General features: G+C 40.6%; 2 protein-coding genes and 1 long non-coding RNA gene across 3 annotated transcripts; 2 read left to right on the forward strand and 1 right to left on the reverse strand.

Annotated features, from left to right (window-relative positions):
- The first annotated feature begins 6,145 nt into the window (after window positions 1–6,145).
- Window positions 6,146–28,444, forward strand: CLTRN (collectrin, amino acid transport regulator). Its single transcript, XM_005516656.3, has 6 exons — window positions 6,146–6,263; window positions 6,644–6,702; window positions 12,448–12,533; window positions 19,056–19,172; window positions 22,288–22,482; window positions 26,517–28,444. The coding sequence occupies exons 1-6, from the start codon at window positions 6,197–6,199 to the stop codon at window positions 26,665–26,667; spliced, it is 675 nt and encodes a 224-aa protein (XP_005516713.1). The 5' UTR covers window positions 6,146–6,196; the 3' UTR covers window positions 26,668–28,444.
- Window positions 28,445–33,563: 5,119 nt separating this feature from the next.
- On the forward strand, window positions 33,564–62,620 carry ACE2 (angiotensin converting enzyme 2). The gene is made up of 19 exons (XM_005516655.2): window positions 33,564–33,626; window positions 37,318–37,629; window positions 40,518–40,676; window positions 42,573–42,666; window positions 43,278–43,421; window positions 44,760–44,872; window positions 45,369–45,477; window positions 46,196–46,293; window positions 47,806–47,975; window positions 48,960–49,186; window positions 49,997–50,141; window positions 51,720–51,818; window positions 52,458–52,580; window positions 52,915–53,087; window positions 54,005–54,063; window positions 58,537–58,637; window positions 59,637–59,753; window positions 60,998–61,192; window positions 61,829–62,620. The coding sequence occupies exons 2-19, from the start codon at window positions 37,432–37,434 to the stop codon at window positions 61,947–61,949; spliced, it is 2,445 nt and encodes an 814-aa protein (XP_005516712.2). The 5' UTR covers window positions 33,564–33,626; window positions 37,318–37,431; the 3' UTR covers window positions 61,950–62,620.
- Window positions 62,621–104,191: 41,571 nt separating this feature from the next.
- On the reverse strand, window positions 104,192–106,753 carry LOC148184797 (uncharacterized). The gene is made up of 3 exons (XR_015772035.1): window positions 106,503–106,753; window positions 105,963–106,032; window positions 104,192–105,855 (listed from the first exon to the last, which is right to left on the reverse strand). It is a non-coding gene; the product is annotated as an uncharacterized LOC148184797 (long non-coding RNA).
- Between the last annotated feature and the right edge of the window lie 16,727 nt (window positions 106,754–123,480).

Raw genomic sequence — 123,480 nt, forward strand, 5'->3', positions numbered from 1 at the left:
CGTGAGGGCGACTATGCACTCTGTGTGGGCAATTTTTTCCAGTGCTTGGTCACACACGGTAGAGAAGTTCTTGCTGATGTGCATTAGTTTCTGCCCGTTTCTCTTGTCCTCTTGCTCGGCACCACCGAGACTATGGCCCACTGCTGGACCCATCCTCTGACACCCCCCTTTTGATATTAATACGTGTTGGTGAGGTCTGCTCTCAGTTGTCTCTTCGAGTCTGAACAGGCCCAATTCCCTCAGCCTTTCCTGGCTGTGTGTGATGTCCTCAGCCCTGTTGGGTAGCTGGGTGCCTGTGCAGTGCTGTCCGAGCTTGCCTGGGGTGTAGCTGCACATGGCAGTACCTGAGTGCCCACAGCCTATGCTCTGTGTCTTGGTTGTGTTGGGAATTGTGTGTGGGAGAGGGGTGTTGAGTGCCCGCCATGAGGTGAACTTTGAGTGTGTCCCTTGTCTGCTGTGAGTGTGCCTGCTCTGCCCCACAGCCTCTGAGAGCTGCGGGAAGTCAGCTCCAGTGCAGCAGCAGCACACCAGAGTGGTACATTGATCAATTTAGCTCACACTGCTGATGTATTCCCATCATCGTCTCTGAGGCATAGTACCTGACCTGATTATAAACGCTTTTCATGGCAGGAAACTATTCCACACAGACCCTCATGGGTATGATGGGTGGAAATACACAAGTTATCAGTAATCAATTCCTCTGTGACAGGAGTGATAGATTGCAGCCTTCAGAGGCAGCGTGTTTGTAGCTTTCATTTGGGCATGTTTTGCATAGCTATTAATAATGTACATTGTTGATTAAGGTCTAAATTATTCTCCTAAACCACAGTGTAGGAGCTTATTTCCTGTATCCTGGAGGTAGTACGCTGCAGAAGCAGCCAGAGCTGCTGACAGTGAAGCATACCACAGCAGGCTCTGTCAAAATCTGACTAATTGACTCTGCTGTTCATTAACAGCATAATGAGTATCCTCTTTCTTACTCTGAAGCTCAGTGAAGTTATTCAAAGCAAGCATGTGACTGCTATAGTCAGCAGCTACATTTGCCACTTGACCAATGAGTATTCAGACCATGACCTCTCTGTTGTTATTGAACCATGTACCAGATCCAAGACGCTCTTAAAACGAAGGAGTTGTCATCAGTAGTACTTGCACTGTTCCTTGTGCAAAACATACATGTCAAATAACATAATTTGCTGTTTCTTGGATACAGAAGATGGCAGTATTGTGCATTTAACACACCATTGATGATGAACCATTGACGCCCATGAAAGTTTTGGAAAAAAACCAACAAAATATGTTTCATAATCTTATTTCATTAGGAAATTATAACTTTCATCTTCCCATCAACAGAGGAAGTGCCATAATATTAACCTCCCTTTAAGCTATTTATGAGTCTAAACTGAGAAATTCTATAATTTCTTCCTTTGGTATGCTACATTTCATCATGGCATTTTCCCAGTGTTCTTGGGGAAGGGACCATCTTAAGCTTATGTATTTCAGCAATTAAAAGTAGAGTCTCATTGTAAGAAAACACAAAACAGCTATTACAGATATCCATAATGATTCTGGAAAAAGCTGTCATTCCCTTCAAAACAAGAATGAAAGTTGCATTTTTCTCAATTTCGTTTGTTTTTTATTAATTTATACACATATAATCTTGATCTTTAAGCCCAGGTGCAGACTTCCATACAATTTAATTGATACAGTGTCAGAAAGAAAGAGATGTGGCAATTCCAGGCAAGAGCCATTCACATAGCCAAAGTAATACTGTATTCCAGTCAGTAGCTGTTATTCCTTACACTGGAATAATAGACCACAGGCCTTCACAAGCATAGTTTATTTATGTGGCAGCCTTCAGGTTGTGGAATTCATTCTTCCATATTTTCTAAAGAAAAATACTCCTTTATGGTCCAATACCACGTGAACCCCATTATGAGAATGTCAGTGAGAAGATCAATACTGGATGCACAGATTGTACTGTATAGAATAGCCCAGAACAGAGAAACTTTTATCTTACAACTTGTAGTTAAGTACCATGGAGCAACTACCATGCATGTACCACGTTGTGCTCTGAATCTCTGTGTGTCCTTCAAGGTGTATGCACGGACTGGGCATGCACAGTAGAGCAGCTCTGTGTTGAAGTGCAGTGACTCTGTTTGGCACACATTTGAACTTCCTTTCCCTGTGGCTTTTCTGGTTTCCATTTCTTGTATTTTCTGCCACTGTAGACTGACATAAGTAGATAAGAAGGGTTCACTCTCTGTTGTATGCCCAAGCCCTCTGTGGAATAAAGAAAAATACATTTGATAAGCATACAGATTATGTAAAAGTTGTCTTCACTATAGTATTGGCCTATGCTCCAGGAGAAGAGTGGCACCTTTCCTCATGGAATTATAAATCTCTCTCTTTTTTTTTTTTTTTTTTTTTTTTTTTCCTGGGTGGTGCAAACAGAAATAAGGGAACATGAGGAAATGGCAGTCAAATCACTAGCTTGGGTTTGCTGGACCCAGAAAATACGTACTAAGTAGGAGACATCCAGGAAGTGTGTTTGGGATGGGTCAGTTTTTATTGATGCTTCTTGGCGTGTTGTTTATATAATAAATGTGACGATGAAGTGGTGGCAGCAGTACCATCCTCCTGCCCTGTCCCATGCTGGAGGTGTCTGTTTGCTCTCTCTCAGTGCCAGCCCTGCTGTGGGCTGTCCTTGGTGCTGTCCACTGCAAAGTGCCCTTTGCAAGGCGCTGTATGGGAATGCTGGTGAGTGCATCCTTGCCCCACCTGCATGATTGTCTTGAGAACTAAATGATTTCTCACGCACTGTCTGCTTCTGTGAGCACTGATAAAAACTTGGTGACAACCATGTCACTTCTGTACTGTTACAGTGATGACTGTGGCGGCAGTCCTCATTCAACACCCTGTTCCCCCCACATCTACAGGAAAAGACATGCAGTGTTTGTCGTTTCCACTGCACGCAGGGAACTGCAGAGCTCTGTGCACAACTGCAGCTCGGGTCTGCAGTTTGCCAGGTACATTTCCATGAGTGACTAGTGCTGACAGTCACACATTGACTCTTTCCTCGTAAGAGTTGGACACAACTATTTGAGACTAAAGATTAACTTCCTCAGAGTTTAAAACTGTTAATTTGTTAAATTTGAAAACTGAGGTTAAGTTTAGCCATAGCTGTTAATTAACTTACACAATAGCTATCAATATTTTACTTACCTGGGATTTTCCATTTCAAAGACATTGAAAAGAGCAGAAAAGTACATTGCTAATCGCATGGAGAAGATTGAGGGGATTGGTTTGTTTTACCAAGCATACGCTTTCTTGAAATTTCAGTCCTCTTCTGATTTGTTTGGTAGTCCAAATTTTGATGTATTTTTAAATACATACATACAGATCATACATGAACTTCTGTAGATCAAAAGCACTGAAAAAAACTACAGAGATACTCTTATTTTCGAGTAGGCAGACAAATTCATTTGGTAAATAAGATAAATATTTCTTTGCACTAGTTCAGTGATATTTCTGGAATGCTGCTCGTGCATGAAATTCTTCCTGGCTATGACTTGTAGCTCCACAGTAGTTAGGAGAAACAAAGATACTATAAAAGAGTAACTACTTAGAAATCTAACACCTCACAAAGTAATCAGGTAAAAACATACCTTGCATATGTACATAAAGATTGTAATTTATTCAAGCAAACTGATGCCTGACTGATTAATCAGTGGCAAACAAATGCAGACATGTTTAATAAACAGTGCTGTGTATCTGGCCAAAATGAGAGCAGAGAGGCTGGGCAGAAAGCTATCCATGCATGTAGATTTATTACAAAGATATGAAGTGGCAGAATGTCTGTCTGTCTTTTTAGATTATACAAGTATACTCCATTTGTAAACTGATAAGTTGCAGTGCTTTTTAAGAAAGCATTTAAAAATACCACTAATGTGAAGCAAAGTTATCTTCCTACTAACACCTGGTGTAGTCTTGCATGTCCACCTGGCTTATTTAAAAAATGTGCTGGCTTTGGGAAAATGTTTATAGATGTGTAGCAATTGGTTGCTTATGTGCAGCACCCTGTGCATGTACAACTGGATACGCACATAGGCCTTCAGCTGGGTGCATTTGGCACACATCCACATTGCTGTGCACGTATATATCAACTGCACAATGCTCTCCCTGTGAGCTCTGAGCTGGGGTGTTTATCACACTGCTGCTTCTCCTGGCCTCCTCCCCTCTCTGCAGGAAAAAATAATTTGTCTTGCTTCTTGCCAGCAAGACAGATTGGGGAAAATCAGCCATCCTGGCTGGAATTCAGCAGCTCTGATCAGGGAATCCAGTCATGTCCTCTGAGTTTGTTCCTCCTGGGTGTCGTGTGCCTTTGCTGTACTTTGACACAGACCCTGTGCAATTCTGAGGGGAGGAACTCATTTGTGGTGTTTTACAGCAGGGAGAAGTGGTGATCCTGTGTATCACACTCAGTTCCATTTGCCTTCTGCCATCAGGGAAAGAGTGCTTGGCTTTTCTCTCTTCCCAAATTCTTCAGTGTTTACCTGAAAGGTACAAAAAAGTTCACGTTTTCTATTGAAGCAATACACATGAATTTACCATGAAACTGACTGCATTCACATTCTTTTAAGATTTTTTTTTAAGTTATAAATGCTGCAGAAACCTAATAGTCCTTCATATATCTGTACATTTTTCAGTGTGCTCCTTTTGATGTGCATATATACAGCATGTTCATTTAAGCTGTCATTAGAAATGAATGCATCACTTTTTTGTTTTCATAGGCACAGATTGAACATCTAAGCAGATAATGTATCCAATAGTTTTGTACCCAGACTGGGTTGCCTAGTGAGAGTAAAGAGGTGCCTGGGAATGAGCAAGTTCTCTGTTACCCAAAAGTCCGAGTATCTAATGCAGTAATTATTGGTTATTGTTTTTCATAAATTCAGCCCCACAGTTAAATCAGATTTTCTCATTGTTTGTCATTTGCATGAAGCTCTTTGGGTCTGCAGTCTGAAGACACTTCATGGTGCTAAAGGACCAACTGAAAGTAATTCTGAAGCGATCTTCAAGGTAGGAACTAACCATTAATCAGAATGGCTACGGGGGAGTACAGCAACAGAATGAAATAAACTAATCCTGTCTTGCTGCCTAGATTGCAGAGACTGTTCAAATACCTGCAACACATTCCAGTTTCTGAATTGTTTTTCCTTCACATTTATTTATTTGTCTTGGTAAACATTTGATTAATAGTGCAGCATGCATTAAAATATTTCCACATGTTTTTGTACACGTATACACAGTGGTCATGTCTACAAAACAAGAATATGTTCCTTTTCAACATGCTTCCTACTAAGTCCTTTATTGCATCTCTGCTTATTCTAGTTGCTACCTTAACAAGCCTCTGACAGGAAGAAAGTATTTCTCCCTATGTATAACAGTTATTTTCATGCAAAGCAGTGCCTCAGGTGTGGGGTGTTTTTGTGTAGAACGAGGCATTCGCTCTGCTGGGCTTGAGCCAAGACACAGGAGTGGGGCTGAGGTGGGGATGGGGGGACACGGCATTGTCCATCAGGCTGGCCCTTCCCAAGTGCTGCGAGTTCAAAGGCAAGTGAGGGGCAATGCCTGAGTCCTGTTTTTATGGGTCCAGGATTTCTGTACTCATCACACATTTCTTCTGGCAAGGTGAAAAGGGCCCCCAGTCTTCCTCCGTCCTCAAGGACTCTCACTGGGGCAAGACAGTTTCCCATGGAAGACAGGTGGCAGCTTCCTTTGGGATCTAGTGACAGCCAAGCTTCAGATTCGCCTGCTGTGGGTAACAGTTGCCAGCTGCTCTGGTGTGACATCCCACAGACACCTCATGTGTCTGACAGTATGCCTGTGAGAAAAAAACATTGGCCTGGAACACTCTGTAAAATGTTGTATTTTTCTAAAAAGGAAGAAGGAAAATTAAATACTTATTGCAGTTTTTTTTTTTTTTTTAACTACAGAGAAAGGTAGTAAATAACTAACAGAAGACAGTTGTTTCTAGTGCCTGTTTTTAGCTAAAATAACGGGGGTTAATTATTAAACCTTTTACTTGGTTGCTCACTTGTGCTCCTGATGCTTTAATCCTGGGTCACACAAAGTTTAAGAGTGCTTTACAGGGGAGACTCACTTCTTTTTGCCTCAACCTTTCCATGCTGACGGGATGTTACGTGCTTTGCTGTTTACACTGTCAGTAGTTGCCATTGCTCATGCTGAGCTCTGCAAGCCAGGTAAGATTTGGAACTGATTACCATCCTTCTTTAGGTAAAGTAGCTATCAGTTTAGACTACAAAGCTGCCAGCTTCTAAGATTTTTATTTTAATTTATTGTCTTCAGTTTGAAGATTGAAGAACTGAGCATTCTTCTTGAGTTCATTTCTAAGTTTGCAAATTAAGTACGGAAGTTGGTCTCACTTAAAGAGGTCATGGTAAACCTCATTGAGACTCTGTAGGGCTTTTTTTCATGCAAGTAACTTCTCCTAAATGGGTGATTTCTTAAGACACATTTCACAAAATGAAATTTGTGAAATAATCAGGGAAGTAAATGATTTAAAATCCTATTTTGAGTGATCAAAATATCAATATATGTTGCTTTTCTCTCTTTGTTTCAGAAGCACAGAATGCTTTCAAAGTACGGATTAGTATCAAAACAGCTTTGGGAGATAATGCAGTAAGTAAAATATCTTCACATAGTCTTCCTAACTCAGTATCTGCCAAAATAGAAGTAATATATACTATAAAATTTCTGAAGGCAGCACAAGCAATTTGTTCTGCAGTGGTAATTGTAATAGTTTGCTCAAGTCATGATCCAGGAATCATTTCTTGACATTTGACTAGCCCACTCCTTCAAATGGCATCCTTTAGGAGAAATATAAAGCTCGTTTTTTCATAAAGATAATTTTCTGTCAGAGATTTTTTTTTTCCCCTGGAAAAGCAGTAGGGATGTTACACTTTATGCATGAGAAGTGCTGCATAAATGTAAGTCTGTATTTTGGGAAAAGCACTTCTGCTCAAGAGTGCTAATTGTAAAGTCAAGCATGTCTAGGAAGAGAAGCAGGAAAAGATTTTTAGGTCTTTATGAAATGAGACTTTATATCAGGCTCTCAGACAAGCATTAACTGTAGAGATAATTCAAGCATGTCTCATCAATTCCCTGCTAATGGAGGGCTTCAGATAGTGGCCTTTCTTCTCTGCCTGTGGCGCACAGGCTTGTCTCATGAGGACTGAAATGCTTTGGCTTAATTCAGATCTTTGGGCTTAATGTAGAAATACTGGTGTGAGCAGTGAGAGATACATAAGAGACTGGGACATTAGATGACTGAGTAGTCCTTCCTGATCCAAGGCACTATTTAATTTGTCAGAGCCCAGTACTTTGTTACAGTAGTTTTGAATACTCAGAGCAAATCTGCAGCATATTAACAGGGCTCAGCAGAAAACTAGGTATGAAACATCCTGGATGGTCATGTCCACTGTAGTCTGGTGTCTGATTATATTATGAACCCTGGGAAACAAAAAGCAGCAGGTTACACGTGTCAAAAGACTGGTGATATGAGAAATTCCCTGTAACTGTAGAAACTGTTTTAAAGTTATCCTGAAAGATCAGACAATTTAAACTAACAGTAGCAGGGACCTAAATTTCACTGGTAATTTCATACGCCAAACAAAGTACAAAGAAATACTCAAGATACCCGCTAAAGTAAAGAAATTCATAGTGAAGTCAATTCTCTTAGGTGAGAGACTTTAATTAAACAGTAGTGAGAGCCTAGGTTTTTTTTGGTTTTTTGTTATTAAAAATACTGTAATACTATGGCTGAAAATATGTTAATTATTAAATCTCCTCTTGATGATAACTGCTAATATTTTGATTTAATCTTAGTTCAACACAGTAGCAGAGAACAAAAATTGCAGTTCCTGGTAATGCCCTTTTTTTGTGCCTTTTTCCAGCTGTAATAAAATAGGGAGATGTTGTTTGATCATTTATAGCTTTTTTATTTTTCATTCAGAAAGGGTATGAGAAAAATCATTACCCTTGAAGGCACTTTGTATTGCTAGAAAAAAAGCAGTAACTGAGGAGTCTATTGCTTTTTTGTAGTTGTTTATGTCTTATAACAAAGTGTGTGAAAGCTAAAGAATGGGACAATCAAGAGCAGCATTTTAGAACAACAGCTTGCTGAAAGTGGTATGATGCCATAGAAAATCATCTGCAAATTGTAAACAATTTATTAAGTACACAGGTAGTAGTGGTTCCTTTCCATATACATTGCAGTCTTCTCTGTGAGTGACTGAAATTGAAAACTGAAACTACTGTCAAACTGAAATTCATTTTCATTAAAGAATTTGTGGCACTTTACTTCTTTGTGTTATTTATGTGTTTTAACAAAGAAAAGTGTAATACTGTCATTGTGTCGCAGCAGGACACAGTCACCTTAGTTCATTTCCAGGTCACTTCAAGCTCCATGATAACAGAAAGCCCTGATACTTTTGGAATTTTTCTCCAGGAGTTACAGGATAACTCCAGTTTACATTCAGGGGCATAGGGAATAGGTTGGTGCAGATTTTTACATAGTGTAGTACATGCCATCCCCTCTGTGAGGCTGATGAAAACAGGACACCATTTTTTAATTTGTTCACCAGGTAAGCTGTACTCTGAGGCAGGGAGTTCCCTATAGTGTATTTATTTAGTTCTTATCACAATGGAACTGGAAAGAGCAGCTCTGATGGAGTAGGTATTCAGCCATTACCATTTTATTTGCAAATAATGGGTGTACTTGACAGAGATGTTGTTTGCTAATCTGTGGGAAGAAACATGGTGCCTGTAGGCCTAAATGGAACGTGATTTATGAGTCCCTGTGAGGATGGTTTTGACTTTATGAGTGGCTTCTGGAATAGCTACTAGTCACTAGTTGCTTTCTGTTAATGGAGCCAGCAGAGGGGTAGAGAGTTCAAACAGAGGCAACTGGAGAGTGAGAAGAAGTGATAAGCACTGACAAGTCTGTGTAACTTGGTGTCACCACTCATTTTAATCATAAGAGTCAAGGAGCTGGCACTGCAGGGGGTGCAGCCAGCTGAAATAGACAGTGCACTTCCCTTCTGGCTCATGTACTCAGGCTGCTTCCAGGGTAGAGGATGAAGAAGAGGAATGCTAACATACACCTTGTGTTTTGCCACCAGACGGGATTCAGAAGTGTGTTTGTGTGTCTGTAGCCACACTGCAGTCTGAATGGCTGTAGAGTTAAGCACAGAACCATTCAGGAGGGAAGAGATCTTGGATGGTCCCTAGTCCTCTCCTGCTTAAAGCTGGGTCAGCACTGAAGTCAGGTCAGGTTGCTCAGAGCAATCTTGTAATATTATATTCTCATATCTTAAATTTTGTCTTTTACAGCACTATTACAGCATTTCACCCCATCAGCAACCTACACTCATCATCTTTCATGCATTATCTCATCATCATCTTCATTCAGTAAGAGGCATTTAAGACTGCCTTTCACAATGTGTCTGCTCCTCAATGTATAAAGGATGGCAAGTGCAACTGAGCCAACATCTTTATATTGGTTCCTTTGTAGCACAATGAAGATGGTAAATTTAACAGTTCTGATACCATCATGTGGTGCTTCATTGATAACAGTTATATTTACAGTGTGGTTGAAAAAGATATTTAAATGTGGTTGCAAATGAAATTTCATGTTTCCTCGAGAGCAGCAGAAGGTGTGCATCAATAGCTGCACTGCATAGGGACATCCTCAGTCATCTGCTGTGCTCCAGGCCTTTGCATTTGGAGATTAAAGATGAAGCTGATAAAGCTGATAGTAGGAGGGTTTAGGGGAAGGTGTCCCTGCCCATGGCAGGGCAGTTGGAACTAGATGATCTTTAGAGTACCTTCCAATCCAAATCATTCAATGTTTCTTTGCACCTCTGATTAGAGAAAGCTTCTGATTAGAAACCATATTTTGGAAATTCATGCCCACCTGTCCTCAGTTCATACCGTTTGTTAGCTTAAAATTGTTCTTGCCTTACTTTTCCCCCTCAGTATGTTGCCTCCCCCTGTATATTCCCATATGCAGGCATGTACAGAGGTTCTTTTTCACCTAGAGCCCACAGCCATCTCCATCTCCTCTACTTCCTGTTTAGTCTCCATTCTCTTGGGGCTTCTTGCCCTTCTGCCCAGAAAGTTGTCTGCAATATCTTCTCCTGATCCAAGCAGACCCCTGATTTCTTCTGAGCTTTCTCTGCCAATCTCCTCTCCCTCTTTCTTGCAGTTTTCTGTTTATTCTCTCTCTTTTCAAGTGCCTACTCTTTCAACTGGGCCTGGAATTCCTATTACTACAAATTATCTTCCCTGATTTTGAGATACACTTTTTGTTACTCTGACTTAAAGAAGTGCTAGGCTAGTGCATTATTTATGAGAGCTGTGACAAATGGTGCACGTATATATGCATTGCACTAAACATAAACATAGTTTACGTACTTGGTTACATGTACTTGGCAGTGCTGCATTGTATTTGTGTCCATGCGAGCATGAAATGGAGTGTGCTTCATCATTATACATTTTCAAGACAACTGATTAAATTATCTATACAGCTGGTTTAATCCACTGGCTAGCAAATTATGTTTTTTCTGTCCTTTTGGACCTGTTCTCAAAGACTGCAGATGGCATGTAGGGATTCAGTCAATAGTGCCACACACAGAAAAAACAAATCTTCCCTCTTAGTACTGCAAATTGTGCTTCATGGTTTAAATACAGATATCTTTAAAAAGATGATAAATAGTTCCGTGGCTCCGATCTGCATTAATTCCTTTACCACACAATCTCTTTTTCTTTCAGTACTAGTTGCTCTCGTTACTGTCATTTTTCATCAGTGCAGTGGGATCAAAACACAGGCTTCTATAAATTTTTTCCAAAGAGTTTCTCTCTGTTTTTTTTTTTTTTTTCAGTTTAAGTTCCCAAGTTGGCAAGCATTATCACAGTATGCTCTCAAGCCCGTTCATTCACAAGGCAGGAGTGGTGAGTCAGAACCCAGATTCTCAGCAGTGCAGCTGTGCTTTAATGCTGCTCAAGTTGTCTGCTACCTCAGCTTTGTTCTCCCTGTCCTATCTCATCTCAGAGAGCCCATTTCACTCAACATTCATCTAGGGATGATAAACAAGATCACTTTCTGCCCGTGAAATAACTAACTGCATCCTTCCTTTTTCAGTTTCCCAGGATGCCAGTCTAGCATGAGGGCTGCAGATACCTGAAAGTTGGATCCTCTCTTTGTTTGAGGAGAGGTTTCATCTCCATGCACCCAAAATCAGAATTTAAAAACCATAATTAAGAATTGGAATTTTCAATATTATTTACTGCTTTTTGATGTACATTACTGTTTCTTGAATGTGTTACAAAGGACCATGAAAAAGTAGGTCCAAGTTGACAACAGAGGTAAGTGTCCACACCCCTGGGTTTCTTATTTGGATGATTACAGAGCAGATTTTTTTTAATGCTGAAAGTTTAAGATTAGATTTGTGTTCTGACTGACTGAAGAAAGCTGTTTCTAACCTCTCTTAATATAATTCCAACAAACTAATAATCTTTGTAATCTGCTGAGAAGGGAAGAAATTCAATCAGTATGCCACAGTCATGGCTCCGGTTATAAAAATGTAATAGATGCAGTTCTTACAGATCATTAGAATTGCATATGTGAATGAAAGCCCAGGGGAACCCAGTGAAGCTGTCTCAGAAAACTTAAATTATGAAAGCATGATTTTTCATCAAGACAACAGAGAACAGATAACAGGTTTTGAAGCCTACATTCTTCTTGTTATTGAAGTAGTAAGGATGCTATTTTCTTTCTTCTATCTCACATGAAGTATAATAATTTGTTATACAGTTGAGTCTTCTTGCAATCAGGACAGTGTGGGGCAATAAGGCTGCAATTGCAGTTATTTCCTGGTGTCCTAATGTCCAACTCCCAGAGACCACCACCAACATTAGGCGGTTTTTTATTATTATTTTTGGCCAGAGCCAAATGTTCTTTGAGGGTGGATTTAAACCATCTGCTTTAACTGAGTTTCTCCAGCAAAAGAGGCAAGGCCATGAGTACAGCTGTGTGGGGAGAATTCTAGTAATATGCCTAGTCTTTTGTATAATAAACTTTACATCTCCAGTTTGGTCAGCTTGTAGAAATATTGAATTAATTCAGTTTTTGGAATATTCTTTGCAGTTTATATTACTTATATTACAGTTCATATTGCACTTTTTTTTTCCTATTAGACAAAGTCCGTTGTCCATACTAAATAATGAGCATTTATTTTCTTAGCACCATCAGAGAATTTATTAATTTTCTTGATCAATACAGCATTTCCAGTTCAGTGACTCTTTACCCTCTCTGTACTACCAGCACTGGTGCTGAAACTAATTATTTTCCATCTTCCTTTACAGTATGCCTGGGATGCTAATGAAGAGTACCTCTTCAAAGCAATGGTGGCTTTTGCAATGAGAAGATATTCCAGCAAGAGTACAACTCAGTAAGCATCTGCTTGGATTTGCTTTATACATATTAAAATGCTGCATGTAGTGACCTGTCCTCTGCAGTACCGAGCTGTAGAAATCATTATATAGAGATTCTAAAATCAGGCTGTTCCACTATACTTCTGACACCCAGATACATATTCAACATCACATTCCTCCATCTTAAGCAATGTTCAATCTTTGAACCAGTATCCCTGTGGATGTGAAGTGACACAGCAGTGGATCTCAGTGGGATGGTGCTGGTTCACTTTCAGCAGAAAGACCATACTGAGAGGAGGTGAAGGGACACATGGGGAGATCAGGAAAGGTAGCACAGATCTTTGAGTAAGCAGCTCTGGTGCATGCTTCCTTAGAGCTCAGCTTCAGCAGTGTGCTGAAGATGAGCTGACTTGGAGCCCTGGCAGGTGGATAGCTAAGCAGTGCTGTGTTCTGCTGGGCGTTCCTAGCCCTGGTATTACAGCAGTTGAGTTACCCACCATCAAGAAGTTTCAGATATTGCAATGCAGATAGAAATCAGCCTTTAATTGGTTTTGGGATTAAATCTACCCTGAGGTATTGAATATTCTTTTCAGGCTTCTGATCGTTGCTACTCTATGAAATTAGATACCAGATTAGACAGAGCACTTAGCAAGCTGTATTTTCACAGTGTTCTTATCTTTCTGAAATGAAAAACCTTGTAAGTGCATTTCCATAGGCCTATTATTTTTTTCATTGTTTTTCAATCTGAAATGAAAGATTGATACTTTTGGTAGGCTAACAAGAATAAGGTTTTCAATTTACTTAAAAATAAAACTGCTTCCGGCTGTCATTGCATCAGGTGAAGCCATATTCCCCATTTGAAAAGATATTAGTTAACTTTAGTCACATGATTATTGTTGTAGGTGCAGCATTTCTCTTAAGTAAAAGGGGATTTCCCCCTCCATGTGACAGGAGTGTTTGATTTCTGCTGTTTCATTTTTATTCTTCAGAAGTGGTCTCCTTTGAGCAAAAGAGCTGTTACATCAAGCTTAACAAAAACAGCCAAGCGTGCTACTCAACCCAACTAAAATGGCACTTTAAAAAATGAGTTCAAGATACAAGATAATTACAGATTATTATGTAGGACTTTTTCTCAGGTTTTCAAGGCAGCAGAGTTTTCATTCAGCATCTGATCCATAAAGATTCACTTTTGTATATTTATTTTAGTCCTAGGTCCTTTTTAAAATTATTCTCTTCCTTCAAAGTTATTTCACACAGCAAAAATTCTGTGTCAGAAGCAAGTGATCTTTTTCCTCTTCAAGCACTGTGGTTTTGTGCAGATTAAAATAAGATTGGTGAAGAAATGGGAAAAAATCAAGCCAGTATGGAAGGAGTAGAAATTATAATGGCAGTTATCTGTACTCACTCTGGGCAATCATAGAAGTGATATTAATGAATTCAGTTTCCTGTCTAGAAAGTTTTCCCTATGGACAAATATGATCATGCCAGTGTTACTTCAGTTTGGAGGTGGTATTGCACACATCAATAATTCCCTGATACTAAGTTGGTCAGAAAAGTCACTATAATATTTGGAATCAGGCAGCCTTGGGCATCTTTATCTCTTTTTAAGACGGTATCAGACTTTCTTATGGGGTATAACTTGGGTACACCCCTCATAGGATATATGTTGCAGGTATAACTGATAATTCATGTAGGAGTTAGAGACACCTTTGGGGTCATTATCAACAGCATGTCACCTGAAGGGGAGCTGTGCAGCTCTGAGATCTGGCACAACTTCCTAGGCAACTGGCTGAGGAGTTTCCTATGCATAGACCTCTCTCAAATCCCAAGGGACTTCAGAGTAAGTTTAGTGATGGAGAAGCTAGATGAACCTCACAACACACCTCAAAGAATCTACCTGTTACATGGGAGCAGGAAGATTGCAAAAGCCTCCATCCTGTTGGATGTCCTGAAAATGACACACTCCTTTCCCCACCCTTGTGGCTGGCAGCTGGAAGGAAGGAGTGCAGTCCTGCTCCATCCCCTCTGCAGCAGGCATGGAGGTGTAGGAGCAGCCAGCACCCCAGAGGGAACAGCAGCATGCTGTACACAGGAACAGCACCCTGGCAGAGCTGGTGAAGACACTTCACTGTGGTGAAGGGGGAGGCACAAGCAGGAGCTTGTAGCAAATAAATTACATTGCACTGCTGGCAAATAAATTGAATTTCACTACATGAGCTTTTGTATGAAAATGTCAACAGATTTTTTTCAGGAGATGTAAAAGACCAATGCCCAATTATTCTGTCATATAAAACAAAAAAGTTGCCTTGACAGCATTCTGGTAGCATCTAAACCTATGGAAATTCTGCATCTGTTTAACTGAACTTTTTTTGTCAAAATAAAACCTGTGAAAAAATTCACTATTATTTTACATAGCTAAATACTGGTTCTGCCAGGGTATAAATTATGCATGTGGCCATGGTCAGGATGTGACAAACCTCCCCTTTAAAAGCCTATTAATTTCTAACACCCCTGCAGCCTTGAAGTAACTCACAGCCACAACTAACTTCCACGTGAGACACAAATGCCAAGTGTACCAAATAACCATCAAATTACCAAAATTATTTGTCTGGTGGATCAGGATAACCATTGTTGCATCTGCCCCATCATTTTTGATACTCAGTCACCTCTTGTTAGGTTTCTGAAGCTGGATAAAAGCTGGCCTGTGATGACAAGCATTTCAATGTGCTGCTGCAAACAGCAGTTGATTCTGTTGTTGCCCTTGTGTAACCACTGAGTGACCCAGCACAGAATGGGGAAGATTGCATGTTACATCTTGAGTTCTCTAAAGTTAATTTCCAAACTGAAATTTAATAAATCATGGAGCAGTGTGTAATGTTTAAAAGGCTTGTCAAATTTTCAAGTTTGCACAAAACAGAAGAAAGGTGCAATCAATCAAATTACTCAGTAACCAAATAATTGAGATACAAATAAATACTTCTTTTTCAGTGGAGAATTAATACCCCATTATTTCCTGCTTTATATATGGCCTTTCAATTGATTCTCAATACATATGGTCGTGAACTACGTAAGCCAACCTTTGATCCCCCAGTTAAAAAATTATTGTTGTAGCCTGTGTTAGTAACCCTGGTTTCTCTAATCTGTGACTAATTTGAAATAATATGCATCTCTTCTGGGCCTGAGACTAGTTAATCTTTAGAGCAGAAAGAATGTCAACACATTTGTTTTCATTCAAATAACAGAATATACTTTTGGTACATCTTCCCCCCATTTATAGATAAAGAAAAGCTAAAACTTCCCTTACAAAGTGACCAAAAAATAATTCATCAATATTATCCATCTTCCTAAGAGTCTTTTTTGATACTAAAAATATTGTGACCAGCTAGAACAGCAAAATCAGAGAATGGAGTAAAGCTGTTAAACCAAGGTGATCCCATGCCTGCTGGAAAGAAAATAATGTTCCTTTGCAGGAGCAACTGCAGAGCCCTGTGTTGGAAGAGGCATGGTGCTTTTGGGAGAGCTAGAGATAGGCACCTGGGACTTGGGGACTGATTCTTTCATGAGCTAACAGTCATTGTGGGCACTCGGCTCCCTTTGACTCTCTGACAGCTTGTTCTTACCCCTAAACAATCATTTAAATCTCCATAAGGAGCAATGATGGTGTTTCAGGCCAAGGAATTGCCAGGGTTTCCTGCACTCTACTCACTGGTATATTAAAGGAAATCCAATTTTGGACTTTGGCCATGGTGCCATAAGGTCGAACCAGGATCTTGTCATTTTGATGATAACAGTCTCCTATAATAGCATGTCAAAAGTCTATCAACTGCTAAGGAAAGGAAAAAATGTCCACATATATATTTACAAATACACTTCATTAGTGCTGGGAGAAGCCAGGTTTCTCAGCTCTATACAGTGTGACAGCATAGTTGCAATGGTTCTTCGTGTTGTGAATCAAACCTTCAAGCAAATGGCATGGGATTAAAAAAAGGGCACCACTGCACTGAAATTGCCACACTGATGCTTGTTGAGACAATCTGTTTTGGTGTTTACTTATCCCCTTTGAATTTCTCATGAGTGGGATTATTCTCTTTGGGGCCTGGAAGGGTTTATGGCATTTGTATTCCACTGATGAAAAAATGGTGGCAGTGAAACCAGAGTTTGGATGCTTGTAATTGAGAAGGATTTTAGAATTGGAGAAAGATTTTAGAAACAACACAGAAAATAAGCCAAATTTACATATCCTAGTGCAATCCTTGCTGCATCTTGTTTCAGTGCTGATTGTTCTACAGAGATGCTACCCCTGTGATGACTGACTGCCTTTTCTCATGCTAAAAACCTTGGCACTTTAGGGAAGACCCTAGCTTGAAGAGTCTTTGAATGAGAGTGTGAAAGTCAGGGTGTTCTGACAGTCCTTGTCTGCCTTTATCTTTCTCTTTGGGGATCAATCTTTCTTACCCCATTTCAAGAACATCTGTAGGGCAACACCAACTCAGATTTTCACCTGGCCTGGTTTTTGATTGCACCACAGAAACTGCAGCTTTAGGAACTTTGGCAACATGAAGTTTTGGGTCCTACTGTTACAAACACCCAGATAGAAAACCTCCTCTGCAGTTACAATTTTAGATATTCTGTGAAGTCAGCAAGAGTTTGTCAGCTACCAGCCAAAAGTAAGCATTTTTTTCCCCTCTACTGCAAATTTTGTGCTTGCTTTTTGTTTTGCAAAGAATAAACCTGCTTTCATCTTCTGACTGTTGCCAGCAAACTGATGTGAGCATCTTTCCAAATTCCAGAGGATGGATCTCCTCTTTTATCCATAAAAATTCTCTGTAAAATTGATACTGTTCTAGAGAGGTAAAGGTGATCATTTTGGCTCTGCAAAATCCTTGCTTTCCACTTTATTGTGTATCTCTCTGGAATGGGTGCTTATAGCCCCGAAAGCCAACTGCATCCTGTCTGCATCCAAAGTAGTGTGGCCAGCAGGGCAAGAGAGGGGATTCTGCCCCTCTGCTCTGCTCTGGTGAGACCCCACCTGGAGTGCTGCACCCACCTCTAGGGTCCCCAGCACAGGAAGGACATGAACCTGTCAAAGCCAAAATGAAATCAGCTCAGCTGTTTGGAGCATGGTGCTAAAAATGCCAAGGTTCTGACTTTGATCCCTGCATGGACCACTCACATAAGAGCTGGACTTAATTATCCTTGTGGGTCCATTCCAACTCAGAATATTCTATGATTCTGTGATTAGAGGACTGGAGCACCTCTCCTTCCAGGAAAAGATGAGACAATTTGGTTTGCTTAGCCTGGAGAAAAGAGCTCTAGTTTGACGTTATAGCACCTTCCAGTACCTGAAAGGAACCTACAAGAGTGATGGAAAGAGCCTTTTGACAAGGGCATGTGACAGGACTAATGGGATTGTCTTCAAAATGAAAAGTAGGTTTGGATTAGATATGTGTAAGAAATTCTTTACTGGTGGTGACTCACTGGCACAGGCTTCCCTGAGAAGCTGTGGATGCCCCAGTAGTCCCACCAATCCCACTACTCCCACCAGTCCCCCCAGTGCCCCCAGTCCCCCCAGTGCCCCCAGTCCCCCCAGTGCCCCCAGTGCCCCTCCCGGCTCCCCCGGGGCGGTGCTGCCGGGGGCCGGCAGGTGGCGCTGCGCAGCAGAGCGCGGGGCGCGCCCTAGCCCTGTCAGGGTCCTGACATGGATCGGAATGGATTTAATTTCCTTTGCTTAAATACTCGCGATTGTGTCATTCCAGAAGGGTTTTCTGATGTTTCCACCATTTACTAGTGGAAATCTGGAAAAAAATGGCGTTTAAAAGGCATTTCACGCACTGTTTATGTAGAATGCCATGAAAGGCGACATGCCTGTGCTCCTCCACATTTAACTTCACATAAAACTGAGCAATCTTTCTTTAAAATAGATAATATAAGTATTTGACAAGGCATAAACTAAAAGGAAGAGGCCAGTGCCAGTAGAATGACTAAATTTAACTTGTTCCCTCCACTCTGTTCCTGGCTCTGTGAACAAAGATGTCAAAAAGCATAACATCAGTTCCACTGATGTTCCCTCCAACAAATGTATCTTGTAGAAGAACTGCACTCATTTGACAGTCACGTGGGCAATTCTCAATGACTGGTTCCTGTGGTATTTACTGTCAAAACCAGAATTCTTTGTTCACCAATGCACTTGCTCCATTATATGGCCTTTGTCACAGCCAATGATGATTGTTATTCAACTATGGGGGTTTTCTTCCATTTGATTACACTAAATGTATGTCCAAGACCATGCAAGCCTGTAATAGATTTAGAAATTTGTTTGAAGACTCTTTTGGTCTTCAAAAGCTTGATTTCTTTAAAATCATATGGAAGATGAGAAATGCTGTGAATGGTATTTCTTTCTTGGGTATTAACTGTTAACTTTTTTAAAAATAAAAAAAATTTCCCCCTTAGTTGAGAGCAATATTTTAAGAAAATCTAAAATATTTCAACAATTCATTCCATGCTTCTTTAATGATGATTTTTGTTTTAAATGTCTGCAGAATTTCCAATGTGCTGCTCTGTAATGTGACAGACCGGGTGTCCTTTTGGTTTGTAGTCACAGATTCTTCCAAAAACGTGACAACTGTTCCTGGAAGTGAGGTAGAGGCAGCCATCAGGTACAGTCACTGCTTTTGCAATGTTTTCTTCCTAGTTTACTGAGGATGTTTTCTCTCTCAGGGCCTTGTATGAATGAGCACTTTGCATTTTTAAGGATGAACTAATCCGAGTTGCTAAAACACTGACGGGTCAGTACTCTTTAATGAATGTGGGATTAGAGGGTGTTTAAAAGTCCCACAGAATGCGAAGAATGTGAGCCTTGGGATTATAACTTTGGAAAGAGTCCTTGTTGATGCTGGAGACTCAGAAGAAATCTAGTCCCTTTCCAGAGCCCTCCCTGTGATGTGCTGTCCAGTGTGTGGCACACTGCTCTCATCCAACTGCTGCATTTCCCAGTGAGACAGCCTTCTTCCTCAGGTGATGGAAGGGCACACTTTCTGGATGTGATTAATATAATTTATCTTTCACTGCATGCTACATGCACATCTATACCTGGGCTAATGACTATAGGCTCCCTTTCAGTGCTTCTCACTAACAGATCACCTGACTTAATTTAGAAGTCAGCTTTCACATGAGAAGAGCTTGTGTGAATTCCTCATGAGCAGAGCTGACTGTGTCCCATCTTGGTTTAAGCAATCTTATGCTCACATTCTTGTCATACCAGCTCATTCTAGAATGCCAGTCAATATCACATCTGAGCGCTGCTTGTACAAAGTACAGTGCACTACAAATCACTTTGTTTTCTACGATCACATTCTGTAGCAAATAAAAGGAAGAATGTGGAGCTGACAAGAAAAAAGGAAAAATAGGGTAATCTGACTTCAGTGGTAAAAAAATCCCTGCACTAGGGGTTTATAGGGATGAGTCCCTCAAGCAGCATAATGCACATATATTTCTCAAGCATGGAGTGGAAAATGGATCTCTTTGTTTTCAGGCATTCTGTGCTCTGTCTTGAAAATTTGTGTTATCTCTATGGAGGTGTAATGCCTAATTCCTGATGAATGAGTATGCGTTCTTTTGGAAAGATTAATTTAAGCTTATGAGCAGATTAAACTATTTCCTACAGAGACACCAAACAATAGCTTCATAGCATTAGTGGAGAAGCAGATTATTTATTCACTGAGGCTCTCTGTAAGAGTGCTGGAATTGCGGGGGTTTTGCATTTCTGTTATTCTTTGATACATTCAGTAGCATAAGCTGATTTATTTAAGTCTTTTATGTGCCCTGTTTGGCACAGAAATTGGACGCTGTTATTGTTTGGTTTTTAACTGTTGTCTGTCACCTGATAAAGAATATGCTATTTATGAAAAGTTTTAATTCCTACCTAATTTAAAAACAAGAAATAAAATGCGCTATAAAACTACAATGCTTTTTGTTCAATTGCTTCTGATTGCAGGCTTCCATACAAAACCTTTGTTATAATTCTTTATGCTAGGGTAGCACATAACACTAGTCATGGACTAGAATTTTGTTGCATGAGATTTCTACAAAGTAAGAAAAAAGAGAAAGGTAAACCATGTCAGAATTCTGTATGATACTCAAGATTTTGCATAAATATACACAGTACATAGTTATGCATATAGAAATGTAAGATGCATTTGTAGTTGCCTGCATGTGTTTCAGCACACAGTTCTGAAATTCAAGCCATTGGATGAGGGTAAACAATGCTTATTTCAGCTATTCACAATGATCCATTCATATCAGTAAGGAAATCTTTTCTAAATGGCAGACAGCTTATGGAATTATGAGTCTTAAAACATGCCATGGATTTCAGTCCTGTCCAGGAATGCTGACTTTCTATTAAGGCTAAGAACTTCCTGTTTAAGGGACAGCCAAACATGATTTCCAAGAATAGATTTTTTTTAAATCTTACCTGCATTTCCCGTAAATTTTTTCTTAGGAAGTACTTGCTCCGTGGTAAATAAATTGAATTGTATACAAAAAAGAGCTCCATTAATTCATAAAACTGCTATCAAAAATAAACTCTCAAGACCAGTATATGTAATCCATTTGCTTAAAAAATTTTAACATTTTGAAAAAGCTAGTAAAAGATACTTCTAAAGCCTCTTAAGCCTGCTTAGATTTAGATCCAGAAATATCTTACAGGCAGGGAAATGCTTACAGGCAGAGAAAATGGATGAAGATATCCGCTAAAGGATAGCAGTTGTACTACTTCTGTGAAAAAACATATTTCTCAGACTTAGAGTTTCTCATATGGAAATGGAAAAAATGTGGAAAGTACAAATCCCTTTAGCTGCATCCTGCAGGGAAGAAGGACATGTTGACAATAGGTGTGGATTCTTCCAGACCAAATTGTTTCCTGTGCCTCATAGATCTAGGAAAATCTACACTAGCAGGGGCAGATGTACCAGCCCATAACATGCAGGATGGCTCAGTTTGAGGGACTAGGGGACAACTGCAAGTAAATCCTGCAAGCATTGAAGGGTAGATCTGCCACTCCTGTGCTAATCTTGAATGCTGCATGAGCAAGGCAACAGAGCCAGTCTTACAGCTTACAAGTTGCTATGTCTTCAGGACATGGTTCAAAACAGAAATAAATAATAACACCATACTTCAGGTCTCATCTGTATTTCCCAGATTTTCAGATAAATGCATATGAAACTCTTGTGTTCCAAATGTTCTAAGTGTGTGGGTGTCTATGGATTACTGAGGTCTCTGTTATAGTCAAAGTCTGTGTAATCCTGCCAACATCATAGAATTACAGAATCATTTAGGTTGGAAAAGACCTCCAAAGTCATCAAGTTCAACCTTTGACTGAACCACCACTGGGTCAAGCAGACAATGGCACTAAGTGCCATGTACAGTTGTGTCTTGAGCACCTCCAGGGATGGTGACTCCACCACTCCCTGGACAGCCTTTTCCGATGCTTAAGCACCCTTGCAATGAAGCAAATTCCTCCTGTTGTCCAGCCTGAGCCTCCTCTGATGCAGTTTGAGGCTATATCCTCTTGTCCTGTTGCTGGAGAGAAGAGCCTGATCCCCACCATGGTAGATAACATCCTTTCCTTCATCATGGTGGATGACATTCAGCCCTGACTAAATTGTAGCACATTCATGAAAAATCCTTTTATTTTCTGCTATCTTTTTAAGTTGTAAAATGCCTTTATAAAGAGTTGTGATGTTTTTCTGTTTATTTGGGTTTTTTCTCTTGAAGGATGAACCGGAACAGAATCAACAATGCCTTCCTACTGAGTGACAAAACACTGCAGTTCTTGAAGATAACCTCAACCTTATCACCTCCTGTTGAACCCTCTACTCCCGTCTGGCTTATTGTATTTGGTGTTGTTCTTTGTCTCATTGTGGCTGGGATTGTTTTCCTCGTTGTTTCAGGGATTCAGAAACACAAGAAGTAAGCAGCTTAGTCTTTCTTCTGTTTTAATGGAATACTTGTTAGTAAGGTCTGTGTTTCAGAGCAGCCTCAGACAGATTAATGCTATGCATCCTTCACTAGCTAGGTAAAGATAACCTATCTCTCCTTTTCTGAAGAAAAGACTCAAAATTTTAAACTGTTAAGTATGGATGCCTTAGTAGTTTTGGGATATAATGAGGAAATGGAGAATGTAAGAATATGATCTTGGAGGCCACCTAACTAGAGATGGGCTTTAAAAGGACAACTGATGTCATTCTTGTGAAGGTTTATTGTGGCATGGGTGAGTCTCCTCTCACAGACCACCCCCAAAAAGCTACCAAGAAGGGGAAGGCTGGCAGTGACTGTGTCCTTTCCAAGCCAGTAGTGTCAAAAGCTGGTAGGGCTGAAAAACCATGCTGCTGCAGCTTGAGAAGACTCGGTAGAGCACACAGTAATGATTAATTTATGGCTGAAGAGGGCCTGCTTGCTGGAACAGAGCAGGGTTTCATTTACCACTCATGACCTGATGAGCCCAAAATACCCAGCCCTTCACAGGTTCATGGGCAGATCTCCCCATGAGCTTAGGAGTTTTTTCTGGTGGTAGGGTAGGAGAGAGATACTCTCTTTTCCTCTCCATTTCCATCCTGGTGGCACTGGTGAAAAAGAAAAGGGTATTCATGCTTCCCTAGTGTGAGCATGTGGGAACAACACAGAGAGCAGGTGGAATTTTGATCCTGCCATCTCTGCTGGCTCTGGGTTGAATATAAGGAATAGAAATTTCTCAGCTGAGTTGAGATTCTGCCATAGAAGTTCAGCTTCTGCCATGCTTTTGGCTGCCACAGAGTTTAGGTTTACACAAAATTCTGACTTCAGCAATAGATTTATACAGGAACAGCAAAAGAACTGAAAAAGGGTAAATTCCTGCTGATAACCAGATAATATCAAAATTAATGACTCTATAATGGATTGTATCCCCAAATATATCAGAGCAGGGAATTAATATATGAAAAGTGGCATGTTGCATAGACTTTTCCATTCTGCCTTTTTATTACCCTGAAGGATGTTAAAAGACCTCAGAAGAACAACACTTGTGAAGGTTAAGTGCTTCTCATAGAGAACCTTTAGTAGTATAGTCAGAATCCCTTCAGTTATATTTTGCAATCAGAGGAGTTGCGTGAATTTCCAAAACCCTTTTCAGTTTTCAAAGAAACCCCACAAAATTCAGCAAACAGTAGATGAAAGATGATGTTGGGGAAAGAGTCTGGGAAGATATTTGGAATCTGTGGATAGTTAAAGCCCTATCACACTCATGTTGTATGGACTGAATTATTTCATGCCCTAAACATAGGCAACCTCTTCTGTAAAACTGCATGATGTTGCCACCTGAAGCCCATATCTGCCCTCTGTGGCATCATGGCTCTGTGTTTCTTTATAGTGCCAAACTTTAAGGGTATCTTTGAACATTTTACATAAATGTAATATAAATAAACTATAATAAACAGTTGTGTTTTTTCTAGCTAAAATAATCACTTGTGCTTCATATCATGCTGAAAGATGGGATTTCCCTCTGTATTTTCAAAAATAACTCAGCCGAGTTTGAGCAGTTCCCCTCCATATGGTGTAAACCGCATGCTCTTATCATCACACTGCCATTAATATGGCTTGTTGCTGCTGGCCTGTGCTCATTTAGCACCCTCCCCATCTCATGCACTTCTTTTAGTTGCTATGCTTTTTTCACTTCTCCCTCTGTTTCCCTACTCTTCCATTACATATAATCTTTCCTCAGGGCAGGTTCATCTGTAGCTGAACTCTAACCCTCCTTTCACATCAATAACATGTGTAGGCAGGGGTGGGGAAGTGAGAGAGAGGGTAAACCAAGCATATATTTCTTCTATCTACTGTTGCAAGGACTGGAGAGGTAAAAGGGATGGTCTGGGCTGTTTGGCTACCTAGGAAAAAAAAAAAAAAAAAAGCCAGACATCAGAAAAAAGGATTTCAAAAGTGCTGATTTCTTTGTCAGACACTGAAGTGACCAGGTTTTCAAAGACTTCAGTATGTCCAGTAATTAGCTTTCTTACAAGTCCATTCAGAGCTTACATAATGGGAACTCTCTTGTCTAGTAAACTATGTTGGAACTCTGGCCCCAAGGATTGTGTTGGCTTCTTATAAATCTGGCATTTTGTCTTTAAAGGCAGTTTAAAGTACCATTCAAATACCTCAGTTCAGATAAGACCAAAAGCACGTGCTCCAGGCTGTCCATGCTCAGGGTGTCAGGGAGGAGGAATCTGCCTACAGAGGAGTTTCAGTACTGAGTTAGACTCATGCATCATTTATTGAACTGAGAGGTTTGTTGAATTCAGTGCCCACAGAGAGCTGGGTCAGACACACTGTCTCCCAGCCTTGTGTTTGTTCTCCCATCCTTGCAGCAATAGGACACCTCCCCCTACAGCAATAGGTTTGTCACATGCCTGGGGGCAGGATCATCCTCTACAGTCTATCCTGAGCTAGCCCAAAGTCTCCCCTTATCCCTCAAAATCCCATCTGCAGCAGGGGCTGTAAACATTTGCCTTGGGAAGAGTGAAAACAGAGTAACCACACTGTCTTTCCCTAAATCAGTTCTACCAGGAATTAATTTGCAGTTGTGGGCCTTCCTGAGCTGGATTTGGACTTCTTGTATTGGGTAACTCACAATGTTTTCTCTTCTCTTAACTTGAGTCACTCCTTGGATTCATGGAAATTTTCAGCTTCTCTGAATTCCTCTGGTAATGAGTTTCACATGTCTTCTACTCCTCTCATTTCTTTTGAACCTCCTTCTTAGTAATTTTTATGTTCTGTCCTCACAGTTCTGTATTAAAGAACACGCCTTTTTATCAGTATAAGCAGCCAGAGGTCAGAGGTTTCCACTACTACACCCCAAGTTTATTTTAACAAGTCTGTACTGTCAAGTCTCCCACAGGCCAATAAATTTTTATTATTGTTAATATCTCTGTCATTGGCAGTTACACTGAGTCAGATTTTTACAGTTGTCCTGAATCAGATTGTTACAATGCATGTTGTGGGATAGGAAGAAGCAGTGCAGTTGACCTTTGAGTTTCTTGTCCTCTGAAACCGCTGATGCTGCAGGCCATAAAGTACTGCAGGATTTTCAGCTATGAACTAATTGTTCTCAAGGTCAGAGTAAATCTGGAATTAAAGGAACATCATGACCTGTTGACTGATATTTGTTTATTACATCTCCTCATTATTGTATTTTACATAACTTTTTTAGTTTTTTTTTTAAATGTAGATAATTTTATTCAACCATTATTTTAATATGTTTTTAGGACAACTGAAGTCTGGAAAAGTGAAAGCCATGCAATTGTTTGATCTAGAAAACGGAAGTGTAAAATACTGGGTAGGAAAGTGGCTGATAATGAAGTTTAAAGAAAAAATGCAGATTTGCAGCATTGAGATACCTAAGAAAGTAGTCATGAATGTCCTGAAGAAGGTAATCATGGATATGAGGGCAACTAAGTTTCCACATTTGAAGGCTATAGTTAGTCTAAGACCAATCTGTTTCTAAAAAATATTTTTTATTTTGTACAGATCATGGGATGTGATCTATGATGTACATGACAGGGTCAGACTACATGCTTAATGTAGACCTTCCTGATATAAAAAAACCCAAACAGATTTAGAGAATTTTTTCAAATTTTGTTTTGCCCCAGCTTTTCTTTTGCACCTTCTAGTCATGTTGCAGAATAAGAAGGTGAAATAATATTTAAAATATACTTACAACATGTCTACTTCACTTTTTCTGATCTCCAGTTCTGATCTCAAACTGCTAAGGGCTTCAATCTGTGTGTCCCCCAGCTACTGTATTTAGATAAACCCATCTGGTGTATTTACTACAGCAAGGAAGTACACCAGATTGTGCCTTTAGGAGCATAATCTATGATAAACTTCTAACTAAATATGCAGTTTTCTTTCTGTGGAATCATGGTGGAGTGCTGCAGGTCAACAGAATAAGATGATTTTTTCTTTCTTGTTTTTAGAAAGAATAAAGAGTCAACAGAGAGAGAAAATTTAGAAGATAAAGATGAAGTGACACTAGAAAATGGGATTCCTTGTGAAGCACTGGATTTAAAAGCAGGCCACATTAATGGGGTCTTTGCAGCAGATGATGAACGGTTCACATCCCTATGAAATGCTGCCACTGCTCCTGGGTGGTTTCCTGAAAGACTCCTTTGCCTGCCTTTTCTCGTCACTACTCCTGAATGTCAAACATGAAGACAAGAAAAACGTCCTTCTATGTAATTTCCCTTGAGAGAACCTTTTGCTGATAACACATACACTTGAACCTCCATTACAGTTCTTTTTCATGAGCAACGCAAATAAGAAGGCCTCAGATAATATCCATAAAAGATTTCCGGAAGATGTGTGGCAGAACAGGGTTGGAACCTGCCTTGTGCCAGACATCTCATTTTTAATGATTATTTAAATATGTCCATTGTTTGTTTTTCTCTGACATAAATGTGAAACAGCAGTATTCTTGAATCTCACTAGTGAGATCATCTATCATTGCCAATTCTTGATGGGTTTTTTTTCAAGCCATATGCAAAAGTTTCTCTGTAAAATTACTTCTGTTTGCTGCTATGTAGTATGCCTTTGGATGGAACAGTCAACAGTGCATGACAGTTTTCGTATATTGAGAAACAAAAAAGCTTTCACAGCCTCTGTAAGACCAGGTCAAAATACCTGGATCATCTATAGCTCTGAGGCTAGAAAAAAACGGTACTAGAAGTGTTTTTCACTTAACTGTCAAAGTTACAGATTTTGTGAGCTGCCAATTAAAAGTTGCAAAACTCTGAAATTTGTTGAAATTAAAAGTTGCAACAAGGGCAGATTTTCCTCAGGTGCAGTCAGTGTTTAGTGGCTCTCACTAAATCATAGAATCACAAGCCAGCCTGGATTAGAAGGGATATTAAGATCATCTAGTTTCAATCCCCCTGTCATGGGCAGGGACACCTTCTGCTAGACCAAGTTACTCAGAGCCCTGTCCAGTCCAGCCTTGAACACTTTCAGGGGTGGGACATCCACAACTTCTCTGGGTGTTCTGTCCCAGTGCCTCAACAATCTCACAGTAAAGGATTTTCTCCAAATACCTAATCTAAACCTGCCCTCTTTCAGTTTGAAGCCATTTCCCCTTGTCCTGTCGTTATATAGACGCCCTTCTAAATAGTCTTTCACAGCTCTCTGGAAAAGTCTTGCTTTCAGTTTTTAATGATAAAGCTAGAGTAGATTTCCAACATAGGCAGCATGGGGTCAGATGAGCCTTCACGTTCATGTGATAGGTGGATAACTTTTGAAAGGATTCAAGGTGTGAATAATCACCTGGATAAGTGATAAAATTCTGGCTGTCTCAGAAGCACTGGTCCACAGAAAAGGGGAGTTTTGTGTGTGGGTAACTTTAAAAACAGAATGGAAATGTGTTGAAGCAAAATATCTGCAGTCACCAAGCATCTGCCCACATCACTGGATTTGACCGTTAACCGTCCCATTTCCAGTGTCATGTTTAGATGCAATATTAGAAAACCTCTTTGCTTATTAGGAGTGTTTCATCAGACTCCTCACCAACAGGAACAGGCTTAAACAAGGGAAAAGCTGCTTGTAAAGGACCATCTAGTGTCCTGAAGGGTACAAAGGTTTCTTGTTTCCCAGGGTGGAAATCCTTCAGCCTTTTGGCTGTATTGAGCACCTTTGACTTGTCTCAGTACTGTCTCTTAGGACCAGTGTCAGCAGAAAGGGAGGAATGGGAAGGAGAAGGGAAAGCAGCAGGGTGAAAGGGGAAAGCTGAGCAAGGGAAGTCAAAGGCTGGGGGAAGCAGGGGATGCAATACAAAATAAATACAAATTTAAATACAAATACAAAATAAATACAAAATACAAAAATAAATACAAAATAAAACTATGGAACCCACTAATCATTTGTATCACGTGATCTCATTTGTCACAGTTGTCTTTGATGTCCTGCTGGTGGGTCTCTCTGGACAAGGACTGCATCATCTCTGTGTCCCAGTGTGTGCTGCTCTGTTCTGGAAAGGATTAATAAAGTCAGTTATTAGTGATAATATCTCAGTGCTTCAAAATTACCATCCACAAGATGTGGATGTATTTCTCACAGGAATGTTGAAAATGAAGCTTGACAGTGTTGGAGGGGAAATAGAGAGTACAGTGTTATTATTACTGCTTCAGTCATTGCTCCAAGGTCTCTCATGTAGGAAAGGTTTTATTGAGGTAATTCAGATCCCATCCTTTCTAAACATTCATACTTTTCCCATTCTTTGCATGACAGATAGCTACACCTCAGTGTGACCACAATGAATTGCTGTGACTGCAGCACCTCTGTAAGAACCTGTGAAAGATTTTCGTGAGAACAGCTTAGTGGTGCAAGAGCAACCTCAAGCTACAGATTAAGAATTGCTGTTATCCTGTATTGTACTGTATGATACTGAAATAAAATTCTCTTGAGATGAGAAAGGGCCAGGCTTATCTGAGCATACTTCTTTCTTAAGGCCTGAAAGAAGGTTCAGTTCAGCCCATGGCACTGGCCACCAATTTGAAAACAGATTGAAATCCCCTAAACAAGACATTAAGCAATGTGGGCTGACTGTGGTGGTAAGTATTTAATCAGTGTCTTCCTTACAGCTCACCTTTTAGCTGCATAATTACTTTACAGCAGTCTGGCTTAATTTTCTGCTAATGATGATATAGGAATCACCCAGAGCACACATCTAGCTTGCCTCTCTGCTGACAGAAAATGGCTTGAGAAAAAGAAATTATATATGAGGAGCCATATTCCACATTTAGCAACACTTTGAAGTCAGTGTAGGTATTAGCTCTTTCACTGAAATAGATACCACAAATGAGGATAATCAAGGTCACAGTGTTACAGAAGAAATAAACCTCTTTTCTAGTCCACAGTAGGATCATATTAGAAAACAACACTGATTTTGTACAGCCTGTCCTCCAGAGCCTGCAAATGGTGCAACAACAATTTATATCCCTTGAGGATCCAACCCAGATGTTTTATGTAACTTCCACTTTTTTTTTTTCTCTAAACCACCTGCATCCAACCTCTGATAATAAACAGGAAAGTGAGTAACAAACAATATAGACTATATGGAGAACAGCTTCCTAAATCAATGAGTTGGTTCTGCTTTCAGTTATATTGGCATTTCATGCCAATGAATTTTGAAAAAAGGTACATGGTGTGCCCAAGACTGAACTGTTTCATTTTCAAGAGCTGTGTTTGAGAAAAGAGAGGAGAAAGGAAAATTCAATTAAATGAAGCAATAAACCCAGAGAAGTTTTTTTTTGAAGAAAATCTGCAACATTTAGCATTAGCTCCACATCCCCAGCAAGTCAACATTTCAGAAAGGACATGTCCAGTTCTGTTCAGCTTACTTGAGAGAGATCATTGATGTCTAGACTAGGATGAGCACAAATCATGCATGAGTAAGTTGTTTACACTGTCAGTCATTAGCTACACATTTGGAGTGCTGAAGAACATCGGTGTAAAGGGTCTCTGTGGTACTCAGCCCTATACCTCTCCATCAGCCCACCTTGCAGCCTGGTACTCACAGCCGGACCTGGTATTTCCCTGGGGCTCTGCCAGCACTGAAGAGCCTGCAGGGATGAGCTCTCAGGCCTCATGTACATTATATGCTCCTGTTTGTCTGTCCAGGTACAACATTTGCTTCTGTCATTCTGATCTTCATGGAGAACTCTTTCCTGGCTGAGCCTTCATAAAGTAGCATCTTTATTCTACATTTTGAGGGAAGTCAGTCCATTGTTTCTGCTGTTGTTCACAAAAGAGATGGGTGAAGTGGGCTCAAGAAGCCTCGGGGCAGGATTCAAGGCCTGTTCCTTCATCACTGTGAGTACAAAATAATTCCCAAATTAATACAAATCACTGTATTAGCACAAGAGCTTTTGGTTTGATAATTTCTTTCAAGAACTGGGTGCCAGTTTTGACCAAGAAAGGAGAGTTATCACATCTTGACAGAAAGAGTTTTTCATGAGTAAGCTCCCACATTTGGGAAAACAAAAGAAATTACTTTCAAGCTCAGGGAAGAAGTGCAACAAAGACGTGAAACAACACAGTGAAAAGTGGGAGTCTGTGATTTTAGATACTCTTAAATCATGGTTCAGATGTCCTCAGAAATTTGGTCAGTTCATCAGAGCAGTAACCTGTGACTCATGAAATGAGCTGCTTTAAATACACCAAGCTTTTATAGAAAATGCATTGACCAACTGTCCACAATCTATTAGTGGTGAGCAATCTGTGCTTGGCTTTCTATGAGCAGCTCCTTTTGGCCTCTCATGGTTTTTGTTTCCTTTTAATGTGGCATGCAAGAAGGGATGTGTGCAATGGAGTGATACCACAGCTTCCAACGCAAACAGACAATTGCTAATGAAAAATTTGCACAGTTAGATATGCCTAATTTGACAGACTGAACTTGCTGATTTTCAAACCACATAAAGCTAAATAAAGTACATCGACAGTGATGAGTGGTTCACTCTTGCCAGCACAAATGTGTCAGTATGTTCAGTTTTGTGAATACATTAAACATTGTGGATGCACTTTGCATAAAAGACTTGTGTTTTAACTGGCTATTTTGTGTCTGCATTGATGTTTGTATCAGTCCAGAGTAATTTTGCCCATATAGCCCAGATCCAGCTTTGTTCTGAGTAAAGTAAGCCGATTCAGTAGGAACTGAATTTGACCTAAGATCAAAAAGTAAAGTTTGATTTTGTTAGTCTGTCCTATTCCTTCCTACCATGTTTCCCTTTCCCTTAGAGGTGGCAATTTGAAGCTGTCAAAGCATTTGCTAGCTACAGCAATGGCTAAATGGAAAGCCTTTAATTCTGGAGAAACTGCAAGTGTTCTTGCATTATTTCTCTATCACCTTTGCTTTTCTTCTATAATTTGAGTTATAATCACTACAAATTACAGTATGTAGCTTTATCAGTTGTGAACCAACAGGAATTTTAGACTTTGGACTAACGTTCTTGATGATATTGTATCTAAACAACTTTGCAGGTGCTGATGCATGAACACATGGTCACTGTAAAATGAACTGGGACCACTCGCTTAGTGAAACTGAAGTGAGAAACACATGTTGCCTGGATGCAAAGCCATGTTTCAGAGGGTCAATTCCTTTCCCTTCATTGTTGGGGCAAGGTGTTTTTTTGTAAAGGGAAAGGTGTAAGGGATGCAGAATATTATGCCCCATGAGTGGTTGCATGTATAAACCTTTATAGCCTATGGTTTTGATTTTTACTCTAGCCTTCAAAGTTGCACTTTATGATATCCTAATTTAACCTGCCAGTTTGTACACTTGTCTTCCTAAAAATCATTCAGCTCCTAAGCTTTCTTCTAAACTTTGAAAAAACACTTTGGTTTCCTGATGCTTCAGGAAACTGGCACCATCTTTACACAGCTCCTGATGTCCTCAGATCTGAGGCTAGCCCCTGTGCACAGGGCACTGTCCCCTTGTCAATGCTCAGCACTCTGACTTGGGAAACAGCCCTCAGCCTGTGGCAACCTTGGAGTGCAATGGAGCTGTGTGGAGGTGACAGCTTTTTTTTAGGTCTGAAAAAGAAAAACAGAGAGAAAATCAGCCTGTCTTGGGACAGGAGGTTATGGACAGATACGGATTAGTTGTCCAAGGCATTGGTGCTGGGCTCAGACCAGTGGGGTGCAAAGCCCTCGGTGCTCTGGGCGGTCACTGGGCAGTGGCTGGGCAGTGGAACCAGCGGCGGGAGGTGGGTGCTCTCTATCAGTTAGCAGCACCTCCTGCTAAAAACCTCAGGAAACCTCCCCTGGCTTCTTCCCCTCAGAGACAGCAGTCCTGAGTGCGGCACAGCAGGTGGGGAGGCTCTGTGCTCTGCACTTGCTGCCTTTACCTCCGTTCCTGTTGGGAATTAATCCGGACAGCAACTTATCTGCCCTTTCTCGTTTCTGCAGAGGAAGAGTCAGCTCAGCCCAAATTGCCGATGCTCGAGCTGACCCTTTGTGCTGGTAACGTGCCTTTGGTGGCTCAGATGTCGAGCTGGACAGGCCGTGCCTGCCAGCAGAGGAGAGATGCCCGCTCTCCTCGCTGTCACACAGCTCCGGCTCTCCCGAGAGAGCGGACACGAGGATCTCACGAAAGCCTCCTCTTGTAGACAGGGATGTGTCCCAGCGCGGGCAAAGCCCCTGCTGCACGGGCTGAAGCTCGCAGCTGCGGAGCCAGGGAGCCGGGGAGCCGGGGAGCCAGCATCGCAGTGCCAGCTCTAGCGGGAGGGCTTTCATCTGACACAAGGCGGATGTCACGCATTCAGAAGAGTTAGTCATGTGGGAAAAAGGCTGCTCGGGGGATTAAAAGGACTATTTGCTCAGCCCCCAGTTCGAAGCACGAGGAAGAGGATGGGGGATTTCCCCCCAGCGATGCCCAGGTGCAGCCGGGGCAGCACGGCCCCTCTCCAGGCACTTCTGCAGGGAGATGTGCGGAGGGGCTGAAGCCACCCCTGGGCTGTTCGCTGCCTCCACAAAGCCACTTTACGGGAGTCCTCAGAGCAAGGATTTGCCAGGTATTTAACTGAAGCGAGCTGCTCTTTGGCAAAGGGCAGAGGAATGGCAGAGCGGGGCCGCAGCCTTGTGCAGGCGGTGAGGTGGCTCTGCCCCGGCAGCTCGCTCTCCCTGGGGATGCTCCAGGACAGGCAATCCCGGCGCCGCGCAGCCCCTCAGAGCCCTTCTCCACAAAGTGGCCACTGACTAAAGCTTCTGTCCGTCTTTTATGCACTAGGCAGAATGACAGAAGTGTGACAGAGAACTTAAACAGCGCTCCTGTGTGGAAAATTTGTCCTGATAATGGCATTTTAAGCCATTTAAGGGTGTGTGGTGCCCAATACACAACATAGAGGGTTTTATTGAGGCATGTCCTAACTGCAATTCTCTGTTATTGCAGTCCCAGATTCATAGCACAGCTCAGCCAACAACATGAGTGGTGAGGCAGAAAACTGCCTTGATAGAGCCAGAGTACAGATGAATATCGGTGGGCAGCTCTTTCAGCAGATGTCAGACAACTCGTTCCCTGAGGACAGGACTGGGAGTGCCAGGTAGGAGCTGGGAGCCGCAGCTCCCGCTGCAGACAGGAGGGGTGGAGGGGAGAGCTGGCACACGGGAGGAGAAGGAGCCTGTGTCAGCATGTCAGGTTACAGGCAGCCTTTGTGCTGTGGCAGTGGCAAACTGACACAGCCCTTTGCTCCTGCCAAGCAGGCTGGCTGCCATCGCACACAACAACGGATTTCACTGAGACACAGTTTAAACCCTCAGCTGCTCTTCCATCACCCAAACCCATGGCTGCTGTCTTGCTGCCCTTGGAGGTTTGAATTTCCTGAAAAGGCTCAAGGGAGTTCCCTTTCTCAGCTGTTTATTGTTCCCTTTTTGCTGTGGTATAACTGTCTTCATGCTCTCATCAGCTTTCCAGACCAGATTGAAGGTCCACCACAAGAAATGCTCCTTACCCAAGCGTGGATGGCCATCACCATCTCTGGCTATATAAATCAATCCCAGCTAAGAGCCTGGCCAATCTGCAGAAAGCCTGCTGTGCTAATAAGGCTGACACAATCAAGTCTCTGTTAGCCCAGAGGTTGGTCGGGCACCAGAACAGGCTGTCCAGGGAAGTGATCACAGTACCAACTCAGTCAGAGTTCAAGAAGGACCTGGATAACACTCTCAGGCACATGATGTGAGCCTTGGAGCTGTCCTGTGCAGGGCCAGGAGTTGGACTTTGATGATCCTTGTGAATCCCTTCCAACTCAGGATATTCTAGGATTTTATGGTTCTATTAATCTATTGTCTCCCATGTCTTCTCAATGGGAGCAAATCCATCTATGCAGGTTTGATATGCTTGAGGCTCAGTGACTCCTCAGTGTTCCAACACAGCTTTTCAAAGTGTGGCTTTGTGCTAATTCATCTTACAGCTTATTTTTTCTCTTGTGTAAAAGCAATGGCAAGGAAGGTGGAATGCAATTATTGTGTTATTCCTCAGATATGATAGCAAGATTTGCATTTAAGGCGACTCAGAGGTGATCTTATCACTCTACAACATCTTGAAAGGTGTTTGTAGTCAGGTGGGGGTTGGTCTGTTTCTCCAGGGAACAACTGACAGAACGAGAAGACACAGTATCAAGCTGTGCCAAGGGAAATATATGTTTGTTATTAGAAAAAAGTTTTTTACAGAAAGAGTGATAAAGTACTGGAATAGTTTGCCCAGGGAGGTGGTGGTGTCACCATCTCTGGATGTGTTTAAAGAAAGACTGGATGTGGCACTCGGTGCCATGGTCTAGTTGAGGTGTTAGGGCTGGATTGGATTAGATGATCTTGGAAGTCTTTTCCGACCCAGTGATTCTGTGATTTAGGTATGCAACAGAAAAGAACTTAGAAATAGGGCTGAGAATTTGCAGCATAATTCAGCATTCAGCAGCAATGGAGCTGTTCCATTTCCAGCTCACTACAGTGCTTGCACACACATTTAAATGCAGGTGCAGAGGCAAGCCCTATACAAAATGAGGGGACACCCTTCTCTGCCCTACAGGTATCCCCTAGAAGTATTCTGTCATTTGGGGGCTCCTGAGTGGTGCATGTCCCCCTTGGGGTTTCAGGCTGTGCAAGGACAGGTGGCGGCAGCAGGCAGGAGCGAGGAGCAGAGCTGACTCCTGCACCATGGCAAGGAGGTGACAGCTAGCAGGGCTGCCTCTGGACAAGGAGAGCACTGTAAAGGGGGAAAAATAACACCTGCATGTAAAAAGGGAGTTTTGAATCAGCTAGCCCTGTTTCAGTACCCTAAAAAGTACCCAGTTCAGTGATTGTGCAATTAACTTGCCAGCACAGGAGAGAAAATAGGAGAGTTGAAGTGAAGGGTCAGCATAGTCCCTGTTCTCTACTGGGGAAGAGGAAATCAAGATAATAATAGGCATAATTCTCTGCTCTAACAGACAACAGCTGAAACAACAGCACAAAAACCTTTCATCATTTCACCGTGTGACAGTCTCAGTGGCAAATTGAGAAGCAATGAGCAAGACAAGAATCACAAAAGACACATAATTACTTAGTAAACAGGCTCTGTGGTTCCCAGTCAAGAAGAGGGGTCATTTTAATACCTCTCCTGGGCTTTACTGTATCCCATATCATCTGGATGTGGGAAGAGAATATCTATCTATTAACAGGTTTTTGGGCATTGCCAAGCACTGCCAAGGGAGACCTTCAAAGCATTACAATTCCAAATGATCATAAAATTTTGAAAAAATGGACTGAAATCAGTGTGATGTGCTTCAGCCCAGACAAATTTACAATGCAGTAATTGCTGTCACCCTAGAACCAGATGTACAGAGAGAAAAAAGGGAACGGCTGAGCAAGCAGCACTACCAGAAAGGTCTCAGCTGGAATACCAGTTGATGTTGGCTAATGTTGCCAGAAAGAAAGTGTGTATCAGTAAGGCACTGGATGTAAAATGTTCCATTAATTGGATTCCTGATCACTGATACAGTTTCAGCTGTTTGCAGGTATGGACATCATCACTAAGGAAGCACAAAATGTGGCAAGTCTGGATGGCACCAAGATCAACATGAAATTTAGGGAACACGACCTCTGGAGAAGGGTTGAGTGAATGTTGTTAACTTTCACTCAAAAAACCCCAGTTGTTAGAGGATTGCACATGGATGTGAGAGATCAGTCACCCCTGGTCTGCAGGACGTGGGTACCACAAGATGTTGAAGCCAGGTGTTTCCTCAAGGTCCCTGGTTTCTGGCTGTGCTTGCCAGGTGCTTGTTGCTGGTGGCCCTGCTGAGGCTGTGCTGGGTTCCCAAGGGTTCCTGAGGACTGGACCTTCCTCTCCAGCAAGGAAGGGGCTGATTCCTGCTGCTCCCAGGGAGGCAGACTCATGGTGGTTTCAGAGAAACTCTGCTGGGAATAGGAAACCAACCCTGTGGATGTGGCTTCAGAGTTGCATCTCAAAACAAACCCCCACAAGACCCAAAACAAAACCAACCTAGTGATCCTGAGCAGAAATAGGCTAATTTAAAAAATACTAAGGCATTGTCTGATCGATAACACTCAACCCAAGCTGCATTTCCAGAGCGAATTCATGCATTGATGTTCCCATTGATTTGCAGTAACTGCTGAGGTAGATTAGCAAAGGTATTTAAATATTAAGATGGAGTCATTTTAGTAGCCTTAGTCACCTTAGTACTTAAACCCAGTTGATTTATATTTCAGATTAGGTATTTACACAATGTGCTGTGATCTCATAAAGTCTCTTCCTGCTTTTTGGTGGCTCAGTGAACACATTTAAAATTCAGGTTTTATATCTCCTGATTGCTTTGAAAAGGAGGAATGTTCCCTGAATCACCTGGGCTTTGCAAAGCCTTTAACAACATGGCCCTAAATAACCAACCAGGTACCCTATCACAGACTAACTGGAGTTTCTTCCTGCCTGGGAGTTAAGGTTCTTGGCTTGCTGTTTCAGTGAAATCTCTAAATATTTTTACAGCCTGTCACCAACCTGTTAAAGGATTGACAGAACCTGAGCTACCAGAGACACGGGTAGGCTATAGATAAAGTGACCAGCTGTATCATTGACAGCACACTTGGGAAACATTAACCAAAACTAAAAGCCTTTTATAAGAAGGCTATAAAATGGCAGGAGTAATTATGTTTTTCCAAAGTTAATAATTGACTTTTGTTTATTTGGCTTTTTTATAAAAAACTTTTTCCTTTCTCTCCTATAATGAATAAAACCTATAAAAGGTCCAGCAAATTGGATTCAGCCTTTCTTCTTCACCGTGACCATGCTTGAAGGCTGATGAGGCAGAGGCCAACAGAGAAGCTTACCTGAGGAAACCTACTTGTTGAGAGGTTCTCATGCTGAACATGAATATGTTGGTCCACTTCTGGCTTCTCTGTGGCCTGAGTGCTGTTGTGGCCCCTCAGAATGTCACACAAGAAGCCCAAGAGTTTTTAGAAGAGTTTAACAGGAGAGCAGAAAATATCAGCTATGAGAACTCCATTGCGTCATGGAACTACAACACCAACATCACTGAGGAGAATGCCAATAAAATGGTAAGTGCTCCATCCTGCAGGTTTTACTGTTCTCTTAGGAATCTGACACTTTCTGTTTTGTTTTGGTTCCACCAAGCTTGGCTGAAGTTGGAGTGTTACTTCTCTGGTAGCTGTGCTTCATTTTGGGGAGGGTAAAGGGCCTTGCTGTAATGTAGCAATTCAGATGTGCCTGGGCCACTACCAGCCTCTACAGCCTTGGGTTAGTACCTGGACTACCTGCACTGCACAGGGATGTCCAGAGGCTGGACTGTCCCTAGCCATCACTTCAGGTGAGTGGAGGGAAAAGGCAAGGGAACACTGCACATTCATCCTCAAAGTCTGTGTTGGATGGGGGGAGATGCTTTCTTCTGCTAAGTCCAACACCACCAGTGCCTCCTGTGTAGTGTTTCTCTGTGGAGTTTCCCTTTCCAAAAGCAAAGCATTTCCCTTTCGTCTTGGAGAGAGCATATCCTAAGGGTGAAGATCTTCTCCAAGGGCCTGGGGTAGGTGCTGTCTGTGGTGCAAGGAAACAGGATTTGAATCTTGCACCCTCATGAGTTCAGGTCTTCCACTTTCCTAAGACCAGACAAACACTGGGCTTTTTATTGACACAGGCAGTTGTTTTACTTCTCAGTGAATATGCAAATATTTTCTGGATGCAGGAATTCTGTTAAATGTTTGCTGATGGATTTATATAGCTGCCCACACCAGTTACCCAGTGGTGGACCTTCCCCCTGCCCCCATCACTCTTCTCATAGTCAGGGCTGTTGGTAGACTGCCTGGAGGTATTAGGCTGGGAAAAATGAAGTGAAATCACAGACTAGCAAATGCAGCAGTGGAGTTTCTATTACAATGGTCTTGTATGTTGGTTTGAAAATCCATTTCTGTCTGCAGGAAGGACCACAGCATTTTTACTTATGCTGTCTTCCAAAACAGTTCTTGCTTCTCAACACTAGCCTCTGTCTGCCCCAGCCTTGGGGTCTCTAGGCAAGAACTTGCAGGAGCAGGCAGCCACGGTTACTGATATTGCCATGCCTCGGCTCAGGCTCTTGTAAGCTCAAAGCCTTTCAAAATGAACAAATCCACCTTGAATTTTTCTTTGTTTTGAAGTGGCATATTTTTTAAAGTTAACTCAAGCCTTAGAGAAAACAATTCAGAGCATAAAAGCGAAGTTGAACATCCTAAATCTATTTTTGCTTAATGGCTGGTTTTTCACTTTGTGGTCATATAACTTAATTAAAACATGTTTTAATTATCATATTTCTTAATTAAAGCAAGGAGACTGGTTGCTGGAAGAAATCCTAATGACTAATCATTGTCAATCTGGAATTTTTTCCAAGGCACCAGATACTTAAACTGTAATGTTTCCAAACACATAAAATGAAAGACCTATATAGTATTTTCAGCATTAATGAGATGATAATAAAATACATGAGGAGATACCAGCAATAAAAACCAATTAGTCAAGTGTTCAGAGAGAACGTTTTCTCTCTCTTGATCTCTTCAGCAGCACTGGTAATAAACCCACTGTTTCTCCTCCTCACATTCTGCTGGAGGAGAGTTAATGAATACTGTCCCTTCTGGCTCCTTCACATCCATTTTCCTTGTAAATTGTGTCATAAGCCCTACAACTATTCCTCTGACTTATCAACCAATTCCTCTAGTTGTGGAAATATCAGACAGCAAGACAACTGCTTTCCCCTGGCTCTTGTAGCCAATGATCCCCCTCTTCTGCCCTGCCAGTCCTGAGGCCTCTCTGTTCCTGCTCAGGACAAGGAGCTCAGGAACACATTAGCAGTGTTGCTCTTCCTTTGGGTGCTTATCAAGCTCTTGCCCACTGAGCTCTGCAAGCTGCTGAGGAGTGTTAGCACTGTTTGTTCCCATGAAGGGGAGAGTTTGGAAAGCCTCCCAGTGATGGCTAGGATGGAGGAGATGTGGGGCTGGGATTACCATGGGTTTCTCTGCGACTACCCCTCTCTGCTGGAGCCTGGAGCAGTGGGTGCTGTGCCCGTCACACATGGGGCTGAACAACTCTGGTACAGCCCTGCAGAAGGTGTTGGTCTTAGTGGTGTGTCTGCACAGGGGCAAAGGGTGCCTGAAAGAGCTCTTCAGTTTTACAGGTGTTACAGGTGCCCAATCCACGAGCTGGGAAGCCCTAGCATAAGCACAATTAAATAAACTCTCTCAAGGACCCAGGTTAATTGGTACTGTTCTTGTTGCCATTTGGAATGTTGCTGTGTACAAACACATTAGAAAAGGGTGAATAAGACAGTCACAACTCCAAATTGTGTTCTAATGCTGCTGCTTTGTGCACTGAAATTTGGGAGTTTCACATATCATGGTCTGTAATTGCAGAAGTGTTAAAAGCAATGTCCAATCTGGGCACCTGTTTAGAGCCTCCTTTGCCTAAGTATAATCTTTTATTTGCCAGCATTTCAGAAGAAAGTGATATTTGCCTTAAAAACAGACTCAGTATCACTGTCTTGCCTGTTGAGTGTTCCTGCTACTGCAGCAGAAATGGGGATTGACATCTGGGTCACAGATCTCTTTGTGCCCTGGCTTATTTCCTAACTAGTGGGTGAAGAAAAGCATTAAGGGAAGAAAACGTGATTTAGAGTAGGAGAAGACACAGCAAAGTGATGCTGGATCAATTATAACAAGCAAGGTGTGCATAGACAGTCATGCTTTTTGTTATTCCCAAAGAAAAATGGTTATCTGGATGTGTGAATAAAACAAAGCCAAAAATCTCTCTAGCCATTTCATCGTGAAGTGCAAGTGCTCAGCCCACAATCATGGGTGTTCTTCAGCAATAAAGCTCTTCCTAGAAGTGATATTTTTGCCCACTGAGTGCATCAGACCACTCCACTCCTTTGGAGGGATTAATTCAGGGTTGTGTGAACCCCTTGCAGAGCCAGGCAGGTGCCAAGTGGTCCGCATTTTACGAGGAGGCCTCCAGGAATGCCAGCAACTTCCCAGTAGACAGCATCACAGATGACCTCACCAAGCTCCAGATCCAGACTCTCCAGGAAAGAGGATCATCTGTGCTATCATCAGAAAAATATAACAGAGTAAGTTGTTGAATGTAGTTCATCATTTTTGGTGGGTGAGTTCAGCTGCCTCCCATAACACCCTCAAGCCTGGCATGGTGCTGTCACCACCCTGCTTGTTTTGGGATGATGCAGTGTATGGTATGGAAGTGTACCTGTTCTAGGTGCTCACAGCAATACTGTGGTGGGGTAGTCCGTCCTAGGAAGCTTGTTGCTGTTTCTGTCAGCAGTTTTGTTGTGGAAAAAATTTCAAACACGCCTCAGAGCAGTCCTTGCACTTATAGATGGATCAGCCATAAAACCGAGAAAGGAATGTGGTAAGTGCTTGGTGAAGTCCAGACCTAGGGCAAGGAGCAGAAAGAGATGGGTAAAAGGCCATTCAATGAGTCAAAAACGTGGAGATGGAGGAAGTCTTTCTTTCTCTGAACATAGTACATTATCACATTGTGAAAAAGAAGGAATATTTCATTGCACTGGCCACCCTGGGATGCCTGAAAATGGAGAGGGTTCCACAGAAAGCTGATGAAGGGCAGCAAGATTTGGCAAGAGTCATAATGATATTTAACATTTGCACTGACAAAATCACCTAAGAGGCAGGTATATGGATAATGACTCTATGTGAAATTGGAGTGAGCTGCTATGCAGACTCAAAAGGAATTTATAACCATATACTCGAGAGTTAAATTGCTTTCCCTTTGCTGAAGATCAAATTGAAACATAGCGTTGAGTCATGGGAACCAGCAGTCCAGGATCCTACAGTCCTAACTACAGAAGAATGGTGAGATTTTTCTGCTAAGGTCAGCAGTGCTAATCACCATGCAAGGGAAGCAGCAGATTGGCCGGATCTCTTGTCTGATCCAAATATGATACATTTCTGAAAAAGAGATTGTCTTGGTGGGTATGCTGACAGTTCATACAAAAGTATATTTATTTTGGATCACAACAGTGCACCAATGTTGATGTTGTCTCTGTTGAGGATGTATGTTCTTCAGTACCCTCCCTGTTTAGGTACTTAGAATTTCCTAGATAATGGCCTTTGGGGCTGAAGTCGTTGATTCATGTTGGAAAGTGACTTTTTTATACAGTCTGATGGGGTTCCATAGGAATATCTAAGTATTCTTCACTGACACAAATTTTGCCTGGACACTGATTTATTTTAATGCTGACAGAGGTAGATTTAGAGCTACTAACTACCCCTCCCACTGACAGCTTTCAAGTTCTAATTTAAAGCTCTAAGTGAGAAACTGCATAGTCCTATAGGGAAAGCTAAAAGTTATACACATTTTCCTTGAGGCATGAAGATGTGAAAACATTAAAAAATGTTTAAAACAAAGCTATGTAGCATAGGTTCTGAGATAGAGCTGAATGATTTCAGGTGCATTTTGGCCTTCAGCTGGCCCATGACATGAGCCACAGCTTCTCAGTGATGGAGTCCAAGCAGATCCATGCAATTAGTGGGATGTGATGTAAACACCCTCAGGCAACAGTCATCCTGGCAGCACCTGCCAAAGGGGCCCTTTTTGCTGCCACTCAAAGCCACAACCTTCCTGCAAAGTTTATGTGGGTTCATGCTTATGGAAGCACATTGATATACTTTATTTTTTTTACTGGTGCTGTGCATTGACAGCTCTCTTGTGACAGTCAGTGCTCATTGAATCCAGAGCTGTGTCTGACTGGATATTAAGAACCTGCAGGTTTATGTCATATTTTTTGGGAGATTATCTGTCTTTTCCAGCTAGGTCTGGTTCAGTAATGCATTTAGGCAAATTCTTTCATTAATCTGTCCTGAGCTCAAACATATGCTTAAATATTAAGCTGGTGGGTGAAGTGTTGATTCTAGCTCTTAAGGAATTAGCATAATTGGCTGTTATTTTGCACAGAGTGTTTCTAACAGGCTATCTTGCATCTAACTTGCAGCTGAGCACTGTGCTAAATACAATGAGTACCATCTACAGCACTGGGACTGTCTGTAAAACCAACAATCCATCTGAGTGTTTGGTGCTGGAGCCAGGTATGACACCAACCACTGCCTTACCGTGTTCTTCACCCTGAGGGTACAAAAAGAGAAAGCCAAAGGGTGACTCCTGACTGCAAAATAACAGGCTGTAATTTCAACAGATATTTCCTGCTATCTAAAGCTTAGTCATAATTTAATTGCACCTCACAGTTCAGGGATCTCCACTGGACCTTCTGCCCATGAGACACACTGTCTCCTGTTTGTAGCAAAAAGAAAATTGGGGAGGGCTGCTCAGCTTGTCAGGTGGCAGCCTGCCTGTCACCTGAGGTTTGCCTATATCACAGAAAATCTATTTTTTATTCCCAGCCATCAATCATGTTGGACTCAATGTTGTGTTAGGCCGGTCCTGAGAATTCTACCAACTTAAGGGAAGCTAATGTGGAGAGAGCATTTGAGAGACTCATGATGTGCTTCTTGCTTCTTAAAGACAAGGGGAAAACCTTAAATTAGGAAAGGATGCAATGAAATAATGGGATCTTTCAGTATATCAAACACAAAGTGTTTTCTTCTCCTTTCATGAATTTCTTTCACTTTGGTTTGTTTGCCTGCTGTGAAAGAAAAATTCTGCTTTTCAAAGCCTAGTACCTTCTTTTTTGTTCTGACAGGTCTGGATGCTATTATGGCTGAGAGCACTGATTATAATGAGAGACTGTGGGCCTGGGAAGGCTGGAGAGCTGGTGTTGGCAGGATGATGAGACCATTATATGAAGAGTATGTTGAACTTGAAAATGAGGTTGCAAGGCTTAATGGTAAGTCACTTTTTGTTTTCTTTCTGTTTCTTTTTTTTGTTTTGTTTTCCTTCTGGCTTCCAGAAACTAGTAAACATACTGCAGTCTTACACAATTTTCACAGGAATTCAAAACACATACATAATTTGCACATAATTTGCTCTTGGTGTGCAGGTCTCAAAGAAAGAGGCAATGCAGACAACTGTCATTCACCAGTTCAGAGGTTTCTTCCCAGCCTGGAACAAGAGGCACCTTTTTGTTGGCACCCTTCCTTGTTAGCACTTTTCCCAAAGGCCATAACTCATCAGTGCCCCTCATTACATACCACCCAGGACTACACCATTTGTGATTTATGGACAAGCACACTCCATTTAAACAGCTTCTGAGTGCTGCTGAGTTTTGGTGACATCTCCTCTTTCCTAGGGGCCTTGGCCTTCTTGCAGCAGCCACAATCATTGGTACATTTATAAGCATTATTCCCTAGCTGGAATGATCAGATTTGGTAGGCCTGGGACAGCAGGTACAGCTGAGTGTTCACAAAGGATTTTGTACTAAGGAATGTGTATGTCCAGTTTGAGATCTCCACAAATCATATGGAACTGTCTTTTCAAGGAACAGCAGCAGCTGCCTTCTAATTTTCTTTTGGGGTCGTCTAAGATAGTTTCTGAAGCAACTACATCATCTGTCTCTTGGCCAGACTGCAGCTGTATCACCTGCTTTCCCATCCTCCTTGTTTTGAAAAAACTGTCAAGCTGGAGATGGATGATAAAATATGGCCCAAATAGTAAGACAGGGAAAAAACCCAAACATAGTCATTATGGGCTCCTCCATACCACTAAGCAAGAGACTTCAGCTAGGAGCCACTTTTACTCCAGGCTTGATGGAGCTCAGTGGACTGGAAGACTTAGTGGAACTTGGAGCTGAATTTTCTGGTGTCTGCATGTGTCCTGGTGGTTTAGTTTCTGGAGGAGGGGGCCCATATTCAATGTCCACTGGTTTATGCCTTCTGTGAGAAACCCTTAGCATCCAGCCTGAGCAGAGGCCGCTGTCCCTCACAGCCACAGGAGCTCCAGTCAGGACTCCTGATTTCCTTTGACCTCCATCAGAGAATGACCCTAACTAGCAGATAATCACGACATCAATTTCTGAATTTACTGGAAATCTTCCATACCTGCATGTTCATGAGACAGACCCTCAGGGAAGCTTTTTCCTCTCTGCTAAACCCAAACTAGCATTTTGATGCTTTGCTTTGGGGGAAGGCTGCAGGTCTGCATGGGATCCGCAGAGAGCTGCACTTCCCCTGCAGACCTAAGCAGTGCTACATGTGGTGTCCTCACATGATGCATCCATGCTTTACAGGTTATTCTGACTATGGAGACTACTGGAGAGCAAATTATGAAGCAAAGTCTCCAGAGAAGTACAAATACAGCCGTGACCAGCTGATTGAAGACGTGGAGAAAACATTTGAGCAGGTAGAGGCAGGAAAAGTTCTCATCTGGGTTGCAGGGTTGTGTTTTGAAATGGTGGGCTCATGTGCTGATGTTATGAATGAAGATGAAACCTGTTTTAAACTGTCTGATCTTAGTCTATGTGGGTTTAACAGAAACAGATGTGAGGAGACATACATGGCATTTCTACCTCTGTAGTCATTCAAGGACCAGCTTGGTCCCCAAAGGCTGGGAAAGAGGGAGCTCTGCAGGTCCATGTCTCCCCTCCAGGTAGGGTCCGTGGGGTAGATGGCACCCTTGATATTCCAGCTCAAAAGTTAGCAATGCTCCCTCCCTCATACCTGAGCAGGACTTCTGAGGCTGGAATCTGGACTCAGTGCCTGACCCCTGAGGCAGGGGGCAAAACTCAGCTGCAGGTTTGGGATGCAGTTATCTGTCAAGGCTCTCTGTTTAGGAGTAATGAGCGGAATAGAACAAAGTGAAAATAAAAAATTGTTTTGTTCTCCTCCTCTGCCTCCAGATAAAACCTCTGTATGAGCAGCTGCATGCCTATGTGAGACACAAGCTGGGGCAAGTGTATGGCCCTGAGCTCATCAGCACCACAGGAGGCCTCCCTGCTCACTTGCTGGGTATGTCAATGCATCCATGTTTTGCAAGCCTGACTTAATGCACAGGACAATCACCTTCAGGGCACATGGGTGGAGAGTAATCTAACTGTTTAACCAGGATATTAACCAAAAGGTTACAGATAAGAGAAGGGTAGAGGGGAAATGGATGAATTTCTAGCAGAGATGACACAAGTGCTTAGCAGCAGTGGCAGGAAGGGAAGGCAGGTTCTCATCCTCGCCAAAACTCACATAGCACAAAACTTTAGCACTTGGCTGGGACATTTCCCTCCCCTCTGCAGCACTTTTCCTTAGAAATGAGAGCTTCAGAGACACTTGTTTTTCCTTTCAAATTTTAACCTAAGATCCCACATTTCATGTCTTGGCTTTCAAATGATGCAGCATTAAGCTGCCATAACAGTTGTGTACCTGAACGTGGCACAACAATCATGTGGACTAACAAAAAGGATGTTCAGTCTTCACTCACCTTTAGGAGTATGATCAGTCCTGAAACTATATTATCCAAGAATTGCAGATATTGGGTAATAAAAGGATCCTTGATCTGAGTTTGACCTATGCATGACCTTCCAGATCTGCTCCCCTCCACAACTGGATGAGGCCTGGTTAGATGAATAGGAGTCCCTATTTTTGACACTGCACAATTTATAGACCTGTCTGGCACCTCTGAGCAATACATAATAAATAATTTAAAGTATTTCTTTGTTTCTTTCTTTTTATGAAGGTGATATGTGGGGTAGATTCTGGACAAATCTCTATGCCTTGACTGTTCCCTATCCAGCCAAACCAAACATTGATGTAACTTCTGCAATGGTTGAAAAGGTAAGACATGCCTTTATGCAATATGCTTTATGTAACAAATCTAGAGGTAATAAAAATTATGCACCACATATCAGCTGCTCTCTAGAAATCCATGGCTGCCCTCAGGCAGACACACTGCCAACAAAGTGTTGCTTTTTTGCATCCTTTTTTTTGCTTTTCACCTTTAAGTGCTTATGCATTTTTCACTGTACCTATCCCCTTAGCTGTTCTCTGTTTTACTGAACCCTCTTTGACCCCCTTAATTTTGTCTCAAAGTCTATTTTCCTCAGAGACACTTAGCCATTAAGAGATATATTTTGTACTTATAAATATTTCAGGACTCCTGGAGTGGGCTGGTATCAAATATGACCTTTTCCAGTCATTACCATAATCAAATAGTTTGTATATCACAGTTTGTTTTATTTTTGTCAGTCTTGTTTATTTGTATACAGCTAGAGAAACTGCAATGCTGCCTGTTTTCTTTTGATAACTGCATAGCACCATGAGGTCTGTGTCTGGGATCTGTAGAGCTAGCAGCTGTGACAGCACCTTTACCAGACCAAGAACATGGGTAAAGATAATTCCTTATAGTCTTGCCAAAGCCTTTCTCCCTTTTTAAAACTAAAGGGTGATAGATGGAATTTGTTTTCTGAAATGCAATGGTTCACCTGAAATCTGCTCTCTTCTCAGGCAGCAGTCCATGGAAATGGTATGCTGGTAAGAGAAGGAATAGTTGAATTTGATTCATTAGTAGTTTGCATAAGTCTGCATTAATCTCACCTCTGTTTTACACTACTGACCTCCTTGTAGTCATAAATATGAGTCTGTTGAAGTACCACTGCAAGAAGGGAAGCATTATTTACAGAGCCTTTGAGCAATGGGGGGGGTTCATCCTTGTTGGTGGGTGTGCCCCATTTGGGGTTTTCATCCAGATGAGCTGTTTGCCACCCAGGTGTCTGTGAGAGCTCAGTCTAGTAAATGCAGAGCGCCTGCTGGGTAGAATAATAAAACCGCTGAATGGCAAAATTATCCTGAACATAACCATGCAGTTTTAATCTGATAAGCAACTCCCATAGATACATTTGCCAGGTTTTATGGTTCTGGCTGAAATCCCTCATGCTCATCTGCTGGGAATGCAGCTCCACTTCCTCAAATGAGTTGTCCCCAAGTTGACTGAAGGGTCAGGTCACAGATCTGACATATTACTGCCAGGAATGCATTTTTTAATCTTACCTTATCTTTTATTGAGAGCTTCTCTGGTCTGGGTCAGGTGCTATCTGCTGAACCTCTGAATACAGAAGCCTATTTTGTTTGCAGAGAAAACAAAAATTCTAAGGGAAAACTTAATTCTAGTTTCCAGCAGAATTCACAGAAGTGCCAAAGGCAGACACTACTGACTTTCTGTCGATGGGCCAGGTGCAGCTGTGAAGCTCCTGGGAAATAAATACAAAATCAGCTGCCCTGTGTTGAGCAGGGCAGTGGGAACAGGCTGCATGCAGAAGCCGAGGTTAATGGTGGCACTCTCTCTTTCAGAAATGGGATGCAATTAAAATATTCAAATCTGCTGAGGCCTTCTTTGTTTCCATTGGCCTTGATCCCATGACTGAGGGCTTCTGGGAAAACTCCATGCTCACAGAGCCGACAGACAACAGGAAGGTTGTGTGCCATCCTACAGCATGGGACCTGGGCAAAAACGATTACAGGTACTGAAATTGCTATGACCCCTTTTTGTGCCACCTCCTAATTTCTCCTTTATTTTTTTCTGGCTGAAAAGTGGGGAGAGGAAGACAAGAGAGCAAGGATGCTGTGACACTGTAAACCCTTCTGTGTAATTTTTTCTGTGAAGATCTACTCAAATTTACTAGTAGATCTACTCTCAAATTTTAGCTGAGATGTGACTAAGATTTTTATGAATTAGAGAAATATTTACTATGTTCTAGGGCTTAGAAAGCAGAAATTCAGGTGGATACCATTGCAATTTGTGGGCTGCACATTTTGCAGCAATGGCAGCAAGGGAAAATCTCCTGAGAGTCCACTGTCTATCTTTAGCAGAGTTATCCAGTTTCATGAAAATCCATCAGTCTTCCACATCTGGGAAAGGAGTGGGACAGCAAGTTCCCACACAATGCATACTTTTCACAGAAATTCTGACCCTTCTTGCAGTCCCCACAGTTACCCAGGGAAGGAAACTGATGCGCAGCAGAGCCTTAGTGAAACACATCAGTGTCCCACCTCAGCAGTCTGGGGAAGGTGAAAAAAAAACTCTATTTGGAAGACATTCCTTTAGTAAATTTAGTACCTTAGTACCTACACAAGGATGAAGTAGCAGGAGTCACCAACACACAGTTTTATAAATTACTATCTTACTAAGATTGCTAGTGGTTAGTCACGTCCACATGTGCAGTGAGTTTATCACCAGGTTTTAGGGAGCAGCTCTTCTCACAAAACAGCAGTTTTCTCTTATTCCCTGGACAATTTCAAGGTGGCTGAAGGTGTTTTGCTGAGTTTCCCATGAAGTCTTGCTGTAGCAGGAAGATCTGCACTGCATACCAGGACGCCCAGGTTTTGCAAGAGGCATTTGCCAGCTCTGGAGGGGCTTTGCCCCATGGCTGTAGCAAGCCGGGCTCAGGCTGCCTTTCTCTGGGCCCCTCTCCCTCTAACCGCAGACATTTTATTCTGGTGTGTAGGATCAAGATGTGCACCAAAGTGACCATGGATGACTTCCTGACTGCACACCACGAGATGGGCCACATTGAGTACGACATGGCATACGCAGAGCAGCCCTACCTGCTCAGGAGTGGTGCCAATGAGGGCTTCCACGAAGCTGTTGGTGAAATTATGTCACTTTCTGCAGCCACTCCTCAGCACTTGAAATCTCTTGGTCTCCTAGAGCCAACTTTCCAAGATGATGAAGGTAAATAAATGCATAAATATTATGTATTTATATGAAAGCACTTGCTGGCCTTATTTTGTAGCAGAAGATTGTGCTTGCAAACTCAGCAAGCAACTGACAGGCTTCTGAAAATCTTACTCCTCTAATTTACTGTATTTTTCCCCAAATCACATTGTGAAGCAAGGATCACTGCTTTACAATGCTGTTACATAACTTAAAAAGAAATAGCTAGCACTTCACTGCCTTCAGTACTGAACAACCCATCCTTAAATCTTCATAGTTCATTTAAATGGGTCTCCAAAACTCTTCTCAATCTCTGTTGCATGAATACATACATATCTCTATCAAGATATGTATTTAGCAGTTCAAATGAAACTGAAACCTTGAGATTTACATCTTACACTTAAGTGAATATTGAGTGACAACATAGGTAGGCCCTCATTATAATGTAGTTCATCTGGCTTCTGAGTACTGCCTTAGATGGACAAAGATGCACATTTTATACATTCTGAGATGTCTTCAGCTCAAAATTCCTTGAAGACGGGAAAGGTTCTCAGTGATAACATTTAGGTAAGTAAATGTTATCATTGACTGTTGTCAAAGGACTGGATTATTTAAGAGTTTGGGGGAAAGAAAGAGACACAAAACAGTGTACAATTCCTAATTTATCTTATGTTTTTTCCAGTAATATTCTTCCTTCCACTTTTTCTTCAGTGAAAATCTGTAATTCAAATGAGATGTAAGCATTAACTGTAAAGGGAAGCAATTTTAGCCATCTAATCAGATACTAATTGCTACCGTAACCATTACCTTAACTGCTTCTCTCTTCAGAAACTGAAATCAACTTTCTTCTCAAACAAGCACTAACGATTGTTGGAACAATGCCTTTTACTTACATGCTGGAGAAGTGGAGGTGGATGGTGTTTAGGGGTGAGATTACAAAGCAGGAGTGGACCAAACGGTGGTGGGAGATGAAGTAAGTTTGAGAAACAGAGGGGACGTTTTTCATATGAACCTGCAAACACAACCCTAGTTACTCAACATGGTGAGGTGTTTGTGCCTCCATAGGGCAGGAACTGTGTCTCTGAGTGTTTCTGTAAATACCAGTAGAGTGCCAGATAGAAATACACAACTGTGATGCAGACAATGTCTCATAAGCCATGTATCCCCATTAACTCTGTGTACAGCCCCTAGCAGTTTACCCTACCTCTCAAAAGACTTTCTCCCTGTTTCTAATGTCAGCTATCTGATAAAGACAGCCCATGGCCTTTGCATGGCCTCTCTCAGATCAACATTGCTGTCCCCCTGACAGACTCCCCAAGACATCTTTGCAGCTGAAGTACAGCCCTTCTCTAAGTGTCGTTGGTCATGTGTGCTGGTTTGCTCCCCGCATCCTTAAGGACAAGTGGAAAGTGAAGTTCATTGTACTTGCCAGCCAGAGAAGCATGCAGATCTCAATCCACCGAATATCTGAGCACACTTCTCTGCTTTGTGTCTCCTCCCCACCTATAGTGCTTTTGGAGGCAAATTGTCTGAAAGATTTCAGACTGAACCTTTCCTTTCTTGTGTACTAAGATACCACCTTTCACAGTAAAGAAAATACAGTTCCCTGGGCAAGTAACAGCCAAAGGTGCCTTTTCAGATTATGCCCATCAATCAGTCTATTTTCAGCACCTTGGAACACAAGATTAAAAATAACTATGATTCAGAGTGGAGTTTGTAATTTCCCAGGTTGGTTTTAATATGAGAGCAGAAAAATGCAAAGAAACCAAACAAGCCCCACACTGAAAATGGAGCCTGAACTCTAACACTAACATGAACAGTAAGCCTCCATCAGCAATCAGAATCTATAATAAAACTTGATATATGCAAGCCTCCTGACCCACTGTAAAAATCAATCAGCTTCAATGTATTCAAAAGTAGCAGAGATGTCAGAGAAATATAGAATGACAGATTATTCAGGGAAGCTTATGACATCTGTTGCAGTGGCATTGCAAAGCACTCTACTTGAAATACAGGTTTATGAAAAATATATCCATGGAAGCTTATTACAGTTTTCAGAACTCAAGGTATGGGTTTGTTTCTGTAGTACTTCTCAGGAAACACAGTCTCAGGAGAGGAAAATAAAGAGAAAGCTCATCTCCAGCCCGGTGGCACAGGAGGCCATTTACCTTTTGGTTTGCCCAGTCTCTGCATGCCCTTGCCCAGAACAAAACACAGGTCTCTAAACTCGGGATGGCTCAGGACATGAGGTGGTTGTGTGAAGCTCATGTCTTGCAAATTATTTCATACCACTAATTGGTCCCTGCACATCGTGCTATCAGAAAAATCCCTTCCTTGCACTATGAGTTTCCAAACAGTTTCCTGTCTGTGGTCTCTAGACCTGCTCTGTGGAGCAGAACTTGCATGGGGTTACTGGGGACTGTGTGGAATTCTTCTGTTTGCAAGTGAGAGGTGTCTGTATGTATCAGACAAAACAGAAGAAAAGCTGAGTCAGATTACCTTTTCTTATTGTCTATAAACAGAAACCCTGTTTTTTTTCCTTCATCTGCAGGAGAGACATAGTTGGTGTTGTGGAACCAGTCCCTCACGATGAAACCTACTGCGACCCGGCCACACTGTTTCATGTGGCCAACGATTACTCCTTCATAAGGTAGTGCAGTGTTTAATTCATGACTTAAGTTTTGTCTACAGCACAATCCCCAACTCCCTAAAACATCTGCTGGAGACTCTCAGTACCCAATCTTATTTTGTTTAAAGCCCAGACCGAAGGTTGCTGGTTTCAATGGGAGTGTTTCTCTGCACATCGGGGGTGGTTTCATAATGATCTCTGAGCAGTGAGGAGGCTGTTGACCCTCTTGCTGAACAGAAGAGTTTCACGCTGCCATCAAACCAGCAGGAGCACTTCTGTATGAGGTGTTTGTCTGCTGTAGAATCACTGTGTCCCATGTCACTTGGGCCATGAACATGCAGCCCTGGATGTCTGCTGTGTCCCAGCCACCTCATTTTAGAGGGCTCAGAGCAGAGAGCTGGGCCTTAAAAGCTTTACTCTCTCCTGATTTATGTGGCAACAAACAGATTTGGGGCTCTTCTAGCCCATTTGATCTTGGCATTTTGCTAAATTTGATTTAGATTAGCGTATAAATACAAGCTGGCTTCTCTCTGCAGTGCAGTTTCCCAAACAGGAGTGACAGCTGATGCAGCAGAGCTTTCCAAAGGTCAAAGGCTTCCAGGTTTCCTTGACAGTCAGCTAATACAACCTGTGCCTCCCTTTTCCTTGCCCTTCCTTTAGGTATTACACCCGCACCATCTATCAGTTCCAGTTTCAGGAGGCACTTTGCAGGGCAGCTAACCATATTGGCCCTCTTCACAAATGTGACATTACCAACTCCACTGCAGCTGGGCAGAAACTCAGGTAACAAAGCACATTTCTCATACATAATAAATCAGAATATTACAAAGCTTCTGGAATAAATGAGGTTGCATCAAGAATAAACCTAGCTTGTAAATTTAGCCTATACCTGCTCAATTCATTTTGACAAGTTGACTAAATTTATGTATGCTAAGGTTCTAAACGTCAAAAGTTTAATTACTTGTTTGTGGAAATAAAATATTTTTATTAATAGGTATAATGGGAGAAAGAAGTGAATCAGAAGCAAAGAGAAACACTTTTATACTGATCACAGAGTGTTTTTCTTGTCTAGATGGAACATGGCAATAACATATTACTTCTCATTCCACATATACAGACCGTTGCTGGCAGTAGGGAGATCCAATCCCTGGACTCAAGCACTGGAAAGTGTAACAGGAGAAAAATACATGAATGTAGCTCCCCTGCTCCACTACTTTGAACCTTTATATGAGTGGCTGAAAAGGAACAATTCTGGCAGATTCATTGGCTGGAAAACAGACTGGGCTCCATGTATGTATAGCTTGTGGGTGATTTAAGGACACTAGTTATTCTTTACAACCCTTGGTTAGCAAAGTCCCTCTCTTTTGTAGCTGTTGGAGGCTATTCTCCCTAGAAAAACAGGGTTATGGTAAATAAACACTGAGCTGTAAGTTTTACTCACAGGAAAACAGTTTGTCTTCCTCATGGCCAGAGCTGGAGAAGTCAGCACGTGTCTTGGTCAGAGACCCACTCAGTTCTCAGAAATGGAGGTGCCTTTTTATTTCATAATGACAGTACTCAGAGTGTGGGATGGCTCTACAGAAGGAAGAAATATTCAGAGGTTTGGTCTTGTGTGGCACTTTCCTGAGAGAATGTGCCTGTATTGCAGAGCTGGGAACCACTGGTCCTGGCAGCCAGGTGTAGGGGCAAGCCAGTACAAAAATATTACTGCTATGCTTTTTCTGACATGTGTTAGTCAAAGAGGGGAGTTCAAGGAGAGGAAAAGGATGAGGCTGTGATAAAATACGTTTTTCAGCTTATTGTGACACTGAGTGATGACCCAGCCAAGTTATATTTGTGTAATGATTGCTGGTACTGGAAAACACTCTAACTCTTACAGCCAGTCTCTGATAGTGGGATTCACCTAACCAGGCATCTGCATCTGCATCTAAGCTGCTCATTCCCAGTGGTGGGAGAGATTAATTTTCCTTTAATCTGCTACAAAACCAGATTTGGGAACTGACAGCTCAGATGAGTGTGTTTGCAGTAGAGGTGACTGAAGGGAAATAAAATCACTCCCACTGATAAAATAATAAATAATAAAAAATAAAATCTCTCCAAGGAGAGCAAGGGAACTTCTAAGGAAATTTTAGTCACCTCAGCATTTCCCAGGAGCAGACTTTTTGTTGCTGCAGCTCTAACATGGCCCTTTTTTCTTTTTAAACCAGATTATAGCAATGCCATCAAAGTGCGCATCAGCCTGAAGTCAGCTCTGGGGGACCAGGCGGTGAGTGTGTTCATCCTGTGGCATCCTTCTTATTGCTTGGGCAACAGAGGTGTTGTGATAATGGCTCAGAAAATGGGTCAGGGAATGGCTGATCTCTGTGTCTGAAGGGTGGCATCAGCTCAGGTGGAGGGTTATCACATGTCTTGTCTGAGTTTATGGTCAAGGTTCCCTCTAGATTTAATGGGAGGACTTCTCCAGGGAGTGAGCCCACCCATTTTAGGAAAGGCATCTCAGCTAGATGATTTATTCTGTAGAGATACCAATCATGATTTTTCACCTCCTACAGAGCAGGCCTGGAGGGCTAACATAGAGGAGCCTGTGTACATGAAAATGGCTGTATTTTCCCCATTTGCTGATGTGTCCACGTAAAGCTTCTACCTAATTTCTTCTAATTGCCATTGTCATGGCTATGGTGGCTGCCTTCAGAAGTTACTAGAGCAGCTAACTTCACATTTAAAACAGGCTGGTGGATCCCACTCACTGTCCTTGAATGCTCTTGCTTTCAAACTGAAACACATCTGTTAGCATTTCTTTGTAGATTTTTATTTGGCTGTTTACAGTAATATTTCCAGGCCCTGATATATTCAACTGCCTTCCTGCCCTCCCACCCTGATGCAGAGACAGCTTTGTTATTGAGAGTGTAGGGGACAGTGCAGGGCAGCTGCTTCTGTTTCAGATGAGGAGAAGGGCTTTCATTCCCAAGAGCTTATCTGCTTTCCCCAATTATACCAGCTGGTCCAATAAAATGTATTACAGCAATGAAAAAATCTCATCAAAGCCAAAGATGGCTTTTACGATTTTAAGCAGAGCATTGGCTTAGCCCATCTGCTTAACCCAGGCTGAAAATTCACTCCTTATTCTAACTCTTCCTCGTTATGCTAATCTCATGGAGGCAGTGTAGAAGGTTTAAGTGCAGACACTTCATTCCTGTTAATAGCTATTTTCACCTTGCAGGACATTAGTAATTTTCCAAGAACGAGTGTATCATCAGGCAGGTCATTTAGACCTGCGTGGTGGAGCCTATTGCACTAGCAAGGACACAAACCATGGGCTCATTTTTCATATGAACTGATGCTTTTGCTTCAATCACTCTCTCACGTGCAAGCCCCACTGGAGTTTTATTGCTTCCTAGACTGCCTAGTTGAGTTAGATACAATTCAAAACTGATATCAACAGCATAAAAAGGCTCCATATTACAATACGTTTATTAGTCATTATGGTTAATGTTTAGCTTAATATCATTTTTATGCCTGCCTTTAGCTATCATAGTCTTTTGTTGTGCAATTGAGCAGCTGTAAAACAATCTCATACAGATTACTTAATTTGAATTATTGTATGGACAGTAGGTTCCTAAGCTCTGAAGAGCAAGCCATGCATTTTCCTCTCAAAACCAGTTCACATCACCAACTTGCAAGAAACCTTTTCTATTCGGTTGCTTTCTGCCTCCCCACCAATTTCCCTTTTGCTGAGCCCCCAGGGACATGGCTGAATGCTGCTATGGCAGCAGCAGCTAATGGCACATGCATGAACAACATGAACAGGCAGGGGGAATCTCGGGCAGGAATGTCAGCCCAGCGACACAGAGCAAAATGTTTTGGCCGCTTTGCACAGCTCACAGTGCACAGAAGCTGTGGGTCCCGCGTTGCAATTGTTTGAGTAAGGTATATTTTGAGTTGCTTTGCACTGACCTAACAGCATAAAGCACTCTGAGTATGCCAGCAAGCAGTTTTGTATTTGTGCTCGTTAGCCCTGGAGAGAGCAGGCAGGGAAAGATTCCTGCTTTGAGCTCAGGTGGAGCTGTGCTGGGCACACCTGCAGCTCACACAGCCTCCAGGCCGTGGCTCAGCCCTGGCTCTTACCAGCAGGGACATTTCGATAGCCCCACGTTGTGGCAAATTGAGCATCCAGACTCTCGGTTGGGCTCAACGCCAGCTGTACCAGAGCGTGCACTGCCTCAATTACCCTGCTAATTGTTTTCAGGCTGATGAGATTAGAGCTGCAGCCGCAGCATCGCTGGATCACAGGTGCATCTGGTGATGAGGCTGAAACATCCACAGCTTTGCTTCAGCTGGGGGGTTTATGCAAGTGCCCGCAGGAGAAAGTGCTACAAGATCCCACTGAATCCCTTGGGGTCTGTCATATTTAAAATAAACAGTTCCAGGAACACCAGCCCCTGGCTGCCACTTGAAAACCAGACCCCACTCCAAACATGGATTCAAAATTGTCTACCAGGTCAATGCCATGTGTGTGATCACAATGCCATGTGTGTAAAGGGCTGTCACACAAGACAGTGTTAGGCAATGGAGAGCTGTCAGCCTGAGGGCATTTAGATATATTTTACAATGAAAAGTCCTTTTTGAATCACAGGCACACTTACACCGTGTTTCAAATCACATATCGGATCTTGGAGTGAACACCCTGTAACAGAGGCAGAAGTTCATTTCTCTCTGAAGCACAGTGTACAGTGGGTGCCTGAGATGCCTGGGGAAGCTGTGTGAACAGTCATGACTCAAACACAGATCAGAAGCCAGCCAGGTACTTCCCATCCACACAGCCAATAATAGTATTTATAAAGGCAATTGAGAGGCACAGTGGCAATTAAAATACATTAGACTGAAAAAGACAAAATATAAGTGAGAGAAATTAATAAATTATTAAAAAGGTAGCATGCTAAGTAGAGAAAGCTTCAGTAGAGGAATCAAGCTCAATTAGATCCAGGTAAAAAAAATAATAATAGAAAAGCAGTACTGCCAGCCTGAAGATGTTGGGCATAAACAGAAAATTGAGAAACCCCAGCAATAGCCTCTTAGCTGTGTAGTGAACAGTGCCAGCTGCCGGAGGCAGCAGCAGTAACAGGAGGAGGTGCTTCCAGTGCAGGGCTGTGCAAGCGAGAGACAGCCTGGGGCCTTTGCCTCGCAAAGGGAAGTCAGCCTCAGCCTTTCCTGGTGGGAATGGCCAGGGCTGGCACAGCCCCTGCCCTCCAAATGCCCTGAGGACTGCTCTGATTGCCGTGCCCTCGGGTACCTGTGCCTTTCCCGGGACTTGATCCTGAATGGACTGACAGCAGTGGGTTCTTCCTGCCCTTTCCTCCCCTTTATCAATAGAATCAGGACTCTTTAGGTTGTGAGGGACCTCTAAAGATCAGCTAGCCCAACCCCACTGCAATGAGCAGGGCCATCTTCAGCTAGATCAAGCTACTGTAAGCCTCACCCAGCCTGACCTTGAATGTTTCCAGAAACTAGGTATCCACCACCTCTCTGGGCAACCTGTTCCAATGTCTCACCACCTTCATAGTAAAGAATTTCTTCCTAGTAACTAATCTAAATCAACTCTCCTTTAGTTTAAAACAATTACTCCTTGTCCTATTGCAACAGACCCAGCTAAACAGTTTATCCCTGTCTATCCCTGGCTTCCTCATAGATGTATAAATATACATCTCTCTCATTTTACATCAGTGTCAAGAAGTGGACACATTTGAAAAATGTAGCTGGGTTTTATAAAGCCTGTTACAATAGAGCTGCCTTCTACCACAAGTTCCTGAATAATACTCAAGAAAGTCAGGAGCTGACTGTCTTATTGACTGGCAGCATTTATAGGCTATCCTTCCCAGGTACCATAAACACAATCAAATCTATGCCTGAGGGGAATAAAAAGATATTGCCACAGAGTTCAGTTGGGAATTTTCCCTTTGTGCACACATGCTATTTCACAACAGACCAGGCTGCTTTATCACCTCCTGTGGTGGTTTTTGCCCCCTGTACAGCTCTTGGTTCCTGCCCCAGAGAAGCTGTTTTTGTCTTCCACTGCGAATAACTTTGGACTCATAAGGCAGGCCAGGAGAAGCATGCACATAGGCAACAATTTATTTATTTTTTTTTTATATCACCTATCTATTTTCCAGGGAAAAAAAACAAATATATGCTTACTGCAGAAGTACTGATACAAAGAGTTTTTTACCAAAACAGACCCCAAACAAAAATCCTAGCTCATCACGCAAATAAATTAGCCACCTTCACAACTACTCTACCACAAAGTTTCTCCTCCTTAACAGAACAGGTCTGCAAATAAAATTATGTGATTAAAACAAGATCTAAATAATGAAATCTTTGAATGTCAAAGAAAATGCACAATATTTAGTAGGAATAGCCTCGCTGTTGCCTTTTTTCCCTGTAAGTCACAGAGGTGTGCTGGGACTGCAGCATCTTCATCAGTCCCATATAAAGGTGCTAGAGATTGCAGGGGGACAGAATGATGTCTGGCAGCAGGGATGCCTCCTTGGTTATCCTCCTGCACAGTGCCCAGATTAACAGATCTAAAGGGTTTGGGTTGGTTTCTGATGTGCTATCATGGCACAAATAAGTAATACTGAAGTGCATGCCAAGCATTACGGTTGCTATTTCTTTTTAGAAGGATTTCTTGATGTCTCTAACTTCTTGCCCTCTCTGAGGAATTTCTCTTGTGCTGTTCCTGCAGTATGAATGGGATGAGAACGAGCTCTTCTTGTTCAAGTCATCTGTCGCCTATGCCATGAGAAAATACTTTGCAAAGGTGAAGAAACAGGAAGTTGACTTCCAGTGAGTGGCTTGCTTAATTGTGCCAGCTATGCCTGCATTGCTCCTGCTTGGCTAATGACAGGAACTGGTGGGATTAACTGTGCCTTCTGCCAGCTGTAAGGTGAAACAATGAACAATATGTTCAGCATGAACAACATAACAAACAATGAAACAATGTCAAACATCGGCTCTTTGTAAAAGGCAAGATGCCAGCTTGGGTATATGGTATCTTTCCCCTCAAGAGCCTGAAGTTTAGGAATAATGTGCTAAAGTTAGGTAAGAAGGCTTTGTCTCCCTCAGCTTATCACTGATGGAGATGAACATTGACAATTTGTGCCCAACACTTACATCAGGATATCAGTAAAGGTACACTGATTAGAAATAAACATTTCTAGCTATGTATGTGTATTGTGCTGAATATCCAAGGGGTTTGGGGCCAAGGAAAGATGAACATGTTGACTGTAAAGCACTAGAATTTGGTACACACTTACTAATTTTATCTAGGTTCAGTTACAAGCATAAAATCTTCCACCTGAAAGTGATTTTGGTAAGAAAAAACCCCCTTTGATTAAGTATCTTCCGTAATGTTCAGAAGCTTTCTACTTAAGCTATTAGACATTATAGAACATCAATCATGTAATATCTAGAATCTGCTCTAGAAAAATAAGGAAGAAAGCTACGTTTTTCCCACTTAGTACTTCATACATCACCTCATTCTTGAGATCAACCCCAAACATTCTCTGTTTTGCAAGTGATTATGTGCTGTGGAAAATTACACCAAGACTTCCTTTACGTATGAGGGAGACTCTCTCCAGCTCAAGTTACAAATTAGCACATAGAAAAAGGAATTCTGGCAGGAAAATTGATTTCACTTCCCAGCTGATTTCACTAGGAAACATTCCCCCAGTGTAAACTAAACCCCTGGCAATGCCAATCAAACACAACTGTTCACTTGCCCAAATTTAAAGCTAATGTCATCTCAACAATGAAAATAACCTTTTCCTTCTCTTTCCCCTTCAGAACTGCAGACGTTCATGTCAGGGAGCAGACACAAAGGATCTCCTTCTACATTACTGTCAGCATGCCAGGTGATATCGGTGATCTTGTGCCCAAAGCTGATGTGGAAAATGCCATCAGGTGAGATTTTTTCCTCTGGGGAAAAAAACCAAACAACCAACCAACCAGATGGAAGGTTGGAAGGGAAAGCAGTGCTTAAGTCAGCTGAGGCAGAAGCAGTGACAAGAAAGTAAATTCTGCAGTTAAAATGGAAATAGTGGGATGAGAGACACTAGGATGAAAACTGTTATGACAGAAAGAAAACAGACCATCTATCAGATGGTATCTTGGACAACAGCCAAAGTAAAATGCTTCAGGGGACTTGTAAAATTGCCAAAACACACCTCATTGCATCAGACCTTGCCAGCAAATCTAATTGCTCAAATTTTAACAGGAACTATTCTATATACTGAAATATGGAATACAGTAATGATGTGTGCATGCACACGTGTGTTCTTCCTCTCATTTTTGAAAAGTCAGTACAAGAATTATTGTTAACAAGGACTCCAGAATAATGGTGTACTAGAAAGACAGCCAGATGTATTTGATTATATAGAGGAGGTCAGAGCAGGGGCTAGCTCCCACTTACAGGTCAGTGAACTTACAGGTCTTTCATAGCATGGTGTGACACCACTGTAATTCATTGCTATAAAAATGATAAGTAAAACTGCAGCTCTGCAGAAAATTGTGGGTAATGTGCAGTAGGAAATGAAGAGGGCACAAATCTAAAAGCAGCATCAACATGATATGGGGTTGAAGAAGCAGTGAGATAAATTGGTGAACTATGGGAAAAGAGTATGGCTGTGAAAGTTACTCTTGGGTTAGCGCTCAATAGCACACGTGGAAGTTTAAGGAAAAACAAGGCACAGATGATACAGCAGGGAAAGGGTCTTCAGGGCAGTGAGAAACACTAGTCAAAATTGTTTAAGATTGTAGGAGGGAAACAGGTAAGATGTCAAAGCTGTGGTTTTATGTGGCATAACTAAGAAACTTTTCAATAGACAAGAAATAGTAAAGAGAATGAAGAATACAAAGAGAGAAGGAGATCAGAAGGTTCATTTGATAAATGTTAAGACTGAATTTAAGAGTCCATAAAGTGTCTGAACATGTCGGTTAAGCTGCAGTAGGTTAAGGGTTTTTTAAGTTCCTGTGGTTGTCTCTCACATGCCAGAAGGAATATGGGTTTAGCAGTACCTCCTCTGCAGCCTTTTCAACTGAACAGTTCAGGGGAAGCTTGGCATGCTGGAGATTTATAAAACAAATGAAAACTGTTCCTTTCATTCCAATAAATGTATGAAACTCTTTGAATTTGCATTCAATGGCAGTATGTCTCGAGGACGAATCAATGAGGCTTTCAGACTGGATGATAATACACTGGAGTTTGTGGGAATACTTCCAACCCTGGCTGCACCCTATGAACCACCAGTAACCATCTGGTTAATTGTATTTGGGGTGGTCATGGGTCTGATTGTCGTTGGAGTTATTGCCTTGATCATCACTGGGCAAAGAGATCGCAAAAAGTGAGTAATATTTTTTGATACTATGCTCATGGCTACTGGAAGATGTCTCGATAATTCAATCATAAGGATTTTTAGAAATGAGGCTTCAGTTTTACTTGAAGGAAGTTAAGGAATGAAAACCTGTTATCCCTTTCCCATCAACACTGCTAGCTAAAGGTTCATCTCCCTGTTTCTCAGTACATGACAGCTTTGGCAGCTTAATGCAATTTCCCTGTCACCAACAATTTAACCAACTTTGTCCACAGGGAGCTGCAGGGCGGCTAGGCTTCTGCCAGTCCTGCTGCAGGGAGGAGGGGGTGTCCTGCTGGGAATGTGGTACTTTCTCCAACAGCAGGGTTGCCCACATTCATCAGCACCTGTAGTTTTCTGTAATCTGATTGTAGGCTGTATAGTAATAATATTTTCCTTAAATATTATTGCATTAACAAGGATAGCTTGGTTGGTTTTCTATGTCCCTCCACTAACAGGGTTTCTAAGAACATAGCAGATTTGCTACAGTTCTTAAACCTAACTTGATTTCTTTTATATAAATATTTCCAGTTAAACACAGTATTATTTACAGTCAGGAATTCTGGGGATCCAGAAGGACTTGAACAGAACAGTGATGATCTAATATAAAATGAATTTTCATTACAGGAGAGCAAGAGAAAGCAGAGGTGAAGCAGGATCAAATCATGAAGAGGTGAACCCTTACGGAGAAGAGGGAAGAAGCAACCTGGGCTTTGAGCCAGCTGAAGAGACACAAACATCATTTTAAATGGTGTGGGTACAATAAGGGCTTCTGCTTTTCTCTTCATTTCACTTTTAACAATAGTGCCTAGCAAAGGAGCAAAACACTATGGATGTCATCAAACGATGTCTTCTGGTTGACCATTAATCTACTGGTTCATGGCCAAAGCAACTGAATCTGCTCTCTGTGTGGTAACTAGAAAACATGCATGGCTTTTCTATGAATTATGTGCATAACATTACACACCATCTGTGCTGCTTTTCATGTGTGTGCAGCATCCAACTTTTGTTTCCTGTGTAATGAGAAACAAAGGCTTGGAAGTATACAGTTGTATACAGACCAAGACACACATAAAAATAACTCATATACTCCTGAAGAACATCTTGATCTTTCCAGATGGAGACTTCAGAAGTGTTGAAAAGTGATGAAAAATCCCTTGACTATCAGAAGAACCTTAGTGATAAAGAACTCAATTTGATATAACTGCAATTTTTGCACCTTCAAGAAATCTGTATCAATGTAAAATGGATACTGGATGAAGACTAACAAGCACTGGAGGTTTATTAGAAAATCATAAGTTATTTTTCTAACTGTTTGCTTGATAAGTATTGTAGAAACAAAATAGCCCATGCTCCCTCAAAAAAAGAAAAAAAGCTCTTTTATGTTGTATTAAAAATGGAAACTTCCTAAATACTAAATGATCAAAGTGGTTTTGGTTATTTTTCCCTATACCTTGGCCATTGCCTCCACTATTATAAATACTGCATTACAAATGCTGTGTACAACAAATACAATTTTGCTATTACATACAAGGGACAGTAGATTGAGGCTTGGGAAATTCTGGTTGCACCTGAGAAACAAAATCAGTTCACATGGAGGACAGATCAGCACTGGACCAGGTTTGCTATTCTGTACTCTGGGAGAGGCTGTGGGATCTCCACCTTTAGAAGTGTTCAGAGATCAGGTAGGTGAAGGTGTGCATGATGGAACAGTGGGGATAATCCCACTCTGACTGAGAAGAATGGACCTCCAGAGGACCCTTTCAGCCAGATTTTCTATGATTCTGAGTCTTGAAGGTCCCCCACTGTAGCTGCAACCATGCCAGTGTGTTTTCTTTATGTATACACCCAGTCACTGAAAACCACAAGGTTTTCTGACAGTCAGTCCCAGATTCCGATAAAGAACCAGTAGCAAACACGATCCTGCATGAAAAATGCTCAGAAAATGCATGGACTCTTAAAATCAAGGGCCTCCAAAATGATCACAATCTGTAGAAAGCAGCCAAACATTTATCTGAAGGGTACATCTGGGCTCTGTGGCTTCACATGCTCCACATTCATTTCCTGTTTAAGACACAAGACCCTTAAATGAAGCAGTTCAAAATGGCCAGCAGATGATGCTTAATTAATTAGCTAGACACTAGTGCAAAGGAAGGAAAATACTTTTTTAAAGTTGCTTATCTATACCACATATTCCATTGCCATAACAGTCCCAAACCTTAGTACTTGAGCTGAACTTTTAGGATAAATAAATCAACTATTTGTGGTCTTCCTACTTACTTTGTAGTAAAACAGAAAAGAAATGGCAATTCTGAAAACAATCAAATACAGTAATTAGTCATGCCAGCCATCTTCAGATCTGTTGTAAGAGTAACTTTTTCATTATGACAAAGCCATAATTTCAATACAATTAATTTTAAAAGCTGTGCTATGAGATAAACAAAAAACACCATTCAGAATTATCAACACATAAAGCTGCTATAAGAATATGGAAAAACATAAAAAAAGACAACGTTTATATGAAAAAAATCACTTGCATGCATTAGGCCCACCAATAGCTCACACCTTCTGTGCTGGGGCAGCCCTCCTTCTCCTGCTTTCTCAGTGTCTGCACTCCTTCCTGACCCTTTTTCTGAGTCAGCACTGCTTGGACCAGGTTGGTCCATGGGCAGCATCAGATCAAGCCCTGCACAGATTCCCAAGGTCATTTGCATCACCCCAAATGCAGCTTTCCCTCAAACACACCTGCAGCTCCCCAGGTAACAAGGATGTGCTCTCTGAGCCAGCTTCCAGTGCTGGGACCAAGCAGTGCTGGCAAGGACAGGCATGGGAGCCTCTGTCTGGCCAGAGACCTTCATTTCTTTCTCCTCTTTCCTCACATGTCTGCACCCTGCATTTCTTATTCCTTAGGTGAGCTCAAACTAGAACTGCAGAGGGGTCCCTGTTAGGGCTGGGCCAGCTCCATCAGGAAAGGGGCAAGCAGACATCACTGGGACTCTTATGGGCATTGCATGCTGAACTGGCTCAGATATGAGGAGAGAGAAAAGGATTTATTTCAGAAATTACTCAATTTTAAAGCCTCATTATACATTATTATTATACATATCAGCATTTTACAACTGTCAGTGCCTAAGTTTAGATGCCTCTGTTACGTGGCTTCAGATGTATCTGTATCTCAAGACTTGCTGAAGTTAGCACTAATTTTTGTAGTGCTGAGCACATTTGAAAATTGGGTACTCCTATTTAAGCACTAACATCAGAAGACAAATTTCAGTGCCTCAGTAAGTAAAGTATTTGGCTAAGCAATAATATTAATAGCATTTTCATTTATCTTCAAATTTTTGCTTCTCAAGTTTTATAGAGATCAGCAAATTTACCATTTACTGTTGAAATGACTATAGAATTCTGCATAAAACATTATTTTCTTTATTTTTACCTGTTATTGCCGGAAGCACTAACACTCTACTAGATGCCTCATATGTTGCTAAATTGAAAATATCCTAAATATGCAGCTTAGAATGAATTCCAAATCAAATATATACCCTGCGGGCCAAAACTAGAGTCAATAACACTGGTGAGAAAACAGATATAATATTTTACCTGTAGTAATTTCTAAGTAATTGAAAGTGAGACTATATTTCTTTATGTTGCTGTCACTTGCAGTAGTTCTAAATTCAACTTTAGGTGTCAGCTTCAAGTGATTATGAAGAAAAAAACACATTCAGATGAGTTATGATAATCAGAAAACCTAGCAAGCATATATTTCCCTGTTGACATTTCCAGTTAAGGCCAAATAATGACAATCTGGAGGCACTGAAGGAGTGCACATAATTGGTATATATATCTCAGTGTCTGGGAAGTCTTTTGAAAAAATGCTAACAAAATAAATTATATTCTTTCACAGTATCCTTCCAAATTCTGTCATCCACAGAGTGTCAGAAATGCTTTCTCCATATGCTTCTTGGTCAGCCCCCTGATTAAATGAGAAGAACACTAAAATACAGAATAATAAGGGTGGCTAATGTCAGGCAGATTTCAGGTTCAGCTCTTGTATAGCAGGCAGGTGATGTGGAGCCAGTATGCACAGTCATCTGTTTCTGAATCTTATTTTTCAAGCTCTGTTGCCTTCTCTCAATGCCTCAAAAGAATGGTAACAGCTGATAAAAGGCAGGGCGCTGTTCTGGTAGCTAAATGAAGCAAAGATGATAGGTATAGTTACCTAATTTTAAAATAATTCAGACACTGTAATTTGCATTCATTTTTCTTGATTTTAGCATGCAGAAATTCATAGAGGGTGATGTCGCTACAAATTTCTGCATGCTAAAATAAAGTTGCAGGAGATAAATAAAATTTAACTTACTTATTATATCTATTTTACATTGTGATAGTTTAATCTTCTTTCTTTGCACTAATATGGCCTCTAATATAAGTCACTTTACTCATTTTCCTGGCAATTACATTAAAAAAAACCAAGGGAACATCACAGTCATTTCATGGTGTAATCAATAATGTCCAAAACAGTTCTTTGTTGCTGGTGAGAAACAAGTCCTGGTCTACGGCAGCTGATCAACATTTCGAAGAGGAACAATAAATCAGGATAATTTTTGGCGCAGAAGATGAAGATCTCAAAATAAAAAGATCATAATCAGCATTTGCCTGACAGCCCCTAGAATGGATGGGGTAACATCCTTCTGTTTTAAGGACAGGGTTGTTTCACACAGATTAAAACTGTATGTTATAAAACTGGATGTCTCCTCTATGTCTGCTGTTTAAAATCTCTGTACAGGAAGGCAAATATCTTCTATTCTGTGGCTGCTAAGAGAGAAAGGGCAAATGACCACAGGGAGGTATCAGTAATGGTCCTGTAGTCATGGAAGAAATTTAGTTAATTTAGCTCAGCACACAATTTTTAAACTGTTAAAATTAGGTGAGAGGAATCTCATCTTGTATTTGTTGATGTTGAAAGGTGTTATGCTTAAATATGTGCTTCTAAACAACCTGCCTTTGTGCCTCATTTCCTGTATTAACCATGTCCTGAACTAGGTAATGTAGAATGTATTACTTACAAGCAATGACTTTTATTAAAGGATATTTTCTCTATGAGCATCCATTCAGCTATCAGCAGGGGCTCATAGTGACTCCTGTGATTTTGTTTTCTCCAGTTTGTAGGTGCAGATGTACATACATCATACACACCTCATACCAGCAGTTGTCCATTTTCTGGTAGGTGATGTTTGGAACCTGCTGTGGTCTGTATCCTTGAGAAGTTTCTGCAATCATCATGAAGCTCATAGGGCTGCTTTCCCAAAGTAAACACCTCCCACATTAAGACATGAAATTAAAGTCAAGAAATACAAGATGAGTCCTTTTTCATGGGACAAGATACACATGCAACATCAAAATGATCAGACTCTGAGAATATTGTCCAAAAAAAAGACTGGCAAGTGTGGTTCTGTACCTGAACTTAAAACAACTCCTACTCCATAAGAAGACTAATTTAGATGATGAAGTTACAAAATACATTTAGTGGGGACAATATTGGGCTGACTTTTCTACAGAATACATGCAAACATCATCTTACATATGTGTGTGTACACAGAAGGAAGGAAAAAGGAAATTACAACTATAGGTATCTATGTCTTTATAAAATAATGAGAAAAATATTACTGATTTTTTTTGAGTGGGACATACACTTCCTTGGTATCAAAAAGATTTTCAAGTATTTTACAGTGTCAGCTGTACCCTTTAAAAGCTGGAGTACACAGAAGCAATAGAAACACTGAATATCATAATCACTAATTCATAATTATAGCCTTGCATGAAACAATTTTGTGTGTAAATGAATATATGTGATAAATATGCCTATCCTAAAGTAAAAAAAAAATAAATAAATTGGGAAATATTTATTTTATAATGATATATAATATTGGCTGTAATTTTTTTTTTTAAATAAATTTGTGGGATCTTTAATTTCACTCCAGGTTGAAGACTGGAGCATCGTAGTGTTACAGTGACACTAAAATGGCATCCAAATCCCAGCTTTCTTTGATGAGAACATAAAAAAAAACCAGGATTCTTTGTTCTCTTACGTCTGCTTTTGGGATATGAATACATCAGTTGTATTCTTCAGCCCTTTAAAGGCTCATTAGTTAAAAAAAATCAAACAAGAACTGACTGATCCCACAGTCCCCTTGCTTCCACTGCATCAATGGATAGTGTTAAAATGAGAAAAATATCTTCTAAGGAAAAATAAAATTTCTCATTGAAGTTAATGCCAATATTGAAGTTAATGAAAGTAAAGCCTGGGGCCAAGATTTAATCAATAGGAGCAAAAAGAAAATGTATCACCACAAAATCCAACTTCTTGTTTAATTGTATATGTTATAAACAGCTTGTAAAGGGCATGAATGAGTTGTTTTTCTGCCAGAGTGGTTAACACTGGGAGACCAGGTGAGGTTAAAGATAAGAAGCAACCCAACATTCAGAAACACTTTTATCTGCTTAATTCACTGTGGTTCGATGCCAAGAACAGTGGGTTGCCAATCTTTCCATCAATTTGACAGCTGCCAAAATATTCCTTCTGGAAGAGCAGACCCAGATAAGTGGAATTCAAGCCTGTTCACAAAAGGTTCTCTTTCCTTTGACACCTTTTGCAGGCTTTTATAAACACTGAACAGACTCTGGGGACTTGGAAATCACAGCTTGAAACCACTGAAGTTGAAGTTCAAATGTTTGAAATTCCTGGTGGAAAGTGATCTGCAAACAGATATACTTTACACTGAGATACAGAGTCCCAGCTCACAGAAACTCCTACAGCTGGGCAACACCGATTTATGGTCTAGACAGACTCAAGATTTGACTTGATCTTCCACCACCAAAGTTTACTTGACCATATTAAACACATATGTAGCAAGTGTGGAGTGGGCAGAGTTTCTATTTGCCTAAAAGAAGAATCCTAGGGCTAAAAAGTCCAAATATGATAGGACTTGTTTGCATATAAAAATTGAGCAAGAATACAAGCTGTAACTTCTTTTTACAACCTTTAAGTGTGTTAAATGTCTGCTTAACAAGCTGATGAAGTCCAAATGTAATGGCATATATACATACAAACTCAGATGTCAAATTCAATACATAGTAAAGATGCATGCATCTGACTTGCTGCTAAATTTGGTGTGATGAAAAACTTCTGATGTTGAGCACTCCACTGGAAACTTGGTTCCTAGAGAATTTATACACAGGTTATCCACAACATCTCTAAAAAGCACAAACCAAACTTGGTTGTGAGCGAAATACAGTGAAATACTGTGAAATATTACTTCTTCCTTGAACGTCATAAGGGTCCTAAAGAAAGCCTAGGCAGAATCTCAGGTTTCCAAAGGATACCTGATAGAGGCATTACCTATAATCTAGAACAGATGATTGCTATCAGCTTACTAGGGAAGTAATGCAGAATCACAGAAACACCTGTTGTCAGGTCAATCTAGCCCAGCTTTCTACTCCAGTAGGGTTACTCCCAAATCAGGTCAGCCACAGCTCTCTGTTGCTACGTCTTAAAAGGCGCCAAAAGACTGCCATCCCCCTGACCATCATGTTTCACTGTTCCACCACCCTCCTGGGGAAACAATTTCTCTTTTACTATCCAACTTGAACTTCCTGAGTTGCAGCCTATGGCAGTGTCTGCTGCTGCATCACCTGGCACAGGTAAGACTTCCTTGGCTCCATTAGCTTTTTACCTGTAAGTGGCTATAGGCAGCTTTTAGATCCCCTCTTATCCCCCTCTCCTCCAGGCTAAACATCTCTCTCCCTCAGCCTCTTCTCAGAGGACATGCTCCATAGGCTGCTCATCCTCTCCAACTTCTCTTCATTGAGGCCACTGATTAAGATGCTTGGTACCTAAATCAGGTGCAAACTTTGTACTCAAAGTAAACATTGAGATTTCTTCACAAACATGACTAGTTAAATCTCTCAGCTGTGATTTGCCTTTAAGACTTAACTTTTTGAGACATCTGTGTGACTCTATTCTCTATTTTTTATTCTAATTCCATAATAACTTATGGTTATTAATGGAAAGAAAACACAAAGTGCTGTATCACACCCCATCTCTTAACTTCCCTGATAGCCAGCTGCAGCTGATCAGTGCCAGTAAACTGCATATACTCCAACATCAGAGCTTCAAATTGTCAGGCTCCCAGTTCTTCCACCTACCTTGCCTTGTCATCCCAAGGTCAGGTACTTTCACAGTAAGTTTGCTGTCAATCAAACAGTTCCTAGCAGCCTTTAGTGGAGAAATGAAAATAGATGAGTGGAAAGAACACAAAAAGGACCAAACAACATCATGTGTTTGCTAATAATTACTGTTCTCTAGCATTTCAGTGAATTATGACATCTTTGATTTATGCAATTCAGTTTGAAACTGTTGCTCTCTTGTTTCACTTTTTAGCTATTGAATGAAAAATATTCTGTACCATTTTCTGAGCTTTAAGAAAAAAGGAAATTGAAGGATGTGGAACAGAGGTGAGAAACCCACATTCATCTAGAAAAACAGCAACAGAGCAAGAAACTAAACCCTGTATTTTAAAGGCTTCCTACTCCAGGCCTTCTTCAGTAGTCTCAGAATTTACCAAGACATCAAAAAGTGAAAAGTGTTGATTGGATTATTTGCAATACACTACAAACAGAGTGAAAGGCAATTTAAACAGCTTGATTTATGAAAAGTTCAATAGAAGCCTGTTTCTGCAAACGATCACTTGAGAACATTTATCAAGGGCTGTATTCTCTGTGTGCATGCTCATTAACTTCTGTGATACTGTTTGCATCCACAGTTCTCAATCTGAAATCAAGCTCAAGTTTTGTTTCTGCTTTCCCGTAGTGCACGGACAGTTTTCAGGAAACTGATTTTATATTTACAGCTTGAATTCTGCTACTTAAGTTGTCTGATATTTCTGATTTATAAATCAGTTTGTGAAGTATGGATTTAACAACTTTGTTTACACATAAAGACAATTCTTTGAAAGCATCAACAATACAACTAAAATGCTACCTGGTGGGACTGCACCCCTGTTGAAAAACGAAGCAAGTCTGGAGCATAAATTGTCAAAAATCTTCCAACACATTTTTGACTAAAGTTAGAAAACAAAATATTGCTGCTGACTGAAGCATAATGCACCAGAAATTTGGTTGTGTACACTATTATTAAGTCAATAAAATAACAGCTTATTTCCCCAATGAAGGACAGCACTTTCGAAGGATAAGTTTTGCATAAACTTCAGGTACAAGTCCTTGAAATGACTGATCCCCTCATCAAAAGCAACTTGAAATACTTGCTTGCAAACTGGCAGATAAATGGAGGCAGTTCCCACCATTAAGGCCACACTTTTGTGCTGCTAAATTCTATTTCAGGTTTTGGCTATAGGATTGTAATTTCATCAATACTGAGTCTTCTTTTGATGTCATCAATACCAAGTTTCAAAGCAACAAGCAGAAGGACACTCAATCCTTTTAGAAATGGAGTGTTTGAAGTCTGAGATGGGACTGTATCCAGTTTCAACAATTTCTTTAAGTACATTGTATTGATATTTGAAGAGCAAAACTTAGAGAAACGTACAACAATTTCTACTTTTTATTTTTTTTATTTTGGGAATATTAATCATCCCAAACATTTTCTGTTGTACAGTGTATGCTCAGAATTAGGTTCCATCTATTTATTGACTGAATACTTGTCTAATGGCTTTTTGGTCAGCTACCTAGGAGTCATGGGGAGGGACCTTCCTGCCCCTTACCTTTCTGGAAGTATGTTGGATGTCTGTGCTGTGAAGTGGCACAGTAATTCCTGAGCCTACAGCCCACAAAGGCAGTGTGCAGTGCTGCAGACCTGCCAGCTCCACTCTGAAGCAGAGCACCTTGGGATGTGGGATATCCTGGAGTGGAAGGGAGCTGCAGGGATCCCGAGGGGAAGAACTGACCCATGGTAGGTCATGCCCCTCCCTGCCTTCCGAGCACCGCTCCTCCGGTGGGATACCTTACAAAAATCTCCCTGCCTGAGCTGACAGCTCTCCAGAAATAGCACCAAAAGCATCCTAACATACTTCCAGAAAGCTAAATTGTGCTGGTGGTAGTATATAATTTTGGGAATTGATTCCAAGCAGTAATTTTCATGGATGTAGTGCTTCTTCTCAGGGGTTTGTACACATTTAATACTTAACTGCTCCTTTTTTACTAATTAAAAACATCAGCAAATGCAGGACATGTCAAAACCTTGCAAAGTGCCTCCCAGCCCTTGTGTTAGTAGATTAGTTAGTTGTTGCATGAGCTGCAATGCTCCAGCTGGCCAAATAACCAAATATGTAGTAGATGTCGCCAGGAAAAGTCATACATTTGCCTCAGCTTGCTTTTCCCTCCTCAGCACCTGGGATGTGCAGTACAGGCTCCCAGCCCACTGGAGGTTCCTGCAGCATACTCAAAGTCTGATGGTTAGTACTTGTCTTCCAACAGCTACATCTGGAGCAAAAGGCTTTCACATTCTGCCCTTGCAATGGTTCTATATCTAACTTTTAACACCCTCCCTTCCTCCTCTTCCCCTTCCCTTGTCTCTTCCCATTCTTCTTCCCATTCCAGCTCCCATTCCCATTCTCATTCCCACTCCCTTCCTTCTCTGTCATTCTTGAGACTCCTCTATTCCCCTAGATTATGTGCCTGCTGCATGCCTTTGTTTAGATGAGACAGTTCTGGGTCCCTGTTTTCCCATTCAGGGAGCCACTGTCATGTTCAAATTCAAAGAAAGAATATGACCTGAATGTGCCCCAGGTTCATCTTTAACACAGTATAGGGATTTTGTTGTTGCCAAGTCACACCAAGCAGCATGTCCATGGCACACTCACAGAAATGCTGCACATTCACTGGATACTTAGGAAGGAGCCTTGTTGAATACAGACACTCTGTAAATTCCTGCCTAGCCAGACTAAACCAGGAAAGTGCCTTCTTTTCCCTAATTAAAAAAAAAGTACAAGAAACAAAGAAGCAATGAGGTATGGATTAATTTCAGTGAGCTTTAGGCTTTTACAGCATTATGTCCAGAAAGAAAGAGACATTAATCACCTGAACTCTGTAAAGGACTACATTAGGACATGATGAATTATGCCTGAGAAATACTTCTGTCCACTAAAGAGAGGGTCTAGGAAAGTGGTTGTGGCATCCCACTATAAATATTTAAAATTAGCCCAGACATGAAGCAAGTTGTCTGCAATTTTTTGTTGGACAGATACAGATTTATAAGTGGGGAGATGAAGAGTTATTAACCTCATGTCTCCTCCAGAGTCTGTACAGTTTATAAGACCCAAACACTGCCACATATAAGAGCCCTATCCACCACACTCAATTTCTTTATATTAAGAATTAATGTATTTTCTATTGTCCAAGTTTTTTTGAAATACTGAATAAGTAAAAAGATTCTCACTGTACTCTGTATTTGCACTGTTTTCAGTCTTTATGTGGTACTCCAATGCTAACTTTTGCTATCCAGCTTTACTTTTGTTAATGGTTTGCCATACTGGACTGGAAATTCTGGTTTTCAGAGTTCATTTAACAGCTACACCTCCATATTGCAGGGAGGAAAAAAGAAACCTAGAAGTTCATTGCTGGGAAGTTTGAAGAAAATTTCCTGTCCCCTAAAGTTAAATAGAGCCAGTGGTATCCAGCATCTTTGGGGACTGGGACATAACTGCCTTTTCCAATCTTTTGGCCACACTTGAATTTCACTCTGAACCTCTTGTTCAGGTCTAAGGAAAAGGAGAGTGAGCCAAAGCTCACAAAGGATCGTGTCCCATCAAAGTTCTTGGTGGCAGAGTGAGAGCAAGCCAAAAGAGGAAAGCACAGCATATTCATGAGGAAAGCATGGGTGAGGTTGTGTCCCTTCCAGAAAGGTCCATGGACAAGTATTTTTGCAGTCATCTCCTTGTGCACCTGACTAGTCCTGTGGTGCTGCCCATCCTTGCTCCTTCTCAGCTGCATCCAGCCAACACTCCATGAGCACAGCACTGAGTTTGCTCAGGGTCGTGCTCTTGTCTGGGTGAGCTGCTTCTCCTCCACATTTGTACGTTGTAAAACTGTCTCAGAGGATTCCTCTAGACTGACCTGCAGAAAAAGCCACACTGGGAGCAAACAACTCGGGATTAGAGATGAAAAAAGCCCCCAGAGCTTGAGGGGGAAATGCACTGTGTGGCTTTGTTCCAAGCCTATTTTAGAGGTGCGAAATTTCTTCATTTATGAAGAAAAGGCATTTTTTGAAATATGACTATTAGTGCCAAGTCAGCACAGACATTTCCAACACTATAATACTGCAGCTATTTGAAGAGCATCAGCATCCTCTAGCTACACAGTGGAGCAAAGACGACACAGAAACTGTTCCATGGTGGTTCATATAGAAGCAATAAAGGATATATAGGACCTTCTGACAGAGCAGCTATTAAGGCTGAGCATGGGAGATATTACCTGCATGCCAAAGAGAAATATTTGGCTTTTTTTTCACAGGCTGGTTTCTGAATAAAGTGCAGCAGACACACAAAAAATGCCAGACACTGTAAATATTTTCAAAACTGCTTTTAAAAGTCAGAGGGTAGATCTGGGATTTGTCCTACATATGTGATTATTTGCCATGAGATTATAGGGAAACCACTAGTTCCCATCTGCTTCCCCTCATCAGCAGCTCTCCTTGCCCTAAATACCTGGGTCTGTTCTGTGACATTGACTTTTTAGGGTAACTCCTTAGAGGAGGATGCTGCTGCCCTAAAGTTCTGCCTGGAGCTCTATCAGAAGCAGTTTGCTCCATGTCCTGCAGGCCATGACACAGCTGTCTGCCTTAAACATGGGAGGTACATAGTTCTCTAACCTTATTATTATTATGTAACCCTCTGGTTACATAATATTTAACCTAACTAAATAAAGGGAGAGTTGCCAAATGGGAGAAACAATCCAAACATGCGCTGTAAGATCAGTTCAGGGAGCACCAATGAAAGTCTTTTTAACAGTAGTTCCCTTTCATGAAGCATCACTTTAGTCTACAAGACTCATTTGTCTAAACAACTTTTTCTTTCCCTGAAAACAAATACCTTCATGCCTTCAGGAATCTGTGGGCAGTGATGTTCCCAATGACAATATCTATATTTATTGTCGCTGTTATGATAGCCATACATAGGATACCACTGCTGTGGGTATTGTGGACATGTAAAGTGGAAATGCAAGCTCTGCCCAAAGAATCTTCTGGTTCTTATGAAGATGGGTTCTGTAAATTCACTCGAGCTTAGCAATACTCTGCTCTTCTGCCAGTGTCAGTTCGCAGACATTGGAGTTTTCCCATCAATGAAAAACCAGTATGTTAAAATTGTGGAAAACATGTGGCCTTCCAATACTTAGAATGGCTTATCAGAAAGCTGGAGACAGACTTGGTACTAAGGCCCACAGTAATGAGGCAAGGAGTAGTGGTTTTAAATTGAATGAGGGTAAATTTAGACTGGACATAAGGAAGGTATTTTTCATGAGGAGGGTGGTGAGATGCTGGAACTGTTTGCCCAGAGAAGTTGTGAATGCCCCATCCCTGGAAGTGTTAGAAGTCATGTTAGATGGAGCTTTGAGCAGCATGATCTAGTGACAAACATCCCTTTCCATGGCAGTGACTTGAGGATCTTTAAAGGTCTCTTCAAACACAAAACATTGTAAGATTCAATGACTCTATGAAAAATTCCTTTCTTGTGTTAAAAGTCATGCTACATATACATTTTTTGAGTAGTTATGCAATGGTCTAAGGTGAATATTTGAAAAACTTGACACATATGTAATTGTCTGGATGTTTTTACCACTTGGTGAACACTTAAACAGCCTTATTCCTCCACTGTGCAGTATTTTAGAAAGCCAAATATTCTCAGTGCAAGCCCTAACAGGCAATAACACTACATATCCTTTCAGTGACCTTAGGAGGAGACTGCATCTACCTTTTCAAACATCACAGGGAAGCTTTCCAAAATTGCACAACCCTAGACTTCCCAAACAAATGTCCTTGGCATGACAGATAACAGGAGTTCATGTGACAGAGAAAGAGGCCTCTAAAATAACCTCTTCTACAGAAATAATATTGTCAGGATAATAGAAGAGTATAGATTTTTCAAGGAAATCTCTGAATTTTGTCCAGTATGGCTTATAATAAGAAAATCTGTTCTGTTTCATTAAAATAGTTTGGCATACATCTAATGCTTAAAATGTCATGTCATCTTACTAAAAAGGGAAAGATGGATCTGATCTGGACTCCTTTTATCCTGCACTGGACTACTCATATAAATACATACAAAATCACAGGAGTGCTAGCAAGGCAGATTTAATGTTGAAATAAAGAGTACAAAGATTGAAATCCCAACATCATAGTAGTCAGTGACAAAACTCTACTGATTTAAATGGAACCAGAGTAGTTTTTATTATTGTATGAGTCAAGAAGATAAACCTTATCTGATTCTAAGCATTTCAGGAAACTTTATGCTCAATACTCAGAAGGTTATTTGAAAAAAAAACCATATTCCAGAAGCATTGCCTAATCTTTACTAGACTGGTGTGGAAAACGTTAAAACAGTAGATGGCTGCATATTGGCTTATCATCGTCCCAAGGCAGCCTTTTCAAGTACTTGGTAAAGTCCTTCATTCCCACAAGATAAGCAGTTCCTGGTTTAGATGTCATACATGACTGCATCTTAAATTGGTCACTTAAAACAGGAAAAAGGATTAATCAGAGAGCCATTTTTTAGAACACCACTAACAGAAATGCTCATGGTTAAAACATTTCTGCTTTTACTTACCATGCATAAAAATACAGAAGCAATTTGTTTTAGAAAGTTGCACTTCAATGAAGAGCTCTTTTTGCTAATCATTGAAATGGTTTCTTCCTCTGTGGTTGGTTTAATCGAATGGGAGGTTGGAGCAGCTGTTGCAGGATGTCCTCATGTGCCATCTCGGGCGGTGTGGGGGACACCAGTGACTCCTGGCTGCCTGCAAACTACCCAAGGCTGAGCACAGGCTCAGTAGGTTGGCTCAGCTCTCTTCCCTGCACAGTGACAGATGGAATTGAGAAGCTAGGTGAAATATGGACAGCTGAGCTGCTCTCAGGCATGATGGATTTGTGTTTTAGGGGCCAACAGGCATCCGTAGGTTTAAGATATTGGACTGGATGTCGTGCCATCAGAAAAATAAAGGGGAGGGGAATAAATTGCATTTATTATTCATATATTTGAATATGGGCAAAGAGGGAAGAGTTCCTTTAACACAGATGTCAGTAGCACAAGGAAACTGAACTCCTGATGTTTGTTCTTACTACATTCAAGAAATCGAAATCTTCATTCTTTTTTCTCAAGCAGAATTTAAAGATTTTTTTTTTTCTGGTGTATATGTGACTTTTCCTTAAACCATCAAGACTGCAAAAGTCTTGGTTTCTTGACCCAAAGGAAAAAAAACTGTAAATGTCTTGCCTTTCTCTGGATGTGTTTCTGCTCCCTCATCCATCTTAGAGCCCTCTAATCAGGCTCCATAAGCAAATCTGACTGTATCATATATTTTTACATAACCATAAATGAAGGTGTTTAGGAGCATATCTTGGCTTACCAATTTATCTTTTCCTTTGAGTTGGTGGGGTCATGTGCTGCTTTCTTCATCCACAACTGCATGCAGTCTTGTGAGTCACCTCAAGTTTAGTGTCTTTTTTTGTTGGCTTTCTTCTAATTGCACACCTAATCAGGGAATTATGAGCAGATCAAGTAATTTCAGTCTGTTCCAAAGCAATTTGAGCATCTCCTAGCCCAAAAATTCTTCCCTTCCACATTTCTATCAAGCACGCAAAATTAAACTCAGTTAGTATCCATCATGAGACACACCAGGAACTTTCTCTCTTCTAGGCAACTCCTGTTTGTTGTACTGCCTTGGTCTCCAGTGAACTCCTGAAGCTGTTCCTCATTTAACAACTTAGAAAATGTGCTCTTTTCTGCCCCTGATGGATATTAACAAAAAATATTTTAATTTACTGAAGGGACTTTCTCCATTTTTGAACCTCTAAAAGAGTAATAAACTCTGTGCAGGATAGGGATGCCCTGCCTTAGGGGAAAAGTATTACTAAAGCTGAGTAGAGACTGAAGTGACACAGGCTTTGTGCCTCAGCAGTTCCCACAGGTCTCCCATGCTGTCTCTGCCACTGCAATTGTAATAGTGTTGATCTAAAACTGGTTTGCATACACACAAGAGGCAACGTTTGTTAGGAGGGATTTTATCTTTTTATTATCTATAAATTTATTATTTATTTTTATTTATCTTTTTATTTATATGAACTAAATAATTGGAAAAAATGTATGTGTTCTGCATAGACAAGTCCTTCTTCAGGGACCTGTGAAAAATAAGGCCACTGGATATCTTAGTTATTGCACTAGGCAGTGGCTGCTGTAAATTTTATTCAACCTGCCAGCCAAGGATGGCAATGAAAATGGAGTTGTATAGAAGACAACGAGGCTTGTAGAGCAATGTTTAAATCTACTGAGGTAATTCTAACATAGATCCTGAAATCTGCCAGGACTGTCTGCAGTCTTGTCTTTGAAGATGAGATATGTGGAAGATTTTGGTCATGGAACAAAATCTTTCTGCAGGGCATATGTACCCTTCCAAATCCCTTACTTTCCACCAGTCAGAATGATTTTCTTGTGATACACAGTATTTATTGCTTCTGACAAGCTGGATAGCTGAATTTCCTCTGCCTTCATGGTTGCATTGAGTCACAGCCATATTCAGGGCTGACTTGTCTGGTGGCAGCCCTGGGGGCAGGATGGGCTTCTGCGCTTCTGATTTTGAAGACTGATGAAATAAATGATAAGGCGGTGCAGTACAAGCTGAAATAAGAATTAACACATGACATGTACATGATCACTTATATCTTCAACATAGCAAACATATATAATGATTAATCAAATTAATCAAAGCTCAGAAGATGGGCACAGGCATGAAGTTTTTCCTTTATCCACTTAGAATGGATGAGAAAAGCAGCCCAGCCACTGTGGTTCACACGTGAGAGGCAGGTGAGGACAGAACCAAATTCCATGATTATGACACCAGAAGCATTTAACTCTGAGGGGAGACTGCCACTGCTGTAATAGGAGGCTCTTGTTACCAGAATTATGGGATAGACCTCACTTGTGTCCCAACCCTGCCATCTCTCTGAACTGTTGCAGTTCCTGAACTCTGGACACCACTTGGTCAAATTTTGCTTTACTATAACTGTGATGGGGTACTGTTGTATCAAAAGATACATTCAGAGTATTTTAAAAATAATTTTGGAGGTTTTTTTTAATGGCTTTTGATCAATTGGGATGTTATCATAAAGCACAACAAGCATTAGTCAACTGTTTATTATTACTCACTGGAAGCAAGAAGCTATGCTAATTCTAAATCACTTATTTTCCTCTACATGCTTTTTTTGCTGTTTCTCTGCCAAGCATGTTTGGTATAAGGAATGTCTCTCCCTGGTGCCTAGCTCTGCCTGGGCACAGCTGAATGAAATTGGTATGTGGCTATGGGATTCATCTTATGAGATTTTAACCCATTACTTCACATGAAATATGTCATCCTACAGAAGTGTCTACCTCTCATCAAGGATTGTTGAGGATGTCTGCACAAATGACTTGGATGAGAAGCCTGGCATTAAAGTTAGGTGACATGAATCAAATCATGGGCAAAAGCCTGTCTAAAATGAAGGCACTGAAGTGCATTTAGAAATTGGGGAAATGTCAGACATCACAATTCTTTAATTAAGAGCAGAAAAAACTACACTTGTGACATTGGCAGCTAAGGATGAGAGAAATAAGAATGACTTAGGAGAAAAGGCTGCAAATGCCATCTATTTATTTATCACTAAAGAACCACTGTAATGCATTGTCAGGAAATAAAGCCAAGTGTCCTTCAGCAGACTGGGATTCCTTTAAATCAAGTCCAAGTGACCGTGGCATTGTATGTATGCTTGCTTTCTATTTATTGACATTTCTTAATTTAAACAAGAAGAAAACACAGAACTGGGTTGAATCCACTGAGACAGAAGACACATTATCTCTTCTGCAAGCAACAAATCTCAATCTCATCTCACTGAGCTCCAATGAGATACTCATTCTTTACAGAGTTATCACTCACAGAAGAGTCCTCTTCTCTTGACTAGAAGTAGATCTGTTAGTCAGGAAGTAATGCTACTTGGTTCCTGTTGGTCATATCTGACTTTGGTGGAAAGGATCTTATAGCTGAGGGCCTGAGTTAGGCAGGACTCAAATCTTAGACTGCCTTAGTGGCTTTGTAGAGTAATGACAGAAATAGAGTCCCCTGCAGTTGTCAGAAAGATGGGAAAAAATATAGTACAGGGATTAAACTGTTGTCTCTTTAGAGCACCTAGTAGAGCAAATTGATATTCAGTAATCATATTTATGAGCTGATGTGCACCTCTGATATTAGGCCTTTGTAATTTTTGAAGAGTTTTGAAGATTAAATTTCTCCTTCAATTTCCTGTGGGTTTTGACCTCATCAGAGTGTCATCCTCTGATGGTACTTTCATCTTTTTGTATGAACAGAAGAAATTAGAAAGCATTGGGAAAAGCAACTTGTGTATAGAATTATTATAATGGAAATTAGTTTTCTTTGTCCAACCTGCCAGGGAAAAGAACAAGTCCAAGATGAGCACATCTGTGTTTCACTGCTGGATGTATATTTGACTGCTGCAATATTCTGGACAGACTTCATTTGTAATCTGGTAGAGATTAATGTCCTGATTTGTGTCCATGTATACAGCTTTCCATGTCCAAAACTGGCTGAAAGCCCCAGAGCATTTCCTGAGTAACTGAGTGGATCTTATTATTGCCTTTATGCTTACAGTGGTATTTTTGTGCTTGTCATAATGATGACTGTGCCTCTGCCATCTACAGAGAGTCACAGGTGAGTCTGAGATTCAGCTCTGATAAGCATATGAGGAATGGTTATTATCTGCAGAACTGCATTCCTATTATACATCTGGAAGCATGTGCTGGACCATTTCAGCTTTCATAAGGCTTGTCCAATACATAACAATGAGAAGATATGTGTGTTCACTCAGTGAACTTCCCTCTGCTCTGCTGCAGCATTGGTCAGACCTACACAAACCATTGTCCATTGCAAAGACAGTGGATGCCAGGCACCAGCAGAGGTGAAAATGTGTCTCAGGCAGGAAGCTCCTGCTTCCTGTGGTTCTCAAAGCACAGAGGAACTGCCCTATGGCCCCCATGAAGGGACCTTTTCTTCCCAACATTCTTTGTAATGAAACTCTTTAGGCACCAGCTCCTCTGTGGGAGACGAGAGGTACAAATACTGAACTGACAAAGAAATGGAGGCATCAAAGGTGCAGGATGTGCGTGCAAAAGTAATGCCTTGTACAAAAGTAACACTGCAGGTCACCTGGGAAGAAAGCAAGGGAGAATGGAAGGGTTTGCAGAGCTGGGGAGGTGAGGGACATGAACTGAGAGGTAGGCAGAAAGAAGGCTGGGGGGATGGTGACACCTCGGATCATCAAACTGAAAAGATGAAAGGACAAAATAAAAATGTGCTGAGAGCTTATAGAATTAGCTCTGTGTCTAAATATAGACTGCTCCTCACCATGAAAAGTCAGTATTAGCCTTCTTAACCTGATTATATCACATGGCTTTGGAAAACGTAGTCAATTTGTTCTACTCAGATGTGGCAATTATTATAGCTTCATTTACTGAACCTGTTTTAGAAGTACCCATCACAAAAATGTCATGTCCCTGCTTTATATACTTTTCATTTTCAAAACATCTCTGAACTCAAGCAGATAGTAGAAATTAGCCATAAAGACTTATCAGAGTCCAGAATGCTCAGCAGCCGATTTGCATGACCGATGATCTCTCCAGATAGACAAAGCATCTCCTGATGGAACCCAGGCATAACAGACCACAATATTCAAAACAAGTTACGCTGCTACATGTTCACAATGCTATTGCTTTCAAATCTATCAGAAAAAAAATGTCAAAAGCTTCTTTGTTCATAGCTTCTCTCTAAAGCTTTATTATTATTTCTTCTCAAAGCTCTGTTTTACAGGTCTTGTGATTTTTATCTTCTGTCTCTTGGCAATCTATGTGTCTCTTAAACCTCTGGCTATTCATATCAACTGCATAAATAAAAATTCCAGCTCTCTTTTTTCTTTATGTTTCTTTTCGATTAACAGAGGGAATCTGGGAAATAGACCCAAATCTAAATATACAGAAAAGACAAATTTTAAAAAGTGTAGGAAATACAGATTTAAAAATCCCGTGATTTGAAACACAACCTGGTTAAATTTGTTGGAGGCTTTGTAACGATGTATGAATACACAGTCAGACCCTACTCTTAGTCCTTTTGTTTAATAGATAAAAACATCATAACTTAAGACACTTTGGTCTCTTTTTATTGTTATTGTTGCCTCCTTCCCACCTACAAATGTCAATAATTAAGTTGGGCAGTAAAACTAAGGTCAAAGATATGACTATTGCTGTGGCATTTGTCCAGGAGGAGAAGCAGCTAGATGAGGAAATAAACAGAGAAGAAAATCTTCAAGCTTTCTTCTGTTCTAAACTCTGTCATCTCCTGACCTTGACCAAACCACTGCTGTGCTGGAGGGCTCAGGTTGAGTGTGAGCAGTGCTTTTTGGCGTCCTGGTGTCCTGTTTGTCTCTGGGTCTGTGAAATCCTTTCTCAGATGCTGGGACACCACACTCTTGGTTTCTGACTGGCATAAAGTTGGGATAGAGACAAGAGCACATAAAGATGCACCTCCCAATTCATTAACTTAGAGGCTGCTTCTGTAAAATTGGGCTAAACAGACATTCCTAAGAAGGCATCTGTGCTCCTGACCCCAGCTCAGAAAAGCACAGCTTGGACTTGCCTGAGGGAAATGCAGCTTGCTACCATTTCTCACCCTGCAGAACAGCTATAGCTGTTCACAGGCACAATGTTTGCCCTGCCTAGCTGCTTTCACTGAGGAGGGTGGTGGAGAGGAGATTTTGGGATCTCTAGGAATGGGGACTTCCTACACACTAGAGAGCTAATTTTGATGGTATTCCCTGATCCCTCTGGAAATAAGCCTTTTACTTAATCAACATTGCTGCAAAGGCTGTAGCCAGTACTGCTAGCAGCACTGGCCTTCTTGGCCAGCTGGGCACACAATGGCTCATGTCCAGCTGGCTGCAGTTTTGCTGAAGTTGTTTTCATTCATAGACTCTTCTAGTCTATGAATCAGTGATTAAGACATACTGCTTTCAATTACACAGTGGTCACAAGCTCAAGGCTGTTTGGAGCCATCCCTACAGACAGTCTCCCTGTGCTCCACACAAGTCTGTTAGCAACACCAGGAGCCTCTTTAGGAACAAATTTAGGGTGGATAGAGCACATTATCATGCATGCATTATTATCTGACATAACTGAAATGTTCAATACACAAAACTTCTCTTTTTAGTTCTTGGGTAAGCCATCCATGACTGGTAATGGGGTATTTTCTTGCCCTTGCAGCTGTCTGGAGGTTTCATGGCCTAATTTGCTGTTCTAACAAGTGATTTTGAAGCTACATGAAGCTCTTCAAACTACTATTACAAATCAGTTGACAACTCTGTACATTATTAAATATTCCATAATGATGAAACCTGTGGTAACAGGAGGTAAGCTGGCATCATAAATTTCTATTTTCAAAATTGATACAGGCAGTCTCACAATTGAAAATCAAGTTCCAAATCGCTCACATCTACATTTTGGATTATCTTTTAATTTTGGGTTCATACTTTTTTAGACTGTAAATGTTTAAGACCAACCAATCTACCAGTGTTTTACAATTTGAAATAATCAAACTTTAGAAGACTGAAGCCTGAATATCCATAAACTGCTGTTCCCTCTACCAAACATGGTCTTTCATTGTTAAGCACCTACACAGACCTGAGGAAATTCTCTTCTGAAAATGTGGTACCTAGGGGGGGTCCTGTTGTCCACTCTAGGTCTATACAGATAAAAACTAAAATCCTACAACCAAATTGTACAGATAACATGTCAGAAAAGCATGTTAAAATAAATTGCACAATGAAATCACATTGTTTAGGAAAAAAAAGATATGAGTTTAGCTTCTAAAAGTGTATTGTTTTACACTCACCCGTACACTCTTGCTCAATTTCTATTGCTCCTACCTGTTCAGCTTATGGGACATCATGACTAGAAGGGTGTTACAGCCTAAAAGTAGAATTTAACTAGAGATATTAAGAATAAAGACAAAAAATAATTCCATCCAGTTTATTTGGTAGGTAAAAATGTCACTAACTTTTTGATCAAACACCGCAGATATAATTTAGTGTTTTATTTCCCCCTGGTTATACTAAAAGCTACATTTTATAGCAGCTATGATGTTAAAAAAAGCACACACATGAAAAGATATAAATTTAAATAATAGAAATGTGAACTGTCTTAGCCAAAGGGTCCTAAAGAACAGTTACAGAAAAAAGGATGCCATCAAATATTTCTGGATATTCCCATCATTTCTGTACAAACACCTTATAGTCCACATGCAAACTCTTTCTTTCCACTTCAGTTTTCCACATTCGTCCTCCAGCTTCTGGCTCGTGTTACACTAGGCCAGATCAAATTCTCATCAAGTCCAGGAACCTGTCACTGGCGGCATCCAGTAATAAATACTGAGGAAAAATATCTGCTCCAGGCAGCTGTACAGTATCCGAGAATCCTGAGCCAAAGGTGGTGCAGTTATACCTAATACCCCTTGAGAGATATATTTCTACTCTGAATTCATTGTTACCTTTTTAGGCAGATAACTAGAATCTATAACATCCTTCAGTAAGTGTTCCTACAGCTTAACTACTACTGACAATATGAACAATCAGCTTGTTTGGCCTGTTTTCAGCCTATCTTCCTTCAATGCCCACCTGATAATTACTAACATCTGCTTTGATTTTTAGATCACCTTTAGTACTGGGCTGTCTCTGTGTTAGGTCAGGGTTTCATTTCCCCTGTGTACATTGTTTTTCACTCATCTGCACAGAATTTCAAATGCCACTTTACTGCTTTTGTATGTTAGCCCAAAGGGCTCTTGTTAAATGTTTACTCCCACTGGTGAGTACACACCCATTGATCAATGTGCTTCCTCTCCTTATGCAGTGAGATGGTGGAGCCCTGTGAGCTCTTCTCTTTGACATGTTATCCATCCAATCTATTAGTCATTGTCAAGCCTCTCCTTTGACATCTGTTCACTCTCAACATCTTTCCTCGATTATAGTCACCAGAACAAGGCAAAATATTCTCTTGGTGATCACAGCAGTGTCAAAACATGTTGAGTGCTTTTACTCACTATGTGCCTGTTTCCATGTCCAAGGAGACCATTAGCTGCTTTGGCCACAGCATCAGGGTAGGAATTTATGTTTGGCTATCAGGATCCTAAAGTCTCTTTTAGAAACAGTTTTCCCAGTCTCCCATCCTGAAACTATAGCATACACTTTTCCCTACTTTACTGAATTATGCACTCCTGACATAAATACACTAATTTAACATAAATGTGTCATTTGGTGTCACAACACTGAGGGAGGGAGAAGGAAAATGGAATGACAGCTAGGATCAACCACATAGTTAAATGTTAAGTATTTGTCATGGGCCTGCTCTTGGGCAAGGGAATTATTGCAGGGTCATGAATTAATGCACTATTCAGTAACCTGTGACTCACTGTAGCAGCCTGCTGCTTGTGCTGGGGCAGTCTGTCACTGGCACTCCAGCAAGGAATCCGTGACCACTTCCACATCTGTTCCATTGCCCATAGAATTGGGATTGATGGAGGCTCAGGAGGAACCTGAGTCCTACATCTGAAACTGATGAAAGGCAGCAAATTTGATGTTACGCTTTTCTTGTGACATTTAGCTTTTGAACAAATATGCTTTGTGCAGCTGCATCTTCTGATGCAAGGCACAGCCTGGGATTTCCTGAATGAATAGTAATCAGGAAGTCAAGGGGCAGATCCTGCTTTTGGCATTGAGGCCAAAAAAGAGGAGTGGAATTTGACAGAGAGAATTAAAATAAGAATTTTATGTGCTCAATTCTGCTTCAAAATAAATGATAATCACACAGATGTATTCCAGATAAAATCAAAGCAAGTATATAGATAGATTTGTGAACATAAAAGTAACAAGACCTGATCTAAATTCCATGACAATCAGTTAAAATATTTCAGGAAAGTTGCATCTGCACTAATAGGGACTAGTTCTTTCTTTGCTGTAAATATCTTAGAATCACAGAATTGTTTAGGTTGGACAAGAGCTTTAAAACCATTGTGTCCAACCATAAAGTATTAGTATCAGTAGCACTCAGCAGTATCAGGTTAGGTCAGGGACACAATGTGTAACCTTAGGATAACTGGGGTATTTCACAAGAAACATAAATGTAACAAATTTCATGGCTAACCTGAAAAGAATACTGTCTTGCAGGAGGCATTGTTTCCTCAATATTCACTGTCTTAACAAATTGAATTTTCTCAATCCTAGTTCACCCCCCTTCACTTTCTTCCTAAGAGAGACAAAACCACAGCAGATTGTGAACTAATGTTAACACAATATAAAGTATTACAGTTGGAAAATTTTGTATCATTTTGTGCTTCAGGTTTGTCAAATTTTAAGAGAAAGGTAGTAAGAAATCTCCTTGATGCCCTACCTGCACCTAATATGTGGATTAAATTCCTTTCTAAGTCAGTTACAAGACTCAGCCCTACACCTGAAGAAAGCATCTGCTTCAGCTGCAGGAGGGCAGGGCAGAAGGGGGGAATAGGAGAAAAACAAGGAAGAATTAAGGGGAAAACACCTTAAGTGCAAGCCAGAAGCCTACCTGTGGCATTTGTAATTTTGGCAAAGTAATGGAGTTTATTCTCAGTGGGCTTCCCTGCAGTTATGTAATGGGATGTGACTCACAGCAGGAGTTCAATTGTATGAAAAGGAACAAAAGAATTAAAATAAGTTGCCTGGAACATATATTCCCAATGAGAGATCTTCTGAGTGAAAAGCCACCCTTTTGTGATATACAGCCATTCCCTAGGAAACAAGGATAGTTTAACCATCTGCTTTGTGCAGCTGAGGAATGGGATTCTGCACTAATTACACCTCATACAGGTAAATTGTGAAGCCAGTTATTTACATGAGTTGAGAGCAAAGCCTCAACAAGGAAAACATCCCTATCCAAGGCAGTGTGTAAACATATGTCAATGTTAATTACTTGCTTAAGTCCTCCTTGGAAGGACACAAACAGATGCTCAATGGTAAGCACAACTGTAGGGGTTGTTTTGAATATAAACACACTTAAGCCTACAGATAAGTGTTTTCCTGAAATGAAACTAGGATTTGATTCCCTATAATTCAACTCAAAACAAAGGACACTTGTTGTTCTAATACACAATATCTAATCAAGTTTCAAAGAAAAAATGGGAGTGGCACTGGAAAATCTTAAAGTAGCTTCTTTTGAAAAGATATTTCATATGCCTTTGCCATATTCATAATCAGAAGTGTTTGATTTTGTCAGAACAAAGAATCTTTTCTTGTAATTGGTTGGTGATATTTTACTTCTGTTGTGACTTCTTTAAACGTTCTTCTAGAATTGTTTTCTTCTCCATTACATTTCCCTAAAATAACATCACAATTACTTTCATTGTTATTATTAACTAACACTATTTATTACTACTATTTTATTACCATTATTAACATAAAAACAACTATAGAAACTGTAATAATGAACATATAATCATTTTCTTCTATATGTTTTATATGTGGACAAAGGAGGAGTAGTCACCTCCCTTCAGGAAATTTCTCGGGCATTACAGGGCAGGTACTTGCCCTGACTGACTGCAGGAGTGAATGGTATGAAGACAGAAGTTATTTAATCATAGCTTAGAGAAGCTGTAAATGCAATTAAAATATCAGGTTTGATAGAAAATGTAAAAAACCTTGTCATTCCCACTGAAGTTGATGGGGCTCACAGGGGTACAGGAGGCCAGGAAAAAGAATGGGGCAGATGGAACTTCAGCTACTTTCTTTTAAAGCATTACTTGCAGGTCCTTTTCCTGGGGTTTTCACTGTGTGATCTTTATGAAACTTCTTAACCTACTGGTGCTTGAATTAATCAGATCAATTGCTTGAAGTGCCTGGGCTGCTAACATTGTGCATGTGAGAGCAGGTGCCTGATCCACATCAGCTCTGACACTGTGACCACTGAGAGCCCAGACAGGATCAGCTGAAGCCACATGGAGTGACTAAAACCTGCACTTAGTGGGGCTTAGAAAATAGGCCAAGTACTTCCATTACTACTTGTGCAAACACTAGCACAACAGTCTCTGGGTTTGACAAAGCTATGCCAAGAAATGAGTACAGACAAAAGGATTTATCATAATATGTAATTTAATCTAAATACTAGAACCATATGTTCTTTAAACTGCACCTTGCAACACTTATTTGTTAATAAATAGTATTGAAATGTGGGGAGAGATGTTAAATATATCAAATACAAGTTGTGAAATAGTAAAATCCTACAAGGTTCATCACATATGTTTATATAATGGAATTATGAGTACAGTTAAATATAGTCATTAAAATTTTGTTTTCTTGATAAAAGACACATGCTCTTCATTCTAAGGTAATTAACTGAAAAAAATAATCTGTTCAATTTAGGTGCTTGGTGCCTGTGGATATGCCCTTGCAGGGTGAATGACATACTGGATCACCCTGTGATCTAAAAGCATGCATTCTGCCTCTTTGTCTGTGGGCCTGTAGCAAGCACATGACCTAATTCTAAGGGTGCAATAGAAGGTTAAAGGTACAGGTGAAAAGAAACACCTAAAAGACTCAAAAAAGCCTATACATCCCTTATTTCTCTGAAACAGAATGGAGAGTATTAAGCCTTTGAAGGAGCAGCTGCTTACATTGCAGCATGTATAAGTCACCTCATTACTGCAGTGCTCTGGCAGAAGTTTAAAAACATATTACCCAGATTTCGACTTTTCATTGCAATTTGAGAAAGAAAACAATTTCAATCTCTAAAAAAAATTCTTGACAGTGAAACTAAAGTATTTCCTGTCCAGATCCACTGTACAATGGTCCTCTTTTTTCACTTGTGGAAAAGAAACCACAACAGAAGAAATTATGCCAGATGAAACATTCAACTTTTCTTTCTCTCTTTTTTATTTTTTCCTTTTTAAACAAGGTTACAGGTCCAGGAATAAAATATGTCTGTGTTGTACTGCCTTTTTTCTGCACAGGCTGCCCTTCCTCTGTGAGCAGAGTCTCTTGTGCTGAGTCAGGTCATGCTTGCATGGCTGTGCTGAAGGGGATGGATGATTCTTCAGGGCAGAAAGTGCAAAGAGTGGCTTGTGCTGTATACAAATTTCTCCAAGGTATGATAACCTCCCTTTTTTTCTGGTTGTAGCTCAATTCCTTCAACTGTGAAATCTAATTTCTCCCGGGAAGAAAATAAAAAGCCATGTGGAATCAGCTGTAAACATTTGTTCTCTATGATTTGAAGAAAGATAAAAGATTTAAGGATCTCTGATTATTTTTCCAAACTTGAAATTATACTTGTACTGAGGAGAGTTGCATTTTCTTTGCCTTCTGTAACACAGGGACAAACATAAAAGGTTTGTTCTCCCAACAGATCTCAGAAGCTGGGTTTGGAAACTTTCCCTGTCCTTCAGAAAGAGGGTTGTTGCGAGACAATTTCATGGAATCATAGAATCATAGAATAGCCTGAGTTGGAAGGAACACACAAGCTCCTGGAAACTGGCAGAAAGGCCTAGGACATCCTGGAGGCTAGAGGTACTTTCCTTAGCATTCTCTAGCTGCTGCCTCTGTTTCCTTCTCTGGCACAGTGGTTTGGGTATGGTGGCCACCTACAAGCATTTTCTGGCGGTAGCAAGCTGTGGCTCCTTCCCTCCTGGTAACATTGCTGTTCAGGAGAGTGGGCAGCTGGAAAACTAAAATGGGGAAGCTTGGAGAAGAATTTGGCTAATCTATGGTGGCTGGAGAAATAGCCATGTCAGAAGCTCAGACATGGTGAGCTCACGGTGAAGCTCCTGACTCCCAAACACACGGAAACGTGTCCTCCAGCCGGGTGAAGTAAACAAACTGGCTGGGAAGTGCTTCTCCTTGTGGCTTGGCTCTGTATCCTCAGCAGCACCAGCCACAGGGGTGAGCTGGGAGGGAAGTGTGTGGATGTGGAGGAACCAGGGCAGGGTGGTGGCTGGGACAGAGCAGCGACAGACCTGGCGGGGCAGGCTGGGCAGCATGGGGGTGATGGGGCAGAGGAACAGGCAGGGAAGGGAGCAGCAGCCCGAGCAGGCAAATGCTCTGTTTATTTTAAATTGATGGCTGTGCAGCCCTGAGCAGGGCTTGGGTGGCTGGCAGGGAAGTCCCAGAATCCTGGGCTGGGCAATGGCAGGGCACAAGGGCGGTGGAAGGAGGCAGGAGAGGCAGAGGCAGGGCATGGGCACCTGTCAGTCCAGTGAGCTGTGGGAAACAGGAGCGCTCCCATTCTGCTGCTTGGATATCTTTGAGGAAAGATTCCATCCATCATCTCCCCCAGTGCTGCCCCCAGGAGCAGGCCTGATGCTGTAAGGACACTGCAGCAAGCTATGCTGGCATTCTCCATGCTAAAGAAGGCCAAAGACCCCTTTGTTTCATAGCCATACCTTTTAGTTTTATTATACCTTTTTTTATTAATGCCTTTTAAAAGTGTTCTTTCGCTCAGATTGAGGGAGAGCTTTTTCCTTCATTTCAGGTGAACTGTTTCATCCAATTGAGCTGTTTATTCAGAGCTCTGAAACAACACAGAATTTGTAATAACACAAATTTTCTTTTCCATTCTAAATAATGTAGATGTAGAGGGCAAGAGCTATTAATTCTATGACTTCTAAGTTGTGAATAGACCTGCAAAAACAATACTCTCTCATTATTTACAAATTCTTTTCACCTTTCTGATGAGACATACATTTTTAAAGTTTGAATGTTTTGATAAACTGACCTTTTTCAATCCACTGCACTTGAAGTACAATTTAGTTAATTAAACCGGTGGCGAAACACTATATTGGTGTTTATAATTTATGATTAAGGTGATTCTCACACAAACAGAGGATGAAAAGCAATCTGAAATGAGTCAGGTAATTTATTTTAATATGATAAAAATGTAAACATAAAAATTTTGAACATACTTCCATCAACACACTGTATTTAAATATAGATATCTATAATGTATCCTTTTGGTGTTCATTTTAGCAAGTCATTTGGGCTAAGGGATGGAACAGGTTCCTGATCCTGGTGTAATGGAAACCAGTGAAAGAGATAATTCAAGTACTCAGGAAAATAGTCCTAATAATCTTAATGTTTTCTGCCTTCTAATTTTAGAACATAATTTTAAATGTTGTTTTAAATTATCCTGCATTTCAGCTCTCACTTTTCAGTAAAAAAGGTATCATGTATTTTTCCTCACATGGCAAGACATGCAAGATCTTTGCAATATTATACTTACTGGTTTGTATCTTAGGTGGCAGTCTAATTTCACTCCATGAAGCAAAGTCTGCCCCCTGCCCCTGAAGCTCTCTTGTTCCATCAGTCTTTTGTTCTGTGCAATTAAAAAAATTCTGAGGGATTGAATTTATATATACAGGGTACAAAACCAAAATTACTTTGTGGGGACCTGCCACAATAATTAATTATTTATGAAGGGTTTTTAGTGGGATCTAGCCTCAAATACCTTAAAGTTTGATCATTGAAATGTGTTTAAACACACATTTAATTTACTCTGGTTTAGGATTAGCCGTTTGTTTGCAGTGTGCCTGATGAGTTCTATGTGAAATGGGATATTTTTCCATAGGGTGACCAACCACAGCCCTACCTGTTTGTGTCATGATGCACCTGCCCAGAGCTGGAGCTGTGCTTTGAGCAGGAGGTTGAATTCAATGACCCCTGAAAATCTCTTTCAAACTGGGCTGTTGTGTGGCTGCTTTTGATGGTTGCTAACATTATGCAAACAGTACCTCTTGCAGGAATAGGTGAGAATCTCCTTTGTCTGAAGCTCTCATCAGTCCTGCACTTGGTGGCACAAAGCTGCAGCTGAGGGGCAGACTTGCCTTACAGACATTTAGGAAACAGGAACAGTCTGGTACTCTCCTATGAGCACCAGTCTGCTGCTTTTGTGACCTGAGCTCCCTCTGAAAGCAGGATGGACCTAACATATCTGTTATCCTGTTAATCCATCTTTAAATCATTGAAGTTTTGCAGAATTTCTTAAGCAGTCACCTAGACAAGTAAAGCTAACAATGTAAATTATATACATTTGCATATATCAGGTGTGAAAGAATATCTTCATATTATTGCCAAACAATCAAAGTAACAGATGTCAAATGACCTTAAGATTGCAGCCAAAAATCATTGTAAGGCTTTTTTTTTCAGATCACTTAAATTTTTTTACATGAACTTTAAAGCTGGTTTTAACACTAATGAGAATGGATTATTTTTTACATACTTGCCTGTTTTCAGTAGCAGGAGATTAAACAAACCATGAAATGCTTTGGAATTGCTCTATCAAGGTTTTAAATAAGGTATTTCTGACATCTATGTACATGTGTTGCCCCCAGCATTAGCTCTGTGCTAAAGAGCAGGGCTGGAGCAGCACACCACCAATAGTAGTGAGTTGATTGTGGACTGTCTGTACAAACTAGAGATAAATAGAGAAGAAGAGGATCTGTGGGCCCTCCTTGGGTGTATTTCAGAGTGCTGAGAACTTGCTAATATCATTGCAAAGACATGTTATCCTTTTTGAAAAGTCACAGAAGCCAGAAGATGGGAAGGGAAGGGAAGGTGCGGGAAGGGAAGGTGCGGGAAGGGAAAGAAGAAGGGAAGGGAAAGAAGAAGGGAAGGGAGAGAAGAAGGGAAGGGAGAGAAGAAGGTTTGGGGGGAATTAATTCCATTCTTCAAATATTAAATTAATTAAATATTAAATATAAAATATTAAGAGGTATTTCTGGAGAAGGTGGAGACAATCTTCACGAAGGTGCACAAGGACAGGGCAAGAGGCAGCAGACTAATTACCTCGGGAAATTCTGTCTGTGTATAAGGAAAAAAATACTTCACTGTGGGAAGAGTTATTACTGAAATTATCTAGAGTCGGGGTGGGAACAGCCGGGACAAACACAGGGCCATCCTTTGCGGCAGGAGCCAGGGTCTCGGAGGTGGCTCCAGGCAGGCTGTGTTTCTCGGGAGAGCCAGAAGGTGGCACGGCTCCACAGCAGGATCAGCCTGCAGGGCCCTGGGAGCTGCTTCACACCGGGGTAACTGCTGAAAAACCATGGCGATAAAGAGAAAAGGGGCTCAATAAGAACCAATTCTACTTCAGAGAGGGTAAATAAGCATAGTTTAAGAGAAAAGCTTGCTTTTTTGGACAATTTTGAATCACAGGTGTGTTCTGTGCCTGCGTGTCCAAGGTAACACTGCTCTGTTCTGGTACCCTTCCTGGCATAGGGTCACCCTGAAGCTTAAAGGTTGCCTTCCTTGGCTCTCCTGTCCTGACAGGAGGCCATTGGACAGGTTAAGGAACACCTAAACAGCACCTATAGGTGCTTTATAGGCAGGCAGTTTAATTTTCATGTTACATGTGTCAAGTGAATGAAAGACATTGTCCTCCAACACAACAGGCAGATCCTCAGAAAAGTTCATCCCCAGTCACCACCAGGACTAGAACTGGGAACTCTAAGGAGAGGAGCATTTGAGACCTTGCTGCTTACCTGTTTAGCCCATATCTCATTCCTGATGTGTGTTTGAGGAGTCCCTGGGAAACACAGAGGCAGGGAACAGGCTGCACTCTGTGTAAGATTGTCTTCAAGTGAGCAGAAGCGGCTGCTAGAGATGATTTGGCTCCATCTAATTTTGTCATTGATTTGTTCTGCTGTTGTATGTTATTGTGCTCTGATAGAAGCCATGAATGTATCACAAACAATGAAACAAGTCAGACTATTTCTGTTGATGTAAAAACGTTCTGGTTGAGCAATATTTGCCTTGGTAAACAGAAGTGGATGAAAAAGTGAGTGAATGATCACAATGTACCGTGTTCAAGTACATCCAACACAAGTGAATATTGGAACTGAGAGGTTTTCCCAAGCTCTTTTCAGCTTGTATGGATTCATTACCTTAATCTCAGGAGGAACTCACGGAAATGAGCAGACATGTAATTTAAATGTTTTTTATAAACTGATGACTACTCACACCTGAGGGCTTTGGGATTACTGTCAGTTAAAAAAAATTTAGCTGAATGCTTGAAGTAAAAGCTGATTTATCTTTTTAATGATGGATTTATAGTATTGAAATGTCATTGCTCCTAATTACAGGACAAAGAGGCAGGTCCAAACCAAGCAGTTCGAAGGTTCTTAATATGATGACATAGGATATATTTGTATGAACGTTTGAGGAGAACGATGTGATCTGACAGAAATGGTATTTGATAGATTAATGGTGGTAGTGGGGTTAATTTGATGAAACTCGTTTAAAATGAATTCAGAAACAAATTTTAAAGGACGTGGTGTTAGCCCTGGAAGCCCACCCTTGTAACACAGTGGTCAGAATGTTTGCTTTGAGGAGTGGGAGAAAAAGGAGCACCTTTTGTTAAGTTATTTCTTTGCCAGGTTTGGGAGAGAATTTGAAATGTGGTTCTGTGGAGCTTGTTTTGCTGTAGGCTGCAGGGAATTCAGCGTGGTTTCTTCTGGTCTTTGAAACTGCTTCTGTGAAATATGCACTGCATTAAGAGATGAAACCAAAACCTCCCCAAAGAATTTGTTAATCATCATCACAATGTCAGTCTGTGGCCAGTAGTTGTCTGGGTACTGGAACTGGTGGGGAAGGATGAATGTAATGGTTCTCCTCCTTTGCTCAGAGCAGGAGACAAAGCTTTAGTTCAAGCTTTTACTCACAGTGAAGCAGAGAAAGCGAGTGAGCTGCACTCTTCTGCAAAGCTGCCAAGACTGCTATGCAAGGCATTACAGAGATTTTGGGTTTGTTTCTGTGTCCTAATGAGTTTAGCCTTGTGTATTACAGAAAATACCTACAATGGCAAGCTTAGGAGGATTGTGTCTGGGGTTTTCAATGTTATCTTTTGCCAAAAGTTTTGTATTAACAGAAATTAATTTTTGATTTGATTTAGCCACAAACCCAGGGATCTTACATCTTGGAAATACCATAACTGCATTAATATGGTGCTTCTCAGCAAGGGTAATTAGCCCACAAATAATGAGGTTCTGATGTTCTGCTTGTTCTGGAGCTCATTTATTGTGAAGATCTTTGTGCCACACTCCACTGCTCAGTGTAAGGGTGCCCTCAGTAATCTTAATGTCTTCCTTATGTCTTTTTCACGCTTTCACTGTGAAAAAAAAATGACTGCTCCCTTTCCTCTTAATGTTTAGTGCTTATTGAGTTTAGCAGACAAGGTAGAGCTTTAAAATTCAGTGAGTTAAATGAATTGGTGGAAATATGCAGCAGCAGAGGCTGTCTGGTGGCCAGAAATGAATGCAAAATTGAGAAGAACAGAAGATTTCATCAGAAGACAGCCTGTAGAATCTGTTGGGTCACTTAACACTTGACTGTGTGCTGAAGTAGGAAGCTCTTTGCCCTGGGGGTGCTGGAATTTCAAAAGGTTTGCTTGTCATCAGCCTGATAATGACAGAGCTCTGACACCAGGACCCAGCCATAGCAAAGTGTTGGGCAGAGTAGCATATGGTTATTTTCAGTCTAAATTCCCTTTGAAGTAAAACAAATGCCATCAAATAAGGCTCAGAGTGAGGACAGAAGAGGGGGAGGAAGGGAAATACGATGCATCCCCAGACATGATTCAGAGCACAGGAAACACACTGTGGATACAAACACTATTCCTGAGGTATCTGTACCCTCGTGTAAGGATGGCAGTACGTGTGCACAAAAGCACACCTTCCTAGATGAAGAAAAAGAAATCTTAGTCTGTCCTTTAACTTATCTGTGTTTTCCTCATCTTTAAACTGTGTGAAATGACAAAGTAATTGATAAGGCTTGGATGTGCTGTGTGTTTACTGAATTGAATCTTTGGATGTGAACTTAGAGCAGACATAATACACTGGTGTAATCTGTGTAAATGGGGGAATGCTGACATCTGAGTAAAAATGCTCAAAGAGCTCAGAGCTGGGCTCAGAGTTGCTCAGGGCTAGGTGGAGTATTATATAACCATAGAGTAGGCCAACAGAATAAAACCACAGCAAGGAGCTCCATTATTGCTCAGTCAATGCAAAATGCAGTGTTCTATCCCTGCTGGTTTTGCTTTATTCCTTTATGAAACACCAGTTGAAGTGGTTAAAAGCTTAGATTTTAATTTATGGAATTCATGTTTTTCCAGACTTGCTGTGCATGTTAACAATCAAATTTTATCATTCTCATTGACTCTCCCTGGACTACATCAATGTCATTTCTCAAAAAGGCTGCCAAATATTTCAAAGAGGAGTATAAATGTCTTAAAAGAATCAGATTTAATTCTCCCTTCTTGTTTATTTGTAGTCATTTGTTGGTGTTGATGATTTCTTGAGTCTTCCTCATACCCAGGCCCTCCCTATGTATTTGTGAAATATAAGAGGTTCAGCTTTCAAGATATGTGCAGCAAATTTAGAAAGCAAATCTGCAGTTATACTGAAATTCTAAACGAGTTTTATCAGGTACAAACCCATATGAAGCTGAGAGAAGAAAATGTGCTGAATTTCACACAAATGAGAACTACACAGTGCAGTTGTTGGTGAGGTTTGAAAGAAAGTGCAACATCCCACTAGCTGGCTTATTTGAACTTGAATTGTGTTTGAGTTGAGCCTAAGCTGCATAATGGCTTTGTCAAAACAAAATGTTTGTATTCTTAAATTTGTTCTTTGGAAGAATTCCTGCCATATTCTGTATTGCACATGTTCCAACTGAAATGCAGAAATACATGGAATTAGTACTTAAAATGAAAGCAACTTTTATGACCTATTCTGAGTCAAGTATGAACCTTATGATTCAGAGCACTGAAACTGTGAAAGATATACTGAGCAAGGGGCCAGTCACTAATGTATCAGGCCATGCATTCTTTGTATCCAAGACAACCTTAGTTATTCTGGTATGTCTGGTTTATGTGGAGGGCTGCAGTAAGGCTAAATGTCAAACCTCCAGATTCAAAGATAATAGCAAGAAAAAAAAAAAATCTAGAAAGGGTTTCTTGATTGTGTTTCTAAGTATGGTGGAATTGTGTGATCTCTTCTTATCATTTGAGTAACTTATCAGTGACTGGTCAAATTGCAGCTCTTATATAACAAAAATACTATCTGATAGCTCTGCATCTGAAATTTACAGATTTCACTTAAAAGGAATGTTTTCACTTAGGAGATGAAAACCAGATTCTGTGTAGGGAGCAGCCTTTGCTATTGACCGATCTCAACACTTCTGGTGCTTGTGTCCTGAAAACACATAAAACATTGGTGGAGAGAGCTTCAGCTGTAGCTGCTAAAGACTTTGGTTACACTTCTACAATCTGAAAGCTTTCATGTTTTCAAATGGGGAGTTTCTTACCACATTAGGCTTCCAATTTAAACCAGGGGACCTTGAGAAAGGTGCTAAGTGCAAGGCCAGGAGCTGGATTCTCATTCTTTTCATATACCTATCCCACTTCCAAAGATCCAAATTGCCTTAAATTTGTCTTTGTAAAAGTGCTGATTCTAGAGGGAACATCTGTCTGAGACCTAAACAGCATGTAAATAAAATTGACTTGTGTTCAAAATCCAGACCAAGGCGTTGAATTTCAGCTGTCAGCTTTCAGTGTTGTGCCCAAGCCTTGTGAAGGTTTACACAGCAGAGAAGTAGCTCTGTGTTGGAAGAGCTTGATCCAGCTGTGCAGAGGCTGATAGGGCCCCAGAGCAGATGCTGTGAGGTACTGGCCAGAGCCTTGTGTGCTGGAGCAGCTCCCTGCTGGTCACAGACAGCGGGCATGCTGCAAGGAAGAGGCTGCTTATCCCTTCCTGCTTAGCCTCCAACAAGGAGCTGGCTTCTGGTGGACTAGAGGAAACTGAAAACATGGGAAAACAAAAACAAGTCTGGCCAAAACAACTGGTGAACATTCAGAACAAAAACACCATTTCTAATAGCAGGCCTTTTTCTAAATGACTCTCATTTCAGAAAAAAGGAAGCTGAGGTAAAGGACAAAATGATCTATGTAGGGTCACTCAGGCTGCTTTCTTGGCAGAGGCTGTTGGTTAGTGGCTCACCTTCTGCTGTACTGTTTTGACTCACTAGAACAACAGAAGTGTCATCAGTTATTGCCAGGCTGTTTCTGTGCATTGCGTAAGGTACACTGGCTCACAGAGAACTCTGAGGAACAACACAAAAGCTGGCACAAACAAGACAGAGGGAGTGGGCAGCTGGCAAGAGCAAGCTCTTGTGGTAGCTCACCACAAGTCATGACTCTGCTTCCGACACAGTGCTGGTGGCAGGGCATGGCAGAGGAGAGCAGGTGTTTTCACACTTCATTAATCTGTTTATTCTGTCTGGGAGTAGATAAAGCCAATGGCCTCCCTTTTAATTCCATAGTCTTTTGCTTTGGTGTGGGCATGTGCATGTATAGAGAGAAAACCACCTCTATTTTCAGTTGTTTTCACATTATATTGACAGGAGCAAGTTGATTATCTTTGGGAGAAACCATGGACCAACTGGGCGAAAGCAACCCTGCATCCTACCTAATCAAATTTACACAGGAGTATTGCAGGTATAGAACTTTGTGCTATAGTGTCAGTCCACAAAGATGTGAAATCAGCCCATCAGCAAATGATTGATTTCATGCAGCATTTTTGCTTCTAAATGTGTCAAGTCATCATGGTTCACATTATCAAACTTGTCCTTCATAGCACAAATGATTTTTTGGTTTGTTTTTTTAGTGTACATTTTAATGTTTTTTCTTTATATCAGAGCAGAGGGGCTATCAGAAAACAGTATTGTGAAACTCACATTACTATGGCAAATGCAGCTGATTCTGAGAGGGAGCAGATGTTCTGGGCCAAGGCCTGGGAAGTAGTTCTGGAGAGCCAGGAGCCTGGCTGAAGCCAGCCGAGCTCTCAGGAGGGTGCTCTGCAGTGTGTTTTCTTTGGAGACAAGGAGCTTTGCCCTTTCTCATCTCCTGGCTGCTCTCTCCTGTTCCTGCAACCCTCTCAGTTGTACTAACATAACTGTGGGCTTCGCCATGAACTCACTGCTATGAGCTCCAAAGGAGCATTTCCTTGATAAGGGCTGGGAATTTTGGTGCAGTGTTCGACAAAAGACTCTGAGAAGCGAGGAGATGTCTTCCTCTCTCCTGCTCCAGTCCAGGAGGTGAGGCCTTCCTGCTGTTACCCATCAGAGGAGACTCTCTAATCCTGCTGGCTCCTGCTCTGTGCCTCCACGTCCCAGCCACGCTTTCTAAAAGCAAATACAGTCAGAGCAGTGTTAGTGTGACGCGCATTGATTGGATTCTTCTACAGGAAAATAAATCTCACGGAATTAGTCTCGCTTCATTTGTGCCCAGAGCCTCGTGTTGTTTCAGAGCAGCAGTATGTGTTTGTAGGAGGATGGTCATGGGAGCAGCGACCTTTAGTTGGAAATATTGCAGTGTGCCTCCATCCCTTGCCTCAGGACAACAGCCTTCTTTCTTTTTTTTTTTTTTTATTTTTCCATTCCTTTGAGGAGAATCTGGTTTCAAATTACGTTAAAAGACTTAGGGTTACTTTTTTTTTTCCTTGACACTGCCCCAAACAAATATTTTCCATTGGCAAAAACACTCTTAATTTTTTAGTTACTATTGATGTGGTTTTTATTCCTCCTTCTCCACCTTTTTTAATATGGCAGAATCTCCAAGGCAGAAAATGAAGGTCTGGTTAGATCTATAAATCTTCTTGTGGGCAGATCATTCTGAGTTGCTGGGACACTGTTATCTGATGTCTGTGTCTGATTTGGCTATTATGTAACAGGATTTGTGTAAAACTTTATTCAACTATTAAACAAATAGCAGTCTCCCTTTTGAGGTTAAGCTCATTCACTGCAGTAAATGCTATGGTTAAAACCAAGCACTGTTTCAGGGTGGAGAATTGGCTCTATCCAATGGTCTTCATATGGCACTTGCTTTAAACCTGGCAGAGGCTTCGCTGACAAGAGTAAGTGGTGACTAATGCATCTGCAAGTTGTGCTAGTGGTGCACTGCATTTTAAAACACCAAAGCACAGCCAGGAGTGATGTTCTGCAGAGCTAACACTTGTGGAGGAGCAAGGGCTGCTTGATGTCACCCTCATAAAGTTTTGAATGCCTCTGAAATTTGCTGTTGGATCTTTTCTCTGCTGTGTTATCTCAGTAGTATTTAATTTCAGCAAGGGATCCAGCATCACCTGCTCAGAGGTATGAGAGTCACCTTTTTCTGGGTTTCTGCAGCATTCAGGCCTGGATGAGCAGCCTCTGCCATGGCAGCTCTCTGAAGCTCACCTTAAGGAGGTGACCCAGAGGTATCTGCATTGCCCATGGCTCCTACACCTTGCTCTTCTTCTTTGAATTTATGCACATCTCTAGACTAATAGTTAGCTTTAGTTAAAAATAAAGCTAGATCTTTTAAAGAAAAAACAGTGTAAAGGTGTTGCAATAATTTCTAAAGCAGCTTTAATTGACCCTTTTAATATAACAGATTGAAAGGATGGAACAAAATCTGTACAAAAACACTTGTCACAGATTGATCCATAGAACTTTGCTCTTTTGTGCATCCATTCAAGTGCCTGATGCAACATCAGTTTTGTAGTGATGTAACACTGCTGACTTCTTCCACTGCAAAGTTTGATACATAAGTAAAAGAATAGCTCTCCTTGTTCCTTGGGAGAAATAATAAAATGCTGGTTTTAGTTGACAATTGATGATTAAATCATTCAAACATCAAAGGAAGCACATATTAACTACATCTGAGCAAATTTAAGGGCAAATAAATTTTTATACAAAGTGTACGAGACATGGCATGAAAAATTCAGATAGAAAAAGGTGGAAACTCATTGGAGAAATGCAGATTTTAGATTACTAGGGTGGCATTGAATAAAGCTGCAATATTACACATTACATTTTATGACAAAAGCGTTGTTTTAACTGGGAGATGATAAACACAATTTTTTTTGTGTTGAAACAGTGATTTTTGGTCTTACTGCATAATCCAAGTTAAAGTAGTGGTGTGTACTGAAAACAGAAGAAGGATTAGATGGAAATTACCAAGTTATATTTAAAATAATATGTATCCTGAAAAAAAATACATTTCACTTGATGAATTTTGTAGTGCAAACACCAGAAACCACAAAATTCTAACTTTATAGAGTTAAAAATGTTAGCATCATTCTTGCAATCGAGTAATACTTTAAAGTAACCTTTTATATGTCCAGGACAAATCTTAGAAGTAATTCGAGTTGAAGTTCTTTGATAAAAAGGAAAGAGGGTTTTACTATAACCTTATACATGAGTTGAGTAAGAATATTAATGTATATGTAATTCTGGAGATGGATTAACTGTCCTTAAAATTTGACTTCCAGCAACTTTTTTATGCAAATGCTGAAATGAAGTCATTGCTGAACAAAATACTGCTGCATTGTAGCACATAAATGCATGTCTCTAAATAAATACAAATGTTTTTGTTGTTGTGATCATTTTGCAGACATCTTGCAGAAACTGCTTTTTAATATTTTGAAAGAACTTTTATTCATCTTCATAAATAATAAAAAAAACCATTCTGGACCAAATTTACTCATGACATAAGTGAGCAGTGAGCATATAATTCTTCTCTGTGACATATATTTGAATTTAGTCCAGTGATACTGATACTTGTCCCTAATTTACATGTCATTTCCTTATTCCTGACCCCCATCTCAGTTTTTATTTCTTCATTCAAAATAACTGCATTTTTCCATCACTTTCAGTGGAGTCAGAATGGCAGGATGACTGTCATTTATTTTACTCATTAAAGGCACTTGCAACTTATTTTTTAAAAAACTGCAACAAAACAACCAAACAAAGAAAACAAAAAAGAAAACCTCATTCTGGAGATGTGATGAGTGGGATGTAGTGTGAGAGGGATGGTGTGATGCAAGTGCACAGACTGAGGAGATGGAGGAGGGGGCAAGAAAAGGTGCATGAAATAGAACAGATGAGATTAGAGGAGACAGAAGAGGTTGCCTAAAGTACCCACCTGCCTGTGTGGGGAATTTAGGTGATAGTTGGAGTTTTCCTCATACAGAGAGTAGGGACTGTGTGCTGCTTCCCTTTTTTAGGGATTATTGAACTGTTCACTTATACACTGAGGCCAGGAACTTCCTAGCATATTCTGAAAAATAATCAGACGCAGTATGCAATGTCAAAAATTGCACAGACGTTTATTAGAACAGCACCATTTCTGGAGACCTGAATTGTGGTTTTTAAGTGTTTTGGATGAGCTGTACAGAGGCTTTCTGATAACCATTGTGTCAGATTATATTTGGTTTAACTGGCTCTTAATTCTGGGTGCTTCTAGGTATCTATATATGCTCCTTTATATCTGACTTCTGATCCCTCCTCTCCCATTTAATTAAGCTCATGGATTTTCTCAGTTCTTGGCTTTATTGTCCCAGATATGTAACTCATTTGACTCAAGTTTTGCTCAAACTGCAGAACTTCTTTTTTTGAAGCTGAGCCAGAGAGAAGATAGCACAACACCATTTTTTAGCTATGGATGTTGAGGCTCATCTGAGGTGAGCAGAAGCAGGTGGAGAGATGTGTGAGCCTATGCCCAGCTGGCAGCTGGAACCAACTGGGGCCCAGAGGTGCTGGGCTGGTGGAAGGTATTTCTTGCCTCAGCAGTTACAATCCAGCTAACCAGCGAGTTCAGCAGCTGGTTCACTCAGATTTAATTTTCAGTTCTTTGAAAACCTCAATATGAGTATTATGTGCTTGTAGGAACAGCCAGATCTGCACACTCCTCTGCAGATGTCTTGGCAGTGCTCTCTTCAATATGCTGCTGCAGGAAAAATTGACCATGGCTTGTCCTGTGGTACTTCTGCTTTCCTCATCGAGGACAGTCTTAGGAAAATGTGTGGGTTTTGCACTAACATTGTAATAAAAGCTGTAACATTGTGGTTTTTAAGGTCCTTGCTAGTTTTTTCCCCTCTTTCTCCTGCCCTAGAAACAAAACAGAACAGAACAAAAGAAGGAAAGTTTAAAGATACAAGAATAAGAAAGCAGAAAAGGTGGATAGGCTTAATAAAAAGAAAAAAAAAAAAAAAGAGGAATAAAGGAATAAAGAAAGCAAACCCCAAAAGTGTAACTCTACATCTTAAGTGTAGAAAACCACACAAATTGACTTCAGCTCTTTGCTGCAAAGGAATAGACTAATTCTTTATACCCTGCCTTTTCTATTAGACTATGTATTTTTATTTCCAGTGTAAGGTATTTGAGTTTGTGATCATTCTGAATGCAAGTAGCACTCATTGAGTTAATCTGTATCCCTTGTTCTTCAAGGGTACTTAACCATTAGAGGTTTTATGGCTTATGAAAACTTTGATGGACATGTAACTAAACTGAAGCTAAGCTTTTTACAGGTAAGGGAATCTTGACAGAAAAGAGCACTCGATATTTAAGAGGCTCCATCTGCCTCATGTGAATTGATGAAGATATTGCAGCCTAAAAATATTGCAGGTCTTTGTTACTATATCTCCCTGGTGTGTTAAAACTAGCTGTTGAAGTCAGCCAAAGTATTGTACTCTGCCCTCACAAATGTAGCACATTTACATTCCAGACTAATTCTCAACATGCCTTGCTTTACTGAAAATCTTTATATTTGAACTGCTTGAACATCCACCAGTGGTGCACTGTCATGATTTCTTGATCTGCTAAACCTCATTAACATTTCACTGATATTTTCCATGCACTGCTCCAACACAGAAAAATCAACAGATAATGGATATGAAGTGATTGTATGCCTAATTTACCTTGAAATCAGGTGAAAGCCTCCCCTATATTTCTTGCATCAAATGCAATTCTAGTATTTTTCTCCACCTGCATCCTTTAATATGCTCTCTTACAGTTCAAGGGGCACAGAATGTTGATGATGCCTTTAATACTGTGAGTTTTCTACCTGTGTCACCACACCTGTCACAAAGACACATCCTTTGTCTTTTAGTCTTTTTGTCTTTTAGTATTTTGTCTCTTATATTACAAAATGTTCTATGGAATTTCTCCACTTCTGTCTTCTAAACACAGTGACTGATTGATGACCCCAGAGGTGGATGCAGTGCTCCAGGTGAGGTCTCACAAGAGTGGTGTAAAGGGGGAATTCCCTCTCTTGACCTGCTGTCCATGCTGCCTTTGCTGCAGCCCAGGATGTGTTTGGCTTTCCAGGCTGCAAGCACCCATTGCTGTGTCGTGTCCATGTACTTTTGCCTCAGGGTTGATCCTTTCTGGGTGCAGGATTTGCACTTTCCCTGGCTGAAGTTCCTGTTGGCCCATTTATCCCACCTGTCAAAGCCCCTCTGGAAGGTGACACAACCACCTGGTGTCAAACACTTCATGTTTCTCTACACATTTTTAAGAAGTATAGAGGCTGTTTAAAGACAATGTAAAGACTTGTATTAGCACCCAGATTAGAAGATCTTCAGTGTATTTAAGATTTATACAGTAAATATATTTCAGAAGTAGAAATTCTCTTCCACTGAGCCTTAAGAGTAGTTTTCTTTCTTAATACATACTTGTAACTCATTGTAATGAAAGTTATTGGTATCAGAAAGACAGCAACCTTACATGGTTCTTGTTAGAAGAAAAAAAAAACAACACACCACACATTTTTTTCCAAATGTCTGGTCAAATAGGAACTTGTCTCGGAAAAATTTCAGTGGTGTACTAGAGTATCACAAAATGGAAAAATTTAAATAAAAGCAAAGAGAAAAATCTTCTAATTTCACCTGCATATGTAATTTTCTATCCTAGTAGCTTTCTTGCAGCAAAGTGTGCCTTTTGTCAAAAGAAAGGAAGCATGATAAAAATGCTTTTTTTCATGTTTTACTTGCTGTTTCTGAGCAATTAAAACAAGGAATTCAGTCTTTCCTGTCTTTTGGATGAGAGGTTTTGAATGTGAATGAGTCAAGGTGCTTATTTTCACTCATAAATTTAGGACAAGAATGCAATGTGTTACTAGGGATTAATTTCACAGATCTAGACAGAGAAGTCACTTTCCTTAGTACAAGGTTTAGGTACAAAAGAATGCCTTTGTGATCTACAGAAATGTGTCTTGCCAAAGAAAAATGAGTTTACATCTTTGCTGTGAACCAGAAGGATATTTTTATCAGAAAAAGTTGGGGAGGAAAACCAAATATTTCAGGACAGCTTGCCAGTGCCCATACTCCTGCTCCACCCTCCTACTCCCATCTCCAGCCCTGACCTTGGCCTCTGCATTCATCCCCTCCTTTTATCCCAACAGCTCTGCAGCAGGCCAAGGGCGTGCAAGTGTCTGTGCCTGACGTACATGTCTGCAGTGTCCAGCACAAGGGGTCAGCACAGGTGCCCACTCAGGCAGTGGCTTTAGAGGAAAGAGCCTGCAGAGCTAGAAAGAGGATCTGGGCAAAATAAAGAATGTGTGCAAGGAAATGTGCTTATCACATTACACCTTCTCATAAACCCTTTTTTCTTCCTTCCCACTGCATGAAGACGAAGCTGTCTGTGATAACTTTGGGTGCCCTAAATAACTTCCTGTGTCCTGCTGTTCTGCCTCCAGTTCAGTGAGGATGGATTAGAGGTGTTCTTCAGACCAATGGTATCTCCAGGCTGTAATTGTATACAGTCAGAAAGTTTGCTGGTTTTGTATGTTTCCTGTATAGCTTGTAGGGTTCTACAGCAATTACCTGAGCATCTGGAGATTGCTGAATAATTGATAGGAAAAGAAAATTCTCTCTCTATTTTACATGTTCCTCAAACCAGATAAACTATCTGTCCAGGTGCTTCTCTTTCTTCACTATGCTTACAGAAAATAAGGCAGCAAAACCTTTTATGTAAAAACCACAGGCCTGATGTAGTTTTTTGGAAGCTAACATTAGGCTGGGGCTAGCTAATACAGTGTTGAAAGAAAATAAACTGTATAGGAAAAAATAAACTGTCTACATTTAAGTAACAGGGCACCAAATTGTTCAGCAAGTCTCTGCTCACAAAAAAAAAAAAATTATATAAAGGGGTACATCTATCCAGTTTTCAGACTGATGTGGAATTCCCTATCCAAAGGGTGTATGAACTGGTTCAGGTCTGGAGCAGGGGAGCTGTGCTGTGTAGTTTAGTGCTGTGGTCAGGTGTTTTTCATTGGGTATCCATGGCTTTATCCATAAGACATCTGCTCCATAGCTGGCTTACATTTGATTTTCATGCAGCAGTCAGAATTCACTGCTAGCTGTTTGGATAAATGCACTCAACCATCTGAGGAGCAGTACAAAGTGTACGGAGGGACCATTTCCTAACTGAGGAAGTGGGTGGTAATGGGTTCCATCTGTAACTGCAGGCAGATAAATGAAGAGAAGAAAAAGCATCAGTCATTTCAGAAATGTTTACCTTTTTTGGCTGTTCTAATTTGTTTCTGATAGGCTGATATGAACTACTTACTGTAGACAGTGGATTAGAAGGGATCCATTTTTTTGCTGCACACTGTAGCTTGGACAGGATATTCCTTCCTCTTCAAGATGGATAATAAGAGTGTATTCAGAGAAAAAAATGCACAAGTTTTTTTCTCAATTGGCATTAAGAGCATTAGGGATGATGGAGGGGATTTTTGTGGGATAGCTTTAAAGGAAGTACTATTAATACCATTAGAAGCATTCATGTTATGAATGAGGTGTCTCCTGAGTCATCTTTCACAAAGTGTTGCTGCATTTTTCTTTTTATTCTGTAGACCTCTTTCTATTACTAGTGGATGCTATCCCAGCACACCCCTTAATTGTGAGCTCCAGTTGTTTCTTACCAAGCCAACAACATGTAAGTCCCACGACTAAACCTAGGAATTGGATTATAGGGCATTGCTTCACAGTACAGAGATCATGTCTTTCAATTGATTTGCTTAGGACACAAATCATTTTGCAAGTAGAAGACCCTACAGCTTGAAATTCCTACACATACAAATGAATTGCTAGATATGAAGATCCTTACCTTTTGATTGGAAATTATATCCTGGTTTGCAAAGATTGCAGCATTTCTTTTTCTTGCATCCCTAAGACAATGGCCACTCATTTAGGTATATTAGAGTTAATGAAAATAGTCTACCTTTGCTGTAAATGTGATGCCACAAAAACAGCAGAAGCCAGAACTGCTTTTAAGAGATGCAGTATGGGAGTAGATGGTACTTAGTCTCTCTAAGGGAGAGAGCTTGAGAGGTTCTCTGAACATGTAGTAAAATAAAGGACAAGCCTGCATTCATTCTGATTTTAGCTCCTTACTACCTCTATTTAGCAATGTCTGTAGCCATCACAGCCTCTCTCAATTAAGATAAAGAGGCACCTCCCAACTGCTGTGCAGCCTTGATAACACCAAGAAGTGCCTCATTCTTTATTGTCTCAGAAGGGTGGCTGGAGTTACAAGGCTCTTAACTTTAAAACCTCAGCTGGGTATATAATGAGTCTCAGGCTTGCAGATAAGCAGCTCATATGAAATGCTGCAATTGAATTTCTTGCATTAATGGTGCCTTTAGAAATAAGCAAGCTGGTTAGGAAATTATTTGATCTTTGTTATTGGCAGACAAATAGGGAGGACTCCTTTAACCACAGAAGCCTCAACCAAGAGATACAGGAAGGACCAGACTGAATGTCCCTCGAGAAGTACTTCCAATCCATGTCTGTACTTCTGCAAAAACAAACAAACAAAAAGATTTTGTTGCCACTGGCTTCAGTCTTAAAAAAAAAAAAAAAAAAGTTTTTGATTATTTCTCTCTTTTAAGGAGAAAAAACAACTAACCAGACTTAAAATTACAGACAACTGAATATCTTTTGGTAAAGATGTAGTGAGTATACAATGATCACCTCATTGTGGGAATAGACAAATGGCAGCTAAAAGGACAAATTGCAGCATCAGGGTCTATTGCTACATCCAGAAGGCTGGACAGAAGAGTGCTTGCTTGCCAAAACTCTTCTGAGACAAAAGAAGAAATATTCCAATTGCTGGTCATGTCCCTGAATGGTCTGTGTTTAGGGCAGCAGCCTGTGACACAAAACCCCGTTGTGTTTAAAATGGAAATGATTTGATGATGATTTTTTCTGTATTGTTACATAATTTTTTGTAAAGGGAATTTGCAAGTAGAATTTTTGGTTTTTAGTACCACAGGTAAATCCCACATGTCACACTGAATGTGTCATTCCATTTGAACAGAAGGGAGTTAGAGAAAAATGAAATGTAATCAAGGATTTTTTTATGTATAGAAGATTAAAAAATTATACACAGAGCTATTAGAAGCTAGCAAATAGTGGGAACCAATTTGTTTTGTAATTAGAGTATGGCACTTCACTAGCTCCAGCATCACCTGGTTTTCTGATGTTAAGAGACAAGAATGGGCCATTCAGCGTAGATCTGAAGTTTACAAATTGAAGACTGATATAAACTAATGTGCTTTGTTTGACCAAAAATGTATTTAACCTTTGGAACTCAGACTGTAGAGGCTGTTGATGTTGAGAATTTAACATGATTCATAAACGGTTTGACAGAATTACAGGGTTAACAAACTTTCAGGACTGTGGTGATTATTTATTTTAAAAAAATAAAATATCAGAATGCTATTAAACCACATCCTACTAAGTTTTAGACAGGCTCTGATAGAAAACAGGAACACATTTAATCTGTCTGATGTGAGGTTTATTATGTTTCCTTTGGAGTGCCTAATGATTTTTGCTACATGAAAAAATGATTCTGAGCAATTGGATAGATGCTGGACTGACTGATTTCATAATTCCCTTTCCTAATGCTTTACACACACATTTATTTAAAAAGATCCCTGAAAGAGTTCAAGGCAGAAGATTTGAGCCTTTTTTTGCTTCTCTGGGCATTTGCATACGAGTATGTAAGGCTCCTGTGATGTTCCTGTTAGCATCCTGTTCTTTGCCATGCCACAGGCGCAGTAAATACAAAAGCAGAGCTCATCTCGTATGCAAAGATTAGAGCAGTGCAAAATCCAGATGTCTGTCTGAATTCAGCTCCTCATTTCTTCTGTCTCCACTTCCAACAAATTTCTGAGAAATCACTGATTGTATGCATCCAGCTATTTCAGAGATCCTCAAATGCTTTAAGAAGCAGTTTCTCACTGATGAAAATAGTGATGAGAACAACTTAATGGGGAGTGTAAATGGTTTTAATGATTGATTTTATCTCTAACACTGACGATTTCTAATAGAAGCTTCGGGTGCAGGCTTACTCCTCAGACCTTTCTGTGCATTTTTATGGCTTTGAAAATCCTGTGAATTACAGTCTCAGAGTTCACAAAGCTGGAAGAGGCTCTGCTTCTGTGGACTCTCAACCTGTCTCTGCATTTCCTTCAGCTGTGTCCATGGTGTAGTTAACGCAGCATACACAGATCATTTTCCAGAGGAACCTGGAGAAACCAGCATCTCCTTGTCTTCCCTCCTCCTCGCAGCGCCTTGGTGCCCAGCAGTGTCCCAGTGAGCACATGGGGGGTGGACTGTGTGGAGACCTCCCTGCACATGGAACTCCAAATTGCATCTTGTGTCATTTTGGGTATCACAGTGTAATAGGAAGGGCTTTCTGCTTTGCTGTTCTTATTATTCAGCACCACTGTCACTGTGTCTCCCTCCTCTTATTGTATGCATCAGTTTTTTGGATTCCTTCCTTTCCCGAATACATATATTTCTCCCAGACATGATTTTACAAACCTCTCACCCTCTGCTTTTGATGAAAGACTCTTTGTAGTATTTCTCCTTTCTTACTGGTGGTTGACATTCATCCTGGTTTAATTACATCTAAAAATGACATTTATGTGGTATCCCCTTGGTTTTCTTGATTGTAAATGCATACTTTAAATAAAACCAGATTTACATTGATGCCTAAATCTTCCATTAGCTGTCTCCCCTGGCCTGTGTGCTTTGATATTTATCATTGCCCTCTGCTTACGTGCATGGAGGTTTTTAGTCCATGTGACTGTTTCATGCTAGCTGGCTCACATTAATTTTGCAAGTGAGGTTTTGCAAGGCAGATTGGTGTAATGCTGGTATTTGCTGCATTCTTTTCCTCCACTGATCTTGTGTTTCTGGCTGAAAGGCATAATAAAGAGACAGTAAAAGCAGTGCTGAAAGACAGAAGGTGCAGCTGAGTTCAAGATGTGCAGCATCATGAATTTACAAACTAATACAGAAGAAATATTGTTTGTAGATGAGACTTCCACTTGTATGTGTGCAGAAGTGTTTTCCTTCTGCCATTTGTCTAAATACACCCCATCTGTATGAACTACTGCAAAAATGCCAGAATAGCCAGTAGAGTCAAGGGAGATTTATGGTTCTCCTTGCCAGATGGAGCAAGTACATGTTTACAGAAAGAAAAAGAAAAAGGGTGTAACTGAAGTTTCAAAGACCAAAGATGGATGTTGAATAGGAGGACTCTGGCCTTGATGCTGTATGACTTTTTTAGAAACATAGGAAGTGGAATTATTTCACCTGATTTTGAAGGTCTCAGCTATCACTGGAGAAGATAAAGATTTTCTTTTAAATTTAGATTTCTATTTTAACCCAATCTGAATAAATCAGGCCTATTGACCTTAGGAAGTAGTTTAGATGCAAATGACTGCATTTTATATGACTGCTTTTGATCAAAAGAAACTGTTTCCTGATGTTACTAGGAAGGGGGAACTGTGTTATCCTGTGCTATGCCAAAACAGAGAGGAAAGGCAGGCTCTCATTTTTATACGTATCATTCTACAGGTCACTTTCCACATTAAGAGCAGCTGTTGGCAGTATTACATATGTCACTTCAAAGTGCTCTCCAAATGCTTCCTCCTGTGCTAGGGAATGGTTCATGGCCCAGCTGTCACCTCCTTCTTCACATGAAAGTGTGAGATTGGGTTGGAAACCTGTTTCCCTACACTTTCACAGGTCCTGGAAACAGAACTGGAGCTGCATTTGCCACCACTACAAACACACTTTAAAATATTTCTCATGACAATGGATAAATCAAGAGGTGAAGCTTGGGCACTCATGTTCTTCATGGGTTTGTTGGACACCACTAAAAATTAGTTTAAAAAACTCTGCCTTCTCTAGCTCCTTCCTTTCTGCTGACATTATCGCCAGGTTGTGTAGCCTTACCATGAGAGTGTAGACAGCTTGATTTTTCATTTAATGCCAAACTTCTGATGCTGTTTAGTTCATCCAAAACAAAATCCTAACTGCTTTCTGACTGTTCTGCCAATATTTTGGGGGCCACAGAGACTGAAGCTTATAAAGAATTCAGCAAATCAAGATAAGAGTCAACTATTTGTTACCAACAGAATGAAGCCAGATTTTCAGCACAAGTGCCATGGGAGTCTTTCATTGCCAGAAGATAATTGTTGCTTTGACTTAAGTGCTCATAGTATTTTGCATTTTTCATAGTCAAAAAGGCCACTGCAATTTATGCTGTTGTCTCAGTCAAAGGACTGAATTAATGCTTATTAACTAACCAGCCCCAGTTATTAACTCCCTAAAACTGAACATCCCATTACCTTTGACATAAGCACGTTGCAGGGACTCTTGCTGCAGGACATAAGGCAGTCTTATGTAGCTCCTCCATTATTGTTTGTTTTGCAGAGATAGATGACTCTGTGGTTTTATTATCTTTATTAAGATTAACATATATGGGGGAAAGAGAAGGTGAATAAATATTGGAGTAACATTTCTATATGTACTACTAACATTGTAATCAGATGCCTTTTATTTTTCCATTGTCACTCTTAAGTATGATGATTAAGCACACACTCCTCATTTTTCTGCAGCTGTGGTGTTTTTCCTCATCTATGGGAAAGGAATTATGGGAAGGGTTGGATGTGGAAACAGCTCAGTCCTCTTCATCTTTGTGATCAAGCTGGCAGCACATTTCCAGTTGACAGTGGTTGGATGATGTTGGTACCTTTCCTACTTTTATTTACTCACCCCAAAAACCCTCAAAAAACCAAAATTATTGATAGAGCCACTGAAAATCTAAACCCCTAAATAGCAGAGAAAGCACAAATTCTGTGATAGACATCCTCTGGGGTAAAACTAGTGAAGAAAGAACAGTAGGCAAGGCTGCAAAGATAGCATTAACTTGGCTGCATTACATTCACCTTTTATCTTTTCTTTTATAGTAATTTTTTTTCCCCAAGGCAGTGATAAAGTGCATTGTGCCTCAGTCTTTCATCAGGGGACAGTGTCTGTGTGCAGTTACAGTGTGTTGAACATTTAGGGGCTGTCTCCTGTACCGTCTGCCAGATAATTTGTTTTGTCTTTGAGGAAAATCACTTTGGCTGCCTACCTCTCGGATGGTCATGGTCCATTCAACTTCATCTATTGCACTTTATTATAAAATAGAGAATAAGACTATGATGTTTCACCAAGCTCTGTTATGTATGATCCTTCCCTGTCTTTCTCCACAATCCTCTGGATGCTGATGAGTGGGGTACAGATAAGGGCAGGAGTATGCACAATCAGATCTGAATTCAATTCTAAAACTGTAGGCAGTTCTGGCTACATTCATAACTTTTCTCCCAGTAAGAATTATATGATATATACTGCTGCAGAGAGCAGTTGAATTTGTAGATATATTTAAAAAAAAAACCAGCCCTCAGTCTTGTGTCTGCTTATACTGTTCAGATTTCACATCCCTGCTCCCTTTCCAAGGCCAGATGCTTGTTCTCAATGGGTGTCTTTGAACCAAAGCAAGAAAAACAGCAGCCGCCCAGCCTACAATTAGAGCATGAGCTGTGGGATGGCCCTGACCACCTCTGACAAATGGCCACTGGGGGCTGGGTGTTTATACCCAGCCTCAGTAGTTTGTTTGTTCAGCGATCTTGCTGCTAGTATTAAGAAAGGAATAAATGAGAGCAAACAAACATTTGGGCAGGATATGCATTTTTATGAGGTTAACTCATCCTTGGGGAAAGAAGGAAGGCTCTGATCAAAGCGTGGCCTCATTGCAGAAATCTGCCTGCAGGGGCAGCTTCTTTGGTCAGGACTCAGTCTCTAGCAGGCAGCAGCCTTGAAGGATTTAAAATCTGCCCAACAGAAAGACAACAGGCAGGAAGGGGTTACCACTGCTGGGACATTTAATAGTTCTGAAATAAACTGGTTTATTTTCAAAACAGGAAATATACTACAGTGTTGACATTTACTGCCCTCTGGCAAAAATGGAGTAGGTCCATGTGGTAGGGTTGGGATGTTTTTCCTGGGTTTTCTTCCCTGCCTAGCAAAAAAGGGAGGAAACCTTCTGCTTGCTTTTTTTTTTTTTTTTTTTACTATTTGTTTGTCTTTCCTGTATCTTCAGCCAGTAATGGGAAAAAATTATTGGAAAAGTCACAAAAAAGGGAGTAAATTAGGAATCTGCACCAATTATTAGGTCTGTTAATGGATAAGGCAGTGACTACCCAACAAGATTGGTGGCAGAAAGGCTGGATATGGAAACTGATGTCCTGATTTTCTGTCAACAGTTTTCTTTTCAGAACAACCCTCTTAGTGCACTATCATTGCATCTTGCTATTTTGTAAAATATCCTCACCTAGGCTTTCTTAAAGGGGTTCTCAGTTACACAACAACTTTACACACAAATCAGTATTTTACATTATTGTCAATAAAGTCAGTTAAGAAAGTGTTGTTTTTTTCATATTATGATTTCCAATGACACAAATTACTTTATCAGAAAAATTTTGGGGTGAAGTTCTGGTCCTTCTGATGCCAGTAATATTTTGCCATCAACAGATGGAGAGAATGTTCTGTGTGTACTGCCTGTCTCGGGCAGGTGACATTCATATGCAATATTGTGTCTAACTTGTTAAAATTTGTAAACTAAGTCATGATTCCTCATTATAAAAATTAAGTTTCTGGCATTGCTGTTGCCTGTGCATACAGGAGCACTTTCTAATTCTTTGCAGTGAACTCTGTAAGACATCTGTACCCTGTAGCTGGCAGGCATCACTGTTTGCTATAAGTGGGGTGAGGTAATCAAAATGGGAAAACCAGTTGATTGCTCACCAGAACAGGACTGGCAGGGCACAAACAGAAGACAAACATACAAATCACTAGAAAAATGAGCTAAATGAAAGCTTATGCTGTACTTCTGGGTATGATAAGCCATTGCTATATAGGACATTCAGTAGCCTGTTCTGAGCTTGTTAGAAATTATTCTGACATTAGCACACCAATGTAGAGTGCCTGGAATAAAAGAAAGCCTTTCCTCTCCAACTGATTAGTTTTTCTCCTTGAACATTATCCATGACTTTCTCTCCTGTGCTGAGGAGCAGCTCCCTATGAAAGAGACAACCTGGACTCCACTGCTCACCTGGACTGGTGAGTTCAGCCAAATGCTGTGTTAATACAGCTACAGGAGTGTACTGTGGCCACACTGCTTTTTCAGACAGGCATCTTGAAAGAAGTTAAATTAAAGTGATAAGATTACACTTAGTGATTCCCAGCCTGCTTGCCAGTTGTTTGTGCACGCTTTCAATTCCTTGTAAATTGATGGATTAGTTTAAGACCTCACAACAGTTGTATCCAGAGCTATTCATTTATACATGTTCGCATTACTACGGAGTTCTTCACTCCTTTTTTATAAACCATCTGTTTTCAGGCACTTTTAAAATGATTCCTTTCTGGGGAATTTCTTTCTTGTGTTTTCTGTGCTTCAGAAAGCACCTAAGAATCTTTGGCATTTCTGGGGATATTAATTTTTCTACCTTTAGTTTAGGTTTTCATTTTATTTTGTTTTGTGGGGTTTTTTTTGTTTGATTGTGGGTTTTTTTTTTGTGTGTGTGTTTGGGGGGGTTGTTTTTTGCTGTTGTTGTTGTTTGGTTGGTTTTTTGGGGTTTTTATGCATTGGCTTATTTTTATTAATTGCATCACTTCCCTAGGAAGACATCAGCAAACATATTATAAATATAATCTACCATAGTAAAATAATACAGAAAGAAAAAAGGAAGACATTAATAAAAAAATCTCCTCTTTTCCAAGAAGACAGCTTTAATCCAGTCAAACAAGGCCTCTCCAAACTTTTAGCTTGTCTGTGCATCTGTTGGGAATGTATTTTACCATATTCAGGATGGTAAGCTCAGGGAAAATGCAATTCATGGTGTGCAGGTAAGAAAGTTTTGGTGGCAGCTCCTCTAGAGCATAACTGAGTGTTATAATAAATTTTATCTCTCACAATATAATGTATCAGAACTCTCAAAATGGGTAAGCTTGGCTGCAGCATCAACCTTATAGGTTGCAGGGGGAAAGCCTCATAGCACCAGCACCAAATGAGCAATTGGCAGTGTTTTATTTTGCAGAAAATCCCAAGAGTTCTTCACTGGCTTTCTCTTTCCAAGTTAAGGTTTAATATGCCCTTTGTGTAAAATGTGTTGCAAAAATACTGACTAAACTTGGCAAAGATGTGGTGAGACTGTTCCTCCTATCTTTTTCAGAAAAGGATTGGCTGGTGACTAAGGAATATTTGTGTTTGTTGTTAAAACTAGTAAAACTAAAACACCTCTAGGTATGTTCACTGGGTGTTTTTGAAAACAGATAACCTTAATCCTGCTACCCTTTATTTATATTGGACTAGGAACATTAGCAGTTATTTTCCCATAATTAATTAACAGTTTCACAAATAGTTCCCTTTTCAGTTCATGTATGTTCATATATTTGATCACATACATATAAAGACTCATAAAAAGTATTTTCAAAGGTAGGTTAATCTAGCTTTAACTTTGGAGATTTTATCATAGATAAGGCTGTAGTTATTTGTGGGTTCATCAGTTAAATTTAATTCAGAGCTCTGTAAATAGCCAGAGTAGTTATATGTATATACAGCACATGATTCTCTGAACTATGGTTCTACAGGAAAGTGTACATAAATCATAGTAAATTACATATAACATAGTATATACTAACTATAGTATAGTATAGTCTATATAGTAAATTATATATAAACTGTAGCAAACTAGAGTGTTTAGAGATTACATAGAAGGAACATATGTGTGTATCTACACCATAAAATGTAATGGTTGTTCTTTCTATACTTGGAATTTTTCTCCTAGTCCTCTTAATACCGCTAAAGTAACCTAATCTCAACAGTCACATACTTTTTGGACATCTTAGCAGGGAAACCATTAGCTGATTTGGCATGGAGACTAACCTTTCACCCCTTGGGGTGGTCCCTTCAGGACATAAGAGAAGGCACGTAAGTGGATTAGTGTGTGGAGCTTACGCTGCTGACAGTGAGCACCTTCTCGCAGTTCCAGCAGCAGTGCAGCCCTGCTTAAGTGAAACTATCCATCTATTTCAGCTCTATTTCTGCTCTGCTGTCTACTAAAACTAAAGGTTTCTGCTGAATTCGTAACCTTAGTGAATAGTAACATCACGTGAATATAACTAATGAAGAGCAGTACCCTAATGGTGTTTTAAGCACTAATGGCCAACAAGTTGACTATTTCCTGGCAGTTAATGGCCATCTGGAGGAGATCTTGATCCGTCTGGTCATTAACTGCCAGGAAATTATTGACTTGGAGGTTGCTATTGCTCTTAAAAATGAAATATTTTTTTTCCTTCTCACTCTGCCTACCATCCTGCTTGAAGTCCTTAATTACTGTCATCAGTGGCAATTCTTTTCTTGATTGCAGAAGTTTTTAAGCTGTCCAAAGTGTTTTCTGCACTTCATAGGATGTCACGGGTGTGTTCCCTGCCTGAAACAGTCTATAATGTGGGGCTGCTATTTTGCATTTGTATCTACATAAGAAGGATCTTGAACTGGTGTGAAATTATGTTTAGCTGAAGGGAGTTCTGTGTGCAAAAAGAGGTTTTGATCTTTCAGATGCAACTGATATATACCTGATAGATACCAAGATAGATTTGGTCAGAAAGGATACCTGTTGCAGGAGAAGAAACCAGAAAACAACAGGACAATGATAGCAACAAAATGGTTACAAAGAATCTGTCTTAAGAAAAGTAAAAATTGACATGGCTAAAACTAGGAGTTTCCTTGTCCATCTTTGCCTTGACCCCACACTACTTTTTATATTTGCTATGTATTTAGATACAAGCTGTTGAACTGTTTAAAAAATTATGTTTAAGTATAGTAGTAATTTAGTGAAATCTACATTTCTAAATCTCTCTATAAGATCTAGCTTTCCCAGGCTGTCTGTAACACGCTTGATAATAACTTGAGTTTGTGCTGAGCCCGCTCCCTATCATCACCAGATTGCCTTGCTGGTTCTCTCTCTCCCCCAGTCTGTGATGATTTCTGTCATAAAGATCATCCTTAAGTTCTCTAGGACTTGAAGACTTTCAGTTTGTGTTTGTACAGGTCATGGCAGAGTGGCACATGGGATTCCTGAGGGACATTGGTGGCAAATTACTGCAAAGCTGCTTGAGTAAAGTTGGGCCCAAGACTTAAAGGATTTAGGGAGAGAGCAGAGAGGAATTAAAAAGAGAGGATGGTTGTGGAATGGCACCTTTGGGTCATGATTCATTGATGCTGAAGGAAGAAGAAGAGGAGAAAGGGAAGGGCTAAATGGATGAGATGTACAAAAGAAAAAGGTAGGTGTCAGGTAAAAAAAAATTTAATGCTGCAATATATGAATAAAAACAAAACACAGATCATTGTCAACATGCAGTTTACTCACAAGCAGCAATTATTCTAGAAGGTGCATTGGTCTGAGTGAGTCCCACAGCACAGCTGTTCACAGAGTGGGTATGTCCAATACACAGCATTTTAAGAAGCACAAACTGGACAAAATCTTGGCTGATTCCCATGTAAAGCACAGCTTATAGTGTTCCTGGAATTATGAATAACTGATTTTTCCAACCCAAATCATTGTATGGTTTTAATACAGATTCTGCATGCAAACTATTTGGTTTCTTTGTTCTGTTAGGAAAGTATTGCTAGAATAAAAGAAAAAAAATCCAGGGAGGAAGACTAATTCATTTTTTATAGTGTCTTAAGACATGATGTTTCATACTTCTGTTGCAAATTATACTTGGGCAGGAAATTAAATATAAATCTCTATAGAATTTAAAAAATTGATCAATCTTGAAGAAAATATTAAATAAAAATACCTTTAAAATATAACTGTAAAATAGTTATGGATACATTTGAAGCCACATGTTCAAAAATTTATGACTGCTCTGGTATGCAGACCCCACTCTATTTCAGCCTCTCCTTGATTTCATGTTTCATATTTTGGTTCACTTTGGCAATAGAATCGACATATTAAAAAAGGTTCATAAATAATTTCTAATTTGCAGGAGGGGAATTTGGTGTGGACACATACTTCTGCCTCTCATACTTGTGCTGGAAACTCCAGTGCCTCCCTGTTGGAGCAGCTGTGATTTCAATAGGCTGCATAGCTTATGTGTGGCAATGTTTTTTTCTTATAATTAAGAACACATTTACAAATAAAACGCAGGAAAGGAAGGAAAAAATGTTAAGGGTAATAAAATTAAAGACTTCTGAATGGAAACTCTTTGAAAGACTTCTCAACTGAAACTTTGAATATAGGAAATTCTTCATTTCAGAAAGGGAATTTTTAAATTCAGTTTAGATCTGATTTGCATTTTTTCTGCACCAAGACAGTTACAATGTGAGACTACTTGCTAAAGGCCAGTTCCTGGATTGGTTCAGTCCTTAATTAGAGAACTATCCAGTGGTGGTGACAGAGATTGTATTGGAAGAATTGCAGGACAGAAAACAACATCAAAGAGCTTCAATTTTTAACATTATTTAATGTTTTATTGGAAGGTAGGGAGCTCACCATCTGCCTGGACCCAGGGTATTCTGTGACCTCTTCTTTTCCTCAGCAGACTCTCCAGTTTTGATTGGTGACCCAAGACCAAGACAGACTGGGGAACTTCTCAGCAATGGAAAGTCCATCTATCATCCTCATCCCCCAAAATAAATGTTCTGGGAATCACAGGAGATGAGAACAAACTTCTTTGCCTGGAAGGAGATCTGTAAGACTACAGCCTAGTCTTCTGGTGTTTTCACTCTTGAAAAATGCAAGCCTCTTTCCTTGGTCTGCACATAAAATTAAGTCTTAGTGTGTGTAATAACGTGGGAGATACAGGCAAAGCAATCTCACCTTGGTGCCTGGCAAGAGCGTAAAGCAGATTCTCCTGGAAGCTGTGCTGAGACCCATGGGAAATGAGGTGATTGGTGACAGCCAACACAGCTTCACTAACAACAAATCGTGACTAAAAAATTTGGTGACCTTCTCTGCTGAGGTGGCTGGAGGGAAGAATGGATGACGTGACCTACCTGGAGGACTTGAGACTCTCTTGCATGAGATCCTTGTCTCAAAACTGGAGACATGGATTTGATAGGTGAACCACTCAGTGGATAAGGAATCTGCTGGATGGTCACATCCAATAGAGCTTGGTCAGTGTCTTGATGTCAAAGTGGAAAGCAGCGATGATTTATGTTCCTCAGGGGTTGGTACTGGGACCGGCACTATTCATCATCTTTGTTGGAGACATGGACAGTGGGATTGACCATTGTATGAACTGCACAGGCTACCAGGAGATGTGCTGGAATCTCATCCTTGGAGATACTCGAAATCTGACTGGATGTGGCTTGAGTGCTGCTGTAGCTGCCCCTGCTTGGGCAGTCTTCAAGGGTGCCTTCCAGCCTCAAAGACTCTGTGATCTATTCCGTGCTGTAAAGCAGATCTTCAGTCTCATTTCTCTTCAGGTTTTTTCTCTTTTCTTTGATGATTTCCATTGTCAAACTTCCATTTAAACACACGTAGACTATGCTCAAATGTAACATATCCAGCAAAACTAGGATGGTATTTGTCTTCCCAAATTTTAGAAGTCTGTAGCGGAGCATGTACTGCAGAGTTGGTTACTGTAGATGCTCTTTAAAGTATGTGAGAGGTTTCTTGGATTATGTTCACAGGAGTGTTTTTGTTGTTTAACGGAAGATGAATAACCCTTTGAAATCTCTGTTTCTCTCCATCAGCCAGAAGAGCAGCCAAAGGTGACTGTCTCAGACAATTCAACCTATTGGAACATTTTGCATTGATTTGTTAAAGGTTTTTTCCCAGTGTCTTTTTCCAAAGTTTCAGCTATGATTTCTCCTTGCCATTGGTATCCAAACTTCACGCATTGAATGAGCCAATGAGTGTAATATTCCATTTTGTTATTTCAGTGTTGTACAAGCACTGTGTTATCTTTTAGTAATAAATCATCTTCTGAGGCTTTGACACTCAGAACCTTTCTGAAATCTCTAGGTTTTGTGGGCACTTTTTTTTTAATGGAAAAAGTAGACATGAAGCATTTGTTTACATATTTTGAAATATAACAAATCCCACCTAAGGGCACTGGAATGCGTTGCATACATTTATTATATGGTTGCAGGACTAGATTAAGTCTAAGTTTTACAGAGCATTGCCACTGTGAATTCTGAAATAAATTTATTCCATTTTTATCCAATGCATATAAATAAAGAATGCTGCAGGCTAGGTCTACAAGGAATTATCTATAATAAGTACTATGTTATACTGGTTTTGTGAATTCACTGAAATTATCAATTCAGTATTTTGATGAAATGGTTGATGAAAAGGCAATTCAAAGTCACTGTGATATGACCAAGCATATAACGTAGCTCAGGAGTTTGTCCCTGTCTGGTTAGAGTGTCCAACCTGTCCTGTCTAGGAAAAACAGATGATAAGAGATGATTTCTTGCACATTTTCTGTAACTGCTGTGTAGCCTGGCACCCACACAGGTCCAGCTGGTTTGCTTGTTGGCAGCTGCCTTTCCTGTCACTGAAATCCTGTCCAGCAGCTGAAATCAGTCATCAGAGGAAAGTTCATGTCTGTGACCATGCAACATGTATTCTCTGAACTGTTTTACTGTGCTCCTGCTTTACTGTTGTCCAGGCAGTTCTGGTGAGTTCAGTATCTGCTGTTCATTGTGGCTGTGGATGGACAGAATACTGTCTTGTGAAGCCTCCTGCAGACCATGAGGAGTTATGAGGAAACTCATAGAAGGATTGCATGGGGATGAAACAGTCCATTGGGGGCTCCCTGAAAAGCTTCTTGAGCTTTGAGTAGCTTTCAGCTTTTTTCTAGAAATCTTAAGAAGAAACTTAGTTCTCTATTAAGATACTTCAGCTTTTTTCAGGGATTTACTCTTGGTTTTGCTTTGCACGCTAGATTCAATAGGCCTTCAGAAAAGGACATGATCTCACCAGCATTTCCAGGAATAATCCCTAAATCATTAACTTTGAAAAGAAGAAAGCTGGACAAGATTTAGAAGGTGATCAAATGCAGCAGCATTCCACTGAGGAAAAGGTGACAGGGAAATGTCTGTCAGCATTTGAACCTGGGCAATCTTCTGCTGACCTCCTAACCCTGTTGGTTACAGGTGAGTGGACTGGTGCTGCCGCGGTGCCTCCCAAGAGCTACCTGGGCTGCTCTCATCCCGCTGCAGAGGGGAAGGCAGGACTGCCTCAGGGCTCTTATACAACCTGCAGGAAGTCCCAAAGAATTCTTACTGCTTTACTTTCGGGGAGGGCTGATGTATATTTTGGAAAACATGAATGTCTAACTTCAATGTGCTTACACTGGCTTTTTATTTGGCAGAGAGGGGAAAATCAAAGGCTTTTTTTTATGTACATTTGGATTTGCCTCTTAACTAGAAATATTTCCAAATAATGGTAAGCCAATTAAACACGCACTGGAAAAAATAAATATTTTGCTGCATTGCTATTCCTAATGGATATTTTAATTGATTTATTTATTTGAGTTCTAGTCATATCACTTGCATGGATGAGATTTCACAATTGCTATTGATTTCTATAGCAAAATTTTTTTGTTATAAAACAGTGTGATGTAACACTTTGAACATTTTTACCAGTGAATATCAGTCCAAGGGTGGTGATTCCTTTAGTTTGCCAGTAATCTCTAAAGACAAGCATAACATTTTCAGTGCCGTGTAATATTGGTTAGAATTTTAATTTTTCTAATCTTCCCTTAATTTTCTTCACTGTCTCAATGGTGATAGCAACAGGTCATTTCTTCATACACGCTATTAATTTCACTCTTGTTTCAAATTCCCTGTTTTCTTCTGAAGTTTAGAACTCATTCTGAGTTCATAGTTATGTAAATATTTCAAGGATACAGAGAAAAATGATGCAGTGCAGGAGATGTCACAAAACTACTGTGTATAACCTCATTTCTTCATAATGGACATTATATACTTCCATTTAGTATACCTGATGAAGTATATTGAATATTAACACCAGCCATATTTCCCCTTTTTTCCTCCTGTTTGCTGCTTTGGCTTTGCCTTTTACAATTATTTTTTTCTGTTTCCACATTATCACATAATGTTTATACAGCTGCCCTTACAGCTTCTATTACTACAGCCATAGTACTAAAAATGTAGAAATCTTCCTCAACTCCTACTCCATTTACCTGGGGTATTACAGCTGCCTTCCAAAGAACAAAGGAAACTGATTTTGAATGATGGCCCTAGACACCTTACAAATTACAAACTAGCTTCTAAGTATATAAACAACATTTTCCTTCACCAGTGCTTGCTTTATGCTTAGCCATATGCAAGTACCTGGGCTTCAAGCTGGACAAAGAAATCAAGCACACACCACTTCCTTAGAGTTAAGAAGGTTCTTGGTTTTGTGGGAGGAGGAAAGTGGGAGAAGAAGAATGTAATGAACTGGGTGTGATTCATAATTAGATAAAATATTTCACCTTTATAGGGTGAAAAACATGTTAATTTTGCAGTGTTCTGCATTCTGAGTGTTTGGTATCATATTGAAAAAGGCAGTTACCTGTTCCCAAATTCTGCTTTCAGGACAGAGCAGCACAGTGTTTGGTGGGAGCTGGGCTCCTCTGTAAGGCAGCAGAATGACTCCACTGATCTAAAAGTACACTCAAGAGCAGCTCAAATTCCACTGACAGAAAATCAACAGCGATTGAAAGATGCAATCCCCACCTCCTAAGTGTGACTTTGAGGTGTTGGACTGGAGCATAGGAACAATACTTTTTATAATCTGGAGATGGTTTGTTTGAAAAGAGCTCATTTCCTTGGAAGGGTAATTATGGATAGACACCAGAGCTGATTTTGTCAGATCTTCATTGCTTTCTGGATAACAAAAGGTCAAAGCTCACCAGCCATACTGAATTTCTTTGTCTCAGCTGATGATGGACTGGATGAGAGAAGAAACTTCATCTTCTGCATAGAAAAGCATGCACCTGATGTTTCAAAACACCCTCAAGTGAGAGTGTGGGCTTGTGATGCCTTTAGTGAATGAAAACTTCTTAATTCATGCTGATTAATCGGTTCAATAGTTTCACTTGGTGTGAATAAAAAAAAAAAAAAAAGTAGCAAAGGTGTAGTTGTGAGCTATATAAACTTGTGAGGAGGCATTCCAAGTGCCTTCATACATACCAGCTCTATTAAAGTGAGAACAGATGAAGAGTAGGCATTTGGGAGAAAGATTTAAACACAGACAGTCAAACAGGAACATTTTTCATATGGTATTTCAAGTGTGTGGTTTCATTGTTCCTTCATTATTTGGCTTCTGTAGATTTCTTAATTGTCAGACTGCAACTGGAAGATTAACTGCAGATGCTAATGGTAATCAGATGTTTTCACATTAATCTACTACAGACAGACTTTGAAAGGGAAACAGAGTAGGATTGCAATGTCTATTAACTTCACTCTGGAGAACTAAGAATGTACAAACAATGTATGGCAGACAATATCTTTACATTTTTTATAGGTATCAAGGGAAGACCTTACTATGTGAAGGAACCTCTAGTGTCAGTCAGTTCACGAAAGGAGATTGTTCATGAATGATTATTCAAGTGATAATGGAAGCTCACTGCAAAGGGGAGGGATGGAGGCTCTCTTAAGAGCCCTGTACTGAGGAAGTCAGCAGTTGGACCACTCTTACCAACCCCTTGAGACAGGG

The sequence above is a fragment of the Pseudopodoces humilis genome, chromosome 2 (assembly GCF_049639895.1).
Source record: "Pseudopodoces humilis isolate 2021_Gansu_Grassland_sample_001 chromosome 2, ASM4963989v1, whole genome shotgun sequence".
Classification (NCBI taxonomy): Eukaryota; Metazoa; Chordata; class Aves; order Passeriformes; family Paridae; genus Pseudopodoces; species Pseudopodoces humilis.

What these genes read in the sequence shown, in the direction of transcription:
- CLTRN (XM_005516656.3), top strand. Translation starts at nt 6,197, where the DNA reads ATGTTACGTGCTTTGCTGTTTACACTGTCAGTAGTTGCCATTGCTCAT. An exon ending in TCCAGCAAGAGTACAACTCA is followed by an intron (nt 12,534 to 19,055) that starts GTAAGCATCTGC and finishes AAATGTCTGCAG; the next exon opens with AATTTCCAATGTGCTGCTCT. An exon ending in GAGGTAGAGGCAGCCATCAG is followed by an intron (nt 19,173 to 22,287) that starts GTACAGTCACTG and finishes TTTCTCTTGAAG; the next exon opens with GATGAACCGGAACAGAATCA.
- ACE2 (XM_005516655.2), top strand. Translation starts at nt 37,432, where the DNA reads ATGCTGAACATGAATATGTTGGTCCACTTCTGGCTTCTCTGTGGCCTG. An exon ending in TGGAGAAAACATTTGAGCAG is followed by an intron (nt 44,873 to 45,368) that starts GTAGAGGCAGGA and finishes CTCTGCCTCCAG; the next exon opens with ATAAAACCTCTGTATGAGCA. An exon ending in CCTCCCTGCTCACTTGCTGG is followed by an intron (nt 45,478 to 46,195) that starts GTATGTCAATGC and finishes CTTTTTATGAAG; the next exon opens with GTGATATGTGGGGTAGATTC.